The sequence below is a fragment of the Hermetia illucens genome, chromosome 1 (assembly GCF_905115235.1).
Source record: "Hermetia illucens chromosome 1, iHerIll2.2.curated.20191125, whole genome shotgun sequence".
Lineage (NCBI taxonomy): Eukaryota > Metazoa > Arthropoda > Insecta > Diptera > Stratiomyidae > Hermetia > Hermetia illucens.
Window position 1 is genome coordinate 62,178,021 of NC_051849.1, and position 144,179 is coordinate 62,322,199.

General features: G+C 40.8%; 1 protein-coding gene across 1 annotated transcript; it reads left to right on the forward strand.

The window, feature by feature from the left end:
- Positions 1-3,834: 3,834 nt before the first annotated feature.
- Positions 3,835-87,048, forward strand: LOC119646811 (serine proteinase stubble). Its single transcript, XM_038047412.1, has 9 exons — positions 3,835-4,851; positions 33,643-33,856; positions 59,030-59,187; positions 59,252-60,953; positions 61,014-61,310; positions 76,339-76,516; positions 76,770-76,922; positions 76,989-77,260; positions 86,161-87,048. Exons 2-9 carry the CDS (start codon positions 33,643-33,645, stop codon positions 86,319-86,321), a joined length of 3,135 nt encoding a protein of 1,044 aa, XP_037903340.1. The 5' UTR covers positions 3,835-4,851; the 3' UTR covers positions 86,322-87,048.
- The last annotated feature ends 57,131 nt before the right edge of the window (positions 87,049-144,179 follow it).

Genomic DNA, 144,179 nt, shown 5'->3' on the forward strand with positions numbered 1-144,179 from the left:
TTAATTCAGCTTCTGCTTTCAGTTTTCTGGCATATGTTTTCAACACGTGTCTTTCAGAGTAGCTTTTGGTCTAGTGTAATTCCCCAATATTTGACTTCTGTGACACATTTCACCTCCATGCCAAGTAATTTAATAGTTCTCAGGTGGGCTTCCTAGTTAATGATACTACATTGGCATTGACTGGATTCATGCCTAGCCTCGCCTTCTCGCCCCAGTTGCTAGTGATTCGTAGTCCGGTTTCTGTCGCATAGAGTATCCTCATATTTCCCCTCCAGATTAGAACAATATCATCAGCGTAACCCTGAATCTGTATTCCTGTGTCTTTTAGTTCTCCAAGGAGTTTATCAATTACAATGCTCCACATTACACTCTACATTCTAGCCACACCCTTGCGAATTAGGGCATGTGTTATCGAAAGTTCCTTCGATGTACGAAAATCCACATAATGCTATGCCCTTTGTTTGTATGGCACTCGTACAACATCCGCCAGCTGATACAGGGCAGTTTCGCTTGCCGGTCATCCCCGATAAGCATGCTGACATGGATTAAGGGCATTACGTATTAGAACGTTAGTTCTAATATAGTTGATTCAAAGATTCGCCATGCCCGTGGTATATATTCCGAGGTTATGATGCCCCTTAGCAGTCTTAGAAGTTGATTTCAAGGCCTCTCTGGAGTAGTGGTGGGAACATGTTGGGTTTTTTAAGTGGTTTAAAGGTAAGGAAATTTTTAATTGGAGTCCAATGTTCATCAACATTATCGTTCAAACTATTCAGGGCAATTGTCGTCCAATTAGCAAGATTGCTCACCCAGTGTCGAATGACAGCTGAATCCAGTACACGTCTAGCGTTGAACTTAGGAGGCCGAAACTCTCTAACTTTGGGACAAGCATCAGGCGCAACACGTTAACATGAAGAAAAATCTAAATCTGCAATTTGTCAGCCTATAAATTTCTACCCTTTTTCGTCGGCTTTTACTACAGAAGTTGGATACTTTGATTGAATTGTTAACTTTTAAGTCAAAGAGGAGTCATTATCTCAATGGGATACTTAATAATGGATAATAATAGGAACCTTCAGTCAACCTTTTTGAAAAACTTGGGTATTTAACCCAAAAAAGATGAGTCCATGGACCACAAGAGAGGAAGTAAGCTGCTTCCCAAGGGGTACGGTCTGTCACCAAGTGGGTGCGGACTCATGACTACCAGAATTATCATCATCATGAACCGAGGTCCATCAATTCGATATCCCTAAAAGCTGTCTGGCGTCCATCAATCCATCTCAGGCAACGTCTGCCTCATTTTCTTTTTCTACCATAGCTATTGCCCTTATAGACTTTCCGAGCTGGATCGTCCTCATCCAAACGGATTAAGTGACCCGCCCGCCGTAACGTATTGTACCGGATTTTAACCACAACCTCACGGTCATGGTATCTCTCATAGATTTCGTCGTTATGTAAGCTCTTCATGTAGGGGGTCAAAAATCCTTCGGAGAATTCTTTCCTCGATCGCCGCAATTTTTCTTGCTAAGAAATCTCCGAGGAATACATGAGGACTGGCAAGATCATTGTCTTTTACAGAAAGAGTTTTGCCCCTATGGTGAGACGTTTCAAGCGGAGCAGTTTTTATAAGCTGAAATAGGCTCTGTTGGCTGCCAACAACCGTGCGCGGATTTCATCATCGTAACTGTTATCGGTTGTGATTTTCGACCCTAGCTAGGAGAAATTATCAACGGTCTCAAAGTTGTATTCTCCTATCATTATTCTTCCCGTTTGACCAGTGCGGTTCAATGTTGTTTATTGGTTGGATTTTAGTGCTGACGTTGCCACCATGTATTTTGTCTTGCCTTCATTGATGTGCAGCCCAAGATCTCGCCCCAATTGCCGCCTGCTCGATCTGGATGAAGGCAGTTTGTACGTCTCAATACTATTAATAAGGCCTCCTCATCCCTGACAAATCTGGACGCTACGCGACTATCCAGACTATAGTGACTCGCTTCACGGCAAGTCGTTCAAATACTTACTTGAATGTACTTCGCTTGCTTTGGTTTTTTTAGGGGAAACCATTGAATAATTATTGTCCTGGTTTCTATTTACATATTAAAACAGAAGAAATGATCAAACTAATAATTATGCATTAGAAAGCATACGAAAGTGAAACAATGAACATTTAGTATCATGGCTGCAAAAGCTTGAGTTCTTTGAGTACCCGGAACCCCATACAAGAGCACAATAATAGATATAAATATCATGAAAGTGTTAATAGGAAAGTAGCATCCTATTCAAATGAAATATCATTTCCAAGAAATCGAGGGATTTTTTTTGCAAAGTTGACATCCGGAAGGTTACTACAAACATTGCATAAGAAAAAACTGCATATCGGATTTTGTTTTTTTTTTCATAAAAGTATATGCAAATCGCGAAACTTAACCACGAATACATTTGGATGACTTGCGTAGCATTTTTACTTTTCATAAATGGAAACTGTGGAATTCAAAACCTATGACTAACGATAAAAACACCTCAGCGTCAGTTTCAACACTTTCCTTACTTTCTCTGTCTACCTATCGATCAGATACTTCGATGACAGTAACCTCAACATCGTTGATTCATGCGAAATGAAGCAACGATTTCCACGTTTATCCGACATGACTCTACTTTTTACCTTGCGTCTTGAACTTGACTCAGCGCAATGCAGCAATTACACATCGGCAATAAATGCATCACTGATTCAAATCGCATAATCTCCTGGATTTGTTCTAAGGCGGACCCATTTCTCTCCGGAATTGCTGGCGCTGAACTATGTGAGCATTCGCAAACCCAATTGGCGTTTAGATTTCCTCCGGAGATTTCTAAGGTGCACTGCTTGCACCTTTCTTGTTCTGCAGAGTCTTCCGTTCTGACTGGCGTGTGCACTGGACACTGATTAGATTTCATCGTCTTCACATGCAAAGTGTGCGAGAAGTCAATGGCGTGGCAACACTAGAGTCAATGTTAACATTCTGATATCAGTGCATCGTGGTTCAGCTGAACCGTACCTATTAAGTTACTACCTGTGCTGCACCTTTGGGTGTATTTGAGGTAAATGTTGATATGTGTTCTTATAACTAATGATTTCTTTTCTCTTTGTCGAAAGTAACCGTGGTACTCGCGTTTTTTTAACCCGTGAACAGTTGGTACGGCTAAAAAGACTAAAAAGAAAATGCCATAATTTTCCGCCCTTTAGAAGTGAATTTATATATCTTCGCTCTGAAAGATAGTTGACTTTTTGGATTCAAAATTTGTTCATCCATGGGCTAAGAAAATCATTGCTGCTGGATTTGAACAATAATGGGCGATGAGTGCCCCGACTAATTTGTTCATATCTTTTATTTGATACAACACATCTCATAAGTCCCTATTTGCATATCTAATTCTGAATGCCTTTGCCTTCTACTATTCTGAGACTATTGATTTCTATCAAATGCAACTTATTATTTATTCATTGGAATCTTCATTGGTATTCATTGGTTACATTGTTCTCTGCTCTGCCTCTGCACATAGCCGAGATCGAGGGTTAATCTTTCCTACATGAAACACCACAACTTCTTCTTCAGCTGCATCGGATCAAACCCAACTAACTTTCTCATAAGAATGACCTGAGCTATTCCACTTATGTGTGAGTTAGTGCTTAGCGTTTGGCAAATGCACAGGTACAGGTTGTTTAAAGAGAAACACAGAGATATTGAAGCATATGTGCGATTGTTAATACCTGGTTAATGCCAGGCGCGATGGTGATGGCTATTAAACCACGAACTGCTGAGAATCAACGCTGAAGAACTGTTGCGTTCAGTTGCTTGTGAACATCTTCAGTGTCAAGGTCTTAAGATCAGTTGCAAAGACCTATGGTTGAAGATCGAGTGGAGTGCTTTGTGCCGATTCCGAGGTTCAAAAGCAACTGGACATTGTTGGATTTAACTCCCATTCAATAAATAAGTTCCATTACACCTTCTGTGAAAAAGAATGATCTTGGAACTTCTGAAACAAATTCGTCAATGGTAGTCAAGATCCAAATATCAGTTTTCATCTAAATGTTACAACTACCGGTTGGAAAAGTGAAGTGAATGTGCAAAGCGCTAGTGCTCAGTTAAACAGCTTTGAATTAGTGGAAGTTTGTGTATGCGATCGAACTTATTATTGCTGAAACCATGTGTGGACGCGACCTTAATGAGAACCGTTAGAAGAGTCTTGGTAGACTGTTCATTCCAGCTAAGCCGCGTACTGTCGCTGTACAATAAACAAGAAAGTTAAATTTTTTTTCGGAACCGTTAAACAAAAAAGTGGTCAGCAATCGCACTAGTAAGAAACCAAACGAGAAGAAGAAATCAAGAAAGGAGTTCTCGACCACTTAGCGCTTTCACGAAAAAAATAGCAGAAGTGCACTTTAGCGCTGAGTTAATTATTGCATCGAAGCACTCGCGTAAACTGGATTATAATAGTCCAACATTAAAGATATGACCTAGAATCAGCTTTTAGTGGCTTTTCCCTGCAGCAGTTTCGCGCACCTCTTTAAACATTCTTCTTCCAACTTGGCCGTTCTGGGATTCGGCACGCTAAGAACGCATTCGCCAACGGTCAACAGTGCATTCGCACGTATATAGCTGCGTTTTTAACTACAAGCAGATTTTCGCGAATATCTTGCCAAGAACTTGCCGTTGCATTTTGCAACGTTGGCTGAGATTTTTTCTTAGCTCCGATCATAGCATCTTCTTGAAGATAGTGGACCTTCCATCGGGTTTACGATCTTTGGTTTCCGTTGGCAGTGATTTTCTGCAGTTTTACATATTTTGCAGATCTACATATTTATGCTCAAAGGTAAGTGCAACTGTTGTAAGCTTGAACTGCTATTAATGTATAAAAGTGACATCTTCCATTTCCACTTTAATATATTTTATATTTCTAGTTAGTTTTAAGAACAGTCACATCGTAAAATCGTCAAATATTCAGTTTCGAAGTTATATCAGGAGCTCACTGCAGCTTTGTAGGTGTGATGAGTTGTGCTTCAGTAAATACAGTAGAAAAGTGGAAAGTTATATATCCGGTGCGAATACAATTTCGTTTTGACCCTAATTCTTGCTACAATTTCCTCAATATTCCCCGTTTTGGGACTTAAATTCGTATCTGAATCACTTCTGAGAATTTTCAAATAGTTTTGGTGCACTTGGAGCAGTTTTGCTTATAAATTGAAGTCTTGCACGGTTGCATATGTAATGTGTGCTAAAGATCACTTACAGTATTATAAAGTTATGTTACTGATTGGAATAGAAATAAGATGCTGAAGGTTTAGTTATGATTTAAAAATGTTAAGATATCTAAACAGATTTTCCATTTTCTCTAATCATGAGCAAAAAATTGACTCCAGTTCAAGTTCAGTTCTATTATAGGAAGACTATAGTTAAAAATGAATTGGTAGAAAGACTACTATGTTTTTTCATTTCAGATTTTAATTCGAGTTTTGTGTTTATTTCGAAAAATTTATGCATCCCCATGAATTTTTCACAAGTAGATATGATTGAAATGTCTTCGCATCATCAGCGCCTCTCGCACGCTTTCACCCTACATAATCTACAGCGACTTGCTTGCATCTGTGTATCTGCTTCATTTGTGCAAAGACTTAGATTCTTATTTTCAAGTATCGTCGAAGTGCCTGATAAAATTCCAGCTAGTTCCACACTCAGCTACGAAAAATGTAATTAGAGGTGCATATTGGTAATATTTCGCTAGAATTCTTCGTTGTGTTACCCCCTAATAATGAGGTGCAGTTCCATCGTCTTCTTGGTTTCCTTGCCAGTCTGTTAACTTCGATTTTCCCTTTGGATACCTTTTTAAGTATTTTAGTGTCGCCATTCATTAAACCTCAGCCCATTGGAGCTTTCGGAGCATCATCAGCTTAGAGACTTTCGGGTCGCTATGTCGTGCCTGATTTGCCACCCCTCATCCTCTCGAACTGCTACAAAGGTTTTTCTTAACACCATCATTTCAAAAGCTTTTATCAATTTTCAGTCTGAGTTAAAGTCTAAGCAGTTAAGCTACTTAACGAGAATAAATTTTTGTGGCAGGTAGGATAATCAAGAACTCCGTTGAAAACGTCCGCACCATGGAGCCTGAGTCTGAACTAGACTATCTGAGATCTGAGGACCTCTAGGGACGGTGTGAGGGTTTTAGGTACAATAAACCAACATCATCAACGGCGCAACAACCGGTATCTGGTCTAGGCCGACCTTAATAGGGAACTCCAGAAACCCCGGTTTTGCCCCGATTCGATGTCCGTAAAAGATATCTGGCGTCCTAACCTACGCCATCGCTCCATCTCAGGCAGTGTTTGCCACGTTTTCTTTTCCTACCAAAGTATTGCATAGATATGCAATAACTATAGCTGATATGGAAACTAAAATCACCGTTCCGAGATGCCAAATTTCTGTAACTTTTCAAGCCTCATAGTTAACCTTCTTCTCCTTGAACTTTCGCTTAATGTTGCTATTATGGTGGATAAATCGGGTACGCTTCCAAGCTCAGCTGAGGCCTGTATGCAAGATATCGGTGAATCGCAATGGATACAACATTATTCTGATGCAAAGAGCTTCCCAGCAAAAAGCTATTGACAAATGGAGATCGACGAATGACCCCCAGAAGCGATTCATGTGCATTATCGTGGACTTCCATTGATCGATCCGCTCCTGCTCCAATTTTATTCCACTCAGAGTATTAAAAGATTGATCCTTCAAGTTAAGTGGTGTCAGCCCGCAATCTGCTTTAGCCACATATAAGCGATTCATTTGCTCCTTCTGTAAAATTAAGCGTGTAGCGGCTCGGCTGAATGGTGATATTTTATTGTAACGTCAACCGCGTACTTAGCTCCGATGTCAAGGGGCCAGCTAATCTGTTCCTCGACAGGATTTGGGTGATTCATTCGGAATTTGTATGTAGTGGCCCATAGTTCCCGCTGGACGTTTCCGAAATCGGTTTTCGTCTACGATAATATTCCGAATGCCTATCCATAGGAATTTTGACAGCAAAGCAGAGTTTGTAAGTACTAGTAGAAATGTGTCTCGGCTATAGCTTGAATGTGGAGGTTGCCACTGTTATGTCGGGCATGCAGCACATGATGACCTTTGCAAATAGGTTGGATTCGATAGTTGTCTAAAGACAATTCCACCGCAATGATAGGTTATTATTGTGCTTTTGCGTCCTTACGTAAATTATACCCACGCGTGGCACTCGTGTTGACTTTAGCAGCAGCGTAAATTTTTTTTAAACATGGATTTTTCTGAATGCGTATTCAAAGTTCAAGGTTATAGCCTCCCTATTTCTTGGTAAAAGCCAATCAGTCAGACGAATATTTGGTAGTTTTCGGCATTGAACTCCTTGCGTTTCTCGAGTACTTGTTTCATGATGTACACCTGATCTATTGTTGAGTACACTGCAGAAGCCGTCATGCTACTCTCCAATAACTTTTTCGGCATTGGGTTTCAGGGTTCCTTCCAGAATTTTGATGAGCACTTTGTGAGCAGAACAGGGCATAGAGATGACCCTATAATTATCGCATGTCAACTTGTCACCTTTTTTGTAGATTGGATAGATGGTGCTTTTATACCTTTCTACTGGGATTTCCTTCTATCTAGGAAGCCTTTGTCACGTATTTGTTGTTGCTATCCAATGAATCTGCGGGAGTATCATCGATTCAGCACTTTGTTTGCTTTCAGACTCTTTGCCGCAGCATAAACTTCCTATATGGATGGCCGGCCAGCTTCAGTATTAGTGTCTTCTGTTTGCGGAACTAACTCATTGGTTTTGCGCCAATCTGCTTTTTCCCTTGGGATAATATGCTACGTTGTAGCGATCGTCAAGCTGCATTAAGGGTGTTGAGTCTTTTGACTACTTCGAAAATCGTTCAGCAATGCAGAAATCAATTGAACTCTATTTCTAGATTCAATACAATGGAACTACTCAGGGTACCTAGTCACTGTGATGTAGAGAGAAACGATATCTCGTATGCTTTAGCAAAAGAGGGTTCAATTTCCCCCATGCTCGAACCGGAACCAGCAATTGGGTTCATGCTGCTGTCGAAAATTGGGAACACAATTTGGGAACATAATTTTCCTGTCAGAACCAAACAAACATACTACACAGTTTATCCTGTTGAAAAACAGAAACACTTGCAGAAGTGTATTGGGGGCATTCTTACTGGCCATAATTTACGTGGTGGGAATATGTTCAGAATAAGAATTCTCCAAGATTATATGTGTTTATTTTGCAATGAAGAAGCGAGATCTAACAACATTTTCTATACCCCACCTATGGATGCATCAAACATCAGATGTTTGGTGCTGATGTGCTGAACATCCCATCCATTAACGAAAATACTACGATACATAAACGAGTTCGGGACATACCGTTAATCGGGGGAATCGGGCAGAGTGTATCACTAGGGTTAGCACTTAGCTTAGCCTCTCTCCCACCTCATACACATACACCCCGGTAATTGTAGCATGTCATTTTTTCGGTAATGGGACAAATGTTGCTTGCGGAATTTTATCTTCTTTCATATTCGCTGGATAAGTATGCGGATAGTATTTTTCAAACAATTATTGTTTCCATCGATTCTCGACGCTCAATTGCTTCCAGACCCTGTATCACTGCATCACCATTTTACAGGGTCGATAGGTGGATTGCCAACTAACCTGTTGACACAGTATCGGTGGAGATCGGCAAAATACAACATAGTTCGTTCACTTGTTCTTTTGTGATTAATCAATTGCCAGCTTTATACTTAGATATATTTATTTTTGGTTGGAACCCAATATTTATCACTGTTTTGTGATTTTGTCCTGTTTTACTCGCTGCAAATTTTATCAGTAATGCTGTTAACGCCATCTAGAAGGCATCCCAAAGAGTGAGGGATCGAGATCGCCTACTACTTAGCTGCAATTGCTTGTATAAAGCTCACTAAATTTATTTCCTATTCTACCGGATCAGGCTTTTTTGTGGCTATTTTTGGTTCGTTATCATTAACAACCTTACTTCGATTTTTATTAGGGGATTTTCGTGAAGTTGTCCTTCTAGACATGGGGAAGAGAGATCGTATTAGACGCTGATTCAAAAACAAAAACTACTTCTCAATATACACAACTCCCTACCTATTTCTTCAAAATTAGCTATGTGAAATACGACCTTTTGTCTTGTTTTCGGAATCTCTTTTGGAGCTACATTGGTTTCAATTCAACAGCTCGAATGTTAGCATTGTACCTTTTTAAAGTGCACCGATTTAAAGATTTTCGATTATTTCTATTCAGAATTTCCTTTAAGTTTTTATTCGTCCGCCAATCTCGGCCAGTGGAAAAGCATGTGCTCCGGGTCAACCGGGACTGCATTGCAGTTTGGATAATTGATGAAATTTCCACATTAAATGAAAAATAAAGGAGATACTCATGGTATCCTCCATGCTCCGTGAGAAATTGAATTAGATTATTTTCAATCCCCCTGTGTTTCTTTTCGAACCACTCCCCGATGACAGTGATCAACCTTCGTATCCGCCGAGTCTTTTCTGTGCATCCTTCGTTCGCGATAATGGAGATGCGGACTTCACATTGCTACGCTTCATTATTTGAAATGGTGTTGAGGTCACTTATTGCTGTCTTTCTATGGACCGTTCGGATAAAATTCGGCTCAGTAGGTTGCGGTAAGGGGTTACTGAATCTGTATGGGTGAGGATGATCAAGCCCGAAAAGTATATAAGGGTAATATCAAGGAAAACATGGTTGACCTAGGCCAGGACGCTCAACAGGATATTGAATTGGTGGACCTCGGCGCAAAACCGGAATATCTGGAGTTCCTTATTAAGGCAGGCGTAGGCCAGATACCGCTTATATCACTGTTAACGATGATGACGTTTTCCGAATCATCTTCCGCTTAGAACCGAATAATAAATTTTTACAAATGCAGAATCGTGTCTGGAAGCGGCTGCAACACTGTAGACAAACGCTATGCCAAAATAGCAAAATTTTTTTTCAATTCTCCTGACTCCTTAAGGTTTTACAGGCGGCTATCGCCACGTGCTGTATAAGAAAGGAGTTTTTCCAGAGTTTTATAATCTTGCCTCGCGTTTAGCAAGAATACTCTGTCTGTAATTAGGGAATTTACATTCTAAGTTGAGAAAACTGGTAGCTTATCCGTGATATGGGGTACTTTGCAATAATGGTTTCTCTGATTAATGTTAATACATATATGCAGGTCGCACACACAAAAGATATTAACGAGCACTTGGCGGTTGCTTCACTAGGCCAAAATCTAAGATGAAATATACATATATACCTATAACCGTCTGGTTGACGCTTTATAACAACGTCTTCAATAATAAATGTAAAGTCAATTACTTAGCCGTGAACACTACTTCGAAAAAATAAATTCAATTTTCATTGGACAGACCCTTAATATGCCGGAAATCAAATATAAATATAATCTTGTTCTCACCTACAGTTTCCCGAGTACTTTACTTTAGTTCTAATTATGCATGAATTACCAAAAGAAGACGCCCCGGGGGATCTTATCAAGGCGAAATTACAATTCATCAAGTGAAGATCATCTTGACAGATTGGCGTTAGGAAGTATAATAGATATCACAGATGATGAACATTTAATTTTTTTTAATTTAAGTGGGATCTACCATAGTTCTTAGAAAGCCAGACTTGATTCAGAAAAAAAGAACAATAAGCCATTGATATAATCTGCGCATTATTTTCATCCATCCCTCTTAATTAGCATAAATGATTGTTGGGTTATTATTCTTAGTAACGTATACATACTACCACCCATAGGACATCTGAGCTATGATTACTTCTTCCCATAAAGAAATATTCCCATTCGCATTCCTTTGATTAAATGAATATTTTTTTACTGATTTAGACAACAAAAAACTGGATCAAGAGACTCCTTCATTGCTTATATTTAAATTGTTTGGGGGCATCATTCGGATTATCTCAGCAAAACCGGTTAAATGATTAGAATACGCAACAATAAAATTTACATTAACATAATCATGTTACGCAAAGTAGGACAAACTTAATATTATAACTAGATGAGTCAAACTCATGTAGGAATAAATACATACATTATTTCTAGTTTAGACTATTTGTGCTTGGCTTCTTTTAAATTTGGAGGATCGTCAGATTAGTCCACATTCCCATATACATATGACAATATAAAGCTTCAAAAATTGCTGCCGGTAGCGTCCAGGACAGAGGCAACTCTCCAGACGCTGGCTTATCTCTGTCCTATGGATAGTTAGACCGAAAGCGGTTACAGGTTTTTGCTCCATTTCTATGGATTCATAAACATAACGAGGACACCACCAGGTTTCCGCCTTAACAGGTCTGAGCGTAGACAATTATTAGGTCGTAGGGAATGGTTAGATGAAGCAACATCTGAAGAGTTTCTTGTACTGGATGATAACCTCGGCTATATTTAAATTTAAAACTGTTCTGGTTACAAACGAGTGATCCACGCATTAAAGTGAAGAATGCAGCTGCTTTCAAATTGATGCAGCCCGCCATTGTCCGCCGAATCGACTAACCCAGACCCTAAAATAAATGCAATTATATAAAGTACGCTCACTGGAAAGTCTTCATTTAGATCCTACAACATCAAATGGTTTCTTCTGTCCTCGATTTATATAAATTTCTTTTGCTATATGCTGGCCTGAAGAGAGAGAAGGAAAAGGGGGATTCCCCCGTTCCCGGAGTTTTTTCGGGGGCCTGCAATTAAAATTTACATTAAAAAGGGGATGAGAGAGAACCCACATAATTTTCACCCCAGAAAAGTATAATTTTTACCGCCGGCATCATTTTTCTCATAATGATTACCTCCGGCGTATACTTTTTTCTATAGTCTTCGAGGGGATCGACTGCCCTTCTCTCGAAATCAAGGACTGTATCTTATTTGGAAAGTTGCTGTCAAGAATATTACTGCATTCATTGCTACCATTAAATAAAGTAAATTCCGTCCTAACTGAAGCACTTAACGATGGAATTGAGGAATTGTTTACTATGTTTTAAAGTTCTAAAGACATTATAAAGTAAAACCCTTAGCTCCTCCATATACAGAGCTCGACCTATACCGACATGGGGATTTCACCATTATGTTTCTAATAAATGCGTGGTAATGGTAGCACTGTAATAATAGTTAGTTTACTGTAAACGTGTTTCGTCGATTATTTTTTCATTTACACTTTTTTACAGAATTCGTTGAATCCTTAAGTTTCTGCTTTTCGTTTGACGATGTGTTTTCGTTTAAGGATTGAGGAATCCTAAGTCCCCATCCAGTGATATCGGATCAGGCCGCGATGATTTAGCAAACAAATGATCAAAACGTGAGAGGAGAACACGGTTTATGATTTCGTACCAGGTTAGAGGTAACTCTTCAGATAGTAGCATCTGAATGAGGGGTCCTAAATCCTTAATCCAAAATTTTATGTCCGACAGAGCTTTGGTCTGAAGTGTGGGCGGATTTATGATTACTATAATTGGCAATCACATTTTTTCTTTGCGAATTATATAACGGAGCGAACAGTTTCAGTAACCCTGCTCCCAGGCAAGGTAGCGAGGTAGCATCTGATTAACTGTCTCTGTTCTGGTACGAAAACGTAAACCGTGTTCTCGAGCTAATTATTGGTATTCTCACGTCTCTGCGTGAGTCATTCCCTAATGTTAGGAATGAGCTGCATGTCTAATTGGCTAATTAGCTTTAGAAGTCAGCAACAGCTATTCGCTTTTACACTATGCTGAGAATATAATCATTAGACCCCTTGCCCACCGCAGAGTTGGGGAAAGAGGCGGCAACAATTTCTTTGAAAAAGCCTGGACGAATCACCTATGGTGATTCCTGTGATAATTTGCTTTTCATTCGATCCTGTACACCACACTTCAAGGGTTCAGCCGGCTTTCTCATATTGCTATTTGGAGAAAATTTTTCTACTTCTTCGAATGATCTTTTTTAGCTTGCCCCGTCTGTATGATTGCTATTCATTGTTCATATTCGGTTTCCTTCTGACTTTCTGGTACAGTTTCCTAGCCTGCAGCAAAGTAATTGTATTGAGAGAGCCGTCGCCCTCTAGGCTTAGTGATATAGTATGCTTACATGATCCATCGACGATCTAGATGGATCCTTTGATCATGCCATAGTTTACCATGATATGTACACCGATCCTAAGTGACGTCGAAAATACATCCTGGAAAATACGATATCTATTTTAGGCAAATTTAAGATATTGGATATTGAAACATTGGAAAGCTATCAGCTATCCTTAAGTAGAATCAAGGTCGATTAGGGAATGAATTACATTAAAATTGAATGTAAAACTTGATAGTTTGAGTCAGTAAGCAAATCCTTCAAACCGGCATCAATTCAGAATAAATGCTGTTTATAAAAAATGAATCTGGAATGTAGACGGGCACAGCTATTTATCTCTTTCGGCCTTGCTTCTGAAGCAACGGTTAGATTTCTTCAGCATTCCAGTGATTATTAGTTCGAAATTAACAATTTTTTAAAATTTTAGACGTACACGAGTTGTATGGTCACTAGATATTGGACGTTGCTTGTAGGAAACTTTTGAACCGTTGAGGAAGTACCCCATGGCATTCAAAAATTTGTTGGTGATGGCAATACAATAGCTTGGAATTGGTTACTGCCGTTCTCAAAGGCCAGTAAAATATTCGCATGTACCAGTTAGCGGAACAATGATTGACATTCCATTAGCAAGTCAGAAAGATCAACTATTCCCATGAGCTTATGCATTCTGTTAAAATAGTTGGTCTCGCGACGCAATTAACTGTTTTCCCTTTGTGCTCCAACGCCGGCATGTCCCAATTGACTCATCTCCAACAAAGATCAAATACAACTGCACCGCTTTATTGTCCAACCAACGAACGGCAACAATTCGCACTTCATATCCTGAGATCCTCTGGCAAACTCTGACAGAGCCGATGCAAAATATATAAGAAGACTGGCCGAGGTGAATCAATTATCGAAATAGGGCTTGTCGTTTTTAAATTTCGGGGCCGAAGAGGCCAAATTTGAGATGATGCCCATATGAGGGGATCGCAAGTACATATTAGGGACAAGTCCCATCACCAACATTGAGAGCAAAGTCATAAATAATTCTCGATGACCTTTCTCGCATAACCATTTTTATTCCTCATTTATGGGGCTTGGCGGGATTAAATAGCTTCAATGCAGACCTTTCTGCAAATGTAGGGGTTAATATAGAACATCTCCATCATTATCAACGGCGCAACAATTGGTATCCGGTTTAGGCCTGCATTAATAAAGAACTCCAAACCCAAGGAACCCAAATCTCCGAGGAATATATGAGGACTGGAAAGATCATTGTCTTGTACAGTAAGAGCTTGACCCTATGGTGAGACGTTTCGAGTGGAACAGCTTTTGTAAGCTCAAATATACTCTGTTGCCTGCCAACAACTGTGCGCGGATTCCATCGTCGTTGCTGTTATCATTTGTGATTTTCGACCCTAGCTAGGAGAAATTATCAACGGTCTCAAAGTAGTATTCTTCTATCCTTATTCTTCCCGTTTGACCACTGCGGTCTGGTGTTGTTGATTGGTTGATTTTTGGTCCTGACGTTGTCACCATATATTTTGTCTTGGAGGCTCTGTCGAACCCAGTCTTCATCCATTTTTTCCATTTTTCATCCAACATAATAAGCTATTTAAATTTGAAGAAGTTAATTTGGGAAAAAAGCAGAGTGAGTCTGGTTAATAAGAGTGGACAATGGAGGGGTCTCTTTAGACAGTTTGTTCGGGAATCCTATCTTTATTGTCGTCAGCTAACCAGCACATATTGGATGTTATGTTGATTTTTGTTTGTACTTCGTCTTTACTTGATCAATATCCAACCCAAAATCTAGCACCGCTTTTTAGTTTTTTAGATGTGGATGAAGGCTTCCCATTATTTCGGCATTATTAGTGCAGCTGCGTAATCGGGTGGGCTAGCCTAGCAAGATAACGGGAAATATTTTATCGATATGTTCGTATGGTTTAGTGATCAGAGGACAAGACTGTTGCGGAGGAAGGGCACGCTTCAAATCTTGCTCTTTGCAGGGGATTTGTACCGTGACTGGAAGATGGCTACCAGCAGACTCAGCTGCTATGAATGAATACCTGAGTCAAATTAGAGTAATAATCATATCCTTAACGACAAGAAACTTCGAGCTTGAAGAGATTTAACTAAAATACACTCTATTCTGAATACCCGGCTTCTTATTTTGATTATTTATTTTATTGAAGCACTACAGGGTTGCGTAGTGTATCGACTTTCATATCACTTATGTTGATACCTACTTCTATATTCCAATAATCAAGGGCGTTGAAAAAATGAACTCACGGAAAACCTCAACTTCAGCTCATAAACAACTCGGGAAACCGCAAGCTGGACGCTTCAGATATGAAAGGTTTTGTGTATTTCTTATCAGCCTATATCACTGCACTTCGTGGTGCTAGGATAAACTTAAGGGGGTTTCCAGCCAATTATCAAAAGTTATAGTAATATAATATTATTAGCTTTACTTGAACAGATACCGGTATGGAAGGTATTTCGGAGCCCAGGCACCATATAGTGGCAGCCTCCTGATTTTTTTTCTGCTTTGAAAAGTGCTAACCAAGACCTTTATTCGATACCCCACATGACTATATTTGATGAAAAAAAATTTACACCCCCTTAAATTCAACGTAAAAGGATGTAACTCAATGTATGTGTGAGCGTTCGCAGTTGCCACCTTTGTACCAAATTTGGTGTCAATCGCTATAACCGTCTCCGAGAAAAATGCATGTGACGGACAGACAGACAATAAACCAAGTTTAATAAGGTTTTGTGCTTACAAAAAACCTTAAAAACAGTAGTCCTTTTGTTGAAAAAATTGCAAACAAATTAAATGGTCGGAATTTTTAATTATTTTATCTACTCAATAAAAACCTTTGGAATTCGCTACTATGGATATACAACAACTCTCTAATCAAAGTGAAAAATAGGGGAAGTACCCACAATTCAATTGCAGATTGCACATGATCTTCGCAAGCAAAATATCAATCCATCCATACATTCTCTAGTGAATTAATAAACTCCACCTATGTATATTTTTCAATTTTTTATTTTTAATTAAAAGTTAACTGGCCTCAGTCGCGGTACATTCTCATTGAGCATGAAAATTTTTGTGATTTTCTAAACCTAGCGTGATTTTCCAATATTAATATCATAACAGAAACAAACTATTGATGGTTTATTTCATTTTCTCATTCCTGAAATTATCAAATCATCTGCATCACTTCAATATCAATGAGTTTTGCGGTACCGTCTGTGTTTTAGATTCATTTTAACTATCCATATTTCGCTCAACAGATTTTCATTCGCTACCTATAAACAGTTTATTGGTGCAGATATTCAGAATGTATGCACAATAACTTTGGAGATCTGTTCTGATATGCTACATACATATATAAATTTCTCACGGACATTGCTGTAGGCAAAATATAGAGCTGTAATGCAATCTTTTTATAAATGTTTTTTGTGTGTTATTTACAATGATAATAAACTTAGTAACCAAGCAGAACAACAGTTCAAGAAAATGTCTTGACCTAACTGCACGTTTTTTGTGGTGAGACGTTATATTATGAGTGGCATCATGGGTTGAATGTGCGCTGGAATTCGGCTAAAATTGTAGAAAAATAGTGGAATATAATAGAATTGTATTCCTTTTATTTAGTATCATGATCGCGTTTGTGACATATGTACCTATGTAACATATTTATTATTATATTATTTATTGACGTTACCAAAAGCACTAACTGATTGCAACAAACAGCGATTAGCTGAAGTCAATCTTCTAAAATTTTGAGTATTATTGAAGGGTCTTTTAGGAGAATTTAATTTAATACAAAAGCGAAGATATGTTCAAAAATTGAAAGTATTATACTTTAGACCTGATTTTGTAAAACCTCTCTAAGCTTGCAATCAAATTCAAACTTGATTGCTTCTGAATTCTCTCTATGTATGAATAAAACAATAAAGATAGAAAACTACTACTTTTTTAGGACCGTTAAAAATTTCTCAAAAACCACAACTAATAACAGGTACGACGATGCAGCTTACAAAAACTGTTCCGCTCGAAACGTCTCACCATAGGGTCAAAGTTCTTACTGTAACAAAACTATGATCTTGCCAGTCCTTATGTATTCCTCGGAAACCTGGGTTCTTAGCAAAAAAATTGCGAACTCTTGGTCGCGATTGAGTGAAGAATCCCCCGAAGAATTTTTGGTCCCTTAGATGAGGATGCTTGATTCCGAAATCTAAATAATGATGAACTTTACGAGCGATACCTCGACTGTCTTGTTGTGGATAAAATCTAACTCAACAGGTTGCGGTGGGTGGGTCACCTAATTCATATGGATGAGGATGATCCAGCCCGGAAAGCCTATAAGGGCAATATCTACGGTAGAAAAAGAAGATTTCGCAGAACCTGCTTGAGATGAAAAGATAGCGTAGCTTAGGACGCCAGACTGCTTTAGGGATCCCGAATTGGTCTTTAAATTTCTTTACTAAGGCAGTTCGGATACCGGGTGCATTGATGACGATTGATCAAATTAATCTTACTCAACCTCATTCAATAAAGCGGAAGATTTCACTGTCATGGGTGGTATTCTGCCAGAAAATCTTTTTGGCTTCAAATGATGTCAGACCCGCCCTGGGGCCATCTTATGGCATAATATTATTTGAAATGCCATAGCCCTTTGAAGGTCTTGTAAACGAAGAGGGCACTGGGAAAAGATTTATTAAGTTATGTATATATAAATTCCCTTGAAGGAGAAAGTTAACCTTTAAAATGTAAAACATCTGCAATCAAATTACGCATAATATACAATACTTTATGAATGGAGAATATTATATATGTATAATATTAATTTCCTCCTAAACTACAATTGGTTTGTGGTGAAGCATTTTTAACGTTCCTCAAGCTCAAAACAACAGAAACTATGGACATGAAAAATTCAAACAATAATACAAAATAGCCCGAGAAACCGTTATGGGGGGAATTTTGTTTACAATTGACCTGTTTACTCCCGATTAAAAATCAGTGTTAAATGGTCTGGCCGACTATAACTTTGTTAATAACAAAACTTCTACAAAGCTTTGTGGTTCCGTTTCTCATGTTCATTAGATAAACTAAAAGGAAAGAAACAAGTCCCGAAACCAGAAGCTTGATGTTTCAGGTATAAAAGGTTTTGTGTTTGCCTCTGTAAGGAGCATAATGCAGTTCTCCATTGGCTGATAGCATTGACTGGAGATATTTAAATCGTTCAGTTCTGTCAAGTAGCCTGCCCAGAACTGATCGATTTACATATCTCGGGCCAATGCTATCAGCCAATGGAGAACTGCGTAATGAAATTCTTTCCAGCATTAACGCACCCTGGATGAAGTGGCACTCCACAACTGGTGTTCTTTGTGATCGACGTATCAGCAAACGTCTCAAATATAAAATTTACCGCCATGCACTCCATCTGCCGCTTTCTATAGTTCTGAGTGTTGGCCGACTATAAAAGACAATGAACGGCGTCTTCCGGTAATGGGAACGAAGATGTTGCATTGCACTGGTGGCGTGACACGTTTTGATTACGTTTGAAATGAGAATCTCCGCGATCGATATGGGTTTGCACCGATCATGGAAAAACTGCGAGAGAGGCGTTTTCGATGGTGTGGTCATGTAATTCGCACTGACGAGAATTCACTTACCAATATTGGTCTGAACATCGAAGTCAATGGTAAGCGACCAAAAGGTCCGCAGAAACAACGGTGGCTTGATGCGCTGGGTGGGGATTTGAAAGCCTCGCGATTACATCCTGATCATGCATTTGATAGAGCCAAATGGCGAAACTGGCTGAAGAAAAAGAAGAAGGTTTGAGGAGCGACGAGTACACGACAGCTCCGTGTCACATAGCTAAAAATTCCATTGCCCTTATTTTTTTTAGAAAACGATTTAAATAAATCATTTGATGGAAAGCCCTTTATTCATAATAGCCAGCCTCATATACTTCACACTCTCAGTTTAATATTATTAGCAAATGCGAAGAATTTAACATACATTAGATATAAACAAGTCGGAATACCGGAAGCTCGCGCTTCGGATATAAAGGTTTTGTGCTCATTTTATGTAAGAAATTTCAACGCACATTTTTCTATCTGTATCTAGCTACAAATCCAACATAATCCTTCACATTTTTCCAAACTACGAGACATACCTACATATTACAGCCATAGATATTACGCTCACCCTAAACAAACAAACTGCCTATTTCCGAATACTGTACACATGTATGCACGTATATAAATTGATCGTACCCATATTTCCGATTTACTTCTTATATCTATCTAAATTAGGCTCTACCCGCAAAGTTCATTAGCACGCATATACTATATACCTACATACACACATGTCTCGTTGGAATAATTGATATTTATATACAAATGATTAAAGAACTAAAACAAAATAATTCTTTTCCACCCAATTTATACGAACTTACTTCGTTGTGGTATGGACGAATTGATATGTGATGATGACGTCGTGCAGGTTGTAGAGTGCACGAAATTCACAACAAAATGTAAAGTTTTACCCTCTATAACTTTGTTAATAATAGTAGGATTTTCTTCAAACTTGACCAAATTGTGCATTATGTTCTTCATTATATGCATGCCATGCCATGCATTTTGTGCTTCTGGGATGAACATAAGAGGGGTGCCGGGTAAATTTCTAAAATGTGGAAATATACTATTATTAACTTTATTTGTGCAGATATCGGAACCAGATATATTTTGAGGCCTAGATTTGGTAGAGATGCACTACTGAGATTTGTTTCAGATTTTTCGGTTGGATAGGTTCTGAGAACGAGACCTGTTACACTTTTTGGGGGTCATATTTTGAACCCTCACTCCCCTATGTTTCACCCAATATCAAATATTGAACCAGTTTCGAAAAGTACTAATTGAGACCTTTCATTTGATACCCCACAGGGCCACATTTTATGAGAAAAAATGTTGCACCCTCCTTTTACATGTATGGGGAGGCCCCCTTAAACTTAACGCAAAATGGCGTCAGTTGCTGCATGTAAAGGGAACGGCAGATTACATACTCCTACTAATTTTCGTGACAATCGGTTCAGCCGTTTCCGAATAAATCGGCTGTGACAGACAGACAGACAGACAGACAGACAGACGGACAGACAGACAGACAGACAGACAGACAGACGGACAGACAGACATCGAATCGATTCTAATAAGGTTTTGTTTCACACAAAACCTTAAAAAGGGCTGGAGAGAAGTAGATTCTTCAGTCAAGTTTGAGCTGCTATAACTTTGATACGGATTTCCATAAAACTTGGCATTTGTATGTACGAAACTGTCTTCTATGTGCAAAATTTAGTACTCCTAGGCTGAACTTAAGGGGAGTTTTTCAGTCTATTTCTAAAAGTTGGTAATATACTATTAGTAAGTTTATTTGAACAAACTGCGGAAAGTATCCTACACGACTATATCCGGTGAAAAACTAATTTGGTATTTATAAATAAAATTTAAGCATCGCCTCCTTTTAATTCCTAAAATCTAGTCAATTATTGATTTCATTTCAGTAGGTATCGAAATAGGATTTATTTTGATGCCTAGATTTCATGGATATGATGTAGCCATTTTTAGTCTTAGATAATTTCCCGACGCACCACTTAATGTTGGAAGTTTTAAAAAGTACTGAATCAACCTTTTCCCCATGTCCATATTTTGGGAACAAATATTTACGCCATACTTTCGTATATATGGATAAAGGCCTCCCTTAAACCCAGTGTGATTCGCTGCATACAAAGGTTTTCATATATGAATATTGAATATTTTTTGACCAAATTTCATACGCTAGGCTGTTTTCGAGTAAATTGGATGTGGTAAACAGATAGACAGACATTGAATCGACTTTAATAAGGTAAACTTAGCGATAACTTAGAGCAAAATACAGATTTTCTATGAAATTCTGTGTTCAGTATGATTCAAGAAGATATGTATTGACTAAAATGCAAACCTTTTCAAATACATTCAAAAAGGAAAATTTCAATTATTGTCTGTTTTGGTAAATTTTAAGAGCTTCAATATTTCCCTGGCCTAATTGAAAATGGTCGTAAAAGCGACGAAAATTATTGCATGTCTATAGCAATTAGTAACGTTAACTTCGATAATCGATGAATGAAAGCAAAAGTTTCAAAGGATAACAGGAAGAATAGGAACTGTTTCATTTAAGGGGGTCATCCCGTGTGTCGGATCCGCGAAATCGATTTTTTTTTACATCAATTGTATCCAGATATAGTTTAGAATATATGGGCAAAGTGATTTTTTGATATTCGGAGTTGTTCGGAAATTATAGTGTTAAACACGTAATAAGTCACATGGCAGATTTACGACGATCGCGGTAATAACGCGCGTATTTCTCGGTCCAAATGACGTTCGAATGACTCCGCTAAAATCATAGGAATTGATGCCAAACTTTACTTGTGTTTCATCAAGAAACCTAAGGTTTATGGACTAGGTATAGCAGCTTAATGGCCAGTTAAGGTTTTATGGCTAAAAATCGCATTCTACTTTCTAAATGCGGATAATTGCGATTCATTCAGTAGTTTTTTTTTATTCATTGAAGGAGCCGTGAAAAAACACCAAAATTCATAAAAAAAAGTTTAACACGGCACCAAAAATTTAGCTTTTAATATTTTTTAATAATCCTAGTTTATGGACTGTAGTTAAGTCCGCACGTTAAAATACCGTTTGCACTTTTTCTTTAGGATGTTCACAGCGCCCTCTGGCGGGGCAACAGAAAACACATTTTTTTGGAGATGGATTTATAAATTGCTCTGTATTCCAATAACGGACTATGCGATCGGGCTGGAAAAATTACTATGCACGCTCAAGATATTAGTAAATCTATGGTGAAAAATTCGTCTTTGTATCATTATCCAGTTCTTCACAAAAAATTTCTAAAAACGGCCTTCACGCTGGATGATCCCTTTAAGGCTCCACTGTTGACTCATAGAATGAATGATAAACCTTCCAATCACAAACTATCAGATAATCTTTGCTAGTTTTACTTATTCTACAACTGTTTCGTAACCGAGTACCCGTAGAGAGGTTGCATTTTTGAGCCATTCCTTTATAATTATTTCACCACATGGACTTATTTCACTGATGTGATTTTAAGCATAATGCGTTAAAGCTACGATAAGATTCACGGTACTCATAGTATCCCTAAAACTCAACTAGAACTAATGACTACCCTGTAATCGCTAAAATGACGATACCGTGATAGTAGCAGTGCAGTGGTGGTGTTACTAACGGAATCCAAAAACAAATCCGGATCGAGAATCATGTGGGCCACAATTTCCGAATAGTGACAGCAGCCACTCCATACGGTTCCTTATTCATTCAATCTAGCATCTTTATATTGTATATACCAGGCCCTACAATAAAAGTTTACTTCAAGTGTTATGCGTTTTTACAATTTACCAATGGTAATACAGAAGGAAACCAGCGACAACCGTCATTTGCCCCAAAGGAAATCTAGGTGTGATTGATAGTAATCAAAACGAAGTAACAGCTTGCTGTCTGTCTTCTTTTGGCTGATAATATTTCCAAAAAATCCCACTATTTATAGTGACAGCAATTATGATATTGTAGTAAGTAAGTGGCTAGAAAGTTTGCTTGCTAGCCAAATGCCATAATTTAATTCCAGATGACTTCTCTACTCGTCGAATCTGCAGTTAAAACCCACTTCAAGCCAGTTCATATTTCACTAGCCTGATCCATTGTCCGTAAGCTGGCCTAGTTAGAGCAAAGTCCCTATTCGTACCAAGTGTACGCTTGACTATGAAGCTAGTTTAACAACCCTGCATTTCGTGGTTACATGCATCTCTTTTGATGAAAGCGCAGCCCCACGCTGAACATGAAGGCAAAGGAAGTTAGCACGAAGAAAACTAAGCTGGTATAGGGAAAGATTCTGTTTGGAAGCATTTAAATGTATTGTCTAAAAACACAAGCTAAATGGATTTCAACGGTTAATGATGGAAGAGTTAATGGGGTTTCACATTTAGGGGCTCTGTTATCATCAAATTTTACCCAACGAGCATCCTTTTTTTTCTGAACTGAAACTTTCTCCCACTTCTCCGATCCATGATCTCTTTTTAGGTATACACCCAAAGCGAAAAAATTTAGGCGACTACGCTTTTGGACAGATGAAACTCATCAGACGTTGCCTGTTGGAACGTTGAATTGTTCGGAAACTAATCTAGAATAGCATAGAATCCTCGAACAAAAAACCTAATGCGGTAACGGCAAAGTTGTTTCATTTTCGGTTGATTTTATCATTTCCTTCTCATAACACACTGTATATTTGGCCTCTCAATGCGATATTGCTGTATCTTTTTTCAGTTAGCTGCTCCTTCCCATTTGCAAACTGAAGCATGTGTTTTCCGTCCTCTCAACATTTGCGGTCCTCTGTCTTGTCTTTTGTGTATCCTGTTCCTAGTAATGTTAATTATTAAACAGGAAAAGGAGTATGTATTCGACTTTATTCTCCATCATATGACTCAGAAACCATTTTACGCTTCCTATTCTGTCTTAATCTTAATAGGCAACAAATCCTATCCACCTCTGACTAAAAAAATTACTATCATTGGAAGAGTATACTTGGAAAATCCAGATAAATTAATCACATGAAATTGGTGATATGCACTCCACTTAATTCTAAACTCTCATTTCTAAACTTAATAAATCTGAACAGATTTATTCCGTCTAGACCAATTTGTGCTGTTTTTAAAAGATTATATTTTGCTATTAGATTTGCTGGTGCTGCTGTGGCTACTTTGCAAAATCCATCTAAAAATCAAAGATTCAAAAAGAAATAAAGAAAAAACGTAAATTGGTCTGAGCTTTTTAAATCTGCTTACGGAGCAAATAATGAGACCAAATCTTTATACCAATCGAGAAACATTCGCTCGTTCCTCCAAAAAGTACTACTATTATATGAAATAATATGAAAAAATTGCACGCTATGTTACTACCTCGCTCCCTACTGCTGAGAAGCGAAAATATACAAAAGGTAACACCAAAGTAGAATAAAGTTATGTCAATCAATTAGTAACTGAAATGGGAGAAAGTACGGGCGAAGCAAAGCTGGTTCTGTCCTACATTTTAAGAAGTTACGGCCAGGTATGGATTTTCGTTTTCACTTTGTCCAAACACACTGGAAAATTTTTAGCTTATTCAAATAATGACGGATATTTCAAGAGTTTTGGGTTCACATACGTATCCATATGAGTGTACGAATATGTGCTCGTGCATGTATCTTAAGGGGGTTCAACCAAGCAAACTTGCAACGACAGTTGAGTATCCATCTTCTGAATTTTAGGTAAGTTTAAAGTTTCTAACCTTTTTCTTGACTCGGTTGCTATTGACCTTCGGATTAACATATCGAAGGTTGTTATTTCTATTCGGTCAGGTAAACAATGACAAATCAGAAGCCAGGATTGGAGAAATAATGTGAGCCAATTGTCATTTAACTATTTGCTATTCGTCAGATCATCCTCCAAACAGCACTTTGCTCGTATTATCATTGCAATAGATGTCGTTGACTCCCCTTAATGTCTTAGATTATCTCAATTTTAATATGCAGACGCTAATCTTAAACTCCACACACGTTTGTATGTAGAAATTATGTACACAATACGAAATTCCGGCAAGTCTCACTGAGTCGAAATATTTCATCCTCCCCAGGCTTGACCTGAAAAAATTGCAAATCGATTTGAATGGCCACTTTTGTATTCCCGTTTTGGTTTTCGAACGCAAGTCTTGTTTGAAGTCTTAAATTCAGAAAAATAAAAGAACGAATAGCGCTGATTCTGATTGACCATAAATATCTTGCCGAATTAAGTATAGTAGAATGATGGGTTAAAAGAAGTTTGCTTAAGTTCAAAATTTATGAAATTTGATACAGAAGAGGCTCGTGTAGTATATAATTAGAAATGTCTGTTTATTCCCATAACAGGATCTATTTTTTTCTTTGTGTTTAGATCAGATGTTTTTGCAGTAGGAATACAGGTACATTACCCATCATGAGATCCCAATATTTGCACTTCTATTATGGCTTCTTTGCAGCGCTGCAGTTCATTTTGAACCTTGACCCCCTTTCAACATTTGCCAACGAATTCTCCGGCCCAGCGACCGTATCCTGCAATTTCTGACCCTTAATGGCATTTTATTATCGGCGTCTACTGGGTCATCCCATATTCCCTCAGTTTACTACCTCTTTCTCAAACTTTCACCTTCAATACCCTTTTGGGTATTTTTGCAGCCTTCATATATAATAGATGACCAGCCCAATGGCGTGGTTGTAGTCGCATTCTAGTTAAGATTTCTGGATCATGGTGCCAAATAACGTAGGGTGAAGCTTCGTGACACGGGCCACTTCACATAAGTCCCTTGCAAACTCTGATCGGATGGCACTCCCTAATGGCTTGACTTGAAACAGCTCATGGTGGAGAAGCACAAGGCTTATGTAAGTCTTAGGGGTCAAACGCGAGCACCTGCCGTGTAGGCATAATCCCACGGTGGATTTGGAGACCACCATCAGAGTCCCACCAAGATTGGCATAACGGTATTGGTTTATACTGAGGACAAACTCAACTTTCATATCAGTGAATGCGAGGTCTTCAGATGAGTCCCTTGCAGACTCGGGTCTGATCGTCGTCCTTGAGTACGTGCAGTTGGCACTCCCCAGCGGCTAGCACAGATCTGATGACCATTTTATAGATGGGTCGCGCTCAATCTTCCGGTGTATACATAAGTGTTCCCTGTTCTCTCCTTGGTGGAGTATAGAGTATCCACACAATCACATTGTGCTTCAGTTTCGCTGTCATCACATGTTGTGTCGCAAAACCGGGGTGTCTCGAGTTCCTTACTATGGTAGGCCTAGACCGGGTACCGATTGTTGCGCCGCTGATGATGATGATGAAATGCTAAGCTCACAGTAGTGAGACAAATACAAGCCGAATACAGACACCCATGATGACTGGGATTCGAACCTAGAGCAGCGAGACTGGGAGACAGATCTATCCCCTCAACCATCGCGACGTCGCGTCGTATACACATTGCTACTTTAAAGTGGGGAGAACCGTGTAGTAAGTTTCGGTCGTCGGCTGGATTTATGCCTTTATTTCGTTAATTTCATTGCATCCTTTGATAGCTTACTACCAAGTATGTGAAATTATCGACAATTCTAAATTTTTCTACATTCACCAATAGTAGTATTCTGGGTGGGAGGCGTCTATTTTCTGCATCACAATCTTCTTTTGGTTTTCATTGATGTCCGGCCCACTTTGCTGTAATACACATTTTAATCAGTATCTTCTTGGGTCGGGAGAAGGCCGGGCCAACATGTCAATATCGTTAGCGGATGCCGCTGCCAATTGGGGTTTAAAAATACACTAACAGTTATCTTCCCCTTGTAAAAGGCGATTTGCTGTGATGAAAGTTAGTGGGCTAGCTACCTGGCAATTTCGAAGTTATACTATTACCGCAACGTCGCTAATGCCTCAGATAGATACTAACCATACGTTGAAAACTTTTGGCTACCGAAAACACACTATGAGTGGTTTCTGGAATGTGCGCATGATTTTCAGCCACGGTATCGATGTAAGTCAGACATTTTGGGCCTAAGTGAAGTAAGATGTTGGGACTCTAGAGATTACTACTTCTCTCTTGCCATACATATGGCAATGGACTTCTGTATTCTGCAAACCCGAGTGGTAGTAGGCCCGAATCCAGTGTCAAGTCATTTCTGATGGCTACCAATATGCGGGCTCATTTTACCTGCGGGCCGGTTTCTGAGAGACTTTCGATTGACGGATTCCGGTCTAGGTTGCGGAGCGTCACAATTGCATTATGCTATGCACCAATGGAGACTTGCGTTATAATGGAGAAGGATGTTTTCTACGAGCAACTAAGCGCAATTCAGGAGAGGCTTCATGAAAGTGTCACTGTCATCTTGATGGGCGACCTGAATGCTAAAGCAGACTCTGACAAAACAAAGCTCGGATGATGGGGAATCTTGATCTTAATCTTGACGATCGTCACGATAATAGTGCGAGTTTTGCGGATTCCACCGCCGCGCATTAGTGGTACACTGTTGGATCGCAGAGTCTGCCATAAGATCAGTTGGCTTTCAACTCACCAATACATTATGAGCTACCAGACGGACAAGTTGCGGTCAGAAATAGATTTTAGAGTTGTGTTCTCGATGTGCATAATAAGAGGATCACTGACATTGGCCTCGAAAGAGATCACCATCTGACGGTCGTTTACTTTCGCATGGGTGTTGCATTCGCCAGTTCTGGTAAGGCTGGAGCCCTGCGAGCCGTATGCTCAACATCGATAGCCTGTACGATCCCGACATCGCCCGACAGTGGGTGAACTATCTTGCTGATCAAATGGAACATACACTGAGTAGCTCGTTTGTGCATATCAATGAACATAGGGCCGCCATCAAGAATACTCTTACGACGAGTGCAACGCAGGTCGTCGATTAAGTCCCGAAGGGGTGTCGTAAGAGTTGGTTGATTGCGAAATCGTGGAAACAGATTGGTGAACGGAGAGGACTGAAAGATTTATTGACTGTCGTGATAAAAAAGAAATCGCTATTGCAATTGTTGGGAAACGCAAGATGCCAGAAATGTATTTCACATCACGAAAGAGTTTCTATGTGATCGCAAATCTTCCGATGATCATGTGAAGGACGTCAACAGTCGACTTCACACTCAAGATGATGAGCAACATCACTTCGGTTCTTAACAGTATCCCATCCGCGAGGATGAAATGGCTTCTCAGCGCAACGTGCAGATACGGACTGTTCCTCCAAGCAGAAGAGAAGAAATCATTGTGGTGATCAATGCACTCAAATGGACTAAAACCGCTGGGCTTGGCGGTTTCTCTCACCCGAGTTATTTACACCTGCTGTTTCTGAATATCTGTAGCTCCCACTCGTATGGAAATTTTGGGAATCTGAAACTTTTTCTAAAGAGTGGAAGAAGGAGATGATCGTCCAAATCCCAAAGAAGGAGACTCGTGTTGAGTATGACAATTGGAGAGGTATCAGCGCGTGCTCTACCGTCGCAAAGATAATATCTGAAAAAATCCTGGAAAGTGTCAAAGAACGTCTTAAAAGCTTGATCGACAGAGAGCAGGCTAGTTTCCGCCTCGGGTTCTCTTGTATTGACCATATCTACACCCTAAGGATCATTTTAAAACAGTGTGTGGAGTTTAGATCTTGGCTTCACCTTCTCTTCATCGATTAGGAGGAAGATAATATTTGGAGTATTCTACGTAGAACTGAAATTAGCCCGGTGGCCATGAAGTTGTACAAATTTCAAAGACTTGTGTGTGTAGGAAAATATACTTTAAATCAATGGGTAAGCATACATAATAGTATATTCTACGCGAAAAAATAGGCCATAGATAGACATGCCTCCTTCAACAGTGAAAGGAACTATAGGAGCAGAACATTACTATTCTAACTGCTAGCCAAGCGGCCATTAAGGGACTTCAGGGGACTTAAGGGGTTCAACCAGGTGAATTCTAGACTGGTATGGAAATGCCTTAACAGACTGAAAATGCTCGGCTCGCTCAGTAAGATATGAATACTTTGGCTTCCACGCCACATTGGGTTAAATGGCAATGAGGCAGCAGACGAGCTGGCCAGGACAGAAGCAGGGATGACCCAACATAGATTGGAGTCCTGCATTGGGTGGATCTACACGAATGGAACAGTCTAGGGTGCTCATGGGTGATAAGACGCCAAGCGCCCAGAAAACTGTTTAAACTTCACCAAGAAGATACTCCGGATCGTAGTAGGAATATTCACGGGTAACTGCAGGATAAATTATCATCTGTGGAAGCTAAGGAGATCTGTGACAAGAGTGACGAAACCTCCTTACATGTTCTGGGGCACTTGTTCAGGGTAGGTTAAAAGGTCAGAATGAAATACTTAGAATTAGGGAACATAATAAAGTTCCTGTCGGCTATATTCGTTGACCGTGTACAATAGGTTGTAAGTATACTATGACCACTAAAGGGCCCAATAGTTTTTTTATAGACTCATTGTGGTCTCCTTTGATAATATTATTATGGTCGTTGCAAACAGTGCATTCATATTAGCGGAGAAAATGGTCTGGTTAATTTGTACTATATTTATAGTGATCATCAGTTAATTCTTCTCCAGATCGCAAATGGGCCAAGATTCGTCCACGAAAATGTTTGGAGAGAATCCGTTTGTAAAGGTTCTGTTGGGGCCCTTGATACCAATGGTGCCTTTTCAGAAAATGTAGCAGAAATAATAAAACGTTCAAGGAAAACAAGCAAAGCTGTCATGCTGAGGTGGTGAATTCTTACGAACAAGCGGTCTATCTGTTGGTAAAACAAAAAAAAAGAAGTTGGGGACTACATGTTTCGAGCATTAACGATCTACAAAAGACACCGAGCAAGACCACGTTTCATTGCGAAACAGGAAGCATGGATAAATCGCCGAGGTAGGCTTTACAGCAAGGTGAATGTCTTCATTATAGCTGAGGTAACTGAAAAGCTGCTTGCAGAGACTTACGGGAGAATTGGTGATAATAAAGCTACCGGTTCTAATGCAGTTCCCAGTAGTGTCCATGAATTTACTGTCAGAGCCAAACAAGACTGGTTTATAAGTCCATTTAATAGAGGCGGAAACTAATTTTATTACCGAGCCCCAATAAACAATCGGCCTGGCAGGAAGCAATCAGTAAAGGGCAAACCTGACGTATCGCTTGCTGGCACTAAGAGCGTCCAGCGCCTTTATGACAATCCCCAGCAGGTACCGCGTATTACTCCGAGAATGGATTTTAATAACGTTTTCTTAACAATTGAAACACAAACAATCGAAAATCAGAAGCCAGCTGATGAGACGATGGCCAATTGATAAATATACAACAATGCCAGCCAGGAAGCAAAGAAAACAGTCGCTGTTATTGGATGGTCCATTACAAAAATCTTTGCGATAAAATGGACTCTCGAGACGCAACATCAATGGGCATAAGGCACGGAACACTATTGCTTTGTTGATGACAAGAACGGTACTTTACTTACCGATCGACGAGCTGTGACGGATGGATTTAGTGAATACTTCGAGCAGATTTTAACGAAAGAAACTGCTCATCCCCACTTCCGCAAGAACTGCCAGTGCGACAAAAGCCGAGAAAGCAGTGAAATGAATGCAATCGGAGAGAGAAATAGGACCTGATGACATCGCATCTGGGGTCTGGAAAGCAAAGAACTTGGACCCAACACTGTAGCTTAGTGTGAATCCAAAATTCACTAAGAATCACTTGTACCTGGTGCGGGAAGGCGAGCTGGTAAATCCAACCGAAGGCAAATATAGTACCATTCACTAAGAAGCGCAAATTTGATCACATGACAGCTAATAGATTACATGCACGGCAGTGAAACTAGCAACTTCTTCTTTTTCTTCAGCCTTTGTCCCGTTCACAAGCGGAGTCGGCTCGTCGTGATCGGTTTCGCCATTTGGCTCTATCAAATGCCAGATCTGGGTGCAATCTCGAGGCTTTCAAATCCCCATCTAGCGTATCAAGCCACCGTTGTTTAGGTCTGCCTTTTGGTCGTTTACCATCGACTTCGATGTTCAAACCAATCTTGGCAAGTGAATTCTCGTTTGCAAGAATTGCGTGATCATACCATCGAAGACGCCTCTCTCGCAACTTTTCCACGATCGGTGCAACCCCATAACGATCGCGGATATCCTCATTTCGGATGTGATCTAAACGTGTGACGCCACAAGTCCAACGTAGCATCTTCATCTACATTACCGCAAGACGCCGTTCATTGTCTTTTATAGTCGGACAACACTCAGAACCATAGAGAGCGACTGGACGGACGACATTGCGGTAAATTTTCGATTTAACACGTTCGTTGATACGTCGATCACAAAGAACACCAGTTGTGGAACGCCACTTCATAATGGTCGCGTTAATGCGTAAAGCAATTTCATAACACAGTTCTCCATTGGCTGATAGCGTTGACCCGAGGTATTTAAATCGCTCAGTTCTGGGCAGATCACTGCGGCTGACAATGATTGTGCCTGTTTCATGGGGATCGGTCGTCGAAAATTCAGTTTTGTTTAATTCAATCTGAGACCGTCTTGCATGACGCGATCATTCCATTTTTGAACAAGTTGCAACAGAGGTCAAATATTTGGGAACCACACTAAACGAAAAACTATGACTTCATGAGTTCTTCAATCGGGTTATTGAGGAAGATCTGACTTGCAAAAAACACCACTGTTCCAATATGGAAGAAGAAAAGTATTCAAGCGGAATGTTCAAATTGCCATGCGATCCGATTGCTGTTCCATAGCATGGAGGTTTTTAAACGCATTCTTGGCAACCGTGTTCACGACATGGTTCAAATAAGCATGAATCAAGCCGGGTTTATCAAGAACTGCGGAACCACTGACATAACACGCGCTACCCGGTTATTGATAGCGAAACACCGTGAGAAACACATTATATTTCTGGCTCTAGAGAAGGCCACACAAACGGCAATACCTCTTGCGCTTGGACATCCAACATCCAGCGTCCTATACACTGCTGTATGTAGATAATCTTTTCCTAGCGTCTCCTAGCAAAGCTGGTCTCGATCACTAGTTCAAAAATGGAATGATCACTTCATACAACACGTCTGAAAATGAATCTGAATAAAATAGAAAACTTCAAAGTCGATCCTAATGAAACAGGTAATATCAGCGGCAGTTATCTGCTCAGAACCGAGCTATTTAAATATTTTGGATCAATGTTATCAACCAGTTACTTCCCGCGTCAGCAAATTTGGGTGAGGTGGCGTTCCACAACTGGCGTTCTTTGTAATCGTCGTGCCATTCACTTTGTCGCTCTCTACGGTTCTAAGTGTTGGCTGACTATAAAAGACAATGGACGGCATCTTGCGGTAATTGAGGCGAAGATGCTTGTATTGGACTAGGCAAATATTTAATGAAGAAAGACCCAATCAAGAACTAGTTAGACGTCTTTCAAACATATTGACAATTATAAGGCCTCATCTGAGCCCAGCAGTAAACTTTTCGACATAAAATAAACAAGCCGAAGTAGAAAGCATTAAAGCCGGGGCTATGCTACTTAGGAGAAACTATGGTTTAGGTCCTTGAAAAAAGAAAGACTACCTCGGACTACTGATATGCTGCACATACGTAAACTTCGGTAGCGAGCCTGATAGGAAGTCGACTTCAGAATTCCTTGTCTATGGGTTCAAATTAATAATAGCAATGCACTTTGGGTCATGCGAAGGCAAACATGAATCGCGCTGTCTTCAATTGAAACTGAATACGTTGCATTTGGTACGACAGCTTTTCAGCCCTGGGGTGTATTATATAGATCCGGGCACACGGGACTTAAGAACATGGATATCAAATGCAACTTCACGGAGGAAAACGCAGAGAAAGCTGTCGTGAGTGTATCTAAATATCACTAGCTTTTTGGCCAAAGAATGCCAGGGGGAATACTTCTCGCTACGAATAAAAATGGGACTAGCACAGAAGAATTATCGCTGAAAATGGCGTTCAGACTCTCGTTTATTTTTACTTGTTTGTAATGTTAAATTGTTAAATTGAAGGAGAGTATAGGAGTATGTACAATAGCCACCTTCTTCTTCCTTTCGGCATACCTGTACCTGCCCCAGAAACTCCTCTGTCCTGTAATTACTTTATTGCTTTGACAACTATATCGTGTTGTAGTTTTAATACATTGCATTTGATAATATTATTATTATTATCTACATTAATTTATGACTGCACTCTTCAATAATACTGGAAAACCTTACACTTTCACGACTTATACATATGTCCAAAATGCAATTTTCGAGGTCCGATTACCTGAGAATACCCGCAACTGACATATGTATTTCTTTATAACTTTGAGATGATTATTTGCATTTCAAATAAATTTGACAACAAGAAATCATAATTGTACATATATCCGACATAATCCGATATCATGTGCTTTTATCTAAATAATTCTTACAAGTATCGAAAGTCACTAGACGATCCATTCTAACCTCGCCACCGGTAAAAGCCTAAAATATTTACCGAAAGGTCATTCATCTTTCTTTCATGGTTAAAATACAATTTCTCAATTTCATATTTTCGTTTTTAAAGATACAATCGATACCATTGTCTCGGATTCTTTCACTTTTTGTCACTTTTTCTAAGAATCGTGGCAACAATAGAAAGCAATTGGTAATCCGTCTTCATGCGCTCCACCTTGCCAACTGGTCATTGACTTTGCAGTTATCTCTGCTTACTATTTAGTACCTAAGAAGATCTTCGCGATAGTTAAAATGCTTTTCTTGTGTGGATTCCATTCTAACAATAGAATATGCAATGTGTATAGAAAGTAATTTGGAAATTTCTTTGTTCGTTATTTTCAGATGTTGACGAGTCGGAGAAAATCAAAAACATCGTCGAAAGTACGTAGTAGTGATTTAGGCAGTAATCAACGACCCTCTTCAAGTTTGCATCTTGGGAACTGTTATCAGCATCGACCTCGATTTCAACTTTTCGCCGTAGCCGTAGTAGTTCTTAATTTATTTCAACTAGCCCTAGCCAATCCAGTTTTTGTGAATAATCCTAGTTTAGCGCATTGTAAGTACCGTTTGTTTTACATTACTATCTTTATATTTACACTAATAATCGATTGAAAATTTAAACCTGATTATTACGCATCATCAGTATGATTCATCAAAAAACATCACCGATTCAATATCGTGGCTTTTTGGATTCATGAGAATACAAATTATTCATCCTTAACATCAAAACAGTGCTCGAATGCAAGGATAGTAAAAAGCGTCCCGCTTTGGTGACCAGATACCAACTCCACTTTTCAGCATCCATCAATCACAATTTCATATTTCGAAGCCAATTTGAAGGTACCTATAAATTCTCCCGGCCTGCATGGGTCCCTTCTAATTGGGTCCTACTCCTTTCCATGATGGCCTATATTTCCCTTTAAATTATCTCTACCTTGTCGTTTTGACTCACCCAAGTCTCATGCGAAGCAAATTAGCGTTTCACATGTGACAGAATAACAAGAAAATGACTCAACATCTTATTGTTTACTGTGCAATCTCTGAAGACACTTACGAGTTAAGCAATACTTTCTCTCACGTAACTGTCATGACCGCAACATAAATAACCGAGCGAACACTCACTACTTTCCCATCTTGATTCCGCTTTATCTCCGCTTACAAATATGTCACATAGCGAAATCTGATATAGTCTTATGGCTAGATGACCATAAAAATATGGAGTCAGTTGTACCAGTCAACAAGCAGCGGTCGGAATTGTTTCAAATTCCAAACGTTAATGCTTCACCAGAATTGACGGCGGTCTGTGGCTGGTACTTGAGGAAGCTGGCACTAGAATTGTCTAGGAGGAATGGTTTCAATTTTCACATTAGATGCATTTGGGTGTATGCATTGTTCTGCGATATATTCGTGCATATACAATGCAACGGAAACAATTACATCCATTTTGGTAATTTACTTTTTGACACCCGTTACTAAGTCGGCAGCGTCTTTGTTTCGTTGGCAATTTGCACATGCACGACGAATGCACCTTCCCAGTGGACAGTGTATAGATTTGTTTACTAACGTCGGATATGCTCTAATAGTTGTGAAAGATCACATCTTCTTCTTTTTGAGGTTTTCTCGTTTGAGTTGCATCGTAAATGCAAACTGACCTTGCTTTCCCAGCAGCTATCCATTTCGGCCTTTCTCCCCATTGTATGCAATAATCGATGTTTTTTGCCGCTATTTGACGTGCTTAAATTTGGTGAAAATTTAACAAGTCGGGAAACCGGAGGCTGGGCGCTTCAGGTATGAAAGGTTTTGTTTGCTTCTTGTCTGAGTATATTTGAGTGTAGAACTATCCCATTTGTACGTAGCCCGTTAAGAATATGCATTTAGCATGTCAGATTTAGAACTTCGGGTTGTAAATTTACACGATAAAGACAAATTTGAGCTACTGTAACTTTGATACTAATAGTATGATTTTGGTCAAACTTAGAGATAATATGCTTCATATTATATTTTATACTACTACCAACTTTTATAACTCTGAGATAAACTTAAGGGGGGTTTTACCCAATTTTCGCAAAAATATGGTAATATACTATTATTAACTTAATTTGAACAGGTATCGATATGGAGAGTATTTTGAGGCCTGGGCACCATATAGAGGCAGCTTCATGATTTTTTCAGATTTTTCGGTTGAGTAGTTTCTGAGAATGGGTCCGTTAAAGAAATCGTCACTTTCCACCCCTTCCACTCCCCGCCTTTTTAACAAATCTTAAAACTAAGAGAGGCTTCGAAAAGTATTAACTAGGACCTTTCATTTGATACCTCACATGACTACATTTGGCGGAAAAATTTTTACACCCCCCTTTTACATGTATATGGACCCCCCCCCCTTCCCGCTCCTCCTAAGTTAAACTTAGAAGGATATCACTCACTGCATGTCTGGGGGTCCACAGGTCACCAATTCTCACCAAATTTCGTGTCAATGGGTATAACCGTTTCTGAGAAAAGTGCCTGTGACAGACAGACAGACCGACACTGAACCGATTTTAATAAGGTTTTGTTTTTGGTAGAGGAAGCACAGAATGTAAATTGGATCGCTGATTAGAATGGAAAAGTGAAATTATGCAAAATTCAGTAATTACTTGATAAAATGCACAAACGCTCGGAGATGACTGCCATTAATCATTCACATATACTAAATGCATTGAAAATGACACTGAATGAAAAATTGACTTCATTAAAATTTCCTGATGTTCTCTTATTGGCGGAACAGTTATTTTGCAAAATAGCTATGCAATTTTATTGCCTTTTCGCTCGTTAAAATCATTGCGGGTTTTGTTGCACTCTGTAACTTATATTTGGCGCAAAGAGAAAGTTAAAGTTAAAGTTGAAGTTAAAAACCTCAAGTTGGGCGTATCAGCTATGAATGAATTAGTGGTTTTCCTATGTAATAAAATTTAAGCAGATGGCGTTGTTGGGCGTGTCTCGAAATTCAATTGTGTAGATTTTTCGAGACCCATTTAGCTTAGTGGACATACGTTCACTGCATCAGGCTATTCACTTTAATGTGATAATGATATTGCATGATGTTTCAGGGTGCCGTATATTCACATGGAACCCACGATTTTTTAAAGATTTCCTCGCCTGCAAGGCTCCCATTTCGGGCCTCGGTTTTCGAGATATCCTTCCTCGATCTATCTCGATCCATCGACGTGTCCTCCAATTTCGAAATCAAAGTAGTGATACATTGTTTTTGTCTATAGGATTTGCCCATCGCTTTCGCAATTACTACCAGCCTTCGTCCTTCTGTTTCATTCGAGTACCCTTTTAGGTATACTACTGAGATTCCGAAGTTTGATTATTTTGTCGTCAAGTATTTTAAACAACTCATGTTGTATCTGATTCACCATTGGTCGAAATATTGCGCCATGATGTGATATAAACGCAAATACGATGATTTGGCAGAACTTACAGAGCGACGTGCTTTTTGTATCCATAGGCAATCTTCATATAAGCTACTCCAGTGCCAGATTAAACAGTCGAGATGCCGGCCCATCTCCTTGCTTGCCTCAAACGCATCTACCGAAGTCTATCATTGACTTTGACCTGTAATTCTGGTAAGGCTTACCAGTTTTGCTATTATTCCCAAATCAAGCATTACTTTGTACAGTACTAGAGTAGATTAATACTATCATATCCCTGTTTGAATTTAACGAATATTAAATGCACATCCATATTGAATTCCCAGCATCTGTTGGACCCTAAGTAGCTGGTGAACTGTAGATCTCCCAGTATGAAAAGACTTATTTTCAGCAGTACTTTTCGGGCATGTTATTTATATAGCATGGTGGTCCCACGTCAAGATAAAGAGGATTTGAAGCAACGTACCTTGACTATCCTATAATAGCTGAGATCAGTTAAGGTGGAAGGACGCGGCTGTCGAGAAATGGGAAAGAGCATGAACGGCGCGCGGTGAAAATGGCGGTATACTTTGTAATAAACTTAGAAAACGACCTAGTAGGAAGAGCTATCCCAGAAACCTAAAAAGTTGGCGAAATTGACCGTGAGGGTCCGCCGACAAGCTCCACTAAAGTGCTCGGTCGACACGTTCTTGCACACCTTTGCGCCAGCCAGGCTCAGGAATGGGGGGGGGGGGGGTATCCTTTGAGCGCTTTGATCCCTCACGTGTCATTAAAACAAAATTAACGTGTCTATACAGATGCGTGGGTCCGCACCGGATTTAAAAATAGAACACAAACAAAAAATCGCGACATCCAAACGATGAAGACCAGAACTAAAACTAAAACTAGAAATTATAAAAAAAAACAGCTCGACCGCGCGCATGGAGGCGTAAGTCTCCGGACCTGAGTGCCGTGATCGAGAGGGAAGATCCGCGACGGATCACAGTCCTGATCATTGTTTCTTCTGCCTCAGATATTTATTGAGCCGCGGTCTCTAAGGTTTTTTCCCATCCTTGACATCCTCAGGCCATTATTTAGAGGGTATCTCTAGTAAGGTTTTGCGGGGCCAAGGAGAAAGAGAGAGGGAGGAAGTTCTCAAATAAAAAAAAAAGAATTTATTCACATTTCATGTTATATACATCTACTCAAAAAATAAAAAAAATATATAAAAGTAAAATGAAAATGAATATTCATTCAAATCAAAGAAAAAAATATAAAAACAAGTCGGGAAAACGCAAGCTGGACACTTCAAGTACGAAAGGTTTTGTGTATTTCCTTTATAAAGACAATTGAGTCTGAATTTGTCCCATTAGTACGTAACACGTAATATAATGTTAAAAAGTAAGATCTGCTTTGGAAAGTACTAACCGTACTACTACTTTCATTTGATACCCCACATGACTATATTTGGTAAAAAAAATGTATACCCCTCTTTTGGGGACCTCCCCTTAAATTCGAGGTAGAAGGATGTAATTCAATGTATGCGTCAGCGTTCACAGTTCTCACCTTTCCGCCAAAAATGGTGTTAATCGCTGCTACAGTCTCGGAGAAAAATGCATGTGACGAACAGATAGACAGTAAACCGATTTTAATAGGGTTTTGTTTACACAAAAGCTTAAAAAAAGAAAAGAAATGAGATCAAAACAAAAAAAATAACGTTTACACGTTGATTCACTCCGAGCCCGGTGTGGCCTGTATTTATGGTTATGCTGTTTCTGTTTAGGGATAAAAATATTTAGACGTTTAAAGTACAAATTGCATAATTACATAATCTACTAATTCATTTTCTTCGAGATACCAAAACTCGACCGAATTTTCCCTTCAAAATCACTTTAAGAGTTCGTGGTTTCTTCTAAGGCTGGTTTTCGATGCGCCGCGTCGCGTACGGTTAGCAAAGAACCACGCCAACAGGATGCCACAAAAAAGGATGCTTTCCTTGAATCTACTCCGATAAATGGGCTGGTAGATGGGCCGGAATAGACTGAGTAAAGCGCCGTACGGCAGCACCTAGTCGAATAAAATATACTAAACTGAAGGATACTGCTTGCTGTCTGTCACCAAAATGAAAGTGGATTTCGACTGTCCAATATCCAACAAGAAGCAAAACGTTCGTCACACTCGATTGCCTCAATGGCAAGGGGATGATGATTAAGCACTTGCAACGCTAACGATCAGCTTAAACCCTTTCACATTGCAGTTAGACTCAGTATTGCGCTTTTATTTCCAACTTACATAACTCAGCTTTAATTAAAAACCTTCTCACGAGTCCTTTGACTGCACTTGTAAATCATACAGTGGTATTGTTAATTCGTTACAATCCTTTTTCTGAGAAATCTGTCGATCTGAAATTGTGTTCGCTTGCACTCCGAATCGCAAAAAACTCGCTCGCTAACGACAAACACAAATTCCATAACTTTATTTAGACTTTCAACCTCGCGTCCACGCTTCTTGGACCCCCAAACTCTAATGCCTTCAAAAAAAAAAAACAAACGAAAATCCACCGCCAAAATCAAAATCGCTGTTCCGCGGAACGGGCACAGATGAAACTTTTTCAGCACTTTTTCTCGGCTCCAGGGAAATTCGGAGATCGTTCCCCGCATTGTCGTCTTCACGGCTGTTTCAGGTGCCAATCCAAACTTTTCTCTAATCTCACCGGCCGTTGCACAGCTGTTCCTCCACGAGCCGGTCCCCATGCGGCTATACTGCCTTGAACTTTGTTGAACTCCGACAGTTCGTGTTCATGTTCAGCAATTTGCGCATGCGCCTACGGATGCGGCAAATAATTCCCCTCTGTCAAGATCAATTCGCCCGAATGCATTCAATAATGTGCAATCTGCGGCGGACATTAGGGAAAATGCCCATTATGAAATGCATTATTTGAGCATATTAATTTAGAAAGAGGCGAATAAGATTTCGCTCCCTTCGCGAAGCCGCGGTCACTATAACTTCTCTGTTTTGGTGGCCCACACACTCAATATGGTGTTTCCAATGTCACCTCTGTCCAGATAGCTCAGTCTTTAGAGCACTAGGATGTCGTACGGAAGGCCGTGGTTCAAATCCCACTGATAGCAGTAGAATTTATATCGTAACTAGAAGTGGGATGCCAGTCAACTCAGCTATAAATGAGTAAAGAGCCAATGCGAGCAGAGAAGTCAAGCACGGTTTGATACAAATCCTTATGGAAGTTTGTATTCAGGGGCGGGATCATGCGTTAGTTAGGAGGCTCAAGCTTTGTGTCATAGCTTTGAACATACTTGCAACCTTGCCAAGGTTATTATCGGGACGGAGGCAGCTGTAACCTTAACCTGAGAGCCGTTTCCAGGAGATGTCACTCTCATATACTAAGTTAACAGAATTCCACAGCTGTCAGGTCATCTACAACCTATTCGATTCGTTTGCCGAATCAAAAATCAATTACATGCAGGGTCACTATCGTTATCGCCACCCACGTTAGTTCACCACCATGTTAACTAGTGGTTATAGGGGGCAACCAGCTGGGAACTATGGTTCGGTAATAATCAGCATCGTTGTCATCCTGCAACATTGCCCTATCTCTGTCCGAGCCCGTTTAGACCCGATAAAAACTATATCGTCACAACTGGCGACCTTAACTTGCATATCGGTGAAAAGGAGACTCCAACAAAATGATTATATCTGCGATCGATATGTGGTTGCACCGATCGTGGAAAAACTGCGTAATTCGCGCTAACGAAACTTCACTTGCCAAGATTGGTCCGAACATCGGAGTCTGTGGTAAGCGACCAAAAGGGCGGCCGAAACAACGGTGGCTTGATACGCTGAATGGGTATTTAAAAGCCTTGCGATTTCATCCAGACCAGGCATTTGATAGAACCAAATGGCGAAACCGATCACGACGAGCCGACCTCGCTTGTGAACGCGACAAAGGCTGAAGAAAAAGAAGAAGAAAATAAAAAAAATTTACTGAGAGCCAAATCCGGTATATACTGTATCAATTCGGACTATAATTCCATGATTTTGGCCATTGAAACGGCAGAGGTGTGTATTCATGCCTTGTCTTGCCCTGTTTTTTTCAAAGGAGAATATTTATTCCTTCACTTCATCGTCTCAATAACGACGCATAATACTGTTCAGTTATTGTTTGTCCGTTCTGCAAGTAATCGACATGGCTGATTTCAAATGCATCCCATATACTTAGCGACTTTCTTCAGAGCCCATTCCTCTGTAAAAACCCACTGTTTTGAATATTCCTTTATCTCTGGGGTATAATAATGTATCCACATTTCGTCATTAATAATGGTATCGATGAAGAAACTCATCAGAGTTTCTACAAAAAGCATTAGAACAGCTTCAGAGTCGAAGTCACGATTGCGCTTATATGAATATCAATTCTCAGCGTTAAAGAAATCATCACTTCCGACCCCTTCCACTCCCTTTCTAATAAACTCAAAACTAAGACTGGCTTCGAAAAGTACTAAAGTAAGTATCTGGTACGTCCTAAGGAAAGTCACTAGTGGGATTGTTTTTCCCTGCTCATACAGTCTTATAATTTTTGGGTTTGGATGATTTTCGAGTTTATTGAAAAACCGGTACGTAATGTTGAGAATATATTCTCTAATGGGTTTTATCTTTGCTCACCGGTATACTCCGGCGTTTCTGTCACACTTCTTAGTCTTCCAATTGTAAGACAATCCAGTGCAGTCTCTCAATACACGGCGTTCGAAAGACATGCATTTATGCATGGCTTTCGCAAGTAATCCACGAAGGGGCTCCGTAGTTCTGATGAGAGTCTTGTATAGGATTAGTTTGGTTTTGGTATTTAGACCTACTTTCTTACGAAGAAGAATGTAGATCCTACCCAATGCACCATTTGCTTTGCCAATAGTGAGTTTAACATGATTATTAAATCCTAAGAACTCATTGAAATTGATTCCTAAATATTTGATCGATTTCGACCTTCTCACTGTAGCATTCCCGATTTCCTGTTTCAGGAAGGCTTCCTATGGATGAATCTAGATCCCAAGTATCTAGATTTCCCCCTGAAAATGCAGACTTGTGTCTTAGCTGAATCAATTTTAATATCCCAGCTATGGTAGTAGTAGCAGAGGTAAACCAAATAGTCTATTTCGCTAACTGCCTTGCCTGTCGAAAGTGAGAGGAGTAGTGTATCGTCGGCATATTGCATTAGTTCTGTGCCGACCTCAGAGGAGGGGACATCAGCAGTGAAAATGTTGTACAGAGTGGGACCAGAAGTGGATCCCTGCGACACTCCAGAAGTTACCGACAAAAGATCGGAAATCTCATTTCCAACACTGACGTAAAAATGTCTATCCTCGAAGAAACTGATAGCAAGTCTGATCGTCGGGATTGGGAATTTGTACTTAATTAGTTTATAGATTAGTCCGTTTACCCACATGGAATCAAAGGCCTTTTCTAAGTCCAGAGCGCATACTACCGGCTTGTTGGAAGGGTTCTTGGCTGAAAATGAGGTAATTCTGTGGCAGTTCCTGGAAGTCAATTCTCTGACTATTGAATCAACAGTCCAAGTGAGAGCCGTTCTGTTGCTAGGAGGTGTTGCATTAAGCTGTCGCTCAAAGAATTCCGGAAATACTTTTCCTTCTCAGCGTCACTACAGGCTCGTACCTTGTTTCGCGTTAAAAGAAAGTTTCCGGCTTTGTGTTTCCCCGTTAAACTGTTGACATTTTGGAACATATCAGCACCAGGCTTGATGTCTGCAAGTTTGTGGGTCAATTCCTTACTACAGAAAGTCTTCACCATACCACGGATTAGCGTACTGAGACATATTCTGCATTGATTTTATTCCCGTTTTCATTAAATTTGCGCTTGAGATTGCGCCTTTAAAACTACCTTACTTTCAAGTGGAGCGTTATCTCATGTAGAAGACAATTGAACTCAAACTCATCGACTTTTATCAGCTTAGAGTTCCTGCGTGTAGCAGTATCAATGGCATCAGATGCCAAGCAAATAGCCTTGTCGATTTCTTTGTCCAACAAATTACAATTATTTACGAGCTTTTTCCAGTTAAGTTTTGCTGCTAACACAGCCTTGAATTTATCCCAGTTAGTGTGGGCGAAAGACCTAATTGTGGTCATTACTCGCTTTTTCAGAGAAGAAGGTGAGGATTGTTTAAGATTGATCGCTAAGTGGTCAGACATGGCTGGTAAGGTATTACATGAGATTACTTGAAAGCTTTGTTTTATTTCCATAGACAGAAAGAAGTAGTCTAGACTACTGGGTCTTGACGGAGAATCCCACAAAACCATTTGCAGGTTGGTTGGTGAGAAAGGGTCGTGGATCCATTTGAGCAGAATTTTCCCATTATGGCCATATCGCCCCAGTGAGTGTGCCTGGAATTGCCTGGAAGTGCCTCCAAAGAGAAGGTATTATAATTAGATTTCAACTGGAGATCGCTCAAGACTTTGAAGTCGTGACCCAGTTCCTCATTTTTTGATTGGCATCTTATATAAACGGAGACTATGAGAATCCGCTTTACTTTCATTTGATACTCCACATGACTATATTCGGTGAAAAAAATTTTTACACCCCCCTGTTACATGTATGGGGACCCCCCCCCCCCTAAATCTCAACGTAGAAGGATATCACTCACTGCATGTCTGGGCGTCCACAGTTTCCACCTTCTCACCAAATTTCGTGCTAATCGGTATAGCGTTTCTGAGAAAAGTGCGTGTGACAAACAGACAGACGGACAGACTAACAGGCAGAGAGACAGACAGACATTGAACCGATTTTCATGAGGTTTTGTTTTGCAAACAAAATCTTAACAATGAGGACTTACTAACTCGGATGCCGTAATTGAAGGAGGAGAGATCTAAGACTACATGCATTCTCATTTGTTTCTGCCTTGGTTGCTATTGAATTGCGTACTCTGCGGTCTTCACTCTGCTTTCAAAGCTTCTGGCCTAGTCATATGGAGATATCACTTTTGATGGGTCAAAATATTAAGGCAAAGTTTCCAACGAAAGATATCTCCTCCTCAGGGCAAGTAGCATGGCATATGTACTAGGCGACCGGCCGCCGATCTCATACAAGTTTAGTTTTCCTTGCAGCCTAGGAATTCTGCTAACGATATTTCAAACTGCACATCCAGCTTTCCTGATGATATAAATAGCAAAACAGAAATGTGAATGTTATAAAAATATAATCGAAGTAAACAACTATAGCAATAATATGCGAGAGCAATTTAATAAAATATAAAATGCAAAGACTAAATATTTGAGCTATAGATATTTGGAAAAGTCGAGTTGTAGAAGGAGTAGAGCAAATACTATGAGCTGCACATGTTAGGCAGCACCCGAGCAGGTCGATGAAATGATGGACCAATTTGAAAGCCGCGGTCACTACTAACCACTGGCTGGTTTCAAAGTAACTTCCTCGGTCTTTTTGCAGCTCAAATATATCTATTCACAAGAAAAAGTAAGATGCAGCCAAGGAATCGCTAATGCTATACAAAAACAAACTGAAGCCAACCATGCATTCTGCCGTTCAAATTAACTATCATAAAAATTATAAAATTGCTTCACGGTCAAAGCTATCAGAAGAAATGTGTTGATGAGATGGAAAAAATGAGATGCAATACCGGTCCTAGAACCAGTGGGAGCATATGAATCTTGAAGTTTCCAAGATGAGCGGACACTTTGTATAGCGGCCGGCCGGCGGTTCGAACGAAGATCGATCACCTAAGCGTTACCGAGCTATCATAACTTCTGATCATGATAGCTTAAGTGTTTGCTATCTGCTATGCTATCGGATTCCTCTTCGCTATTATCATATAACCAAAGTGGACAGTTATATTTGATGGAAGTTATTCGAATTTGCAAAATCACGATCGCTTGATGGTTTAAACAACAGATTGGTGTTCTCGGAAGGCACCTTTGACTGTGTATTTGAAAAATCTTTCTGTTGATCGTGGACGAAGAAGTAATTGTTTCATGTTTACGTTAGAAGATAAATTAGTTACTAACTAAGAGAGGGTAGGAAAAAAGACGCTCCAACGTTGTGCATCGAAATAGTTGTTCGTTGGTGGCATTGCATGCTGGTTATTTGTAGTTTGCTAGTTGAATTGTTTTGATGACCGTTGTTATTATACTATGTACCACCCGCAAGAGTTCTTCTTAACAACTCTTCTTTCTGTAAAGTTCATGAACCCTGCCTACGGTCGATCTATGCAAGTTCATCAGAGCTACTACATCCGATGAGATGGCATATTGTGTGCTCCACGGAGCACAACGAAATCGATCATTCCACCTTTGGTTACGAGCATGAAAAACTGGTTAACCTCGAAGTCGGCTTCGTCAAGATCATGGACACTTAAAACATAGCGAAATTTTCTTGTCGTTCGTCACTGACACTTCACAAAGTCAAGGAAAGACCTACTTACATTGGATTTTGTGATCACGATCGTGCCGCAACCGGTGCAAAGATATGTAAACGTTGTGTTTTTGATGTGAAAAAAGTGTTTGCAAGCGGTTGCGAATTGCAGCGCAGAAGACTTAACATGATGGAAATACGAGCAAATGGACGCAGACACAATATAAACTCTTAGTTATTTATGGCTTAAGAAAAGATCAGGCTCCTTTTCAGGCCTCTACGTTGGGCGGTAATTATAGATCTTCTTGCCTCCAGTTTTTTTCAACGTTGAGCCTTGAACTGCTGTTTGCTCCCCAATTAATGGGTTATATATTGCACGCTCTGCCATGATATATTTTAATAAGAGAACAGCAATTATTTTGAGACCCCAGGGAACCAATTTACTCCCCAAAGTGATCAGCTTGGTTACCATTGACTGAAAAAACACAACTAACAAGAGGCCGGCAACACCTAATGGAAGTTGATGCTGCTTGTCCGGTCTTCACTGGTGTGAAACAATACCACTCCGGAGCAACGAAAGCCGATTGCCTCAATAATGGGCTGGTTTGGTACAACAAACGACATATCGCTACTTGGGCTGCCTCATGCTTGCTGCCGCCGCTGTTACATGGTGGCTTTCGCAAAAAACGTTTCGAGGTTTGCGCAGTTCAAACCTGATGTTAGTGACCTAATGGGACAATTTCTTCGTTTCTCCTTTGCGGCGGATTAGGTCATGTAAGAAGAAATTCACTTGAAAGGAGGTTGTGGGTGAAGTGGTTTAGGTGATTATTCGATGATTTGCAGGCATGATTGAAAACGACTAGTCTAAGCCAAGTGGAAAATGGGACAAAAGAATTGAACATTGAAGCACTTTCTTGGGTTTTTGTAGCTCTTCCGCACTCGCAGTATACGTAAGAGATATAATCACGAATAGTGTTAACCTCATTCGTCTTAGCAGCAATCAGGAAATAATTATACGGCAATTGTTGATTTCGTTATGATATAAATGAGCTCAGTGTATCTATGATGCTTATGCCCGACAAAAGGCTGTAATAAAATAAGATATTATCTATGAGATTTAACCACAAAACAAACGAGAAGTGCATACATTAGCAGCAATTGTTCTGAAATTAAGGTCAGGCTAGATGCTGGGGTTTTTATTTTCGTTGCTGAGAAGAAAGTTGTAATTAGCCTGAATATTTTGTCCATAAGTATCTCATCTAATTTGGCGGCATACTGGGTAATAGACTAATTTCGTTTCCCAGTCAAAACAATTTAATAACGAGATCTTTTGATTGTACAAAGAGGGAAATGGAAACTTTAGAGAAAATAGCCTTGCACCAAGGCACAAAATAGCCCATTCAAACTTTTGAAGCTTCTTATTATTTCCGGTTATAGAATTTACTTTGGTTTGAAAAAGCGTTCGCATATTCACAAGTGTGAAAATAGGACTTTAATTATGGTGTTAATAAAGCCGTATTGCTTTGTTTAACTCCAGTAAACGAAGTGCTCTATTATTACTTTAGTTAAAGTTAAACTTTCTCTTCTTGCTTTGGCCCTTGGCTTCCTCCAATTCTTCCAGCCCAGTTACCGCACCCTGCACCCCGCACCCTAATCACATTTCACAGTCGGCGTCTACTGCATCTTTTTATCTTCTCTTGGGTTTACAATTCGCCTCCTTCTATCAATTTTTCCTTTGAACATCCTTTTGGGTATTCTCGCGCTGCCGATATACTGCAGGTGACCACCCAAATGGAACGGACTTCTGGCTCACCATGGATTCCATACAACTCGTTACTGTACCTGATATACCACTTATCCCCCACCCTAACTGATCCAACTATTCTGCGTGAGATCTTTCTTTTCAAAGAAATTCCGATGTCCGATGGTTGTTTTATAGATGCTCTGCTTCGTCTTCCTATATATGCTTTTCGATTTTACGTCAAGGGGACAACCGAGTGGTGAATTTTATTCGCCAACTGGATTTTTGTCTTTATTTCGTAAATCTCATTTGCATTCTTTGATAGCTTACTCCTTGGTTTGTTTGTTCTTTGTCGTATTTTCATTTATTCTAAATCTGATTTCCTTCGCGCCATATCAAGGACCACCAGTGTCTATCTGATTTCGAAAAAATCATCATCATTAACATCACGTCTAGGCCTGCCTTAATAAGGAACTCCAGACATCCCGGTTTTGCGCCGACTTCCACCAATTCGATATCCCTAAAAGCTGTCTGGCGTCCTGACCTACGCCATCGCTCCATCTCAGGTAGGGTATTCCTCATCTTCTTTTTCTAGAAGAGATTTTTCCCTTATAGACTTTCCGGGTTGGATCATCCTCATCCATACGGATTAAATGACCCGCCCATCGTAACCTACTGAGCCAGATTTTATCCACAGCCTGATGGTCATGGTATCGCTCATAGATTTCATTGTTATGTAGGCTACGGAATCGTCCATCCTCATGTTGGTGGCCAAAAATTCTTCGGAGGATTCTTCTCTCGAACGCGACGAAGAATCCGCAATTCTTCTTGCTAAGAACCCAAGTCTCCGAGGAATACATGAGGACTGGCAAGATCATTGTTTTGTACAGTAAGAGCTTTGACCCTATGGTGAGACGTTTCGAGCGGAACAGTTTTTGTAAGCTGAAATAGGCTCTGTTGGCTGCCAACAACCGTGCGCGGATTTCACCATCGTAGCTGTTATCGGCTGTGATTTTTGACCTAGAAATTATCAACGGTCTCAAAGTTGTATTCTCCTGTCTTTATTCTTCCCGAGAAAGATCAAAAGACAAATATCGTCAGCGTATGGCATTTGGTCGGAAGTAAGTAGATGTGCCTGTCTGGTATCGATGGGGAGCTTTCCGACGATATGCTTGTAAGACACAGGGGTCAACTTTTTTTAAGGTTTTGTTGAAAATAAAACGAAGATTTGACTTTCTGTTACCACTGTTCCTCTCAACGACCCCGCGGAATCCCTCCTCTCCTCCGTAAATTTCGAACAATCGAAGAAGACACGTTCCGAGTGAGAGCTGCTGGTTTTGTAAAGATATGCTTTCCCATTCTGACATAAGCAGTGGTGTCCTTATTCCGCTTTGCGATAAACGCCACCTATGTTTTGTCCCCCGCGAGTAAAAGACTTGCATATTTCAGCCACTTCGTTACAGGAATGGATGCTCCGGATGAATAAATGCTCTTCAATAATAATCGCTGCTATGTTATCGGTGTAACGTACTATTGTGGGTTCGCTAGCAACTAGGATGTGAAGAACATCATTATTTATGGTATTCTACAATAGCGGTCCCAGAACAGAACCCTGCGGAATATTTGTGGAGCCAATGTATTCCCTGGGTCCATTATCGGTATACTAGAGCCTGGCAAATAGCTGTCAATATGCGTTGGTCGAGTTGAACGAATTCTGTATGTCAAGGGTAATCACTGCACAATACTTGCTAGTGCTGCTTTCCGCAAATCGCATTGTTGGGAAAGTCAGTGACTAGTTTGATGGCATCGACGTTTGATCTGACTGCACGGAAGCTGAATTGTCGGCCTGATAAGCTTCCCAGACTTCTTATAGCCGGGACCAATCTGTTATAGATTTTTCGCTCCAGCATTTTCCCCAAAGTGTCCAATAGGCATATAGGCAAATTAAAAGATGGTTCACCGATAGGCTTACCAGGTTTAGGCGACAATACTAGCCTTTGACTTTTCCATGTTTCATATTTTCCCCGTTCACCAAGCATACATCAAACGACATCTAAAGCCACATCTAAAGGTATCCGGAGACTATAACTGATGAGAATTCCAACCCTGCGCAGCTGCCTGGCCTTGGGCCTTGCTATTACAACCCTGTAGGTGCTACACTATGGTGCCTCTGCGAAGAGTTGTCCAAAGCAGTCCCTTTTGCTTCGCTGTATATCTAGCTTCAGCTTTCTTCTTGCTTCTTTTTCGACATGCTGCTCTACCTCCTGTTCAATCCAGCCCATTACTCTTTGGGCCGCTGGTCTGTTCCGAACATACGCAGATCGAAGATCAGACAGTTCACTATTCGATCAACTGTTAAACCTCCTGTAGGGTAAAGTAGACCATCTCGTCATGAGTCGTCTGTCGCTACGATGCACTCGTTGATATGGAGGGTTTCCTCCGAGGATGCACTTGGTATAGTGTCCTGCCTGGTTATCATTGTGGGTATACTGTTCACTGACGTTCCAGGATATATCGCGAGCTAGTGAAACACTAACAAAAGTCACAAAACAGTTGAACCGGATCCCCCTTTCCGGTAAATATTAACCTGACTATCCTTAGCCAATGTGATGCCTAACTACAGGAAAGCCTCCAAGAGGTAACGCCCTCTTACATTCGCCAGTGAACTTCCCTATCTGTGGCTCATGCATTGAAGTCTCCGGTGATGACTTTTTGCCTACAGCACCAATCTATCCAAAATGTCCTCGAATTCAGCTAACGGCAGGTTTGGAGGAGCATAGCAACTATAGACCGTATATTTCGTATATTTTTGCCCATACGGATCCACTTGTAGCGCGTGCCCCCAAAAGGGCGGTTACTCATACCTGCGGCCTATAGGACCGGCTACTCAAATATTATTATTAGTGTCTCTATGGGATTCGATCATTATAGCAGCTTGCACCTCTGACCAGTGGTGGCCTGCGAGAGTAAGCCTTGAGCGACGCTACAGTGATTAAGGTTGTTTGCACCAACCTTCTTTTCCCACTACATTTAGCGCCTTTTAGAACTCAGGACTTTTGCAGCTTTCGGCGACATGTTCACTCTTCATGCCCTCCTTTTCTTCGTGTCTGCTGCAAGTCGCGTAGCTTGAAGTCGTGCGAAGGCAACGTAGATTTCTGTCTTAGAGGTGACATCGTCTAAGTCCTTGCACTGTATAGGGATCTCATGCTTTTGAGCTACGAAATTCTTCGGTTTAGCTCTTTTCGACCCTTTTCAACTCCAGCATGAGTCCTTTAATAGCTTATTTCTTGGTTTATTTGTTCTTTGTTGTATTTTCATTTATCCTAAGTCTGCTTTCCTATACGCCATATCAAGGCCTATCGGTGTCTCTTTCGTTCGGAAAAAAGATCAAAAGACTGCTATCGTCTATTTGGTATTTGGTCGCGCGTAAGGAGAAGCATCTCCCTGGTATTTATGGGGAGCACTCAGACTATACGCTTTGTTTTCTTCGGACCTTTCCACCTCTAGCATGAGATCCTCCTTCTGATTGTTAAGGATCCTGCTTACATTTCCCCCAAGTTTTGAGGACATCGTCAGCTTTTACCCTTCTTGGTGTGTCTGTGAAGGACCTACCACCCGTGTTAAAAATGATGATCGCCTCGGGATGGATACTCATTCTCACCCATTTTCCTCCCCATGCAAGTTTCAGCCTCCTTCCTCAATATGGACAATACATCTTTTTATTTTTTTGGCGCTGGTTTGCTGATTTTCAGGATGGACCTACGCAGCTTGCGCTTGAAGATGGCTCACATGCATCCCTCCGTATGCGCGCACGTGCATATTAATACGAATCAGTGAGCATTCCCTTATCCGTATGAAAGAACGCGCCTGATGAGAGATCTGGCAATTCCGCACGGGAAGCTGTCTACCTGTCCATATATCTGTCTGTCTGTCCATATGTCTATCTACACCTATTGATACAAGGGAACTATAAACCCCTACGCGTATGAGGAACTGCGTTGCTGAAAGTTGGATTTAAAGAGGGTTGCATCGGATATAACTATGTAGGGTATCAAACGAAAGGTCTCGACTAGTAATTTACAATGTAAACGTTAATTTTGGCATTGATTACAAAAGGGGGGAGTGCGAGAATCCGAAAAGGGTCGCTAACTTTGAGGACCCATTCTCACAAACTACTCAACCGATAATCTGAAAAAAATCGTGGCGGTCCATGCACATGGTATCTATGCCTCCAAATGTTCACCGTCACAATATCTGTTCAAATGTTAATAATGGTATACCGTATTGTCATATTTTGAAAATTTACCGCGGACCCGCTTAAATAATGAACTCAAGCGAGAATGCTGAATCCGTAAAATTTCCCACGATCGACAGACTGGCTCTGGCCCGGGTAGCTGTATCCCTGATCCTCTACTAGTCAGCTCGCCTGCTGCTTCATTGCCTTCTAACCTAGTGTGCCTGGAACCCGGAGTATCCAGACTTTATTGAGCGAGCCGAGCGTGTTCAGTCTTTTAAAACATTCTCGTACCAGTTTGAAATTCACTCTGTTGGACCTAAATGCCTTAATAGCCACTTGGCTGTGAAACAGGTCTTATCCCACCCTTTGTATTTACTGACATAGCACTTTCTGAGAAAAAGTAAAAAATTTAGATCAATTAGTGCATTACCCGAAAATATGATAACTTCCTTTCATAAACTCTTCTCTAGAGCGCAAAATATAGGACAACAATATTCTACAATAAACGATACTGAAAATTTTAATTGAAACCTGCTATTTTTAGCAGAGTTAAAGTGGGTCATAATTTCACTTCCACAATAAATCTACTCACTCTAGAAAACATGTAATGATAAAATGAACGGTATCATTTCATGTGAATGATCTAACTCACAGTCTTCAAGATATTGAGTAATTCTGTTTCTGATTGAGTGACCATGAACATCATGTGCACCATAAATGTATACACACAAAAACCACAAAATTTTTCACATTTGAAGCTTCAATGATTATTAAAAAAGTTTGGTAAAGTTCGTGCGTACTTATTGCGGTTGAAGTAATCTTCTCTCCTAGAACCAATTTTCCACTGTCAGAAAAGTATCAACTAAATCACTTAGAAAAACATGGACTAGACTCTTCCCTACTTCCTTAGTTCAGAAGCGGGGCGTAGGAAGCATACATAATATACTAGATGGTCACAGCTATTTGAGATGATTATGAGAATAGACACGCGCAACCACAAGATAACTTTGTAAATTTGGAAATCTAACTCCTGGATTTTCAATGGTTGTAATAAGTGGCTTCTCAATGTAATTGTCAAATGCAATGATTTTTCTTCACTAGAGAACCCTAGCCTACCCGATACTGTACAACCTGAGGTAAAGAAGTTGTAGTTCATCACATCCTTCCCCCACATTGGAAGTTATTTGGTCCTACAGCAACTTATGTTCGATGAACAACTTCTGTGTCTTCTAACTCTGCCAGGCGCTTTCATAATTTTGTTTATAATGAAAGTTATTCTACCTTTAAGTAATGTTTTAGCCCTAGAAATAGAATAACTTTTATTACAAACAAAATAAGAAAAGTCTCCATTGTGTGGTCCTGTAATACTGGGTTTTTGTTTGGTCGGCATCTGATGGTCGTATGCAGAATTTCATGCCCAGCGTGAAGTCAAACAACTTTCTATCCCTGCTTGCATTTCGTCTGATACTTCTCTACCTGAACTGGACAAGGAATCTCGACCCTCTCTCGATATCTCCTGGCCTAATTATATGTAAATATTCTTCTTTCAATGCAATACTATTACAAGTTACAAGGAAAAAGACCTCAAATTAAATAGACATTATTGCATCACGTAATAATTTGATAGAAACTAAAAGGAAATTCGACGTCTCAGATATGATTTTGTAAACCAAAGCAATAACGTGATAGGCTATTTCTCTGAAACTTGGATGTATAGGAAATCGTGCACTTTATTTCGTAATCAAAAATTCAACCTATTGACCAATAAACAATGACCACTGTGTGAATTCATCTTAACTTCGAAAAAATTAATAAGCTTCCTTGTTGAAGTTGATCCGATAGAAATTGAGTCTAGATCTCCACAGATTGGAGCACCATCGGCACATATTTAGCTGATATTATATGTATAATATTTAGTCGGGAGCACCACACCAATTTTCGCCAGGTGATAGTTTGAGGAAAATTGTCACGTTAAAGCCGCTACTTGCGTCTCTATATCTTCTTGTTAAAGAATAACAAAAGTGCCAGCAGGAATCGCAATTTCTCCTTCCGACTTTATGACCCTTACGACTTCACCCTTCAGAGTAGACTTTACAATAGATGTTTTAAGGCCAAGCGCCAACTCTGCTCCCACAATTGGTAGAGCCACAACATTGGCGTGATAATCTGTCATTCCTCTTAATACCAGTGATGTATTAATGCTTCGGCACCTGTGTTTAAGATGGTGCAACCAAAAAATTTCAAAGGCATGACCCCCTACTTTTCTTAGAAATATTCTCCTGCGGCCCACAAAGTGACATATGTTCTATAGTATCCGGTTGATATGGGTTCGAAGGTATTAATTACAATGTGCATTTTACTCCACTCTAGCGATAAAGGAAATAAACTGATTAATATTAGATTTCGGAATTCACTCGGCAAGATTGGCTTGAACATCGAATTGGATGGTAAGCGCCCAAAGGCCGGTCGAGACAGTAGTGGTTTGATACATTGGATGGGCATTTGAAAGCCTCGCGATTACATCCAGAGTAAGCTTTCGATAGAACAAGATGGCTTAACCGATCACGGCGAGCCGACCCCACTTGTGAACATGACAAAGGCTAAAGGAAAAGAAGGCTATCTTGCCGCGTTACAAGTCACTGCAAACAAAGCATTGTTGAAGTCAGATTCGATGTCTATAAATGCGCCGAAGACATATACCTTTTCGGATACTGCCTTCTTAATTTCTACGTAGGCTCGTACAGTGCGATCTCCGTGGATTTGCTTTTCAGATAGGACTGTTTCCTGCATCAAACCTTGGCTATCAGGGAATGCATACATTTTTACGAGCCGACCTATTAAGTTTTTCTAGGACTTTCAGTAGAAAGAAAGTTCTACTAATCCTTCGAAACCTTTTGAAATTGTCGCCTTCATCAACGTCAAATAATTGTAATAAAATTGTGCAACAAACATCCCGGGTACGCATTCTTTTCTCTCTATTACTAGGGCGGGAATGATGTAACCTGGGCCATGATTTCGAATGATGACTGAGCAGTGCATATCAAGTAGACGATTTTCCGTTTTCTCATTCCTTTTTGTGTACTTTTCGATTAGGTAGTAGCTACGGCCTTTGATAAGGATACTATTCAGCTTCATGGCTGCATCTAGCAAGTTTGAATTCTCGCAGAAGCTATTCTTTGACTTTATGTTCTTCTTCAAAACTCATTGAGTCTCTCTGACCTGATCTCAGGATTTTTTGGTTTTGTTCTGGGATTGTAAGGATTGTACTTTCTGCTTTCCTCCGTTTTACTTCGTACTTCGACTGTTGTAAACATTCAGAGATATCAGCCGCTAAACTGAATTCACTTGTTTCCTTCTCTGAGGGTTTGCAGGCGCCTCCATTTCACCAATATTCGGCAATATTTTGGCAAATGCATATTCCAGGTGTTCTCTAAGACTCAGTTTGGTATCAATCATCACCCCTAGGAACTATTTCCAACGGCTACCACTTTCGCGGTGTTCTTTGTTGCTACAGTTCGTTATTCAGACCATTTTCTTGTCCGCTAAGGTCAGTACAGTGTCTCCAGTTAGGAAATTACCGATTTCATTGCCTCCATCGCGAAGACCTCCGTGTCCTTTGGGGGCGTTGTTACAACCACCACAACTGGGTTATCCGCAAAGCCGGTAATCAAAGCTTTTTCTGGGACGGGAAGAGCACCCCATTTTATATAGCACTTCACAGCAGGGAACCCACCTTCGCTGCCATGATGTACTTTTTGTGAACCTCATACGTACCGTACCAGAGAGGTAATTCTCGACCAGACTCGCCAAATATCTAGGAACACCTATGTCAATCAACGTCACTTTAACTCAGTTCCATTTGACGGAGTTGAATTCATTATTGACGTACAATATCCGCACGGTACAGCAGCCGCTAGATCCCAGCACGCCTTTTGCCAGATTCACCATCATGATTATTGCATACGGTTCATTGCAGACTGGGTACATCAAAACCCATACTGGCGCGAATTAGTTGTGACTGCCAGCTTCATAGTTCTTTTAGGGATACCATCCCAACTTGGGGTCTTGTTATCGCCGAGTCCCCCACATATTTCCTACAGTTGTTTTGTTATTGGAAATACTAGTCCCTCGTTCAGCTGGACCACCGTTTGTTTTCCGCTGTTTTGGTATTGACGGAACAAGGTGACAACAACATCTTTCAGGAAGCGCGGACAAGTTATTTGCGGTGATATAACTATATATTCCCCCATGGTGGTTTACTCATCTTTGGCATAGCAAATGGAAAGCTCTTTTGAGAAATTATTACTATACTAATTGCTATCATCTTGGCTATTTTCCCAATTTCGACAATGAATTTAATCAACTTCCAGATGAGTCTCGTGACTCCGTCGTTTATCACCAGTTTATAGGTCACTACTTGGGTTCCGCGGATTTAGAAAGTGGTTCCAGGCTTATGACGAAGTCAACACGCGGTCGATCTGACAGTGATGTTGATGTTGATGACTTCCTCCCTGACCGCATTGGAAAAGGCAGTCTCATTGTACAGGCTGAAGATCTGCACTTCCGTCTTTAATAGATATTTTAATAATCGGGATTCTCTCGCGTTAATGTTGGACCTTCACAAGACATATGGTGGTCGTTAACATCGCTTCCTGATATTATGTCCATGCCTTCGTACTTGGCTTATTGGATACCTGTTATATATTTTCTAATGGGAACTTCGTCCTCGTTTTAGAGGAAACCTGCAGAACATCAAAGAATTTATTGTGAACGATCGCTAGTAAAGTGGTTTGCTTCTTATTTTGCATAAACCAATATTTGAGGAGCAACTTGCTCCTTTCTCCAGTGCAACACGCTCCTTTCGGTTAACTTTTCGTGGTTATTTTGACCGCTCAGTCTATCAGATTGTCTTCTAACCAGGATAGCCAAGGGCGGGTAAACCGTTTGTTCCCGAAATTTTGTAATATCCGGTTCAGGTATGCCAGCAATAAAATTTTTTAACGCCAGGATGTTCCAGAAGCTCGTTTTCAATTCGATCCTCGTTTAGAAGCCAGCAGAAACACTTGGTGAACAGCAACTTAGTGATTCTCTTTAGTTGAGATTGCTCACTCTAACACACTCTGAGCCAATGGTTCGTGCTCTCGTTTTGCCATAACTGATTATGGCATACATTGGGCGTCTCAAAGCAAGATTTGCTGCCTTGCAATGATGCAGTCCTAACAGGTAGGATATGTTTATTTGTAAGCTGACATCGCCTTTTACTATCGTCATCTGAAGAGCTACGATAGTCTTGGATGTAAATGAAGACTTAGTCGTCGCTTGTTTGTTGTTATTTGGGTTGACGAGTTGTAACCGTCAAGGCACTGCTATCTCTTCGATTAAACCTTAGCTCCATATGAGTGTGGTGGTTTTCTCGTGGCGGGGCCTGTGGCCCCCGAAGCATTCTTACTTCTCTAGGAAGTAAGGCCTTGATCACGGCCGGTGAGCTTAATGTGAGAAGTTCGTCGATGGATCAATTAACAGTTGATTTCCAAATAGAATGGTTCCCAACTGAATATACAAAGTATTTGAATCTAGAGTAATAGGCCATCAAGATTATATCTGGTTCGCGTTTTTGCTTTCGTTTTAACTTGGCTGCCCTTGCTTAGCTAAAGGAGAGAAAGAGCATTTCTTGATCTGTTGATATGAATTTTACCATTATTCTGGCGAAGATTTTCAGATAGTTGTTGCCAGCCAAATTTAGAGTAATCCCAAATATTAACGATTATTAAGCCATATGAATAATTTTGAAGTCTAGTGGCAGACTTTCCTTTTAGATTCACTTCAGATCCAAAGTTAACCAGCCCTTAATTTCGTGTGTCTTAAATAGATTCATCTTTATTGGCTCACTATTGACCGAAGGGTATAGTAAAAAACAAGGTGAAGTCAGCTGGAGTTTGAATGGGGGAAAAGTGAACAAATTTCTGTGGAAGCGTTCCAAAGCGAGGTACCAAATAATTTAAATTCCTTTCACATTCATAATTTTGCAAACAATAATACTTAAACCTTTCGTAACGGTTGATTCGATAGCACGTTCCAATGATTTTCTCGTAATGAATTGAATTCAAAAACGCCCAGTTCAAATTTACATAACATGAAAAATTTCACTCATGAATTTGTCTCTATTATTGCATTCGCAGAAAGGTAGAGCCCGGTGACATATTGCCATTAAAATTAAGTTACTGGCCTAAGTCTTTTGTTTGGACTCGCTGATGTTCAATATCATTCGTCACTTAATTCTTAAGCCAACACTTTATGTTGACAAATACAATGGGCAAATACAACTTGTACAGTTGAACACCACCATCATAATATATCTATTTGCTGCGCACAGCTAGAGGCGGCAAACAAATGATGGTGGATGAGGAGTACTTTGCGGCCAAAGATAAGGCGGATGATAAACAGTATGATGTGGTACACTTGTAATATGTTGAGTGAATTAACGGTATTTTGAAAGAGTATTAACAGCATTCACTTGAAGAGGTATTTAATTTCTTCTGCACTATGTATGGACGACATACCTACAAACGGGAAAGCTCACCTGCATTATACCCGGCACATCTGTTTATTCAACACAAAATCACACTGGCATTGGGACCATAAGAAGAATGGAAGTGGAGCGCAAAAGTGATCAGTCTCTTAAAATGGACACATAGTCAGGGGCTGCAAATCGTACTGAACGGTCAATGAGTTAGTGTTTGAATGATGGTTTGGTAGACGATAAAAGGTTTTGATCTGTGAAAATCAATAAAGCTGTAACTTAGAGCGTTGCAAGTGGGGTTCGAAAGTATTTGACACATATTTGCTGCATCATGCCTGTGTCTAGTGACTAAATGATATGGTACTTGATTTAGTTCATATTATCTGAAACTTGTACTATATCGTGCAGCAATTGTTACTAACCCCTGGCCTAGACAAGATAAAACTTTTGAATCGTCACATGAATCTTATTACCGTTCGAAAGGAGGATTCAAACTGAGTGGGAAGGCATTTGGAGAAACTTTTCTCACATACCCGGAACATTTCTCAAAAAAATAACAAGTAACATTGTGGGTCAAGGATGAACGAACCTGAGCAGAATTTTTATCAATGAAATAATTTTCTTCGTTTAGTTGCAACTTTATTGCTCTGCAAGATGTTTGTGGGTCACTTCAATTACTAGTCCAATAAATGGAACAGGTGGAATATGCGTTTGCCTACAAAGTGGATCTTCTTTGGGCAACCAGGTTAACGTATAATTTACTGGAATGCATAATGGGGTTATAATGGAGTAATATTAGATAAGACCAGAAGCCTCATGTTTGAACGCATAATAATGGCGGAATCTTTTTCTACTTTAAACTTTTTTTTGGCTTAAATATATCGGGAATTGTGATGAATGTTGAAGTTTTAAAATGAAGCAATACAAATTTTCTCGGAATTTCCTGAAGAGTGAAAGGTATTGTTTACAGTTCGTTTAAATCTCAATATCAGCAGATTATGTTTGACCGCCTAAAAATAAAAAGATAATCTTCGCCTGAAATAGTTGGCAATCAGCGAAAGTGGAATGGAATAGATAATAATTCTCACGTGCTGATGATGAAGGTGATCTTCTCGGCATGATCTATAGAAGCACAACAAATTTCTTTCTTGATTACAAGCTTTAAATACGTTTCTATCACGTTTATTCGCTTCGCTGCAATTTCTAGTTAAGTATCTTTCTACTTTTCATGGTTTTAAAATTCGTTCTATGTAATGAATTTCACCTAGAAAAATAAATAAATTGATGTGTTTAATAAACGATAATATTTTAATACTAACAATCATTAAGTTTAATCAAAGGAAAAATGGTGTATATAGACCAGACTTAGTATAGATGAAAGTTGTAGTAACGTAATGCAAAAAGAAGTATTCACATTTATCTAAAAGTCTGTTTTTTCTTCAATATTTCAGTTCAATCCGGCCGAAATATCCGACATCTTCCATGCGTCGTGCGAAAATCTGGGCTTTCTGGTGTTTGTATGTTCGCCATAGACTGCATTAAAGCAAATGGTACTCATCTGGGAACATGTATTGACCGATTTTACTTTGGTTCATGCTGCCAAGTGCATGTAAGTTGAAGATTTATCTAAACACCTCAAAAGTACATTATATCTGCAATAATTTTGCTTTCAGGATGAAAGTGTATTACTTGATCCAGAAATTAACGATAACAGCATAGATCAAAACACAATATCGCATTACCAGCATGAATCAACAACTCTTCCTGATAGTGACTTGTTTAGAATTACAACACCCAAAACAACAACCACCACTACAAAGACTAGTAGTTTAGTTGATGAGATAATAGCGACCAATATTCAGAATATTACAGCAGCAATTAAGGATGCAAATTCAACTATAATACCGATTTATGTAAAGCCAAGGCCCACTATTATTGGTACTTCAACGGAAATCATTTCTGGTGATGGTATAAGCAACAGTAGTAGCCTCACTACAGTTTTATCGACAAGCATCACAGCTGAACTAACTAGTACACAGGAACCTTCAACTGAATCTGAAATCGTTACAACAACCATCTCAGTATTGACAACAACAAGTGCACCGAAAAAGGAGCCTGTGAAAACCACAACACTCCCGACAAAAGTTACTACGTTTCAAATCGTTGATGATGAAATAACCACAATTCTTCCATCAACACTTGCACCCAGCGCGCCACCAGTAACAACACTTCCTCCAATAATCCCCCCACCAAAGCGACCGACGAAAAGACCAACAATTCATAGAACTACAACACACAAAACCACTACCAAGGTACCTCGACCGACACTCACTCCTGTGAACAGTATTCATACAGATACCACAAAAAAGCCTCCAAAAACAACTACTCATAGGCCTCATGCTTCAACAACAAAACGCACGACAGCCAAACGACCTGTCACAAAGCGACCCAGTTCATCATCGACAGCACATAGAAAACCTCCAAAAAGACCAGCAACTACGTATTCACCGACTTCTACACACTCTCATAAAGGTAACACAACAAAATTTCCTACAAGAAAGCCGATTAGGACAACAACTACCACCCGAATTCCAATCACTACAACTGTTTTGACTACCAGTTCAACAAAAGCTCCTAGGCCTAAACCAAAACCAACCGCTGAGATAGTTAAAGTCCCGCCAACTACAACTACAGAGGTACCAGCTCATAAGGAAAGCATGGAAAATGACTTGCAAACTACTGAAATTCCAACAACGACAACAAAAGTGAAGCCTACGATATCATCTACCACTTCATTGCCAACAACTGAGCGCGTTCCTAGTTCATCGCCAACAAGTACAACGACAGAAGAAGTCCCTAGCACAACATCCACATCACAGAGCACTACCACTATCACTAAAGCAACTACAACGCCGAGTCCAACTAAAACTACGACATCGAGTCCGACTAAAACTACAACCGAAACCCTAACTATGTCAACTGTTACAGAAGCAAAATCGCCGCCTCCCACAACAACTCCAGGCAATTTGGAAGGTTCCTCAGCAACACCTTCGCCTTCAATTGAAACAAGTACAGTAACAACTACCACATCTTCAGAAAAACCAACTCATTTGACCACAACTGCAACGTCCGTTATTTCACCAACTCCTTCTACAATAGTCCCTACGGTCATTGATATGACAACGCTGAAGCCAGGTTTGGTAACATGGACAAACCTTGACGACATGCCAACAAATATTTCCTCAACAATCAATGATACTGGAGTAGATAATTGGAATCCCGTACTCCCTCCGGATTGGGTTCCGTTGGTTACTATAAGTCCTACTGTAAGCACAACCACTTCGGCCAGCAGCAACGTACCAATCCTGTTAGACGGTACAAAATTTTTCTTTCATCATTCTACACAGTGGTAATTATATCAATTATATCTTACAGAAGTGAGCACGAAAGGCCCAGAAGTGACGCCGTCCACCCAATCAACAGAAACGCCTACAACGCAGAAACCAAGCGCTCCACCAGTAGATCTAACAACCCTTGGAGTACCAGTTTCGGGTGTAGATTTGGAAAGTCCAACTTCACCAATTTCAATTCATGTAGATTCCACCACAGAAGGAATCATCTCCAACGACACAATTTCAGGGCAAATAATGGTCAACGAAACCACCAGCTCGACTAATGTGAGCTCTTCCACTGCTCCTCCAGTTTCATTCGAAGGAATTGATTATAGGCAATGTAAGTATGATCCTTTTTCAAACGTTTTACACTATTCGATAAAATGCTTTCCAATTAAAACCCGATGAGCTCAACAGCTATAGATTGGTTCCCAAAACAAGTTTTCTTCGAACTGAGGCGACCTATTTTCAGACTCCGATTATTATCTGAAAAGGCATTAAACCGAAAACCTTAGTTTTTGCTGCTACAGCACGTCCATATATAGATCCACTTTTCTGCGTATCGTTCCTCAGTTTCGCATGGATAAAATTGTAAAATTTGGTTAATGTCTGGGTCATCTCAAAATTTGATGACTTAAATCAACTGAAAAAACTGAACTGAAACAGAATTACAAAAATAATTCCAGAGTATCATGGGATCTGGTTGTGTGTTAACATCGCGAGCTTCTCTTTAATTAAGGCGGAGAGGAAGAAAGCCAAGATATGATAGGTATCGCGGTTATGGGTGTATGTTGTAGGTTATTAGCCTCTGGGTCTCGTGGAAAAAACCAGTTTTTTAATGATCGGATATGCAAAGACGAATGAGTATATAAGTCAACTGGACATGCATTCATAATAACGGTTAAAGGCAAACAAGTCAAACTGAAGAAAACATGTATGTTGGATTGATATGAATAGCCATTATCACTTTTTTAAATATTAGAAGCATGCACATGCATCGAAACGCAAAATGCAAATGCATCGAACTAAGGTGAACAAACTAAAGATTCAAATTATTAAAGATTACAAAATCATATTTACATTGGGCTACTAGTAATTACTGCAATATTTTACTAAGATTTCTTCGCGAATATGTCGTAAATCTTACAATGAAATCATTGATCTCAAAGAAAATTTTGTACAAGAAAACCGATCCACGAATCAATAAAATAATACCAGACATTAAAAAGGCACCCGTAATATGTTAGGCTTTGCCGAATTGAACTCATTCGTTTGCTTATCCTTAAGGGCTCAGGGAGAGTGGGTAACCGGAGGTTGTAATTTCAACTTAAATCCGGGAAGAGTTATTACTGTTTAATCTGCATGTGAGTCCTTTTAAGATTTCAGTTAAATTATTATTGCCCTCTATGGTTTAGTACCCAAAATATGTGGCCTGTATGCTGATCTTTAGGCTACAAGTAGTTGTGAAAAATTCAAAATTTAACCAGTTCCAATTTACATCGCAGCTGAGCAAGAAGAAATCCCTGTCTGTTATCATTGCTACACAATTTAGTCGTGTTTCTTATTTCTTCTTCTACTTCTCCACTCTTTGCTTTGTTCAGAGACGGGGTCAACTCGGTTGCGTCATTTTGCTAGGTCAAAAGACTGATCTGGATGGATCTTGGCAAGCCAGTTCTCGTTAGCCAGAACTACATGTCCACCCCATCGAATATGCCTCTCGCAGTTTTCTATTATCGGTGCAACCCCATATCGACCGCGGATAACCTCATTTCGGAAATGATCACGTCATGTTACGCCACTGGTCTAACGCAACATCTTTGTCTTCATTACCCCGAGAAGCCGCTCATTGTCTCTTATAGTCGACCTGCATTCAGAATCATAGAGGGCGACAGAGCGGACAACACTGCGGTAAATTTTAGATTTGGGCTTTCCTTGATGGGTCGATCAGAAAGAATGTCAGCTGTGGTGTTCAGATCCTACTACATAGTAAATATGGGGCCAGAAAGAAAATTATGCGAGCCTCGCTATTATCGCTGTGTATCTCTATTCAAAACAGATCTACAAAAAATCGTCTCTATCCCACCTCCCCTCCTCAGGCTTTAGCAACCTTAAAGTACACTGCATTCTTCATCCGTTAGACATCATACATGATAGTAATTTCTTGTGCAGCATTTTGGCTGATGAGGACTATCCTTTTTCTATTCCGGGAGTTTGTTTTCACATGAGTACAGCCTGACGTCCTTATTATATATAACTACAGTATAGCTAACGTGCATTTGCCATTTTACACTAGCAGCAAGATAGCTATGAACATTAGTTATCGCCAGGAACCTTTCGATTTGGGTTTAGTTGGCCAATTTGAAGTATTTCTTACATCCATACAATGTCAATTAGCCTGTAGACAATTTTACGGTTCCAATACTCAGATCATTTTGCAGAAATTAGATTGCCAACCTAAAAAGCTTCTAGGCCATCAAGTATCCAAAGCAGTCATTGCCACTTCAGCATTTTCTTCATAGTATTTCAAAGCTGTATGGGATGGTAAGAGGCTGGTTCGTCTGAAAGTTTTCCAGTTTTAGGTACCGAAAACAGCTCCTACCTGCTAGGAGAACTGATGGGTAGCCTCTAGAAATCCATCACACGTCTCCGAGGAAATTGCTTTTGAAGGTCTCTTTTACTTCACCACACAACTAACTTGATATTTCTTTAAAACGGGTGGTACCTGTAAACAGCCAAAATTCTCTGCATAGATCAGACTGTGTGCATCCCCGCGAATCTAATTTCAAATCAAGGATGAGACTGCATGTAGACTGTGTGCGGAAATATCACTCATGCATGTGGTGCCGCGGCTGTCAGATTGCACAATCAGAAGATTCGCTTTCGCGTTATTAGTTTGAGTAGTCGAAGAAATTTACCATGGAAAATGACTTACTGAGGCAGGATATTGCTGGACTCAGTCAAATCACCGCTGGTAGGGTGAAGAAGTGCAGACAGTTTGCTGCAACTATACCATCCTCAGTGAGACACCCGTAGTTGAAATTCTGGACATACTATAAAGCAGAAACTTTGAATCATATACAGTCGATTGCGACAGCATGGCGAAAGTCAGCCCAGATGTGCTCAGAATGCAACGTATGTAAGGAACCAGCGGATTTTTTTTTCAGATCACTCTACGAATCCCAACAGAGCGTCTAGACAGTAAAGTTTATGGCAACGGAAGCAAAAGAGTATTGGGGTGAAGTTTAGGGGCTAGCTGCCCAGCTTGGTGAGAATTCTGCGGATGTTACCGAAGTGGATGTTCGACGAGCCATAAACAGTTCAAAGAACTGGAGGGATTTGGTCTGGATCGCGTGCAGAATTTGTGGTATATAAAGTTCACCAGTATACACGGTTGTTTGGTACATAGCATAAATCAAGTCATCATTTAATCGGTAGATTTTGCCTCTTACTATTAGGATTGCCTGCCCTATCACTAAATAGGATACGGTGCAGGATCACGCAGTTACAAGAGCGATTAGTTGCTTATCAACCAGCTAAACATTTATAACGTCCATTATTAATGGGAGGTTCAATGCCCACCAACAAAAATTCTGTCCCAGAAGCAGAAGGGCTACCTACGTACTGGTTACAAGGTTACAAAGAGCGACTTATTATCGATTCAGGAGTTGTAGGATAGTTGTCTATCTAGGCCAAAAAATAAAGCTGACGCACTTGATGGACTCAGATGGCATCAAGTTGTATGCTGGCATTGACCTTAGGAGTCGGTTGCGAATAGAACGAATTTGGTTTATTTCACGCCATTTGCGAAGGTCATCACAAGCCGCATGCCGTAGATAGAATTGTTAACCTCCGCATCCAAGCATTGACCAAGCATTGAGACCGACTTCTACAAGTACCTCGCATTTTTACAAGAAGCCTATGACCGAATTGATTATCTCAAGGATGCTCTGCTGCCCGCATTTCTGTGGCGTGTGAAGCTGATACCGAAATCGCATCTTTCGCGAAGAATCAAATATGCGAACTGAATATGTCCCATGAATATATCAACCGAAAAAAATTTTCAAATGTTTACTACTAGTATGTCTTCTCGCTTAGCATTACGGATTTGGTATTTTACCCTGCCTACATTAACCTACATTGCATAAGTTTCATCACTCTCCTTACAGAATCTGCAGAGAATGTTTGCATATATCTCTTCTAGATAGTAATTTACCTTGTGGGGACTCGGGAATATTCCCAGTGTGATTCTTGGTGAGGATAAAAGGATTCTGTGAGCATCTTGATTCATGTCTCCCCATGAGCACCCTACACTGTTCCACTTCCTGTAAGTTCCTTCAACCGCTGCTTTTGATTTCAAGTGTCATAGCCATGAAATCCCTTCCTCGGGCGGAATACTAACTAGAAGGCTGCTCTCTACCGTGCTGATGCCCCTGGACATTATGCAGATTGCCTTGCCTGCACCTGTATATAAAGATGAAAATCGCAGAAAGACCTCCAGGAATGCCGGTTTAATGCATGTCCTTATTGCCCAGTAATATAAACAGAATCCAGAATGTGAATTTAGTTCAGGTCCCTGACTGCTATAGCGAGCTTGGTTCTGTCTGCAGGCATCCATTGTAGTATCTTCTGGCTACATCCCCATTTCGTCGTTGCTATAGACTAGTAAACCATCAAAGCGATTGTAGCTTTCCGACATATATTCCCTTCATGCGTCTGTCAGAATAGTTTTTAGTATAGTGCAATTCAAAAATATTTGGCCTCTTCCTATCGTTTTACTTCTATGTCATGGAGTCTAATGGGTCTAAAGCACCTTCACCTGGGTCTGAGGCACCTTCAACATCCTAAAATGTACACAGAACTCCATGCTTGCCATCTATTGCAAAAGTTTATACATGGCAGTTTCGGTAGATCGTCGTGCTCGGTAAAAGATGATGCAATAGAATGATGGTAGTTGTCGTGTAGTTCTCCAAGACCTTCTCAGTTTTCTGTTCAAATGATGTCAGGCAGGTCTGGAAAATTTATACTGACAAGGATCCTTTTCACTTCCAGACAAAGACCACTTTTGTCTTATGCCTTGGTATGTTTCCCAAGGTTGTACTACTCTTTACCACCATTAGGTCGAATCCTAATGTCATTTTTATTCTCCTCTGGAGTAGAGCTACGAGCATACGATCAACTGGTGATAATCATCAATGCCGTCGTGCTTCCTACATTATTTAGTTTTAGCCTACGACTAAGGACAAATTCAAGGAGGTAAATCACCTCTTCGATTGGAGTCGCTGCTTCCCCAGATCTCTCTCTCTTTCTCTGGAATTGCTTTCCTTTGGCAGTACTTTATCGATCCAGCGGCTACTACCATTGGGCTCTGGACGGCCATCCTCTGGGGAGCAGCCCGATTTCACCTCGAATTTGGTGGCCCGCTTCCTGTGGAATCTAGACAGCCGCGAAGTTACAGGAATTTGGAAAGACATAATTGGATATTTTAATTTTGATCTGAGAGTGATGCATGCTCTTGGGTTTTCACGGGAGATATCTCAAATGGTGCCCGTTCTTTATAGACGCCGAATTTACCCCCACTTGCACTTTTCAAACATTGTCCTTAGAAATTGCCGTTGCAATTACTGCCTGCATCTGCATGGTGCACCTGTACAAGGGTAATCCTAGTGCTGTTCATTAGCTACATTAACACTTGAGGCAGAATATCTTCCTCCGCTTTCACTGTGGCATGCGAAGCGCTCTAGCGTTGAGTCTTAAGAGATCGATGGTCATCCAACTTCTTCCATCGAGAAATTTATCAATAACATGTGAGGCGTTGTCGTAAGCGTGTGGCGATAAGCACAAGCTTGGCACTCCATTATTTATACATCTGCCTGACGATAATATATTTAATGCTCTGTTGAAGGCTTAGTCATTTCTGAAGCTTCCAGTCGCAGATAACATTCAATGCCAGCTTGCTCCCTTCCTGACGTCTAAGATGTTTACCTCTGACGTACTTTTGATGGTCCCTATCAGGACCTCAGTTAATTGTAGTCTTCGCAGCGGGCCAATATTTCTTTGCTCCACCACCACTGGGTGTATTCACCTGGTTATTAGTGTTACGGAGATGTGCCTTCGTCTGATGTTCCGAATTGTGTGCGGTATGGAAAACCGCTGGTTTGTTGTTATTGATTTAATTTCCCCGAGTATGGGGGTTAGGGGGTCCAAAGTGCCATAACCCCTCCTAACATGGCATGGTCAAGTTTTCTCACTGAGGCCACCAGTTGGCAGTTAAGTTTCGTTCGAATACTGTTATTGCAAACAATCTAACGGGGATGGTTCGCATAATACCTGAGTTGGAGGAGGTGTGTTTCGACAACCCAGCATAAATCCGTAGCGTTTTGTTAATAGAATGGACACCCCACTCAGAATGCGCTACCACTATGCACTAATGGCCTTGGCAGATGAGATGCTTGACTCTTGGAGAATCAACCCCCGGAGAATGGCAGAGTGTCTTCCAGATAACCATATTCCGCATCAGACTATCCTAGAGTTCACTGCTTGAATACTTTCTAATAGTATAATATATAATCACATATAAGTTTTATAAAAAGAGTTCCTTTGTTTACTATAGTTTTTTTTAAAATAAAACGATTTACATTTTATCTCTTCTATCGGCTCAAAACGAAGTGACCTTTTGAGTTTAGAGAGCAGGTAGAAGTCGCATACAGCTAAATCAGACGAATCAGGGGTTGGGGAAAGATAAATGCGCTGGGCGAGTTTCATGCGCCGAATTTTTTCGAAAAAATTTACCGATTTCAGCACTAATCAAGACTTTACGCGTCTGAGACCCCAATATTTTTTTTTCAAAATGATCAAAAGTTGATCTTATTCTTTGGACATAGTAGTATACATAGATCTGCTTGATGTGGGTTCTATGACATTGATGGAATGTGCACATACATATATAACCATCACCTTGTTCTTCTGACACGTTTTACCGATACATCCTGAAAATTCAATCATAACAACTGTTCACCGCGTCACCCAACATGTTTCACCTTTTCTCCTCGTCTAGACCCTCAAGAAGAGGAAATCAACCCAGGATGGCTTGAAACCCTTGTACTCACCCATGTTCTCTAAATCAATTACATTTCTTTACTTCTACATGTGAATATGTACATTCCTACTTGCTATAACCAAATAAATAGCTTGTCACATTTAAAGTGAATGACATTTTTTCACCCCAAATAGTTTGAAAGCAACACATGTTCAAACTACCTACATTGCATTTATCTCAACGATCGCAACTATAAAAGATAATTACCATCAACCTTGAATCGAAGTTCATTGAATCCCCTATCTAGATGTCTTTTTATGGATATCCGATGAATCCTTACCCTGCACCATTCCACGGGAAAGCGCACATAAGCTCAAGACACACACTCCAGCGAACAGATGGGATGAGCACTCTGCTGATAATCTCGTACATAAGGTAGAAGATATGGGCGGACCAGATACTACTTGTGCCTAATAACATGTCAACTGAATTAATTATTAATATCAAATATCACCCGAGTGGGAGAAGAACAAGCAAAATTGCTTATGTTCAATGGGTCGCGCTCAAATCTGAGGTGCATGTTTCGTTGAACTCTAGTTGAAGATGTTTTGCGAACAAGAAATTGATTTCAATTTGGCACTGAATGGACAAGAACTGAATTAATTACGGGAGCAGCTTTCTTTGGTTGAAGTACTGAACAAAGTCCCAATGTGTTTCCTTCTAAACGGGATGAGAATATTCAATATAACATTTACACACTTTCCAGGTTTTCTCCGGAAAATTCTGTTTCAAATCTAGAACTTTATTGCAAATTACATTTCCACCGACCGATAAGAGTCAAGCACAAATAAATTTGCGGCTATCACATTAGCAGGTGTACATACACGCTGTAAATCCAATAATAAATTTCACTAAAAGATTTTAAAGCTACGCCACAGGGGGAAAGATAAGTTCTTTTGGGGTATCAGATTTCAGATATGCAAGCTATTCCCAGTGTGTAAAACCATATGTACGTATGTTACATGTGCAATGTGCGAAATTATACCAATGACTTTTCGCTGCATTCTCTCCTGCTATTAATCTTACCACGAAGTGAATAACTGTAAGTTCCCTGCAGAATATATAGTGGACACGTGATAATTTATACTTAAAGTGTTAGGATTAACGGAGGTTTAGCACATATTTACGTATTTGTGCTTCCATTGTCGCAGATTATATTTATGTATAATGTTTTATGAAAGGAGACCGGTTCAAATTTACTCTTACGATTTGTTGAGCCACTTGCCACCTTTGCCATATTCAAATTTTTATATATTGTACCAATGTAAAGAGTGTTAGTTTTATATAATGAAAAAAAAAAAGACAAATTTTATTAACTAACAATTACGGTCTGGATCTAGGTATTTAAGGACAAGCTGCACCATAAGCAATTCAGTCAAAAACTCACTGTGGAAGAGGACAACTGGTCCTCGAAACACCGGTATATGAGGAATAAAACAAAACCTTACTAAAATCGATTCACTGTCTGTCTGTCTGCTACACATATTTCTCCAATACGGCTGAACGGACCCGAATGAAATTTGGTGGACATATGGGAACTATGAAATCGCATACAGTGAGTGACATAAATTCACGTGCGATTTAAAAGGGGGCTCCCCCATACATGTAAACGGGGGATGGAACATTTTTCCATTGAATATAGTCAAATGCGGTATGCAAATAATATAATCGTTGGCGCAACAATCCTTATTGGATCAGGGCCTTGAAGTGTGTTAGAGCACTTCATTCAAGACCGTAACGGTACACTACAGTAGACTGTAGGAGGCAATGTGGTTAGCATTGCGCTCGCCCGAGATTATTACCCTGATTTGACTCAGGTGACTGGTATCCGACGTCAAATCACGATACAAATCCCCCCAGCGAGATTTGAACCGCGACCTTTCGTATGACAGCCTTGTGCTCTAACCACTCAGCTATCCGGACACGAATGCACCTATGCAAATGGTAGGTCTCAATTAGTGCTTTCCGTGAAAGCCAGAGCCTTGCTTAGACGGTATGTGGCCCCAGTCGTGTGAGACTACCAAATTTGTAACTATCGAAGATAAAATCGGATGGGTTTATAACAGCTTCTCCGTATATAAATCTTCTGACAAACGACATAATACCAGTCATGCTACAAAAACAACAAGGAAGTATTAAAGCTGTTTTTTATACTGAGAGCGGGCAGATGCGGCCATGAGTCCCTAAGGACTCATCTTTTTCGCGTTGAAGATCCTAGAACGGGCCCTGGACTTTCACTTATGTACGATTAGGGAGAGAATGCCCTTCTCTAAGCATCAGCACGCCTACCTCAGAGGCAAATCCACAGAAACCGCTCTTTATGAAGTAAGTACGAAACAGAATAGAATTGGAGGCGTAATGCTAATAGCTTGGAAAATTAATTTGATCTCGAAGGTAGCCACTTTTCTAGAACTGTGAGCATAGGTACACCCCATAGTGGCACCATGTCGACGATGGATGATGGGCTAAATTCAACACATATTGGACAAGGGCGGAGTGAAGATGGTGATTTTGGTATCAGCGATGTTTCCTTCCATTATGAGTGAAATCATAGAAAGAACGTAGAGAAATGTACCGCAAACTCGGCATAAATCCCGCCAAAACGGAGGTGATGCTATTCACCGCCAAGACAAGAGTATTTGAATTCTATCTCTCGCAGCTAAATGAACAAAGATCGAAGCTCTCTTTCATTGTAAGTATCTGGATGTGATCCTAAACCCTACGTTAAATTTGAGATTGAACATAGAACTAAGGAGTAAGGAGGCCTGTTTAGCGACAATTGACATTTGTATGAAAATGGGGCTTCCGGGCGGGGCCAGTTTCTGCATGTATGCAGCTATGGTTCATCCCATCCTAACGTACGCTTCTATTGTCTGCTGACAGGTGCTGAGCAAAATGGAATAAAGCTTATTATGATTTAATGGACTGCGTGTGGGTTTGCTATCCTGTAGTCCTGCTCTGAAGATACTCATAATGCACTCCTGCACTTCCTTCGCCTACACCTTCAAGTTAATTACGCTGTAACGTGCAATGGTCTCACATTACATGAGTCCGAATGTTGGGCAGCGAAGACCTGCGGCCATCGTAACATCCTAGATTAGGTACTTCAGAAACTCTGTGCGTTCCCTACGGACTATGATATACGTAAGTCGAGCTTCACAAGGAATTTTTCTGTGTACATTCTAACTAGGACAGAATGGAAGACTGGTGACATGTTACAAGATTATGACACAGAATCCTTCATCGATGGATCAACGGTCTGTGGTGTTCGGTTCGGGAGTTTTCTCCGCTAGACGCAGCGTAGCCGAATCGAACGGGCTCCCATGATTCGTAAGTGAATTCCAAACGAAAGTACTGGTAATACTGGAAACTGTTGGCCGATAGCTAACGCATTGAGTAGTCTGGAAGATATGCTCATAGACACTTTCCACTTGATTCCTGGCCATGGAAACATGCAGTGGAATGAGTGGGCTGACGGATTGGCCAGTCTATATGGTCTGGTAAGGAGTCAAAATACACACACTTAAAGTGAGAGAACTCATTTTCAAATCTAGTCCTCAAAATATGTACCATTCCAATATCTGCTCAAATAAACTTACCCCCCTTAAGTTCATCTTAGGATCACTAAATTTTGCACCGGCATAGATCAGCACGGTATCTTTCCAACGCATGTCAAATTTCATGAAAACATGAAAGCATGTCTTTTGTTGGACTAAAAAATCTCTTCTGGGTGCGCAACGTTTCAATTGATGATTCTCAGAACCGTAGAGTGAAAATTTCGGCGCGGGGTGAAAATTGTGAGAAAAAAGGCTTCCAACGTCAAAATTATTTCATCCAAATTTGTTTTTCGTGCCTCTGTAAAAACTCCGTGCCCCAAGGAGTCCCCCGTTTCCACCGCCTCTCGTCAGACCTGAACTCTGGTACATGTTGGAATTCCTTTACACCAAAATGCGTGCATGCGTGGATGTCAGAATTATATATACGTAAGCAGCTAGTTGGTGCGCAGCTCGAGCTTCCTAAAGGGAGCGGGAATATTTCTATATAACCCATTCTTTAAATTTCGTCTGTGCCTTTTCGTGGTTGACTCTGTGCCAACAATATGCTTGGTTTTAACGCACTAAATACTCGCTTTCGTCCTCCAAACTAGGCTGCACACGCGCATTATCCAATTATCACGACGAGGATATGTTAGATAGGACCATACTGGCAGAACTGTGGTATTCCCTCGTAGGAAATATTCCTCAAAATTTCTCGGCATTGGTATTGGAGACCACATGTCTATGAGAACCATCACTTTGACATACCTGGTGCAAACATCTAGCGAAATTATTGTTCTTATCAATCTAACAGTTTATTTGAAATAAATGCCATAACCCTGTGGTTCGATCATTATATGCCAACAAGGAAATCTATTGATATCTCCTAAATGGCAACCATTTTCCGCCTTGCATGTTCGTTTCCTCTCCCCGGACAATTACTTCGCTCAAGTTTGTATGTCAGGATGAAGAGGAGCTATTTCCAGAAGTACCTGCAGTGATTTCGTAGGCAATGTTCTCATTTCTCCAGTAATACACACGCCGGCCAGTATTTAAAGTTTGTTTAACATATCTTCCTGACTGTTATGCCAGGTTTGAATCTGAATCTTTGGTGGTCCTACTGGGTGCTTCATTGTAATTCGGGATACTTCAAAGGCTCATCATCAATTATAGTGTTGGAGGCAAATCATTAAATCTCCTGTATCCTATATATATATTTGTTATGTGCATCTTCCAGGATTGCTTTTTGATCTAGAGTATTTTCAAAAACTTTTAACCTCTGTGTTCTGTTTAACCTCTATTCCATGTAGCTTAATGGTCTCTAAGTAATCAAACTTACGCTTGTTAGCGATTAGTACTCTGCCGGTCTTGCCTAGATTAATTTTCAGTCCTGCGTCCCTCCATTAGTTGCTAGTAATTCTCAGCCCCAGTTGAATACTTTCACGTAGGTTGCCCTCACAATAACTGCTATAGATTAATTCAATTTCATCAAAGGAGCCTTGCACCTTTATTGCAGTATTAGTTAGATCTAGGCGATTGCCAACTACAATACTCCACATTGGTAGTGATAGTATTCCGCTCTATGGGCAATTTTGGGTTATATTCTTGATAGTAGTAATAATGGTCACGCTCCTACTTGTCCATTTGTTAGCATTTTGTTCACCTGGCTACCTAAAGGACGAGGGCACCCTATATTTCGCGAAACTTTCTGGGTGCCAAAACTAACTCAAAACTATTTCTCTAGCATTTTTTGCATCGCATAGTACATCCGTCAACTGTGCCTGGGCAGTTGGGGTTGGGCTTCCCACTCAATATCCAATTTGGCATAGACGTAAGGAATTGCGTGTTTGAATATTAGTTCTATCGTAATTTCCAGTCTGAAGTAAGTCAGCCCAGTTATTTCTCTGGTAATCATTCCAAGGATCCCGGCGTACTCCTACGGTGAGAATTGTTCCTTTCCTGCCACTTTTTCGTATGCATTCTAAAATTGCAAACCTCTTGGGATTTGAGAATTTACCGAATGATTGTCTCCACTTGTAAGGGTCTCGAGAAGTTCAAGCTGTTCCCTCTCATATGCAAACCTCAGACAGACCAACAGTACGTAGTAGTTTTGTGTTGCGCTAACTCTAATCCATGTGACATCAACCAATCCTTGATCAATATAACTGACGTCTCACATGCCCAGACAACTTCCTTTGGGTGTTTGTCTACAATAAAAATTGCGATATCGTCTGCATAGCCGATAAGCGTAGTGTGTCACGGGAGTTTGATGCGTAACACATGGTTATACATCACGTTCCATAGCAGTGAGCCCAGCACTGATCCTTGACGTACTCCGCCGGTTACCAAATATTCAACTCGGTCTACGTCGGTGTCATAGAGATCTCTACCTACCTCTAATTGCTGATGATTAGCTGAATATTCGTGGACACATCTAGGTGATTAAGGATCTTATAATATAGTGCCACTGTGCTGAGTTGAGAGCATTCTTCACGTCGATGGTGATAATGGCGCAGTATTTTTGGTATGTTTGCTTTCCATAACAATTGAATCAGGCCGGCAATTCCTTTATTTTACCTGCTTCCTTAGCTTCACAGTTTATTCACATTTTCTGAAGGCGATTGTACTCCCTCAATTACTGCTTCTTTGGGCCCTCGGCTTTCCATTGGTATTGGAAGCTTTACACTAATATCCTCCATTCCATCTTTGCTCCTCTTTACGCCCTATGCAATTTTCTACTTTGGACTGGTTTCAGGGGCTCGTTCCATCCTTTTGGCGGCAATGGGTACCTGTCGCAATGAGGTAAACGCAGCAATTTGGAACGATCCTTTATTCGCCGTGCATTGATTTGTTGAACCTAACTCGTCCATGGCCTTTCCGTAGGTATCTTTAACGTTTCGAATAACCAGCTTAATAAAGCGGTGAACATTATGCTTCGGCCGTCGTTGGCATGCACCGCTTCATCCTTGCTGCGCCCAGCGCAACCTTTGCCCCTATAAATACCTGGTCGCCGATCCGTCTTCACGGGCGTGGATGGAGAGTGTAACATTTTACTATTTCGCTTAAAGGGATTGAAGTTTTTTACCTCCTCTTTAGCACTTGTTACAGTATCTGCTCCCATAATCAACAAGATTGACATCAATATCCGCTTTGTCCTTCAATATTAATTGCATTTCGTTTCTCTCATTCATATTTTTATTCGAGTATTTGCCCGAATTCAGGCACAGGCTTGCGTTAACGGACCACAGCCGTGGCAAATGCCACATTTTTAACTCTTGCTACCCCTCGGTTCATTAAGAGGTCCTATTCATCCAGCCGTCCTTTCCCCTTCTTTGAACTGCCCACCTACTAAACATTTGACAGCCGCCGAAAGTTCTGTAGGCTTTCAGTAATAATTCCCCTTGCACACCTCCTCAGTCAGCTGGACTAATTAAGTTGCTTTCCGTTGTTTATGATAAAGCGCGGTCCACGCATCTCGGGATTTTAACAAAGCTGCGTGTTGGATTCCGAAACCCGTAGGAAACGATCACTTCACCCGGCGAGCCACAACCCTACATGGGTCACAATATCAACCATGCGGTGAGGAACATGGGCGTCTCACTGACACGTGAGGGTGAGAAGGCCACTTACTGAGTGATACAGATGGTACCAGCTTGCATCATTAACTGGCGCGTGGGCATGTGCCTGGAACGCAGTTACTGCCAACCAGTCTCCACATGTGCATAATCATATCCAAGCACGCATACTTCCAAATACATACTAGTGCATGTTCGTACACCATTGAAAATTCCTTTATCCAAACGACGCGTGTCCCGTGTTGGGAGATGTGGCAATTCCTCACAAACAGCCAGTTTATCTGTCTGCCTGTCACATCCGATTTACTCGGAAAAGGTTAAACCAGTTGCCAAGAAATTTGGTGAGAGCTTGTGGTCTGTGAATCCCTTTACATACAGCGGGCGGCTTTGCCAGGTTTAAAGGGAGGCTTCCAATTCACACAAAAGGGGGGTATACATTTTTTTTTACAGAATATGGTTGCGTCCAGTATCAAATCTAATGATTTAGAACTGATGATATTTTTGATACCGGGCGAAACATTGGGGAGTCATTTTGGGAAGTTTGACAAAAAACCAATTATTATTAATAAAGTTATAGAAGAAGTATTTCACGTAAATTTATCGCACTCTGAGGTGTGTATGACGCCATCATCATAAAAGGTGAACGCATATGAACAGCAGAGTTTGGGTTTGGAAATATATCAGTATATCAAGGAGTATTTTGAATTGGAGGTATACACGAATGGCAAACGTGAATAGGGAATTTCTCACGTAAGGTGAACATAAAACCTTTATATCCGAAGCGTTGATGTTCCGGTATTCCGACTTGTTAGAATCTTATTACTCCTGTTTCCTGTTGAGAATATTAGTAGTCAAGTTAAACTTTTGTTTACAAAACAATTATGGTTAGATGGCAGTACCGACTTGTTCTGAACCTGCCTAATATAAGGGCAACAATATCTACTAGGGGTCATTACTTTAGGTTAGTTACCATAGGGGGGTTAATGTAGATAGCTGGGGGGAGCTTTTCAGGAGTACTAAATTATTTCCTGACAAAAGTTAATTAACTTGCCTTAATCGATTTCTCATGAGATAAATGTTTGCAATCAGCCTTACTGGTTTGCGCCTAATTACTTTAATTACCCCAGTACTCACTTTCCTGCGATCTTTTTTCACTTTCAGTATGCGGCAAAAGAATGTTCCCAGAGCCGAGAATTGTTGGTGGATCGAATGCGGCGTTTGGCCGCTGGCCATGGCAAATTTCTTTAAGACAATGGCGAACTTCAACGTACCTCCATAAATGCGGCGCTGCTCTACTTAACGAGAACTGGGCAATTACAGCAGCTCATTGTGTGGATAAGTAAGTACGAGTGGAACCCTGTAATGGATTTTCTTAAATTGCACTGAAGTAGACGTCGAAAGTATTTGTACATTCAAGCTCGCTGGGAATATGAAATATAGACCAAGCAGCCAATTGACGTAGATTTCAATGTAGTATTCGGGAGGCTCTTTTCATACATTTATTCTATCATAATTTCGGGAATAAGCCAACAGCGCGAAGAGTTTTCTTCTTAATGTTCATCTCCTGTTGTAATTGATGAGTGTTCTTTCAGTGTTCCACCATCAGACCTACTACTACGACTTGGCGAATATGATCTGGCTGAAGAAGAGGAACCCTACGGTTACCAGGAACGAAGGGTACAAATTGTTGCTTCGCATCCGCAATTCGACCCGAGGACTTTTGAGTATGATTTAGCGTTATTAAGGTATAAATGTTGCAAACTTTTATTAGTAATAATGGTTCATAGTTTATTACACTCCTTGCATTGCAGATTCTATGAACCAGTTACATTCCAACCGAACATAATTCCAGTTTGTGTTCCCGAAGACGATACAGACTTTATTGGCCAGACTGCGTATGTGACGGGTTGGGGGCGATTATATGAAGATGGACCGTTGCCGAGTGTGCTGCAAGAAGTCTCGGTTCCGGTTATTAATAACACGATATGTGAGACAATGTACAGAAATGCTGGATATATTGAGCACATACCCCACATATTCATTTGTGCTGGATGGAAAAAGGGAGGATACGACTCATGCGAAGGTAAGTTGTTCCTTTGATTGTAAATCTTATTATTTTTATGTCGCTGATCGAATTTATGTCGGAAACTAAGAGTGCCTTTTTATAAAATGTATACTGAAGCTATGGTACCAGGTAACGTTTTAAATCGACGAAACATTTGTGTATGTCCCTAAGATAAATATGTTCAATTATGTTCCATCTACAATACTTAGACCCTTTCCAACTGAATTTTATAATTTCTGGATGATGCCCGATAATGCGGTCAATACCCTTCATGCTTTTCTCAGAATATTTCTAGGCAAACTTCCAGGAATTAATAAGTCGACGACAGCATTTTGTTTTGGATTCTCCAACTTTGTCATCTCATTTTAGCAATATTCACATAACTAAACCCATAAGCAGACGTCATTCATAGAATTTTTAATAAGCTTTATTTTATACATAATTTCTTTTTGATTGTCGGTATCTTATTGTTAAGAAGTTTGTTGTTATTATATATTCCAATAAGAGAAAGAAAATTTGCAAATTTCCGTTCGATTGGGAGTTCAATGAACATTTGTGAAGATATATCAAGACAGACATTTCCATTGATTGAGTTGACAAAGCGAGGAATCCCTGTTTACATAGGAACGTTTCTTTGTTTATGGGTCAACTGTGTAGCCAAGATTTGTACTATCTCTTTTGTAATTTATATTATTTTCCGGGCGCGTATTCAAATTGCGCCTCCGTAGCGTTTTGCACCGCGTTTATTATTGCATTTACCGTGGGTCGATTCGTGTCTGACCCATTTCCTGTACGGGAATATTGGGGGGCGGATATTTCTCAGAATTCGAGACCAGTCTATGGGTCAGACCCTTTTCCAAACAATTCCACCATTACTGAGATCTCCTTTACAACTCCCTTCAGAAACTTTCCGAAAGTCCGTAATAATATCGGAGGGATCATACTCGCGATGACGCACACTGCCTTACCAGAATTTGCCCTGGAGCACATTATTAGCACGATTCGCTAATATTCTGAATTCATTCTCTTCTATTTCATAGCGTTGTTCGCTGTTCCCATTCAAACAGGAACGACCGACAGCAGGATGGATTTCCCTCCTCTGCAATAAACACCGTACGACTACACTGTCCCCACCTGTATTAATCATCATCGTTCTTAGAGATCACCTATTCCTGCTAGGTACCACTTGAAGCTCGGTTTAGCATTGATCCTCACTTTCAGGTCTCTAGTAATCGGTTTGATTCGACTTCGTGATTATCAACCCGGATGTTGGCAGCAGTATTTTTCCGGCTATTAGAACTATGAGTCGCCTCCGCCTTTTCATCCGTCAAATCCACGTTAAAAGTCGGTAACATTAATATGATAACGTGAGTGGTTTCCCTTTCATATAGTTCCGCCCTCGATGTGCTTCGAAACTTTGCGACAACTACTATCACGTTTTCTGTAAAATCAATCAACATCGCTTCCTCTATGGCTCGAGTTGTTGTTGTTTGGTTTTGTTTGTTCCCTGGGACCCGGCTAGCTAACAGTCCAAAAAGGACCTGACACTACACACGAAGTACACCAGCAGGGCTGATGGCAGGAACTTAGCCTATGTTGCCGGAAACACACTATAGTGTATGGCCAAAAAACAGGCCAAACATAAATTTAGATTCTTTTTTGATTGTCGCTGACATCCGGAACACAAGATTTATTTCAATATTAGTCAATAATGCTTTAGGATTATGAGTGGTTAGTCGTTGTTGTGTTGATGAAGTTAAAGTGATGGTGTTAAATTTCCATCCGAAAAGGCCTATAACGGACCAGAAGGCCGGTAGAACTTGACGCACGAACGCACGGAGGTTGCTCTTGGTAAAGTCGCATGAATGTTGGCGAAAAAATGTCCTTTCACCCCTTCATAACCCAGGCACCAGAGAATTTTCAGTAACTTAAAACAGGGGTCAGAAGCCAGGGTATGGATTTTGCCCACTAGGTAGTGTAATCGCGAAGTTTGTTTGAGAAATTTACAAATCTGGAAAGAGTCTGTAACGATGGCAACCTTCTCCTCACCGATCCTGAAAGCCACCTTGATGGCTTGAAGGACAGCAGAAAGTTCAGCCGCCAAAACCAAATTAACATTGAAGGGAAAGCGTGAGACCTGGGTCCCGTCGGGACCAACCCCCGCACAGGCAGGACCATCCCGCCTGAAGGCAGCATCCGGCGCCAGAACCAGAAAACCTCTAGATTTAAGACCATCGGTCATCATGTGAGCCCTGCCACAGGTTCCTCCCAAATCATAAGACAGGATGACCTGAACCTTACTTGAAATCAGGGGAATAAAAATAAAACTAGGTAGCTACAATACATATTAACTACAATATATATTAACAGTTAGTAAATACGTATTTCGAGAACTACTTACTCTCTTCCTCAGTACTTAAGCTACCCTAACTATTAAAATATATTGTAGTAGGAGAAAGCTACCTAGTTCTATTTTTATTTAGAAGAACTACAAGCATCGGAACGATAACTATTTTAATCAGGGGAAGTTTATCTGGAACTACAGTGGCAAACAGGCTAACTACTGTCAGCATTCAGTTTTCGTACCACCAGATTATAGGTTTTATGATTCCTTTCCTGTAGCTTAAGAAGTTGTTTAGCCATCAAGGGAGGCCTTCTACAACAGAGCGGCGGCCCCTTAGCCAAAGCAAAAATCTGGTGCAAGTGGGTGTTTCTGGTCAGCACCAGGCATCTTCTCAGAGTACAAGCCGATATAGAGTTAAGCTTGTTTTTGAAATTTTTGCGCGGATTCCACCGATCTGTAGAGGTTGATGTTCTTCTGAGGTGTGACGCCCCAAGAAAAATCAAAATTAATCGGCCTGCCGGACTTTAAGGTTTTCGGGATAATGGAGTTCAAACGATCCGTTTCATACCAGAGAAACCGCTCCGTAAGGTAAATATCTTTTAACCGATTTAAATAGCCAGAGATATTGAGATGAGCCAAAGTGCCCTTAATCTAACTCCAGGTGCCAAATTAAGCGATATTAGCACCTTTTTTAAACGCCATTTTTCTATAGCCTTAAAAACTTCAAATTCTACCCCTAACCTAAATTATCATCACCAATCACCACAACAACAATGAGTTTCCAGTCTAGAGTCCGCCTTAGTAAGGAGCTCCAAAATATCCATGTTTTGGGTGGACTTCCAGGAGGAGGAGTCTCCCACTTGTTCTTTTTCTACCATGGATACTGCTCTTACGGACTTTACATGTTAGATCATCCATTCCCGCATGGATTAGTTTTCAGCTGGATTTTATAAACAATTAAATGTTCATTACATTGCCCATAAATTTCTTCGGTATAAAGGCTACTTAACCGCTCATTCTCCTATCGAATGCGGCTAAGAGCACACAATCTTTCTTGTTAAGAACCCCAGTCTCTGAGGAATACGTGAGGACTGGGAAGATCATTGTATTATATAGTAGGAGCTTTGACTGAATGGACGCTTCACGCAGCACAGTTTTTGAAAGACAAAATAGGCTTGATTGGGTACAAACAAGGATAGTGTCTCTCGTATTTATGATACATCGGTATCGCAGATTACTGTTTAATAATAATAATAATAATCGTTGGCGCAACAATCCATGTTGGATCAGGGCCTTGAAGTGTGTTAGAGCACTTCATTCAAGACTGTAACGGTACACTAGGAGGCAAAGTGGTCAGCATTGCGCTCAGATTACTGTTTGCTGGTTAAAAGAATACATGATAGAGAATCGTCTTGTTTTCGACCGTCTTTGATAGTGAAATGATTCAAGAGTGATCCTCTCTCTTCTTGGTAAAACTTCCAACTCTAGTGTGATTGCCCTCTAAACTTCCCAGTTCACAGACCTTTTGTTTTCCTGAGGTTTTTTTCTGGTTGTAATGTGTAGATCTTACGGAGGATTTTGTATGGATGGCGTCTGTGTTCACTCTCATTTGTTTTTCGAGCCCAGAACACCATGCCTAAGAAATATTGGTCAGAGTGTACATTGTCCCGTCCGCTATATATTCTACCATTTATCAAGTCTGCTTTGTATGGGGTTCTATTAATACGTTATCAATTTGGCTAAAAGTGTACCTGTCTGGAGAGACTCAAGTTTGTGAATGGTTTTTTTTTTGTTTGCGCAAACGGGCACTTTCAACATCTTGTGATAGTGCTAGCTGTTGAGGGTAATTTATTCAGGTTATGGTAGTCGACGGCTGTCCTGAGTACGGATTGCGCCCCTATTTGGCTGTTAAAATCTCCAAGTTTGATTTTGACATCATACCTTGACTAGACTTAAAAGGTTCCTTCCACTGCCTCATAGAAAGTATCTTTCAACTCTGCAGTCAAATTTTCAGCGAAGCTTTTATTTCAAATTTTTTCCCGCATACTGTTTCGCTTACGTTCTCAAAGTCGATGACAGCGAGTTTTATTTGTTACTGACTAGGACTCCTACTTCCACCCCGTAATTTACTGTATGGCCAATATAAGAGACGATATATTCACTCTTTTCTAAGAATCTGGTCCCCTTCAAGCGCATTTCGCCCAAAACAATGATATTAGCCCCATGTTGAGAGAGAATATCGGCTAGCTGCTGAGTAGTTTTCTGTCTGTACACCGAGCGCAGATTCCATGAGAAAAAGACCAAATGTTTGGTGCTTTCCTATACCTATAATGTTTCCAGGTCCACCCTCCCGCAATCATCAGTTTTGTGAGAAGATGTGGCCTGTGAACCGCTGCATGTACAACGAGTGGCATCATTTTATGTTAGGTTTAACGGGGCCTCCCCATATTTGCGAAAGGGGGAGCAATACTTTTTTCACAGAATATGGTCATGTATGGTATGAATTCTTTATTTCTGGGTGAAAAAAATAGCGTTTGGGACACAAAATGTGTTTCGCAAGAAGTGAAATAGGACTCGGTCTCCTATCCAACCGAAGAATCTGAAAAAATCACAGTAATGCATCGATACAAAATCTAGGCCTCAAAATACATCCCATTACGATATCTGCGTGAAATTAATAATAGCATTTAACTTCATTTTAGAAATTTACCTCAAATTCCCCTTAATTTCATTCTAGAATTACGAAAATTGCATCAGTATAAGTGATAATATAAAACACAGTTCTAGAAAGGCAATCCAACTATTACTAATAAATAGAATGGAGGAGGTCAAAGTTTTCTATTCCATGTGAATTTATTGTATTCCAATGGTGGCGGTATATTAACTAAAACTAGTCCAGGTGCAAACCTGGTGCTTTCGAGCAATAATTCATACCTTTGTCGGGTTTTGAATTTAACAAAATCACAGCAAAACGCCACCCGCACCCGGTTTCGGTGAAGCCCAACATCTCCTTAGATTCAATACTTTGTAACGCCCCCTCAATTTTTAGTTGCATCTCTCATGCGATCAGGTATAATTGCTTTTCATTGCCATTCTACACGTAATGTGCTATTACATTCTACTCGTAATGTGCTATTATTAACTCTTTTTGAGCAGATATTGGAATAGGGGGTATTTTAAGGCCTAGATTTCGAATGTAATTGTAATTTTTTCAGATTTTTCGGTTGAATAGGTACTGAGAAGATCTGTTACACTTTTTAAGGCGCACATTTTGAGTCTTCACTGACCTATATTTAATCCAATTTCAAAAATAGGATCAGGCTTGAAAATTACTAATTGAGCCCTTTCAGTTGATACCCCATACCATATTTTGGAAAAACAAATTTTACACCTCAATATTCCAATATTATATCAACAAGAGATAAGAGCCACTGTATAATGCTATCATCAACTGATCATGGACCTGACGCAGATCGTTTCCTCAACGCAAAGTAATCTGACAGGCAAGTTATATCGGCCATGTATGAATATTATATCTTGCTTACCATGTTCTTCTTCAACAGATATTGTCCCGTTCAAAAGCAGGGTCGGCTTGTCTTAGATAGTTGCACCATTTGACTCCGTCAAAAGGCTCTTAAATCCGTCAGAGACTCCTTAATCACCAACTGGCTTACAAGCCATCGTTATTTCCTCCGGCCTTTTGGTCATTTCCAATCGGCTTCAATGTTCAATTTTTGTCAGCGTGAATTACCTCTTCATACCGTCATTGTCTTCTATAGTCGTTCAGTACTCACAATCATAGAGGACGACAAGGTGGATGACACTGCGGTGAATTTTGGATTTGAAACGTTCGTTTCTGCGTAAATTACAAGGAACGCCAGTTGTTGAACACAACTTCATGCAAGTTGCGCTGATGCATGGAGAAATTTCATAACGCAGATATTTAAATCGCTCAATTGTTCGCAAGTTACTACCACTGACAATGATACTGCCTGTTTCCGTGGGGTCGGTTGTCAAAAAATCTGCTTTAGTTAAATTTAGACTCCGAACGTGTCGCATGAGACAATCAGTCTACTTTTGGATAAGCTACTCGGGATCAGCTTTGTTATGAGACGGTAGAAAACCATCATCTGCAAAGAGCAGTATTTAGGAGGCTAGACGTTAGATGTCCCGTTTGATGATCTGCGTAAGAAGAACAGGGAGATGTGAAGAAAGAGATACACAGCGGTTCTGGTATATTTTCCACATTTCGAAATTTACTCTTATGATCGTGATAGAGCAATTTAACCTTTGTTAACGACGAGTTCCTCTAGTACTAGGCGTTACTGCAAAGCACATCAAGAGAGATTAAGTAAGATTCAGCATAGTGGAGTAACTCCTTTAGTAAGAAACTCTGAATATCCTAGTTTTGGTCCACTATTTCTTGGCGCTTAGCAGCTATCTGCTATTCTGCCCGAGACTTTCGCTCTATCTGGATCAGAGTCTGCTACATCTTCTTAGGATCTTAGGATGTTGGCCGGATTATATCAATAATCTTTGCAGGCCAACATAGGAGGACTTGAAGAGAATAGTGCCTCTGGCATTCACCTCAGCTTCGCGAACCACTTTTTCTAAATGAATGCATGGTAGAGCATTCCCTTGTCTTAGACGGTGTCTGATTGTAGAAGATCTGAAGAGTGGTCCTGCTACTTTTTTCTGACATATCGCATTTGGTGGGCCAGTCTTATTATGTGTGTATGATGCGGGGACTGCCTTAGTCGCTAAGCACTCAGACCGTGGTGGCTCAATGTACTCGACTCTCCCTTCTAATGAAATATCCCAAATAGTTTATGTGTCGCTGGATTTTCGCTAGTGCCATATGCGAGGCATTCATGGACACGTATCATCTTGCACAATTCCTATTCTGAACAGATGCGCAGCTAGTAAATAATAGCCAATCAGAATGCCTATAACACATCTATAAGCCTTGCTGCTTTTTGACAGAATAAACTTTGCAGTATATTTGTTAAGTTCTGACCGGAAAAGTTTGACATGTCTAGCAGAATTTAGGTTCTGACAGTCTTCATTATTGAAAATAAGTTCCCTGTTTTTGAAAGCAGCCTTAGCCAATATTACTGACACTCCAATTAGTACTTCCTGTCCGCGTATGGGGGAACCGTATTTTGCTAAGGCATCCGCAATTTGATTTTTCCCTCTCCCAACAATAACCAGGTACTCAGAGCCGTATTGAATCTAGAAATTGAGTTCAAACAGTTTCTGTATAACTGAAAAAATTTCGAGTTAATCAAAGGACTACTGAACGCCCTCAGTGCCCGCCTGCCCTTCAACCGCTGGTCAATCGCCCAGTTATCGCCATTAGGATCGCGTATGTTTCATACTGACTGGACGTTGCATATGGTCCTAAGTGAATAGCCCACTTCTCGTTTTTATTAGATAGGTAGACTCCGGCTCCAGAACCCTGCTCTGTTTTTACGCCAACGCTGTAGAAAATACATATTTAGTAGTTTTTTCTACGTTTTAAGATAACTTCATATCTTCTATCAAACAGATGTATGGGGATTCGAGAAGGAAAGAATTGTAAAAACTGGGTTCAATTCTCACAATGAATCTTCCAACGTTGTATGCTCCTCACTTGCTTTGTTTCGTAATAGATCTAATCGAATTAGTCTATGAGCAGTCTTTGTAGCAGTGCTCTGAATAAATATATCCAAGGGCTGCAAGTTGAGTAATGCATCTAGAGCTACAATGGATGTTGTGTTCATAGTAACGACTTCAGCAGACAACAATGTTTGCGTTAGGCACCATGCTCTCAAGCCACACCACAAAGTTTTTGGTATGCCACACATCTGGTATCTTTCAGAGTTTTACCCTCTATCTTCGGAGCTGGAGAATGAAGTGTAGACTCACAGGACTTTGATTAGAAAGTTGGTATTCATTTAGTGGTTGCCTTCCTATGAATTTGACGCTTAACCAGTCTGTCCAAATATTTCAGCAAGAATGATGTTATGGTTATTTGTTTAAAGTGCTTTGAGTTATGTTAGTCACCTTTCTCAGGCTTCGTTATGAAAACTACCATAACCTTCTCCCACTTAGAGGAAGAATAGATAGGAAGGTAGCCCAGAGTAAGACATAGTAGACACCTGCTCTAGATGCTCTATACCGAGATGCCACTCATGCGAGGTTGAAACGTTCAAAAAACTGTATGGCGGCTCTCACTTTTTCATTAGTAACAACCATTCTCGCAGTGTTCCAATTCCCCTTGCAACACTTTTCTGTTAAAAGGTCTGCAGGGACCGCCAAATATCACCCTTCCACTTCTGCCACCTGTTCTCGCGGATGGTATACTTCCAAGGGGAGGATAGGAAACTGGACCTAATAAAGGATCCGAAGTCCTGGAGCTGCGGCTTCACCAATCTCTTCAGTTAACTTAACCTCTTACCAACATTTGAGTCATTGTGTCATTATTTCTCTGTCAACATTTTTTTTCAAGTGGTTTTCGTCACAACGATGTAATATTTTTAATAAATATAAAAGATATTCTTAATTAAAACATTTTTTTCTTGTTTAATTTTAGGTGATTCCGGTGGTCCAATGGTTCTACAAAGGGATGACAAACGATTTTTGTTAGGTGGAGTTATATCGTGGGGAATTGGGTGTGCGGAACCCAATCAGCCAGGCGTTTACACTCGGATATCTGAGTTTAGAGATTGGATAAATCAAATTTTACAGTTTTAGTTAAATTAAATTATTTATGATAACATATTCATAAGGTAGACAGGCTAGCAACGACTGGAATTCTTCCGAACAAATTCCTGTAGGTATTTTCACCAAAGGAAGTTGTTCATTCCTGATTGAAAGCAGTTCGTGTTCAACACAATGTATAAAGATATGTAGCGTTATTTATATTCTAGGCAAATGAAATGCATTTACAACCACCCATTGAAATAATCATCAAAACTCAAGAAGAAGCATTTATGATACAAGTAACATGATAGTAACATATTGTTTGTTTTAAGTGAAACTATTGATACAATAAAGCCATGGGCAATTGTGGGTTTTATATTTTAAACAATCAATAAAAAACTCTAATTCGATGTCAGTAGACTTACTAGAAATTTAGATAATTACTGCAAGTTGACTTCGAATTATAATTTTTTGTATTTAGTATATTTTTATGGAGGAACTCACACATGACACTCAAACTGTGAGATTTCATAGAGAAAACCAGTGATTGACTGTAGTATAGCCGTTAAGATGAAAACTTATTGGTAGCTTCCATTTCCAATTCTTCACTATTTAGATAGTTCTTTTTCTAGAATTTATTTATGTTTTATTTATTTATTTATATATTAAATGCACTCGATGAAAGTTTAAGGAAATGTGAAACATTTCCACTTGTATTGGAAATTGATAAATCAAATTTGTTATTTATTGTAAATATATTAATACGAAATGATGTTTTTAATATCGAAAAAATGTTGTTTTATTTTTTCCAATGAGAAATACATTGCGATTATGTGATTCGAAACAACAACGCACTAATTGCTTTAATTTAATCCGTTTTAAAATTTCTTCTTTGCCTGGTTAAATTCTCTGAATGCTCCTTTCTGTTGCAATCTTCATGACAATAACTAGCATATAAAGTTTCTCCCGACAAAAGCGGAGTTCCGCTAATATAACACTTCATTATCCTTTCACCCGTAATTCTATGTAAATGGCCATTTTCTTCCATAGAATTTTACTCAGCATTAGGTAATGTCGACCTGAATTTTGCTGAAATTCCGAGGGTACGGAAATTGTAAGAAAACATTATTTAATTTCCTCCGAGCGCGGAAATCCCATACCGAATATTTTAAAATTAAAAATAATTCTCACATTACCCTCCTTTTCTGTGCCAACACTTTTCTCGGCCATTGAAATTTATGAGTCCTTTAGGGGAACTGCTTTAATCTAAATTGCCTGGAGCTTTCAACATCTTCCTATTTGGAGTTCAACGAATTTCCGAGCAGGGAATTCGCACAAGGCTTTTAGTGCGGAGGGGAATGATTAATATTATAACACAAAGAAAGCCTGTATTCGGTAAGTTGAGAAATTACAAGGAAGTGCAGGCCAGTGGAGAAAAATTATCATTCTTATTGCCATATTTTGGCAGATGCTTTTTAAAGATTCTTAAAGCATGCTTATGGAAAAGGAGTTCTTGTTTTGTCAATGTAATTGAAAGCGATCACTTTATGACTTTTCACACAAAACAGTTACTCACGTAGCAAAGTTGGTCTATGCGATGGTGAAAATCAAATCTAGGAAAATAGCAGTAGAAAGTCTAAGATGTAATACAGCTGCAGCTCACTTATAAGTAATAACGAAAAAAATCCCGAAGTTATGCATATACGTATAATATATGTAGTTATAAATACATATTTTTTCCATACACAGATGTGTAAAAATGTTAGAAAGGCACGTTCGCTCTAACTCGGCCGGGCGAGTATCTGAGCTAAACCGGGCGTGAGAAGATGCATCACCCAAAAATAACAAAATATTACGGTTTTGTTTATTTTTTATTTATGTTCTGCAGCAATTCTGTAAATATCTGTCGTATCATCCTAGCTTTATTATTATACTTCCAGACGATATCAATTTCGTTTACATCGATCCCTCGTAAATAACGAGGTTTTTGAAATTTTCCCCCCTGAACAGGCTTCACCCTCTAAAGCCACGGTTTTACCTGGCAAAGGTCTGAAGGAAATCCCGGTTGGTCTCAGTTGTAGATGTTTCTTTCGTTGCTCACAATGATTGGCTGATGCCAAATTGTCCATCTTGTTTTCCGATGTTTCAGCAGCTCTTGAAGTAGAAACTCCGACCCGGTCATATTTCGGTTTTATATTTTTAAAGTTCTATTTCCAGTAGTGGGTTTCGTTTTTTAGATATTTCAGCAGCTTTTTTTCGGCCGGCCTTTTGGTCGCTTTCCATCGACTTCAATGTTTAGACCAATATTGGCAATTGAATTCTCGTTAGCGCGAATTACGTGACCATACCATCGAAAACACAAATTTTTCCCGATCGGTGTAACCCCATATCGATGGTGGATATACTCATTTCGGATGTGATCAAAACGTGTTACGCCACTAATCCAACGCAAAATCTTTGCCTCCATTACCGCAAGACGGCGTTCATTATCTTTTATAGTCGACTAACAGTCGGAACCATAGAGAGCGACAGGAAGGACGACATTGTGGTAAATTTTAAATTTGAAATGTTCGATCACAAAGAACACCAGTTATGGAACGCTACTTCATCCAGGTTACGTAGTTCTCCATTGGCTGATAGCGTTCACTCGAGATATTTAAATCGTTCAGTTCTGGGCAGATCACTACCCCTGACAGTGATTGTGCCCGTTTCATGGGGATCGGTCGTCAAAAATTCAGTTTTATTCAGATTCAATTTGAGACCGTATTGCATGAGACGATCATTCCATTTTTGGACAAATTACTCGAGATCTATTTTGATATTAGACGCTAGGAAAACACCACCTGTATAAGGCAATGTATAGGGCCAACGTCCAGCGCCCTATACATCCGCCCTACCCCATGTGACGGTCTACATAACAAGAACAAAGAGGAGTGGTGAGAGGGCGCTACCTTGATGAACACCAACAGAGACACGAAGTGGTTTTGATATGCCCGCCACACTTCAAACTTTACTTTTTGTATCGTGAACCGAGCGCACGAGTTCTTCTCCCACTAAGTGTTGTCGTCAAGCATACCAAATGAGTGTGTGTGGAACACAGTCAAATACTTTCTCCAGATCCGGGAGTGCAAGGCAAAGAGGGCTATGCTTCCCACTGTGTTTCTCCATGAGTAACCGCGCAGTATGCATTGCGTCAGTAGTTCCGCAGTTCTTGACAAATCCAGCTGCAATCTATGAAAAATATTAATTTTATGTGACCTAATGCTGGTGCGTTATTTCAAACCCTACAATTGTCCGAAAACAGTAGAATTTGGCGTTCCTCCTTCTTTATATCTCGGTTAACCGAGATCAGCTATTCATTGAATAATTCTCTCGTCATCTAAGATTTTTTGTTGGAGCAATAAGTTGTAGGAGGCGATTTTATTCCCTTGAAACAGCGTGATTTTGCGGATTTCCCTACTACAAGTGGTTTTAGTTTTTGGGATCGATCCATGTTACAGGTTCGAAGCACAATAACTCTGTCCTTGCTTAGTTTCCCCCCATTGCACCTTTCGGCTTTGAATGTCAGGATATGACCAGGAATGAATAGACCAGTTTCATCTGTGTTGAATATGCTGCATGGGTCGTTCTTTCAAAGATTGTTTAAGTTCACCTATCCATGCAGAATAAAGCAAGTTGTCCACGTTGGCCCTTTCTTTGCAAGTGATGGTGTGACGTTTTTTAAAATTTGATAGCTACCTCTCACTTGCCGCAAATCTTTGAATCCCAAGTGACTGAGCAAAAGACAGCTTTTTCCTTCAACATTAAACTACCCAGGGGAACGTTCCATTTAACTAAGTACTTTTCAAGATGGGGAAATGCCTGTCTGTCTGTCTATCCGTCACACGCATTTTTCTCGGACACGGTTCTAGCGATTGATATAACGCTTAGTAGAAAGGTGGGAACTGTGAACGCTCACGCATACAGTGAATTACATCCTTTTACATCGAATATAAGGGGGAGTCCCCATACAGTGGAAAAGGAGGGTGTACATTTTTTTTTTACCAAATATAGTCATGTGGGGTATTAAATGAAAGGTCTTGACAAGCACTTTCCGAAGCCGGTCGTAGTTTTGTCATCTATTGGAAAAGCGGGGAGTCCGGGGGGACGAAAGTGATCATTTATTTAACGGGGCCATTCTCAGAAACTCCTCAACAAGAAAATCTGAAAATATTAAGAGGTCGCCACTATCTGGTGGCTAGGCTCCGAAATACCTTCCATACCGACATCCCTTCAAATAAAGTTAATAATAGTATATTACTATAAGTTTCAGTAATTGGCTGCAAAAACCCCCTCATGCTAACATCACGAAATTTTGCAGCAATGTAGGCTGTAATATAGAGCTTGATCTTACTAAGTTTGGTGGAAATCGCATTATTACTAACAAATTTATAATAGGTCAAAGTTGTCACTTTTTTGAAAATTCAAGATTTTGAATGTCAATTCTCACATAATATATTACGTGTTATGTACTAATGGGACAAATAAACAAAACCTTTCATACCTGAAGCGTTCAGCTTCCGGTTTCCTGACTTGTTTCTCCCTGCCTTTAAAACGCTTTCCCCAATATCAATAATAATAATAATCGTTGGTGCAAAAATCCATATTGGATCAGGGCCTTGAAGTGTGTTAGAGCACTTCATTCAAAACCGTAACAGTGCACTACAGTACGCTGTAGGAGGCAATATGGTCAGCATTGCGCTCGCCCGAGATCATTACCCTGATTTGACTCAGGTACTCATTTACAGCTGAGTCGACTGGTATCCGACATCAAATCACGATACAAATCCCACTGCCACCAGCGAAATTTGAACCGTGACCTTCCGTATGATAGCCTTGGGCTCTAACCACTCAACTATTCGGACAATATCAATAACCAGCCCTTTTAGCACAGTGGATAGACACTTGGCATGTGAGCTAAATAAACAAGTCGGGAAACTGCAAGCTGGACGCTTCAGGTATGAAAGGTTTTGTGTTTTTCCTTTATTAAACATTTGTTTAGGCGTTTGTCCTATTCGAACTTAGCACATTAGATATGCATATATTATGTGAGAATATTAACTTTCGCGTGACACTAACATTCAAAGTCTTAAAGTTGACCAGAAGCGATAATTTTGACCCACTATAAATTTGTTAGTAACACTGCGATTTCCACCAAACTAGGTAGGATCGTGCCCTATGCCAAAACATTACACTTTTGCATTGCTTCATGATTCTAGGATGAACTTAAGAGGATTTTGCAGTCAATTACTAAAAATTATAGTAATGTATAAACCCAAATCAAATTTGGTGGAAAGGTGGGAACTGTGAACGCTCATGCATACAGTAAGTTACATCATACTATGTCGAATTTGAGGGGAGAGGTCCCACATACATGCAAAAGGGGGGTGAACATTTTTTCACCATATATAGTCATGTGGGATATGAAATGAAAGGTCTCGGTTAGTACTTTTCGAAGTCAGTTTTTTGTTTGTTAGTTTTGAGATTTGTTGGAAAGGATGGGGAGTGCGGGGGGCCGAAAGTGATCATTTCTTTCACGAACCCATTCTCAGAAACTACCCAACCGAAAAATCTGAAAAAACCAAGAAGCCGTCACTGTGCCTAGGCTGCGAAAACCCTTCATATCATATTACTATAATTTTTGGTAATTGATTGCAAAACCTCTCTTCAGTTCATCCTATCATGAAACAATGCCACAATGTTATGGCTTAGGATATAATCCTACTAAGTTTGATGCAAATCACAGTGTTACTAACAAAGTTACAATATGTCAAAAATGTCGTTTCTGGGCAAATTCAAGACTTTGAACGTTTATATCACGCGAAAGTTGATATTCTTACATAATATATGCATATGTTACGTGTTAAGTTCTAATGGAACAAACGTGTTATTGATGCTGAGGAAAGTATATTAAAGTCATGGAGAAAGAGGATACATCAGGGCGAATTTCCCCATCTTGAAAAGTATTTGGTCAAATGGAACGTTCACCTCTAATTTACAGTCTCTGGTCTATACAGCAAGTTTCCAAAACGAAAATTCTTATGTCCCTCATCTTTCCTGCGTGAAAAGTATCACCCACATATTTTTCTAGTTTCCTCAATGAGGGGGCGCTCAGACTTGTCTGCACACATGGCGTATGCTTCCATTCCCCTGATGACTGACGGGTGGGTCACCCCAAGGGCATTTGGCGCAGAACAGTAGAGGAGGAGTGCCAGCCATGGGGGAGCTGGAGCGCATAGATGTAGTTCATGCGCTATACCCCACCAAGCGGTGAATGGCAACTATGTATATAAATAAACTCCAGATTAAAATGGTGAAATTTGCTAGCAACAGTAGGTTAAAGCTTTGCTATTTTGATGAATTTACTAGATATTAAGACATCAAATAATTATGGATTTTTACAAGTTTTTACGTGTTCCACATATAATCGTTGAATTTTGAATTTAGCAGTATTTTGTATTTTGCACTTTTCTACTGTCCCAATAATTACTATTAGAATAGATAGAATACCCACAATAAAGAACCACTGGGTTTAACACAATTCTATAGCTGATTTTGGGCAAATGTTTGCGCTCAGTCAACAAAAATATTTTCGCAAGATGCATAAATTAACTTCTTTCTTTAATTTAAAGAAAATTGTTTTGTTCACTCTACAATCAATAATAAAGGGTAAACGAGGTAAATGTTTGGTCGGAAATAGTTCTTAGAAACGTGCCCAACTTTTTCACCAAATTGTTAATTAGCCACTAACCAACCTGGAAAACCCACTAATCAAATAGTCGCCAGGCAATTAAATTTCACTTCATTGCCAGAAATTGACTAGTTTAATTCGACGAAACCTTCACCCTTGTTATCCCTTGGAAATGAACCTTGACGTCTGCTACTAATATTCAATAGCAAACACCGGAATATTGTTTGATATCTAAAACACTCAAGTTGAACTTTCTCTTTTCTTTTTTCTTTCTCGAAGTTTTCAATATTAGATCAATTATCTATTTAGCTTTGCTGGTAGTGAGCCGTTAAGATCAAATCTTTCGTTTTCGAAAGAAGTTCACCTCCCACAAAACCTTGAGAAAAGGCTTTAATTGAACCATTTTCTACAGATAAATTACATGTAATTTTACGCATTCTTTTCATTTGCCTGATAGCGAATCTTTTCTTGCTTCAACTTTCGGCTTTGATGTCGATTTAAAGAGAATTCGACATGAATACGAAGTGAAGTTTAATTATAAGAAATAAAAGCAGAGAAAATATCACAGACATCAAATTTTCTATTATTAAATTGTAATCCCCCGGGAAATCCGGTTAGATACGCTAAGTAAGAGTAAAATTATTTAAAGTCAAATATTCGTTTTTTTTGGGATGGGAAATCTTTATGTAGATATATTTATAAATAGTATGTCAAATCTGAAATTTCAAAACGAAATTTGTTATTCATTATGAGTCATTTAATAATTCGTAGTTCCATATCCAATGGCTAAACAAAAGAAACAGATTGAGAAGATACTTTTATTTATTGCCTAAAATTATTTATTAGAAATCACATATACTGAAATTCAAGGAACCAACTGTTCCCTACATCAGTATGTTGCTTATTATAATGGAAGATAAAGTAACTTTGAACTCTCATCTCAAGTTCAAAGTTACTTTTTCTACCACTGATGAATTTTAATGCAAATGTGAATTCTGTATCACCTCATCCGTATTCTTTGGAGGATCTATCTTCTTGGGAATTTCGCCAGCTATGTGTATACCCCCCTCAAGATTTCCTGATTGTATAACATATCCTATAATGAAATTACAGTTCTTCTTTAATTTTTACGCTGGTTGACACATTATAATAGGCAAAGTTATAGCAGACCTACGCGAATTCATTACATCAGTGCAATCATAGATTGGCATCAGTAAACAAAAGTGTGTTTGTTTTGTTCCACGAGGTTGTGGTAAGCTAACGATTCAAGGCTGGTCGCAGCGAGAATAGCAGGTTGTTGCCTATAATGCCAGCGGTTAGGAATGGTTGTCAATGGCCAAAAGGAAGGTTCCGCATCCTTGGGAGGAGCGATCGGAAGGCTTACTCTTCGTCGTTCGGACACAAGAAACAAAACGTCTACTAATGTATCTTAATCTGTGAATTTGGTGTGTGATTGGTATATGCAAAAGTAAGCAAAAAGAAAAGTAGATGGATGGAGCATGCTGGTGTAGGCCAACAACATGGCCAGCCAGCATGCTTACAAAAGGCTATAAAAAAACAAAGGGAGAGAGGAGTTCAAAGCTAGATTCTAATTCCAGTTTCTTTTATAAACCTGGCTATCCAAAGAGACCAATCACCCGCTGCGAGAAAGTCTAATAAAGACTTGTATTATTTATTCCTATTGAGAGCAGTCCAGTGCCTCGAGTACTTCTCACACTGAAAGATTTGTTTCCTCTACTCTGCAGTATTCATAGTCGGACGAAGTAACCGCCAGTATTTTGGCAAGGAAAGCTTTAATATAGGAAAAGCGGGTGGATAATTTATTCAGAGTACTAGTTCTGGTTCTAGGAAGTACCAGGGCTTCCTAGGAATGTCATGGTCGACGCCAGCAAAGAACGTGGCTTTATCCAAGGAAGTTAGCTTGATGAAACGAAGAGTTTCATTCAGCGCGAATGGTGTTGTACACAGTACGCCATGGATCCGAGAAAGCCATGGGAAGGGAAGAGGGAGGCCAGCTACCCTGGTTCGTTTCGCCGCCTCATTTGCCTTATCATTACAAAAATTATCGCTATACCTTGACCGCTTTAAGTCGAGTTTCCCTCATTTCATTATGTGGCCGTACGGCTAAGTAGAGTTTAGTTCACTGGTGAGGGCTTTAAGGGGTTGAAGGAATCCGTAATGATTATGATTTTAAGTTTTATGGCTTGGGGTTGAAGGAATCCGTAATGATTATGATTTTAAGTTTTATGGATTTCCTAAACAGGGATTTGGTTGGTTCAAACTTTGACAAAACCGCGGATCTGGAAATCGCGATGTCAACGGAAGCATCGGTTGCCAAAATCGTGCATTTGCGGGATTCCTCTTTACAGCGTGAGACAAGGTTGGTCTCGTCGTATCAGTCTTCCGCTCCGTATGTAAAACGGTTCTATCAGCAACGGTGTTTTCTATGTCATGATTGCATTGAATTTATTGAAAATAGCGGTTAAAACATTAGAGGCAGCGTTATTTCCTCTAATGAGAGAATAAAGGGGAGGGTTGAAGATTATGGCATTCAGGATTTTTGTCGCAGCCAGCAGAGTTCTCATGAAGAAGGGAGGAAGCTCATTAGCTGAAGCAAGACATCGCCTCAGAGGGCGGCCGTGAGGGATTCTGTCTTGTCATCGAGCGTAAAGATTGGTCAGGAGGAATAGTCCAGCACGAGCCTTACCACCCCACTACACAGTTTCAGGGCATTTCTGAAGTGAAAGCCGGAGCTGGTCAAATTGGTCATTTTTGCAGCTTTTTTGCCTTTGTTCGTGATGCAGTCGACATGGTCTTTTATTGCTAGCGAAATAAAGATCCTTTTCCTTAAGACGTTAAAGTTTTTTTTGTGTTCAAACGAGAGGATGTTGATGTTTAGTTTAAATAAATCTGTGCGGAATCTCGAGAGAGCGATAGTCCAGAATTTTTCAAGATTAACGGGCAGTTCGAATCAGCTATATTGGTTTATAAGAGGACTGCCTCCAAGCGCAGAATGTCCTCGACCTCATCTCTCGAATCTCCTGTTAATATCATGAGGAAGTCATTCGCCTACTGGAAGATCGCCACTTTATTGGAACATTTCTCATGAACTGCGGAAGTGTAGTTGATAAACAGCATCAAGCTCAGGATACACCCTTGGGGCAAGCCAAGCTTCCCGTTGTTATTTTCCAAGTCCATAGGTAAATGTCAGAATGGAGCTTCATGTCAGACATCATGTTCATCAAGCGGATAGGCCCACCCTCTCATAAGTCTTATTGATGTCAATGAATAAAACGAGGACACGGATAAAACAAGGACAGGCTCCTCTCAATGAGAATGTAAAAGAAGCTGGTTGAGGCAGAAGATGTTGGGCCTGTGTATGCTATACGCGAGACAGTTATTATGCCGCACCTAGTTCAGTGTCTCAATGAGGACGTCCGGTACCGCAGGATTTAGCCATTTGACGTAAGTGAATATGATTCCAACCATGGCTGGGGCACACCGCTTTCCGTTATAGAGGACATCCTGAAAAAGTAAAGAGATATTTGGGCCGGAGGGGAAAGTCTGAACTAGTACTGTAATGGCTTATCACGAGGTTTTGGAAGTGGAAGTTTTTTTTGTCATTCCAGGCATCGAGATGTTCCTTATGATCCTGAAATCGTTTGAGGCATTTAATCTGTCCCGAAACTCTTTGTAGGAGTCACTTTCAAAAATATGTGTTGTGCTACGAAATCCTCTTGGCTGCCTTCACTGCGCGAATCTAGTTGTCTCTTGAATCGATCAAGGTTGTGAAGTTGCCACGTTCCTTCTGGAATTCCTGAAAGCCAGTTACTCAGCCCGAAAGGGGGTCTTTGACTCCGCGGTGACGTTTCATTTCAAAGTAGAGATTGAGATTTTGTTGCTTATTGTTTCAGATACGTTTTTAATACTAAGTGAAAAGGGTCTTCCTCTTTGATGTAAATATATTCGACTTTTGACGCACTGATTTTGGTGACCTTGTTGCTTTCGATTAGGACTGGGAGATGGTGGATGGGAGATTTTTTCCTCTAGAGAAGTTAATGGAGTCCCCAGTGAGTTCCGTATGGACATTCAGATCTCTCGTTATAAGGACTTTTTAGCTAACCTCTATGAAATTGACCAGTTGATTGTGTTCCATATCAGTAGATAGGTGAAGATAGGCCGAGACGATTGTCAGGTTGGGATTTAAATTTTCTGTTTCTGCAACGATTATGTAAAAGTTTTTGATTTTGCGAAAGCGTATACCCCTGATGAATGCAATGGCGACTCCACCGTATACGTCCATTCTGGAATTACCTATTAAGTTATATGCTAAAATCCAGTTATGCGGGGAGTTTAAGTTTAGTTTAAGGGTTTCCTGTAACGCTATGATCCCATGGTATTTTGATCCCAACATTTTCCAAAATTCTCTGCTCAGTACACTTATAATAAGGATGTTAAGTTGCTACTAACTTGTACTTCGAAGTTTAGTGGAAAATCTTGGGACGGGGTTATGATGTTAGGTGTACTCGGTTATTGATACAACAAATGATGTTGCTTGCCGCGGTATTTGATGTTTGTCAGTCAGTTTTCTCCGAACAGTGATTTTCACGCGATATTTCTTTAAACTCAACTGCATGCCGATGTCTCTACTGAACTAGATGGTGATGTACAGCGAGGAACGAAGTGATTTTCGTTTTTGGCATTCAATTTGATGTCGTCAATCTACATACATTTTGCTATATGCCATGCTTAACTTGGAACCCGTATTTGCTTACATGCAAAATATGCGATAACGGATTCAAAGCCAAACAGAACCCCAGCGGGCTTAAAGAACCGCCTTATGAGGATACCGATAGCTTCGTGCTCTAACTCTTCATTAGTGTTCTCAGGAGAAGAACGACATTCGACTTGATTTTGTAGAAGCGATGCAAGTTGTCGACATATGCCTTTTTTTGGGGGACAGCCGGATTTACAGCCACTGTAGCGATTATAAGCTGTTCCTTGCTGCCTCTAGAATCTATTGCACATTCTTTTTGCTTCTCAGCTATCAATTTGTGAACATCAAATTCGTTTGAGATGTTCGCGTAGAGAACTGAACTGAAAGCCTTATAAATGGTAGGAACCCTGTTTCTTGGGGATGAAATAAGACAGCGGAGTGTTTAGAGCGCAAGGCTGTAGCACGAAAGGTTGCGGTTCAAACCTCACTGGTGGCAGAGGGATTTGTATCGTACCTGAGCCAAATCACGGTAATAATTTCGGCCCAATGCTGATCACATTGCCTCCGATAGGGTACTGTGATCATGTAGTGTACCGTTACAGTCTTGAATTAAGTGCTCTAACATACTTTAAGGCCCTGTGTCAATATGGATTGTTGCGCCAACGATTACTACTATTAATCTTGATTGAAATGATTTGCCAATACCCTGTGAACCCTCTTGAAGCTGTGAATCTTTTCGACTCATGACGCATTCCACTAACTTGCCTTTTCATAGGCTATTTCAATGTCAGCATCAAAGATGTTAGGCGTGATCGTTTCAGAGAGGGTCTCGCATGAACGCATAATTGCCTACCTGATCCAGATCGAAGTCATTTTTCCGAGCTGAGTTGGTAAAATTTTTACAAAATCCTCTTTGGTTTTGCAACAACAAGGTGTTTTCTATCCTTCCTTGAAAGCCTTTTACATACCTACCGATGCGATTGAAGCATAACGTGAGTCTCTGTTTCAGCACTTGGAGGATTTCTGCGATTGGTATATCATTGCAATTTCCAGTGACGTCCGCGACGCATGTGTGTGTTTTTAGGGATGGATTTCTAAGATGCGCTTGCGTGACGTGGCCAATTTCCCTTCTCAACTTTCTGGGACTTCTGGGAATACTTCTGTTATTCACTCCAAAATGTTAATTACTGAGACAAATAATCATGACAGTAGTGACGTCGACTAGACTATGACCTTCTGTAGTATTAATTCACCTAGCCAACCGATCAGTCAAAATTCTATGAACGGCAGCAATGAAGTTATTAGTTTTGGGATCTTTGACGTAGCGTCTGGGAGAATCTCACCATTTTCTATGGATGCGGCCTGGAATGCGATCAAGGTCTCATTATAAATTGGATCGCTATGGCGAGTTACTAAGCTTCTCTTGACTACTGGGTTCATGGAGTAGCGTATAGGTGGAGTATTTAAGTTGCTCCTTTGACTTCGGTTAATTAACGATTCTACACCGTTGGTAGAGCAACTAGGTTATTATTCACTATCACCCGGTACTGATTGTACTGTGCTACACAATAATAGGGGCGGGCGGTCCCATTTATAGTGCGCTAATGCTATGGTACGGTGCCCTATGGTTACGTCCAAAGGTAGGGGGTTGAAGGGGAGCCGCTGAAATACGGTATAGCATCATTGCAATTCCACCGATAGGCGCGTTGATTCCTTCACCATGGATTACGGATTTTTTAGGGAGGTTTACTCCCCCAGAAAGGAAAAACGATTTAGGAAGACGAAGAAAAGCAGGAAAGTTCCGCTTGTCCGCTTCTAGTTATTTACAAGATTAATTCGCGATATTTGTAGCTGGGTCCCGTTGTAAATAATGTCAGCCCCAATCTATGACTCCACTCGCATGCAGCTCTACGTTTGCAACTCATTATAAACTGAAATTATTTTTGGGATCCTTTTTTCATTTTTAAAATATCTCCAGTATTTTTCTTTTGGCAATTTCATTCAAGCCGGGACGTCCACTTTCTAAAAATACAACGCATCGAATGTTGCAGAGTCCAACCGCTTCCGGAATGGAGAGTCCATTTGAAGAAGGAGGTCTGTAGCCAGCATGTGGAAAAATAACTGTAATGAATGTTACCAATAAGTAAAGAAGAACGGAAGAAAGAAAATCAGTTTTATTTAATAATTTGACTTTTCTGTTCCACTTCAAAATTTTCCTCCTAACCCTCTTCCAGGAGTTCCTTTTCTGTGCAGTGTTAAGTTCTGTCAAATCGTTTACACCCTTGAAGGTAGCATCAAAAGTTTTATTTCTGATCTAAAGAGCTTAGGTGAACCCAGTATTATTTTCCAATTATAAGAGTATCGGTAACTATGCGTGAGTATGTCGAACCACTAATAACCCTATCGGGTCCACAAAGTTTCATTTTTTCTTTCTCGTTCAGTGATACCTTTCAGCTCTGAGGTAACCACCGTAATGCACTATCATTAAACTATAGTTAACACCATTAGCTTAGAACCAACTTACATTGGCATTTTCACTAGAAAGCCTACACCTCCAATTACTTGAGGCTGAAACCAAATACCACTCGGTGACGAAAACCAAAATTAGGCTTTAAATGTGGAAACGATCAAAACAAAATGATCTATGCGATCAGAAATGGTCAATGAAATAAGAACAAGCTGAGAAAGAAGTCAAACGAGAAGAAGTTCCTCGGAAGTGGGTTACTGGGTTATTTCAATAGACCGCCATCAAGTTAAACAGGCATGAGGCAACATGGCACGCAAGTCAACAAACCACATATCGGACAGGTTCGACAGATTACCAAACACGACATTCACACACAACCAGCGGCCGCGGAAAGACATTTTAGTCAGGTGTAAATTGGTAAGGCGTGCAAATTCTTTGCGAGCAAGGTAGACGACCTAGAGGAGGGTGGGGTGCGCGAAAGTCGCTGTAATGGAACACATAATAAACCGCTTTACCAATGTATTAATATGCCAATCGATGGGTGGTTACATATTTTATTTGATAATTATTTGTTTGGAGTTCTGAGTCCGGAAAAAGAAAATTTGTAAAGTTTTTATTTGAGATGTCTCCCTATGATGAGGACTACATTGTACAAGATTTATTCAGGTTGAAGACATTGATTCAATCGCGATATTCATGGAGAAGGCGCTAAAAGAGGAGTCACCTTTTATGTAAAAAGAAGAACTTACCTTCGATTTAAGAAAAATAAATGCAATCTTGATTTTATTACATTCCTGGCACAGTTGAAGTAAAGGTAGCCATCCATACCTTGGCGAGTCGTGAGGTACATTCAACCTCATTACCTTGTGCTGGGTGCACTGATTCACCCGAGTAAACATTCACTTTTCCACTTCAGTTGTTCATGAGCTATTACTTTCTGAAATGGAATCGGCTTGAGAATGGCACAATTTCATTTTTCTCAGCCAAGCCTATTTTGCCCAAAGTTCAAAACTAAATAAATCATAACCTCAAGAATCGTAACACAGGTGAGCTCGTGCCAGACTTAATAATTAGCGAGAGATTAGGCAGGCCGTTGGCTAATCTGAATATCGGGTATCTTTTTTTCAAGCTACGAAACTTTCCAACGTTTCCATATTCTATAAAATGGATATTCCAAAAAAAGCATTGGCTAGGTCACCGGTAATGACTCTATTTACGATCACATGTGTACATGTGCGCCTATAAAACAAATACTTTGAGTAGATTGAAGTCGTTGCACGCATAGAAAGTGAATGAAATGGAACTTTGTGAATGAATCTTTGAAGTGCCGAATTTGGAGCAGCAAACCAGGGTTTGAATTTAATTTGAAACGAGTGCAGTTATGCTATGCATGTACATATCATCAATCTATCAAAGTGCTTAACATCTATAAGTGAGTACAAACTCGACGTGGCTCATGATTAAACTGATTTTGCTCTGATATTAATCTACAACTAAAGATACAGAATTGAATATTTTGACCCTGGTAGCCCTAAGCGCAGGTACGTTCTTAGATCCTGGAATGTTAGATCACTTAACAAATCTGGTGGTATCACTACATGGCAAAAAGCGTCTACAGGTGCCGAATTTCAAAGAAGAGAAGATAAGAATCAACTCACTTAAAAAATTTGAGGTTCAAAACCCAAATAATGATCAAATAGCGGAAAAGTGCAAGGCAAAAGTGGAACAAGGCTTAGGTTCTATTTTTCAGAATTTCACTGAGAACACCTGATATAAAACGCACTATTAAAACAAGAGCGAAAAAACTGGTTGGATATGAATCCCGGCGCCGAAGATATGATTAATTTGATGATGAATATCAGGAAGAAACCTTTAGAGCGAAATACAAAGGCCAAGAGAGAAAGTTACGAACATCTCAAACGAAAAGTTAATCAAATATTGAGGCAAAAGAAACGAAAACATTTTAGCAAGGAATTAAGGAAAATTGACGACAACATTGATGACAACATTGAACAGCTTGGGGCGTGAATATCAATACAAAATCACTCTTTGTAAAAACAAAACCGGAGCAATCATTCGGAATGAAAATAAAACAAATGAGAGGTGGCCATCTTATTGGAAAGAACTCGTCAGATCAATCGCCAGAACCTACAAGAGTTATGGTGAAGCATAACGAAAACATTGAAAAGCCATATTAGAAAAAGTACATTGGACGAAAAGGAGTTAGCAATTATATGTCAAACGAGTCGGGAAACCGGAAGCTGAACGCTTCAAGCATCAAAGGTTTTGTGTATAGATTTGAGTGTCCGATCAATTATAACTTTGTTAGTAATAGTGCGATTTCTACCAAAATTGGCAGTTTCGTGCTCTATAGTACAATCTATATTACATCAAAAGTTTGTGAGTCTGGAATGTACTTAAGGAGGATTTCTAGAAAATATACATATAATAAATACGATAATCTTCTATTATTAACTTTATCTAAACAAGTAGAGTATTTTAAGGTCTAGATACCTTATTCATGGACCAGTATCTTTTGTTTCAGATAGTTGCGCTGGGTAGTTTGGGAAAACCGGTCCTTGAAGTGACTTACCCTTTTCACAACCCCGCAGTCCTTTCCATTGTAACCAACGTCAAAACTAATGCCTGATTCGCAAAACCCTAATCGAGAACAGTAGCGTTGTGCAATGAAATTTTGTGTGGACCTGGGTAAAACCCAGGGTCGGGGCTGTTCGAAATGCTTTGGAGAGCCTACGGCGACGAGGCGAAGAAAAAGTGCAAAACTTTCATGTGGGACAAGAGGTTCGGGAAGGTCAGAATTACGGCAATGACAATGACCGATCGGGACGCCCGTCGACATCACAAAACGGAGAACTCGATGCAAAAGGTGCGTCAAGGTTTGGACAAAGACGATTCAGATTATTGAAGAGGAATGTGGGATATCCAAAATAATCTTTAGTCACATTTCAACAGATTATCTGGAAATTCTAGACGAAAATGATACAAAAAGTCATGACGAGTGAGATGAAGGAGGAGTACGGAGTATGACCCTGAATCGAAGCACCAGAGCAGAGTCTCCTGATGAGCAAATCGCGAATCTAGACGATAGTTTTTTGACCGAAAAGGTGTGGCTCACAGTAAATTTGTGCTACAAGGTCAATAAAGAAGAACTTTACGGCAAAATACTCAAACAGTTCCGCAACAGATTTAATCGCATCCGGAGAGAAATTTACAGCAATTGGTGACCTGGCCTTAGTGAACTCGGTATGGGACACTTGCACTAAAAGTGTTAAAAGTAGCTACGTCAACCACATCAAAGGAGATTCGCGTTGTCAACTTTCAGGGTCTTCGCTTTCAATGATTAGGTTAAGCATTCGCAGTGGTACATCGAAACAGAGGGATAATATTGTGAAAAGTTCTGAGCAATTCGTAAACTTTTATCGAATAGACGATTTTTTAAAAAAAATATTCCGGAAACTTTTGGGACAGACTCTGCATGAATCTAACCCCAGGTAGGAATGTATTTCGTGTCAGTTAATGTGAAGCTCACTCCTAGCTGATGCTAAAATTCGGTTGTCTGAATGAAACGCTCTTGATGTTTTGGTTATTAAACTAAGCGTTCTAAAGAGCGAAGTCGTAAGAACTAATAGAGAAATTTGAATTCACACTAGTAAATCAATATTATTGCATTTAGCAACAAAGTTGGTAAAGACCAGAAGGTTTGAAGCCGCAGATCTATGTTTCACGAAACCATACTGTTCTTTGACAATGAGTTGCCCGAAGTTGACCGCGCACCAGTCGTTGACGTATCTTTTCAGGATTTTGGAGCAAGAGGAGAGAAGAGAATTGGGGCGGTAGCTCACAGCAAGAGAAGAGTCTCCGCTCTTGAGGATAGTTATGGTAAGCGCCTCCTTCCAGAGATGGGGAAAATAGCATTCTTCTAGAATTTTGTTGTAGATTATACTCAAGGGGAGGGAAATGTATTCTCAACAGTTAAGGTAGAACAGGCTAAGAAATACATAGGGGCCAGGTCCGACATTGGGGTCAAGATTACCAATGAGGAACTCCACCAGTGAAGGCGTAAGGAGAAGAATTGCCAGAGATTCGGAGCAGTCTGCAGTTATGAGAGGTATAGAGGGCTCGAGGAAGAAAACACTGAAGAGAAGTAGGTGCAGAGAAGATCGCAGGATTGTTGTGGGGAATTGGCAGTGGGGTCAGCAAAACTGATACAGGAAGGGAGAGATTGAGTGGGATTACGAGAATTTGGAGCGTGAGATCAAATGGGTTTTAAGTTACCACGGCAAGCGCGGCTTCGACGCTCAATAAGTACCTTTTACGCGCTTTCCTAAACATTAACTTCACAGTAGAGCGTTAAGCCTTAAACTGAGCACAGTCGGCGTTATTTTTAGAAGCTCTTCCACAGTGTATGTTTCAGGAGATTGGACAGATGGCATAGCATTGAGCCAGTGCGGATAAATTGGAACCCCCCTCCACCCCGGCTTGGTTCTTAAACCCTAACGTTTTGATAAAACAGACGGACAGTAAGCATGGATCCAGTTATATAGCTCGGGGGGCCAGGCGAGTTGCTCTAAAATTTACACGCGAACTGGGGCGCATGTATGGCTTGATGAATACACTTCCAGGCCAGAAAGAAGGGTTGCCGAGGACGTTAACTTCCTGTGGATAAGCCACCTTGAAAGATGCAATCTCCGCTCGTTGTTGTTGTCTTTTGTCAGTTTGACGCAGCGCAGAGGAGAAAGTGAACCAACTTTGCTCTTTATATACTCCAGAACATCGTCCGTAGAAGTTGTGAACCCTAGCCTGGAGATAAAGAGCTGTTTAGGTGGGGACGCTACCTTTAGCTTGGGGCCACTGGTATGCGTGGATGAAGTGCCAGGATATATGACAGCGACGAGAAGTGGAGCTTCGTTGGCTGTGTTCCGATTCGTGACTTGTTGAGGAGGCTACGGATATTGTCCCGCTGTAGGCACGATGGATCGAGACAGAATTGGGGGCTCGATGGACCGTAACTCGTCGCATAGGGGCCGTTGGATCAAGGGTGTCGAGCTAGTGGCAACCCTGATATAGGAAGGCATTGCAGGCGAAGTCAACTGAGATTGGGAGACTCCTGAGAAGATGTTGAGGCTACACTGGTAAGCACGGTACAAAGCACCTTTTCGGAAGTCAAAGTCTCGTCGAATGAATTCCTAAGTCACCGGGAACACGTAGATAGCGACGATTTAGTAGATCGTTGCATTTTCGACACTGCTCCGGTGTTGCGGTTCACGCTTTCGGCAGAATTCAGTGATTGTGCTGAATCGCTGGGCTTGGCAAGGTGATCTTTGCCAGACACTGTTGAAGATACAGTAGATACAGCAGATGCCGCCGGTAGAGGGACCATTCGACTTCGGTACCAAAACAGAAGCCTCAACGGCGCGCTGAAAAGCTGCCAAGGCTGAGGACTGTTTATTTAGCAGTTGTATTGCATATGACAGCGCGGAGACAGGGCAAGTGTTCAAGCGATAGGATATGTTCTTGGCGAATTTCGCTCAAATCTCTAAAAATACTAATAATATCATCTTTTTTCTCTTTCGGATCAAACTATTTATCGGGCTAATTCTCGACTTTCTTGTAACTTATGAAGTGTTGATCCGTAAGTGTATGCCCCATTATAGAAATTGAACGGTACTCAGAGAAAGCGAAGCCGGGTGGTATGGGAGGGCGGGGTACAACTTCCTAATCAAGAGTTGCCAACTCATCTTTGACGGTTTTGCGTATGTGGTGATGCATTATCATGCATTGGAGATAGTATTTAGATCCTTTGTCATCTCCATATCTGTCTCATATTGTTCGACAAGGGGAAAATCTGGAACTACAGATTTTCTTGTTGTTATTTTTCAACAGTTTTCCAGTCTAACGCTCGCTTCCTTGAAAATCTGAATTAGATCGGGTCTATTGCGATCAACACTGTGGCTGATGGCGATTGTTTGGTTCCACAGCAGTTTGACATGATCATTCTCCAAGATTCTCTACGAAATATACTTACAAAGCGGTTGGTAGTTTGAAACGAATTCACTCTCGCAGCCGGAATTATAACGGCTACAATTCTCGGTATTGCTCACGATCCTAAACGCAGATGTTATGTACTGAAAGGTCTTTATCTCATAATTGTTAATGGACAGGGCTTTTGAGACTATATCACAAGGTGCAAAGATGGAAGCTTCTCGAATTTCAATATTTAGATCACTAGTTCGAGTGTCTTCTGTACTTTATGTAATTTTTTTGGGATCTCTTAATAGATTCCACTCCTGATTGAGGATCAAGAAAACGATCATAATCCGGTTCATTTCGTATGGGCGTAACATCTGCTGTATAAACTTAAAGACCTTTACAGTTTTTGCGCCATATTTTTGTTTTTTAACTTTCAATTTATGACCATTAAGATGTTCGAGCTATTTTTGCAAAGAACTGAGGTGAAAATATTGTAGATTGTGGAAAAACAAGTAACTTGTCAAGGGTTTGAATGGAAAAAGACACGCAATTCCTTAGAGACATGATGATTTGTGATGAGTGGTGAAGCTAAATTTGAATCAGCAATCATCCGATTAATATGATTTTTCAATACCCTTTGAGTGCTCTTCAATCGTTTTAGCCAGGAGTTGTGAAACGTATCAACTCCTATTAACTGCTTTTTTAGGGACTATTCTAGCTTCAATTATATCAGTCGTAGTTATTTTGGAGAGACGTCGGCATAAATGTACAAGGTTAGGAAACACTTCTCCAGAAATCAGTTGCCTAATCCAGATTGCTTTCTCCGATTGGAGCCACTGAGTTTTCATAAAATCCTCTGTGGCTCTGTCTTCCAATCAAAACTCTTTTGATACCACCTACGAGTGGGATTATAACGCAAGTTTGTGTTTCGGCAATGGAGTACTCATATATTATTGGAGAGATGGTAGCTTCTAAGGTGGTGATGGGTCTCCAAGCTGTTTTTGTGTAGGTTTTTGTTGTTCAGAAACACCCACAACGGTGAAGTTCTTTTGCACATACCCCTGTTACCCACTCCAAGATGTATGTTATCGGAACAGATGACTATGACAGCCGGCAGCTAAACTATCACTCACGATTTTATCGACGGAGATAATGATGTCGTAGGTTGCTGAAGTATATTTTCTGAATGCGACGTGGAATGTAGTCATCATGACATCCCTACCCGCTAAGTTTTGCCTTACTATAGAGTTCATAGAGTGCCTTTCAGGTGGCATATTCGTGTTCCTCCTTTGATTAGCTCGGTTAATTGATGAATTTTACAGCAGGCGTAAGTGAAATATGAAAACTATCATTCGGTGTTGGTTGACAAGGTTTTTTCCGAAACATGGCTTAATTCTGGTAAATGGGTTATGAACGCATCCTCGAACCGGTATCTGTACTTTGCGGGATTCTGATCTAAATCTGTCTCAAAAGGAAGGTACAAAAAGAATAAATTCATTGCGTTGATTCTTCCAATCCATACGGCACCTAGTTCTTCCATCTTTGGTGGTTGACGGCATCACTGCCTAAACATCCAAAGCTGAAGAGCTACTGTAATGGTTTTATGGGAATTTATACCATCTGCATACTGCCTTCTGGTTTTTGGGGTCCATTTGACCGCAGTTAAGATAATTCCTTCAATTTCTTGCTACGAGTAATAAGGAAATAGTCGTCCTTCAATAAAGTCTCAATGCCAAAATATCCAAAAATAGGGAAGATATTTGGAGAAATGCCTCTAAAATGCAGTGTAATGTCACTGTAATTCAGTCGATGGAAGACAGGAAGTGGTTCCCTCCCCAGAAAGAAACCAAAGGGAAGCAATATTCAACCCATGACACGTGCCACGTCTTATGCAGCTCTGTGTGTGCAACTCAAGATAGGTTCAACGAAGTACGTCTGGTCATATACACTTTTTGGGAATTTACCAGGTTAAGTCGATACGTGGCAGCCGAAATTCAATAAAATCCTTGTATATAAACGTAATTGTTTATTTGGATGCAAACTCGGACTTGTTACTCATCGTAGTGTTAACAATGTGAGAATTGTGAGTAGACTACTCTATTACCGATTGACTGCTCTAGCAATAAATTTCAGGGAGTAGATCACTTCGGTAGAAAAGAAAGGTATTATAATAAATTAGTTCAGGCAGTTTACGACTTTTTTATTCCAGGAAAGTGTCTGGAGATGATTAGCACCGCCACAACCATAACAACCAAACATAAAGCATAACATGTGTAGTTCTGGATAATAACATTTATTGTTGATAAACAATAGATTTGGCGATTCCGCAAAAATTGCAAATATTTCACTTAATTTTGCTTCAGATGAAGATTGTGAGAAAATGGGTTAGTAATAGATTTTCCCAGTTCCCTGATCAGTTCCGCTTGAAATAAAACTACTCAGCTCAAATGGGATTTCAAGTACAGTGAATGACAGCAGATCGAAATGTCTTCCAGCAAAAGTTATTTTATAGTCTCTAATTTGAGTCCAATAGATTTCAAGCTATTTTTTGGGTCACTATTACAGTAAACTCATCTGGTTTAGTTGAAATGTAACTGGCTTCACACTTCAAACGTGCCTTGAAAAAATGTTCTTTAACAATGAAAGCGTTGCAGGCATTCATTAACACATTGGATCTAATCAGTTCAAAGAGTGTTCGCATTTATAGCACTAATGTCCGTTAACAGCTCAGGCTTTATATGTAATTAACAATGTTGACTCCAACCGAAAAAAGTCATTTATCTCCCTCATCTAGAAAACTGGCAGATGAAACGAAAATTGGTAACTCGGCTCCATTGGTGTCGAATCGTCACTTTTCCAGAATCATTAAGATTTCACAGTGTTTATTACAAATTGAATTCTTTTTATGCTGGTATACTTTCTGTATCGAAAAATTCATTGAGTGAATGTGGATGTATTCCTGGAAATATTTATTTCATCTTCAAAGCCTGCGTGTATTCCTAAATGATATTAACTTACGATAATAAAGTGGAATGGAGGTTTATATGCCGTCGGTACCAGCTCCTGGATCTTTCATTCCTCCTTTCTTTCATATCTACTCCTCGCTTAGTAGGTAGTCACCAACGTTATATAAGCAACCAGACTTACAATTTATCTGAGGAATTCTGCCTCCTCGCATTCGGAGCTGAATTCGGAAGCCCAATGAAATGTTCATGCAATAATGTTGATAGATAATTGTACCAAGGATAGATAGGGTCCTAAATAGTGATATCAATGGTATTCGGGCACCTCTGTCAAACTGTTGACTTAGGCGTTGGCGGGCTTTACGATCAATTTTTAGAATTTCAGATGTCCGCATTTGGACCACAAGAGAATCTGAAATACTAATAGTTGAGTATTAAGAGAAAGCACAAGAAGGTCATTCATTACATGCGTCTGGTTTCCTAGTTTCAATTTTTCACCAAATTTCGTCTTAGTAGCTACATAGTACCTTCTTTGAAACAAACACCTGTGACAAACAGACACCGGGTAACTTGATAACGGATGGTAGAAAGTATCCATTTCAGGATCTCTAAGTAAAAGACGTAACTTAGAGTCATCTAATGCTCTCTTGATGTCATCGTCTGCAAATAATATAAGAATTTTCCGTTTGGAAAACATTCGTAAACGGAAAAGTTGCGATGTGAGCATGGGGAAATGGAGCTTTTCAGCAAGTAATGCAGTATTATCCACACTTTGTGAAGGTAAGGACATATTGATTTCTGAGTGCTATGCCCCGCCAAGTACAAAAATAGTTGAGGGTTGTAACATGTTAGATAGAATACCGAGTGACACCAAAACAGGGTAATCTGTAGATTATTGTCAATTACGTAATGGAGTGACGAAGCCGAGAAAAAAATGAAAAAGGAAGGATTTTACTCGAGGAAGTCTTCTTGCTCAACACCACAATTTCAGAAATTTAAACACGTTTAAGTATGGAGAATAAGACACTATTGTGGATAACAATATGCACATAAAGAAAACCAGGCGGTATATCTCAATTGACGGGTGATCCAAATCAAAAATCCTAACCTGAAGAGACCGCAAACAGTTTCATCATCAATAAACTTGATCAGGACAAATTTCTATAAGAATTGCTATTGGATAATGAGTTTATTGAAACGGCTGCAGATAAGGAGCCGAACTTGTCCCAATAAATGAAATGCTAGAAGAAATTTCGTAAGGAGTGCTTAGAAGCGGTAAGGCGGAGTCGATTTCTAAGTAACACACCAGAACTCGAGTATATACACGAGAATAGAATGTTGCGATGGGTCATCGTAAAAGTTAAAAGGATTGCTCCGAGCGACTTTGTAAAGACACAAATTCCCCTGTGACGACGATTGCTGCAGGAACTAGTTACGCTATTGTTTCTCTACCATTAGGAAACCGTCTTCTCTCTCGGCAGTTACCAAAGAAAAACTTCTAGAAGCAGAGAAAAAGTCCAGAATATCGCAAATCCCAGTATTAATTGAATCTTCAAGAATGCGTTGAAACTAGTAATTAGAATGAATTTTTGCACAGAAATTCACTGACTAAAAGAGGGTTCAGAAGCTTGTACTGATCCTGCAGGCAAGCCGATAGATGAGGCATCACCCACTAAACCTTGAGCGGATAATCTATAACAGACTCTCCTCGATTATTGTGGCTTTTCCTTGGGCAAGCACCCAAGTTGCAAAAAACTCGTTTTTTGGACTGAACTGTACTACAGTTCATTTGACGATGCAATGAATACATCAGCGCTCAAAAGAAGCAGAGTTGAATGGAGATGTAGAAAAGTAATAACAGCAGTTAACATCGCGTCAAGCAGTAATAACTAATCGACTAGGATGAACAGATAAGACTGAATAGCAAAGGAGCAATATCAGAACGGGAACCCATCAGAGAGAGTGTGAAGAAAATACGGGAGGTTTCAGTTACGAATTTGAGGCTTACATTTGCTTCCATGTTGTGTCTGGCACATCTCGGGGGGTTGGGGAGCTGTGACCACATAAGTTCAACATCGACCGCTTGTATGATCCAACTGACGCTGTCTTACTGGTCGGGCGGCATATATACTGAGTAGCCCGCTTGAGAATATTGATAAGCATTGGGCTGCCATTAAAGCTCCTTCCTCGGGTGTTACACAAGCCGTCAGCCATGTCCGAAACGGGCGTTATAAGATCTGGAAGACGGGAAACTCTACTGACAGCTACGATTGATGGTGGGTGTGACGTAAACCGGAGTTCGATACCGAGCGAAATGCCGATAAATTCAGCGTAGTGTGAGTCGTGACAAGAGAGACTTTGCTATTGCGTTGGTCGTCGCAGATTACAATGATTTCAGACTTTGACATCTTTCCTCAAATACCTCGGCCACATTGACGACATCTGTTTGTTCTCGCACCGAGTCATGAACCTTGGCCAAATAGCTTTGGATTTGGAAAAAAGGCAAGTAGAATTGAACTGGAAATAACCAAGGTTCTCAGTCTGACGGGTCATTAAACTCTCTTTATCTGCATTAATGGCGACAGCATCGAAGGCTTTAATTTGTTTATCTAGGAATTGTGGTTTCTGCTGAGCGTGGCATTAAACTGAATGTTACCCAGCGCATTAGCAGCATTAGATCCGCTTTTGCTGCTCTGTTTAAAATTTGGAAGTGTATTTATTTCAAAACGGAAATCATACTGATACTGCTCTTGTTACTATATGGGAGTAGGACATTGAAAGTGAACCCCACTGAAGCTGTAAATCTTTGGAAACATCTGCCTGTATCATATCATCAGGGTTCATTGGCCTGATACTATCTTAAACGAGGGGCTTGGTCGGCGCACAAGCTTCTACGCACTCTGATTGGAAGGCGAAAATGGCAGTGGATTGGCCAAACAATAAGGAGGGGTGCCAGTTGTATTGCAGGGTTCGTCATGCAGTGGAATCTACTCTCCTAAGCTAGCCGACGAGTGGGTCGTCTCTAGGGCGCTTGACTCAGAACCGTAGAGAAGGAGTGAAAGCGTCTCAGGAAATCGTGGTCGGAGCAAAAGCGCATTTTAGGTAAAAGCAAGCGGTTGCGTGAAGGTATGGTTGACACCATATACCTCACAATGGGGTAAATTATAAGTCCTAACATTCAAAGTCTTTGAATTTGCACTGAAGCCACAATTTTGAACTATATAACGTTGTTAGTAAGAGTGGGATTTCCACCAAATTTGGTAGGATCATGTTCTACATTATTGACTATATAGCTGCATTTCATGATTTTAGGATTAACCTAAAGGAGTTTTGCAGTCAATTACTAGAAATTTATGTAAACAGATATTGGTAGGGGGTATTTCCGAGCCTAGGCACAATATAGTGGAAAGTTCTTGATTTTTTAAGATTTTTTGTTTGGATAGGCTCTGAGAATCAGCCCTTAGCTTTCCCCTTTGAGAACTAAATAAACTGAGACCGGTTTACTAACCGGGACGTTTTATTTGCCACCCCACATGACTAGATTTGGTGAAAATGTTTACATATCCTATTGTACGTATTGACACGCCTCATACATTCCAGGTAGAACGATTTAATGGACAAACACATTATTCCACTAAAGCGTTTGGGAATCGGATACAAGGGGGAAAGACTGCGTTGTGAGCTTGCGGAAACCAAGCTTTGCAATAAGCAATGGAGAACTGCGAACACGACTTTTTGTGCCAATTATGACATCATCATAATATTGCAATGTGCTAGACAGAGCAGCGATAGACGTCAAAGAGCACAAACCCAAGATTATTATCGGCGACTTCAACACCTGGGCAAAGGAGTGAGGAAGTCGCGAAATAAATGAATGGCGATGAATCCTTTTGGAGGTGTCCTCCCACCTAAACATCATCCTGGCCACTGTCGGAAGCGCAAACACTTTCAGGCGTGGAGAAGTAGGCTCTACCGTGGGTCTTACTTCGTAAGTGATTCGCTAGTCAAACATATACATTGGCATGTTAAAGAGGAGTATACGCATACTGTTCAAGCTCATCAGGCGATATATATCGCCACTGACAAACAGCCTAAAATTATAATTATCTCCCTCTATTACCTGTTTCAGAATGCTGTGGGAACCATTTCGGCTCTGTTTCCCCAACATCCAACATTTTCTACGATATCGCTAAGTGTCGAATACATCCACAGACGAAATTCTGGTCGCAGTAAAACGATTCCCGGATAAGGCAGCCCTCTGGTATTGATCGAATCCGCAACAAGGCGCTAAAACTGGCAATGTGAGTGCCACCAAGGATTCTCGCACAAGTATTTGCAGACTATTTAAAAGAAGAATCTTTCCCGGTATAGTGGAAATTTCAAAACTTCTATTGCTCATGGGGGCCGATAGGCAAGCGAACATCCTATAGACCGGTCGATAATGGATCGTATCCAATAATTGATTTTGGTAATTATTTATCAAATGGGCAGTTTGCTTTCCGGAAAGCCTGGTCAGCGGTTGATGCTACCAAAGGGTTTTTTTAACTAGCCAGGAAAGCCTTTGAAGAAGGAAAATACTGCGCAATGGTGAGTCTCGACCTCACGAAGGCATTCAATTTTGCCAAATGGAGCCGTATCATCGAAGCATTCATCGCGACAGGAACGCCTCCTAGGATGGCGAGATGGATATGTATCGACTCAAGAAAAGCGGACACCAATTCACGCAGGATATCGAACACTTCTGTTGCGTTAATGACAAGAACGGTAGTTTGCTTACCGACTGACGATCCGCGGCGGATAGATGACGAAAATATTTCAAGGAGATTTCAACGAAGAAATTTTTTCGCCTCCCTCTTCCACAAATATTGCTGACATAAGATTTTTGAACGCATTCTTGACAACCGAATTCACAAAATCGTTCAAATAACCGAGAATCAAGGTGGGTTTGTCAAGAATTGCGGAACCACTGTCGGAAAAAAAGCTGCACAGTTACTCAAGGAGAAATATCGTGAACAGCAGCGCCCTCTTTACATTGCCTTTCTCAATCTAGAGAAGTCATTAGGCCGTGGGCCACAGAAACTCATCTGGTATGCCCCATGACAACACATAGTGCCACAGAAACTCGTGCCCTGGGTTCAATTGCTCTACCACGGGCGAAAAAGTAAAGTTCGAAGCGTAACAGCTGTATCAAAACCCCTTCGTGTCTCCATCGGTGTTTATCAGGGTGGCGCCCTGTCACCATTCCTCTTTATTCTTTTTGTGGATACATTCACATGAGACATCCAAAGTGCAGCGCCCTGTATACCGCAAAAATGACCTCTAATAATTTGTTCAAACGTGGAATGATTGCCTCATACAACACGGTCTCAAATTGAATCTGAATTAAATTGATTTTTTGTTACTTGCCCACAACTAAACTATCTAAATATCTCGAGTCAATGCTAGCAGTCAATGGAGAACGGCTTTGCGATATTGTTTCATCCATTAGCGCAAACTGGATGAAGTAGTGCTTCAAAACTACTTTCTTGGTGATGGATGCACCCAAATTCACCAAGGGGGCGTCCACCCTGTCGTCCTCAATGGTTCTGAATGTTCGCCGACTATATAAGACAATGAACGGCGTCTCGCGGTAATTGGAGATGAAGATATTATACGGGATCGATATGGGGTTACACCGATCATGGAAAAATGTTAAGAATGGTTAGGCCGAAAGAACAGTGACTTGAGACCTTGATGGAAATTGAAAGCCTCGCGACTGCATCCAGATCAGACATTTGATAGAACAAAGAGGCACAATCGATCACGGCTAGTCGACGGGAAAGAAAACGAGGATGGTAATTGGTAATACTTTCATGAAAACTACTATTTTAATGCACTAGATGTTTGTCGATTTTAGAATTTCATGCGATCAGCAATAATACTGGAAAATTGTGCGCATCTACAGTAACTTTAACGAGGGTTTGCCCGTGAATTTGTGAACTAGTGTAATATACTACTACTTACTTTAATTAAGCAGATATCGTAATGAGATGTATTTTGGGGCCTAGACTTTGAATAGATACATCACTGTGTTCTTGTTCAGATTGTTGAGTTGAATAGATTCTGAGAACGAGATCTGTTTCACTTTTTGGAACACACGTTTTGAGTCGTCACTCCCCTGCATTTCACCCAATATTAGAAATAAGAGAGTACCAATTGTGCCCTTTCTTTTGACATGACCAAATGACCAGATTCTGTGAAAAAATGTGCACCCCCACAGATATGGAAACCAACCCCCCCCCCCCCCCCCTCTTTAAATGAACAGTTGGATTCAGGGGTCACATATTCTCACCAAATTTCGTGGCGATAGCTCCAACCGTTTCGGGGTAAACCTCGTGTGATGAATAACAAGTAAACAGATAGATAGACGGACAGAGGGACAGACGGTACGGAAAGTTGATGGGGATTGGCAATGCTGCTAAAAATCCCCAAAATCGTTCACAAATGAAACCCCGAACTTCCGATTTCCGATTTTTTTATACCTTTCCAAGAAGAAAAACACTCTTTAGTTTTCGGTGATCGAGTATCATGCATCCATTAATAACACCTCATTAAAATATCTCGTGAATTTTGCGTAACTTCCCCAAGTCTGCTTTGTATGAGACCTAGAAAATTGTTTATATTGAAAAGACCAGCGTCCATTCTTTGGTGTCTAACATGGTTTACCCCTTATCTGTTTTCTGTAATTATTTTGCTATACTTAGTCCATGAAAAGTATGGAAACATTCATTATTCAGTCTAAAGCTCGAAATTTGATTCACGATTCTGCTGTTAACCTAATTTTGAGCAAATTTTTCATATTGCCTCGAGGTAGGGCCTAATAGGTGAAGTATTGTTGATTGCTGAACTATTATTAAATTCTCGATTCATAGCCCATTTTCCCAATACTTCATTGAAGTAATATTTCAATCAAATTTGGAGTGAGCTTGCCTGAAAGTTCTGGAAATCCAGCAAACGCAATCACAATTATTTTCCCTCGCAGACTTTCGCGATTTGATTGATGTAGAAAAATAAATAAATAACAGGCTTATGGCAACAAGATCATCCATTGTGCTCTCTACGGACTTTCTGTATTGTTTTCAAATAACTCAATCAAGATAATTTATCCGCATTTCTACCACGAGTAAGAAGAGCGTACGTTGTCTGTTGAACGAAATTGTGGATGAGGACGAACTTCTATTGGAATCGAGAGTGGGAATGCAGTCTAATTATTGCTGGAGCCTCCCCCCAAAGCCAATTAAATCAAAAAAAGAACATTATTATTCCTAATTTATTTATAATTATCCACTAAACATTGGTAATTACTGAGTTCTCTGCTTCCCAACTATAGGCGAATGCTGTTCAAAAGCCCATACTTCACATTAGATCTGAGCGAAGCACGAGAAAGTATAGCTTCACCGGAAGTTTCAGCTTCTATGACAGTTCGATATAATTGAATAGTGTTAATTACAACAAAAGATCTTTCAGTCACGGGTATTCTACTCCATTCTCAAGATACATACCCAGGGAAAGGTGAATGATTTAAGAGGCGGCTTATTGTCCGATTCGTACAAATCATAGTATAGCCGTCAATCTCGGCGATCCGGATACTCCAGGTAGAGGTGCTCACACACAAAAGATACCTGGCGGAGGTAATATTTATTGTCGTAGTTATTTATAGGTAAAACGCAACGTGTATGGATCACTCCATTCGAATCAAGGCAGATGAAAGAAGTGAATCAGCATGTTGTCGATAATAAATCATCCGAAGTGGTCTTCCGTTAATATCTTGGCTATGCGTTTCAGGAATAGAATGTCGACATTTGTCCAGGAAATTGGATGGTGTTTTCTCGACTCTCATGCACATCGGATTGTGGATTAAACGGAAGATAAGATTGTTTGTATAGAAATACAAATGAGTGTTATTTACATGATTTTGATTCAATGGAAGCGATGTTCCATTGAATGATGAGAAACTGAGAAAGTTGCGTTGTATTGTTTTTTCGGTGATAATTTCTGTTAACAATTTTGGGAGAATTCAAGCAGAAAACAAAAGTAAAATGAAAGGTAAGACAATCATCAAAACTTTTCTTCAAAGTATGAATCTTTCAAATTTGTGCTTATAAATCCATTCGTTCGATGGATTGAATGATTTAAAGAAAGTGGAGGATCGTATTCTGGTGGCTCTTCTGCCTTCGAAACGGGTCTCCAACTGCAAAATATTCAGAAGTCTTCAGTAAACTTGCTAATGAAAACTCAATTTTATTCGTTTGCAAAATGATAAATCAAAGTATATGTTTAGCACGTGCAAATTCATTCAGTGCTGATGAAACGTTGAAATTCCAAAAAAACGTGTTTTGTAAAAAAATCGTGACCGTGAAAACTTTCTCAATCACGCTCATTTTGAAACGTGAGCAAAATTCAATTCTTTTGATGTATCGCCTGTACATCAGTCTGGAAAATAATTAAATATTATGTTTTCTTAAGTAGTACCGTGTTTTGCCAAATCATCTCTCGTACTGGATTGAATTAATTTTTAAAAGAAGTTGATATTTCAATCAATTAGCGGTAAGAAACTTTAAGAGAACATCGGTTAGCGGTAAGAAACTTTAGGAGTACCGGGAAACCGGGAAAAAGCATGTACCTCAATACTCAAAGGAGTAACTGAAGCATTACATGCTGCTGGGATTTATCCCCTGTTCGGTTTTAGAGCTGATCGACGTCTTGGATAGGAACGGCTCACGGCTATGAAAACGGACTATGATTGGTTTCTGGAATATGTACCCCCTAATCGACAACGTACCGAAGGCCCCCGGAATGTTCGCTTTCTCAAACTTGAGTGGGGATTCCAGCGATATAAGCTAGACATTTTGTGCCTAAGCAAAACAATATGCTAGGACTCTGGAGAGTGTACTTATGAACTCTGAAAAGTAGTAGCAGACGCGATCCAGTGTCATGTTGTTTCTGACGACAACTTTAAGGCGTGCTCTCTTGACTTGAGGGCTGGTTTCTAATAGATTTTGACCCGAAGATCCCGGTACAGGTTAAGGAGCGTCAGAGTAGTACAGTGTAATGCACCAACGGAGATTCCCAATATGGTGGAGAAGGATGCTTTCTACAACTACACACAGTTCAAGGGAGGCTTCCTAAAAGTGACATTGTGATCTGAATGCCAAGGTAAAGTCTGATAATACCTTGTTTTAACATGTGATAACGGTGGAAGGTTTGCAAATACTTGCAGTTTCTACCACCTTGTCATTGGTGTCACATTGCTCGAGTACAGGGCTTGTCTATATCCACCCATCTTGTCCATACGATTGAAAATTTTGCGATCAGCAGTAGATTTAGCAATTGTCCTCTAGATGTGCGTAACAAGAGAGACGTTGACATTGGCCTCCAGAGGCATCACCATTTAAAGATCGTTTACATTCACTTGCCCGTTGCGTTTGCCATTTGGACCGTTTGGATGACGCCGTGGGGTAGCTATCCTGCTGATCAGACGGTACATAGTCCTGTAACCTGAGTAACGTAGCTAAAAATAACAACAATCATTGGGCTGCCATCAGAAATGCTCTTTTATCAGATGCTATATAGGTCGTCGGCCACATCCCGAAGGTGCATCGTAAGATTTGACTGACTACTGCGAAGCTATATGATCGAGTGATGGCGCGCGTAGCGAGCTCGAACTTTGATAATGCGCAAAACCTTGGAAAGTTTACCCTATGCGACTTGACAAAAGAGAATTTGCTACTGCACTGTTTGCTCTCTCACCGTGGTCGACAAAACCAATGTTCTCAGTTTGAAAGGCCATTGTACTCTACCTATCTCCATTATTGCGCAGAGCATTGAAAGGGTCAATTAATTTGTATTGAAAGCGTGATTTATGCTGCCCGTGGCACTGAATTTGATGTTGCCCCACGCATTAACACCACTACTTTCGCTTTCGCTACCTTGTCTAAAATCTGAAAATGCAGTTATATCAAAACCAATACCAAGACTGTCCTCTGTTAGTGTTTTTTCTGCATTGGTGTATGGGAGTAGCGAAGATGGCCAACGAGTGGGTCACTCTAAGATCACCTGGTGCAGCACAGAAGAGGAGAAGTACGGGCGTCTTGGGAAGTTTTGAGTCGATATACTTACCTTAGGAGTGAATTGGAAATATATCTTTCTTCAATCTCAGCGATACTGACTACTTCTATGGTCAAACGACGTCAGGTCATGACACTCTAAAAATCTCCTCCTTTTCTTCTTGTGGCGCCATATTATTGCACTCAGGATGTCGGATTTATGTGTGTTCTTGCCCTGGTAATCGGTATCGGTACGAATATAAACTGCAACCATGGCAGTCTAGAATGATGAACATTTTAATAGTATAGTTTCCTAACACCCGTGAGAGGCGTCTTCGATGGTATGGTCACGCAATTCGTGCAAACGAGAATTCACTTGCAAAGATTGGTCTGAACATCGAAGTCGATGGTAAACGACCAAAAGGCAGACCTAAGCAACGGTGGCTTGATACGCTGGATGGGGATTTGAAAGCCTCGAGATTGTACCCAGATCAGGCATTCGATAGAGCCAAATGGCGAAGCCGATTACGACGAGCCGACCCCGCTTGTGAACGGGACAAAGGCTGAAGAAAAAGAAGAAGTTTCCTAACACCCGAAGACTTCCAATTCTGAGTAGGAGACTTTCTATGATTAATTCAATGTAGCCTATTTGACTATTCCTAAAAGTGGAACAGCGTTAGCCATGGGTGATTTGAATGAGTTCTGATAACACTGTGCTCGATCACGTGATGGGGAGACATGGACTTGATGATCCGTCAAGACTTCCTGACAGAAGGATCCACCTTCCACCACTCACAATTGCTGGAATTCATTTCCGCGGAGAATCGAGAACTCAAATTAAACTTCCAGGACAAGGCCGAAGAGCACATAAAAATTATGGGGTTGACGTGGCTCCCGATCTCACACAATTTTTTCCGTCAGAACTCTATGCAACGAATCTCGAGCGATCATAAAGCGCAGCATTTGCTCCGACATTGCTCACCTTTTCGATAAATTAAGAATCATGGAGCCCGTATTGGTCACCGCGAAGATCTTTCCGCAGCAATTTTGGAAAGTAAATTTGGATTGGGATGCAGCTTTGCATCAAGAAGCTTTTTCTACCTGGTGTTAGCTTCGAAACGGGATAAGGGGAGCTTCATGACTTCAAGTTCCAGCGACACGTTTTTGCATACAAGAACCCGAAGCATACGCAAATTCACTTATATGCAGACACCTCCGAGAATGCCTACCAGCCAATCACATACGTAAGATCGGTCGAAAATACCACACCGTCATCATACAACTGCTTTGCACAAAACTCAAGGTGACAGCTAGCAGCAAACCAACGTGGCCTCGACTAGAGTTTTGAGCAGGCAACAAAACTGATTTATCCATCGTATAAGGGCGGATTTAGGTTAATATACAGATTCACCCAGTTGTTTCAGGCCAATAGAATCAACTCCATTATTTTTATGGTTAACAGGATAGCCGGCATCTAGAAGCTAACCATAGCCACATAATGGAGGCATATGAGGTCCACTGAGAGTCCTCCAGATCTGTTATCGAGAGGAGTATTAAAAGGCAAATTAGCTGTGGTTCGATGGCCCATTATTTTTACACGGCTCTAACTTGGCTCCATATTTGAACTTTCAAACCTAATACATGGAGAAAGGAGAGGAGGAGGAGGAGAAACTGCAGCAAACCTTTATCCTACGCTTTATAACCAAGTGTTGGTTATACGAACTCGATAAAGTTCACTTTGTAGTGAAAACGCCTGAGCTCGATGAAGGCCGCGGAGCTATCATAAGAATGATGTTGGATAAGAAGTTTGGAGCTGGGCTCAAGAACGTAATATGCTTCGGAGAAGTGAACACGGCAGTCCTCTCATCAGTCTAAGCCCCTACGTTGACGAACAAAACCTTCTCAGGGTAGAAGAACGTCTACAAGCTCCACAGTTATCAGTGGAGGCAAAACATCCTACCATCTTGCGTTATGATCATACATTTACGGACAATATCCGTGGACACACGAATCTAGGCAAGCCTGTTGGCCGGTGCAAGGAAAAACGCTTGCCCGATTTATTGTTCAGCACGGCGTCCAATGCACAATAGCGAACCCACAAATCCTGAAGCTGGATAACTTGGCAAGCCATCCTGTCTAACCAGCTCGGATTTCAGCGTACCCATCGCAACTCATTACAAACTAAGAGGAAAACGCCCAGACAAATCGCTGTCTTCTGTTGCTTTGTCATTGTACACACATAAACTTCGATTGTGCAACCAATTTCGTTGGTGCAAGGTTCAGTTTAGCGACATTTAAAACATAATGGGTGCAGATCAATCCCGGAAACACATTAACTCCACTTGCAGTGCCGGTAACATAGACTTCCACTTTATATCATCTCGCACTTTGGAGGCCTATGGGAGGCGGCAGTGAGGGCAGCCAAACATCGAGTCGGACATACATTGATTGCAACACATCTCACCTCGGAGGAGCTACAGACCAATTACTCGAATGTCAGGAAATCTAAGCGATTTAACAGCACTAACGTCAGTAATTGGAGAACCTCTCATGACCATTGTGGATCTCCACGCTGCATAGTGAAATAGTACGCTCGTTGCTCGTCGGAAGATCATCTTCCAGTTAAAAATAGACTTCTTGCGTGATAATCAATGGAGTTTCAACCAGCTGCAACACAGACACAAAGGGCAGAGTCAATGTATCAATCATCATTTCTGAGACAATGTTTCTCATTAAGGATAACAACCGCCCCCATTGAAATGGTCTCTCAGAAGAATCGTTAACGTCATCAAAGGTCACGACGGTTTGGTGAGAGTTGTGGACGTCCGCATGACCTACGGAGTGGTTCGCAGATCAATCACAAGTTTGCTTCGCTTCCTCTAAATAAGACTTCCAAGAAGATCAGTAACCAACAACTTGGTGAACGATCTATGCCAACAGCCTCAACATCGGTTGACATGTTTTAAATCGGAATTTTCTTTGGAGACCCACTTGCGATAAGGGTTCGTGGCATGCGTAGCGTTCGTTTGTTTTCGATTTCAGAAGAAAAGCTTTCTGGACATACAACTTAATCTATTCAGCCAAAGATTGCTTAGGCTGACGATATTAATATCACGGAAAGGGCAACCCGATATGTACATATAAACTAGTTACAAATATAAGGCTGCTGAAAGGCGAGGCAAAGTATTGAGGATCGAAAGTCACCAGCTATTGGAGGAGGTGAAGAAACTTGTGCACGGCTATTGACAGAGCCTTTTTCAAGTATAAAAACTGTTTCGTTTAAAGTTGGATCAAAGGTCTCACACCATGAGAAGATATACTTGCCAGTTCAAATGAATTCTTCGAAGTTCTTATTGAGAAAGACTCTTAGCTGCGTTCGAGAGAAGAATTTTCCAAAGAATTTCTTGTCCCCTATTGCAGGATGGAGGATAGTCTATATAATGATGGAATTTATGAACAGCACCAATACCATTAGTTTTGGATAAAATCCGGCACAAACAGAGCAACTTATGCGCTGATTAGGTCACCTAATTCGTATGGGCAAGGATAATATTACCTGGAAAGTTTGTAGGGGCAAGACCTATGGTACAAAGCTGGCCTGGTCGTAAGATCAGGGACGCATGATTGGCATAAGAGTCGAAGTTAACCTCAATGACCAGATTCCCACGAGACTGGTCGCTCGCATCTGGTTTCCGAAGGACCGCGTGGATAAGAAGAAACTCGTCCAATTCCTGCGTTTCAAAACCCTAAGATTTCCGTGGACGATGGGTAGTTATCAAGGAAGAGGAACTCCAGATTGCTCCGTATAAACCGAAAGTGCCTGGAGGCACTGGAAAAGGTAAACTATAAAGTGCGGTTCGGGGTCAGCAACGCAAAGGTAAAAGTGTTCCGGTCTGCAAAACTGCACGACGACCTGGATTCAATCGACGGCACCAATGAGCTGTTGGAGTAGATGAGGATCGCCGATTTGACGGGAACTGACGAGCCCTCTACGCAAGCAGATCATCGATTTAAATCTGTAGCACTCGAAGTGCGTCTCGCCTAATTTGCTAGTCTTCCTCCTAGAGGAATACATTGACATCGCGCTAGTACAGGAGCCCTGGATCGCAGGCGACCGAACCATTAAAGGACTCCAGAGCATATATTATAATTGATTCCGCAGCACTGGAGACGCTGATGAAGACAGACTAAGAATATGTACCCTCGCGAGGAAGGGTCTGTCCGGATCTGAGTTTCAGCGACCTAGCCGTTGTCAAATTGGGTAAGCGGGGGCAGAGAACTTGTATGTTACATGGTTCATGACCGATCAGCTCCGCCAGAAGAACAGCAACATTTTGCGATCACCATAGCAACAAAGAAAGCCAACCTGTTGATAGGTAGCGTCGCTAATGCAGGGCATACTGTGATTTTATTGTCAATACAAATTTTTCGGTATGTACAAATTTGTCGGTATTAGGGACAGTACACCAATGATATCAACCTACTAACTGAAAACGGGATTCTTAGGGTGGAGAATTAGAGAGAATCTGGCCAGACATCTTTCGCAGATCGCAGTCAGATGCTTTTCAGTCTAGATTTCGCCGCAGAACTCGCCAAACTTTTCACAGACCCCTAGAAGATCGACTTGGTCAAGTTAACAACAACAAACTGTCCATTGCGAAAACTGATAAGATTGTCACGAAAGACGAACTGCAGTCAAAGGTCGGGACCCTAGAAAAGGCATCCAATACCGCCTTTAAACTGTCGTGCCCTGCTAAATACACTATCACCTTGGTGGAATAAAGATCTATCCAGCCTCAGGAAGCTGACAAGGGAGTTCGTCTACGTCTGTTACAGGCGTACATATTTTGGTAACCATACAAAGATTGACTGAAGAAGTATAAGTTGGCAATCAAGGACTATTGTCAGAACACTGAAAGCACCAGCGAATCTGTAAGGCTCAGTAAGATTATGTCCAAGGAACATAGCAACCTATCCTTTTTCTAAGAAGTCGCAAGGTATCTGGAATGAATCTCCAGGTGAACCTCTGGAGCTGTTGGTTAAGAAGCCCTTTTCCGTCATCGAGGAGGATTGTGAATCCTTATTTGGAGGGTATGCAGTCGCCCCAGCCTGCTAGACTATCAAATCCGTAATTATCGAGGATAAGATCGGCTGGGCTATAAACAGCTTCTCTGCATATAAATATCCCGGTCCAGATGGTATAATGCCAGTCATGCGACAGATGCTGTAGGTGGATCTTTTTGGGATACGTACCAGAGTGTTCGACATGTGCACGAGCGGTTTTCATAACTAGCGGGCAGACTCCGCCATAGGTCCGCGAATGACTTTCTACCAATCAGCCTTATTTCTTCCGTGTTGAAGAGCGCTTCCTGGACACCCACTTAAGGACGGTTATGGAGACAATGAGGAGGCACGCCCCCGGGTTGCGCCATGTTTCCGGTGCTCTAGTGGTGATGGACGAAAATTTGCAAATTTTGGACAGAAGCGGGTGAAAGTGGTGACGTATGCCGACAAATGATATTATTGTCAGGAATGTTTCCCTCCATTATGAGTGACGTCATGGAAGGAGCGTTGAGAAAGGCGTGCCTGGTGGCCGAAAGATGCCGACTCGGCATAAACTCAACCGAAACAGAACTGATGCTATTCACCACCAAGACAACGTTACCCGAATTCCACCCGCCGCGGCTAAATGAACAAAAATTAGTTTTGCCTTTAATGTAAAGTATCTGGGTTTAATCCTGGATCCGCAGCTAAATTGAAAGTTGATATATGGTATAGCCTTCAACACCGACAAATTTTGCAATGAAATGGGGTCTCAGGCCGAGGATGGTTCTCTGAATGTACACAGCTGTGGTACGTCTCGTCCTAACGTACGGCTCTGTTGTATGGTGGTAGGCTTTGAACAAAAGGTTTAATAGAACGAAGCTTATTAGGATTCAAAGTACCGCGTATGCAGGTGCTACCCTGCTGTCAGACTACGTGAATCCAGACTTTGGCCGGCCTTCGACGGGTACAGTCTGTGTCCCGCTGGCGACTGTCAAGACGGAATCTACTCTTTACACTACAAAATTAAGGATTACGCTTTAGCTCCTTGGATTAAGTTTGCGCTGGTTGAATGGGAAACTAAAAATCAGTCGAGAATACTATTGAGCGGGCATTTCAAGTATCTAATAATTCAACTCTGTCATATTATATGGTATTACGGGTATTTAACACACTGCACCCAAAATAAAGATAAATAAATAACTTTCCCATATTTTGGCGAAGAATTAAATTTTCTCCGCACTATAATCGCCTATACGCATGGCTTATTTGCATTAATTTTGATTGCAGAAATGCGTGAGCAATCAGCACTTTCTTACGTTTTTTTTCAGTCAGTTTAAACGCATTGACATAAAAATAAATATTTACGTATCCAAAGTAATAGCAACTTGAAGTGAGTTTTTACAGGTGGGTATCAAGCTCAGTATTCCTGGGCGTGCTTGTTCAAAAGGAGTTATCATCTCAATCATTTCATTAACAATGAAAAATCATTACATGATTTCTCTGCCAAAACATCCAATCTCAATTCATTATCGCGGGTAAACTTTCATGTCAAGAAAAAGAATTATAGAGAAAACTAACACATGGAAATCACATGTTTTCTTAATGAATAATAATTTCACACATTTTCACCGTAAAATATCGAATTAAAAGTAACTTCAGTCGGGAATGAAAAACGTTTGCTGAATTCATGAAAGACTTGTTGTACAAGTAAAAATTAAGTGCGGTTTTATCAATGGAAACACGAAGAATTAGCTAAAAATTTGGAAACTTTCAAATAATCAAAAAGTCAATAATAAATTTGCAGCAATGTCTGTTGGTAGTGGCCGGTTGCAGTTAATAATGGTTGATCTAAAGAAGAGCTGGAGGCCGGGAGAAAAAACAACACCTGAAATCAATGGAAAGTGAAAATCGGAAGAGCTGCTGGAAGATGCTTAAAATAATAAAAGAACATAGACTCGTACTCGTATGTGCACTATCATCAGTAATTCGGTTATTAACCTAGCTCAGTGCTCCTACAACTTGTTTCTACTGTTCTGAAATCGGAAGCAGTGAAGGCAGTAAATGATTTATGGGCCATCTTGAGCTTTTGCATTTTCGAATCCAAATCGAAAATTTCTAAAATAAAGCCACCTAATACTGTTGCAAAGCCGAAATATTCTGATCTTTGAGCAATATCACTAACTGTTGATAATAAGCCACCGATTGTGGGTGGAAACTAAGCAAGCATTAGTAATTTATTTATTTGAGCAGATATCGTAACGTAAGGTATTTTGAGGCCTAGATACCATGTGCAGGAACCACCTTAATTTTCAAATATTTCAGTTGAGTAGTTACTGAGGACGAGTACTTGAAGTAATTAAACTCTTTCGACCTCGCGATCAATGTCAAAACTGATCTGCTTCGGAAAGTACTTTTATTTGACATCCGCCATATATTCGGCTTAACAAAATGCTGCATCAATCTTTTACGTGAATGGGGACTCCTGATCCTTAGGTTCAACGTGAAGAAGCATAATTCACCGCATATTAGAGGTCCGCGATCGAGGAAGTAAATACTCACAATAGTGGATTGTATGGTGACTCCATGCTTCTTTCTTACTATGGTGAAAAAGAATCATGGTCCTCAAGATCCCCTACCCGCTTTCGTATCTTCTCGATATATTCATTTAGCGAGCTCTAACTTTTCATATAATTCATAATCGAAACCAAGTGAACAATCAATTCAGCATGAAAATGTAAAGAAACCCGAACCGCAAAGTCAATAGTAAAAATGCCGAAACTACAAATGAAGCTATAAATTATAAAAATTATAAAATTTAATAACATATCATAAAAGGGCAAAGTAAACAATAAAAAGATCGAACCCTTCGGTGGTGGACTCATGGGCTTACGGTACAACGGTAAGATCGTACACGGACACTGACTGGCTTTTGAAATGTATCGAGAGTTGCCAGGAAACTCACCTTCTACAAGTTGAGCGAGAGCCGTGGCGCTATCGGCTAGATATTTTGGACCTAAGATAAGTGAGGTAGTAGGTCACTGTAATGAGTAACCTTCTGTTCTTTTGTATTCTGGTCAGTCCAGTGGTAATTAATGCGACAACAACGACCGCAAGACGTGCTCTGCGGTTTTTCCCATATTTTGGCTACGAGAATCTGTCATAAAGTAAAGAGCGTAAGAATTGTGCAGTTATAAGTGCAAAGGAAGACTTTCGGTATAGAGAAAGATGTTACGTAGAGATCAGATCTTCTCCCTTGAACCATGTTATCCTTTTAAACTGTCATGGTCATAGCGTTCACTCATTATGAAAATTGCTCGCTCCACCATACACTCCAATTCCATCCTCCAGCCAAAATGGTTTCGACGAGGAGCCAGGCGCATGTATTTCTCAGCTCGACTGCCACATGTCAAAATAGCGTCCGTCCAAATTAGGACGCGCGTGCTGAATTTAATGGGTATTCTAGCCCTGTTTTTCACGTGGGTGGCGCGTGGTGGTAGCTTCGACTTTCGCACTACGTCCTTGAGCAGACGCAAAAATCCAGTAGTGCATAGGCTCAACCTAATGTTGCTACAGTTTCTCCCCGTATACCACCTCCGCGGGATTTGCAGGAAATTCTTTCCCCAAGTAGAACAAATGACAGAACTGGGAACCAAGAAGGGTTGTCTTGGGTCACTATAGCGGCTTTCAGCATCCTACGCCATCTTTCAAGCATTCAATTGGATTGCGGGTGATACGTCGTTATCGCCAAAGAATTTGCCTAAGACAATAATAGATAGGACTTGAACTGCATTCTCTGGTCGCTGATTATAACTGCCAGCCCACCGACGCGAGGAATAAACCCTCGACGAAAGACTTCGGCACAAGAGGGTGCAGAAAGTCTCCTAGAGGAATCGCCTTTGGCTGCCACGTGAATTTATTGCTGATTATGAGCCAATACTGGAAACCGTGCGAGCTTCGCAAGGAGTCAATGAAGTCGAGATGGATTGTACGAAAGCGCTTAGTGGACAAATGCAACACACCTATTTCTCCCCCCACTTGTTTTGTAGTTTTGCACATGTGGCATGCGATGCATTGTCTGGTCCAAGAGTTAATGTCTACGGTCATTGACGCACTGAAATATTTGTGGTGATTATCCGGTTCCGTATGCTTGGCTGCGTGAACGGTTTAAAATAATTTCATGCGGAAATTGCCGGGATATATTTATCCTTAGTCTCTTTTCTGAGGTCTCGCAGTATACACCCGACGTTCAGATGGAGATAGGAAACTTCCCAAATGTGTATTTGGAGTTGGTCCCGCAAATCTGGAGAAAATTTACACCGAGCTTGTAGATGCACCACGCAGGATTCAGAGAAAGTAATGGATTTTATCAGAGCGAATATAATAAGAAAAATGTCACGTGCTGTGCCGAGGTAAAATCTTAGAGGAGTTTGTGGCCGAAAGCAGAGCCCACTAGGGTTGTAGTTTGTCACCAGGAAGAGGAAATCAATCTTGTTATCGATGACGTTCTTCTTGCTGTCCTATTCGTAGGATGTGGAGGAATTCAATGGACCATGGCATCTCTCCTCACATGCCCCGACTACGCTGATGATATCTGTTTGGTCTCCTGGGTCATCTTGGCAAAATGGCTCTGTGTTTAGAGAGAGAGAGTCAAATAGAGTCCAAGCTAAAGTTCTCACTCAGCTCACCAGACCCGTCATCGCATTCTTCCTATTTACATTAAAAGGCGGAACATCAAATGAGTTGGCCAGTTTACGAATCTCTGAAGCAGTGTTTCTGCCAACGATGCCACACAATTTGACGTCGCAGATTGAATTTGGAAATCCAGTTATCTCATCTCCACGACGAACTTGAAGCCGTTATGTGTCAATGTTTTTTTGTGTTGTTAACAGATGAAAAGTGATCATCACTATTACTCAAAACCTCCAAGTATTCGTCGACATTTGAATGAAGAACTTCATCTACCAACAGGCAAGTCATCCGCGGGCGTGTTGATAAGAAAGCGGAAGTGGCAGTGGAGAGATCACACATTAAGGAAAGGCTACAACTCGCTACGCGTTAGAGTGATGTCCACTATACCAAGATGACCGATGTGTGGCTCAAGAGTTCCAGGCGCAGAACAGTGGAGGAGGGGTGCTAGCGTGTCGGGAAGTCCTTGGGGTGGGGAAAAGGGGAGAAAGCGTCATCTTGATATGGAGCAAATTCACTGAAACTGCTAGTTTTAAATGGAAACAATGGAACATTAATGCGCCAAAACGCTGGAACTACCATATTCAAGTAAGTTTGATTCATGTCAAGATGACGTTTGCTACAATTTAATGCGTAATATTCCTAAATTTTCCATGATTGAGTTCGTTATTGTTATATATCATTTGAAAAATAAGATTATTAGGCAACTTTTATCAATTTAGCAGGTTTGTAAGTTTAAAGTACAGTTGCATGCATATTGAAATTGGGATGAAAACACAATTCTGAAATTTGAGATAAAAAATAAAATAAAAAAAAACAGTTCGAAAAACCGGAAGTTACACGCTTCAGGTATGAAAGGTTTGTTGTAATTCTTTTATAAAGACATTTGAGTGTGGATTTGTCCCATTAGTATCTAACACGAAATATATGTATATCCACCTTCGGGTGATATTGACATTCAGTCTTGAATTTGCAAACAAGCGAAACCTTTCACCTATTAGAACTTTGTCAGTAACAGTGAAATTTCCACCAAACGTAGTAGGATCATAATCTACATTGCTGCAAAATTTCGTGGTTCTAGGATAAAGTTAAGGGGATTCCGCAGCCAATAACTAAAAATTGTAGTAATATACTATTATCAACTTCATTTGAACAGATATCGGTATGGAGGGTTTTTCGGAGCCTAGAGACAGCCTCTTGATTTTTTCAGATTTTTCGGATGGACAGTCTCTGAGAATGCGTTCGTTAGGTTAATGATCACTTTCGACCCCCCGAAGTCCCCCACCTTTCCATTAAATGTCAAAACTAAAAGTACTAACCCTTGATACACCACATGACTACATAATAACCGTCTCCGAGGAAAATTCGTGTCCGTCTGTTGATAAACAGACAGACAGACATGCAGATGGACAGACAGGCAGACGTCCAAGGGAAGTAAAGCTACAAAAAGGAATTAAGGAAGCATGGACTAAGGTTGGCGGAAAGAAAAATGCGACGCATAAAAGAAGATTACGGCTCGAATTAATTATCATCTCCAAAGAAGCTGATATAACTTACGCCGATATTGTCAGGATGGCCAAATCCGATCCTGAGCTGATGGACCTTGGAGAAAACGTTAGCCGGATCAGACGCTCCCAAAAAGGAGATTTGCTGCTGGAGTTGAGGAAGTCTCCGGGCAAAACGGTAGAAAATTTCCTTGCAAGGTGGAGAAATCCTTAGGAGGAGAAGCACAAGTACGGGCCAGAAAGTAGGAGATTGTTATGCAATGTAAGGACATCGATGAAATCACGACCGGAGAGGATATCCGTGACGCCTTAGAAAAGCAGTTTGGAGCACTTGGCTTGCAAGATTCTGCAATCAGGGGACTGAGGAAGGCATACGAAGGCACACAAACGCCAACTGCAAGCTTACCAGCTGAAGCAGTGTTCAAACTGCTGGCGGCTGGTAAAATAAAAATAGGTTGGGTCGTTTGCCGACCCAGAAAGCAGGTAACTCTCAAGCGCTGCCTGGAATTTGGCCACACAGCGGCGAAATGCACCGGTGACCGTGACAGGTAAAAAAGTATGTTCAGGGAGTGCAGGGCTGAGCCTGAATGTATGTTTTGCAAGGAGAGAACGGGCGTCCTTTGTCGGCACGTTGCAGGCAGGAGCATATGCCCAGTGTTTAGGAGAGCCTTAAATGCAGTAAAGAATTGAGGCTGATACAAATCAACCTCAACCACTGCGAGGCAGCGCAAGACCTTCTCTCGTAAACCATCTATGAGAAGGGAATCGAAGCTGCCATAATCAGCGAGCCTTACCGCATTAATAAGAGTGGTGCTTGCACTGCAGATGTAACTGGCAAGGCGGCAATATGGGCGTGTGGAAGTCAAGCCTTTCAAGAAGTGATAGAATTTCCAGAAGTTGAATTCTTCAGGGCAAAAATAGCTGCCATCTTCATATATAGTTGCTATGCTCCACCAAGCGCGACGATAGTAGAATTCGAAGGAATGCTAGGTATGCTAGTCTCGGATGAGAGTCCTGAGGGTTTAACGTGAGTACCTGCCATGTAGACATAATCCCACGGTCCTCTTCGGACACGGATTGATTTTGGGACCAGAAAGCTCATGACTAGCGCAGCGGTACTGGTTTATACTGAGTGCAGGCTCAGCATTCATACCAGTGGATGCGAAGCCTATCTAACACCTCTGCCGCAACTAAGGGGTACGGCACCCGAGTTGTACAGCGCAACTCCACGCTTGAGCTCCAAGGAGCTCTACCCACGATGTAGGCATAACCACAACCACCATGAAACTCCCACTAGAAGACCAACCGTGAATAACCGGGCAAAGAAAACATCCTCCAGGAATTCTACAGTGACCATCACGCAATTTTCCTCCAGATCGAATATGGACTATGCGGCGATGTGCGTTTCCGCTGGAAACCAGGACTGGTCCGTGAAAAAGTTTAAAGAGGATATATTCAAAGAGATGCGATTGGGAGGCCAAAATCCAGGTGGTGCGGCTACAGAAAAAGTAAAGCAAATGACGGGGCGCATAACGAGAGCATGCGATGCTGCTATGCCGAGGCGGCGAGTCCTCGCAAAAAGGCGCTCAAACTATTGGTGAAATGAAGATACCGCGGGGATCGCATGTTTTCGAGCTAGAATAATCTGCCGACGATCTAGAGGAAGAGCGGGACTTGGACCAGAAACGGCAAGTATATGTGAACCTTGGAGATAGGCTTAAGCAGGCTGTGCGGACCAGCAAACGAGAATGCTTCAAGGAACTTTACCTAGAGGCAGACCAAAGCACTTGGGGAACAGCGTACAGGATGGTTTGAAGAAGATGAGAGGGCGAACACCACAACTCACCTGCTCGCATCTTCTGCTCGATATCGTGATGGCGCTCTTCCCCCAGATAAAGGGGACCACAAACAATACAAGCAAGCATTGGACGTCATACACTATACCTGCAGTAACTGAGGTGAACTTGCGCAAATTTTCAAGCCGGCTCGAAATGCGATGTCGTCTAAAAATTGCTGTGCGTGGTGACGTTGGACATAAAAAATGTATTCAATTCCACTAGTTGGAAGTGGATAAAAAGCTCACTGGCTAAAATGGGTGTCTCTAGTTATTTGACTAAGCTCCTCGACAGTTACCTTTCGGAGAGGACACTCGACATGGATGAGGGATCCAAGCAGTACACCGTCACCGCAAGAGTACCACAGGGCTTAGCGTTGGGTCCTCTCCTGTGGAACGTCATGTACAATGGGTCCTGGTCCTTCCCGTGTCAATGGAGGCCACAATAATCGGTTTTGCAGATGATCTAGCTGTGGTTGTCGTCGCAAAGCAGCCTGAAGACGTTGAAGTGTACGCTAACGAAACCATTAGCGCTATAAAAGCGTGGCTAGAGATGGTTCAGCTTGACCTTACGGAACAAAAGTTAATATTCGTGTTGGTGGTCATGTCATCACTTCAAAACCAACTATTAAATACCTAGGGGTGATGATTGACGCTAAAATCAATTTCAAGGGACACCTGGACTTTAGACGGCATTCCGAATAAAGCACTGACAGTGGCCGTCAAGACAGTTCCAAGGTGGTTCTCTGGAACATTTACCACGTGCCTCAAAGATGGGATTTTCCCGGAAGAGTGGGGGAAACAGAAGCTTGTGCTAATCCCGAAGCCAAATAAACCTTTGGGTGATCCTTCGTCTTATAGACCTATATGCCTGCTAAACGGCATCGGCAAACTTTTCGAATGGGTCATCTTCAATAGGCTTGTACCAATCACAGAAAGGGAGGGTGGTCTCTCAGACAGGCAGTTCGGACTCCGAAAGGCAAGATCTACTGTGAATGGCATCAGCACGGTGACGGAAATTGCGGAAAAAGCAATGGAGGCCAATAAATCTTGCGCGGTAGTTACTCTCGATGTGAAGAATGCCTTTAATACGGCAAAATGGAACAAAATAATTGCGGCTTTAACCAAAATGGGCGCTCCTAAATATCTGGTGGGCATAGTCATGGAATTTCTCCGGGGGAGGATATTGTGTTACGATTCGGACGATGGACCTAAAACGTATACAACAACCTGCGGGGTTCCACAAGGATCAGTCCTCGGTCCTCTCCAGTGGATAATAATGTATGACGGAATTCTAAAGTTGCAACTACCCAAAGGAGTGACAATCATTGGCTTCGCAGACGATATCGGAGGGAGTATCGTGGCACAAGACATTGATGAGATCGAGGTACTCACAAACGAGGCAATTTTTGAAATCAGGTGTTGGCTAGAGGAAGCTGGTCTGATACTCGCGGAGCATAAAACCGAGATAGTTTTGATTATAAAACGAAGAAAGCAGACCTTGATAAAGATCAGGATTGGAGACCACATAATACAGTCGCAGCCAGCGCTTAAATACTTAGGAGTTATGGTTGACCAAAGACTGAAACTCAAGTCTCATCTTGAAAATTTAGCAACCAAGGCTTCCGGAGTGGCTACATTGTTGGCAAGAATGTTGCCAAATATAGGTGGTCCTAGGCAAAGCCGTCGGCTCCTGATCTCGAGAGTTGTTAGCTCCATCTTGCTTCATGCAGCTCCAGTCTGGCCATCGCCTTTGAAGATGGAAGCAAACAGAAGAAAAATCGCAGCCCCATACCGATTGAGCGCATTACGTACGTGATGCGCTTACCGTACAACTTTAGATGAAGCAGCTTGTGTGATAGCCGGCATGATCCCCATCGACATCTTGGCGAATGAGGGTCGACGCCTGTATGACCAATCATATGCAATTGGTGAGTCTTATACCAATCGTCGGCAATTGGCACGAAGTGATTCTATTTTGGAATGGCAGAAAAGGTGGGATGATTCACCTAAAGGACGCTGGATACACAGGATTATTCCAGATGTCTCTAAATGGACCAAGCGAAGACACGGTGAGGTTAGTTACCACCTAACTCAATTCCTAAGCGGACACGGAGGGTACCGTGCATACCTTTATCGCTTCGGGCGTGATGACTCCCCGCATTGCCCAACATGCGTGATGATTCCGATGGCATGTTGTTTTTAACTGCCCGCGGCTTGCTGCACACAGAGCGGAGGCGGAAACTGACGCCGAGGCACGGTTGACGCCCGAGAATATCGTGGACTACATGCTAGCCTCTGAAACATCTTGAAGGGCGGTGGAAAAATTAATGAAGGCGATCCACAATCTGCTGAGGAGGGAAGAGCTTCGGAGGAAAGTGACAAATAACGACAGAAGCCGCAATTCATAACTGATCCTGCCCCGCGATGTAATACCGAAATGGCAGTCCCGCGGGGTAAGCGAAGGAGAAGGAGGTGGTTTTAGTGAGTAAAAGTCTCACATAACCGTATGGCAGGAGCCAGCGGTAGGGTTTGAACCTTTCCACCTTCCAACGTATAAAAACAAAAAAAAGGGACACCTGGACTATGCCTGTGAGAAAGCGGCAATTACCGGCAAATAAGCGTATCATTAGCGCGGATGACGCTTAACATTGGAGGCCCAAGATGCAGTCGCAGATTAATTGTGGGCGGAGTGCTTCACTTCACATTATTATATGCCGCACCAGTTTGGGAGGAAGCTCTAGCGTGTGAGAGTAATCGGAGGAGGGTAAATATGACTTACCGCTTAGTGGCGCTAAAGATGTGCAGCGCCTTCAGAACAATATCAGGTGATGCAGCGTGTGTTATTGCTGGAATGATTCCAATAGACATTCTGGCAAGTGGCACACACTGCCTGCAGGCGAAAAAGAAAATGAATCCTCCTAAAAAGGATGCAGAATACCGAAAGGCGGCAAGGCGAGAGTTGCTGGAGAAGTGGCAGCAAGGGTGGGAGGTCGCTAGACCTCCACTTTGATTCCCCGTATTGAGGAGTGGATCCAGCGACGACACGGCGAGATTAACTACCATCTGACGCAATTCCTATCAGGACATGGTAGTTACAGGAAGTATCTGCACCAATTCAGGCTGGATGAGAGACAGAGAGGAGGAGTCTGGAAGACTCCCTGAAAACCAACCTAAGCTCCCAGAACATCGTCGTGGAAATGTTGAAACCGCAGGAAAACTGGTGTACCGTGAAAAAAAGGAGGTAGACGGGCAGACAGACAGTAAATCGAAAAATATCCATGTTATGTAATTTCTGGAAATGGCGTCAAAGCTGAGATTAAATTATTGAGGGAGCGGAAAGGTGTGGTTTGGTGGGAAAGACGCTATAACTCTGTAACGGCAAAAAATAGAGTGTCATTCCATGGATCGATTTCCCCCCCCCCCCCCCCCCCCCCCCCAAACAAGTGGTATCACTGACCATTACAAGTCTTCCATCGCAAACCGGACACTCTGTATAGGAGAAACTTCACGTAAACCCAGTTTTCCCCCTGGGGATAACCAGGTAATTTGTAAATAAACCGCATGTCTTAGTTTATAGACTTACTGAAGAAATTCTTATGAAAATTAGACAGTTCCTAATATTTTTCTTCTAATGTTATTTTTGTGCGTCCACATCCAGTTGACTATGAAATTCTTAGCACACAGATTAATATACCTTCTAGCCAAAACTAAAAAATGCTATGTTTAATAGTCTATGATGACAAATAAAGAATTAAATTCTAGCAGATACATCCTGAAGGATGCATTACTGACTGCGCTTTTTATTGTTCAATAACTGAAAAGGCTAATTTGGATACCTGGTAGCAATTTTTACAAAAAAATAAACTCCTTATATAAAAGCCTTCTTATAAAAATATAATTAGAAAAGAAAAACGTGTTTGCAACTGCTGTTGAGTACCTCTGCTTGGCATATATCCTATTTGATTACCTTCGATGTAAGATTTTACACTTTTCTTCTTACCGCTCCGTTTAGCACATTGGCACCTGAAAATCGTGACTGCGAGTCGAGGAGAAACCACTGCGCTGCGCGAATGAACAGTTCTGGCGTTGCATCAAAATAAAATGACGTAAAATTCAAATATTTCGCATCGGTCTCTACCTTGGTCATTCATCTTCGAAGTTCATCTCTGCATTACTTAGCGGGGAAAGTTTCGAGAAAGTAACCTAACATTAGGATTCCGAGAACAAACGTGGGTTTTTCAGGTTTATATCTTTTTTCTTCGCAACACCTCACACGCTCCAAACAACGAAAGTTTTCAGATTTCAAATTACATCTTACAATTTCCAGGCAAAAACTGAAATGCAAACATCCAACTGTTGCGGTTTAAGGTCGCCAATTAACTAATTAGCAAAGAATATTCCTCACGCTTATCCAAATGTTTGGCGTTTTCCTATTCCCCTGCAGATAGTGCCATCTTTTCAACGTATCATGAGAAATATGCAGCGGAAGTTTCAGTGAAAAGTTTTAATTTCATTTAGAAAATTCACACAACCGTGCAATAAAATACATTCATTTCTGTAAACTTCTCTCGTTTAATTGCAGGCCAGGCCATTACACTTACTTAGGTATCTAAACTCTGCCGAAAAGAGGAAATGCTTTCTTCAGATATTTATGGTCTGTTTTTAAATTCTGATAGTGTTCGCTTTATTAGTATAATGTGGCTTGCGACCGACTGAAATTCGTGCGAAATCTAAAGATGTCACCGCTCTGAAATGTGCTAAAAGTGAAAACAACTTACAGACAAGGAAGAGCAGCTCGTAAATTATGCTAGAGAAAAATTGAGAATGTTGAGGCCTATTCATTTGGGATCCTCGGAGAAATTGGTCCACATAAATTTGGAATGAATTAAATTAACATAATTCTATTCAATTAATGTTAATTCGCAACTTTATAGCAGAGCTTGAGGGAATTGAAAAATATTGTTTGAATTATAAATGCAGTTTCTGCTACAAAATTTCAATAGATTTGTTCATTTATTTATCCAGATAAATACTATGTCGATTGTGACATAGGCATGTAACGGTGAATAATCCAAGCGAAAGAAAATTGGGTTTCTAACAGTCGTACATTAGCGTCTTCACTTTTGAAAGTTCGTCTTTTGCATGTAAAACACTGCCCTGTATTTCACTAGCTTCCTCCCGCTTTCTCAGGTAATTTTGGAGTGCATTATGCTCTCTGTGAAGTCAGCATACTCTACTGCTGGAGAACTACATATGAACATGATTAATTAGGTTGTGATCATTAGTGTTAGCATGGATAAACCCAAATGCTAAGTACATATTGTGATTGTCTTTATGTGGCCAATCTCATGGCGAATAATTTTAAAATTATTACAGATCGATTGTGGCCGATATGATTTGGTAGACGTTAGTGGTCAGTTAGGATCAAACTGATGTTATGAAAGGATTTGCAGGGATGATGTTGACAATAACGCAGTAAAAATTGCAAAAACGTCCAACTCATTTATCATTACAATCATGGTCGGAATTACCGTAATATTTCCCTCTCCTCCTATTCTAAAATCCTAGGGAAATATGTCAATGTCTGGTTAATAGCGCACTACGGCCACCTTATAGGAAAAGAGCAACACGGCTTTGCGAAACATCAGATCGTGTACTCTAGAAAGGCAAGTGAGCTGATGGTGACGGGTTCTGACGGTTTTGGTAATGGGGGCCATCTCGACCAGGGAACCAGAATGCAACTATGAATGCAAAATTTCGGTCCGGGATAAGGGGCAAATGCGCCCAAGAAGACTTCCGATAAAGCGAAAGAGGATGCATCGATGCATCATGCAGAACTGCAACATGCAGTTCAGGAGCGGCTTCCTAAAGGTGACATTGTGATCGTGATGTGTGATCTGAATCTGAATCACCTTGCCCCGACATAAGCTGGGAGAGTAAGGTTTTACGGATTTCTACAGCTTTGATTGCCTCATCATTGGTGGCACATTTTTCGAGTACAGAATTTATCATAAGTTCAGTTGGCTTCCGACTGACCGACACCTAACGAACAATCAGATTGACCGCTTCGCGATCAGCTGAATATTTACGAATGTCTGGTGGATGTGCATAACAAGAGACTCACTGACATTGGCCTCGAAAAGGATCATCATCTGATGGTTCGCTTGCATGCTACGTTCGCCATTTCTCGCCTGTTTGGAGGGCTGCGACCCCTAAAATTCAAAATCGACCGTTTGTATAGTCCAGTTGCACTCGGCAGTTGGAGAGCTATGTTGCTGATCGGATGGCAGACACACTGAGTAACCCACCTAAGAATATGGAGTATTGGGATATTGGCACGTTAGTTACGACTCGAAGGAACGTCATAAGATCAAGCTTGTGGAATTATGGAAATGGATCGATGAACGGACCGAACGAAGTCCTGAGCGGTGCACCACAGGATGCGTGACAAAAGGGAATTAGTTATTTCGCTGGTCGAGGTAGCGGGAGACGCTCGAAACGCAATGATTTCTGAAATGTATACTGCTTCACGAAGGAGCTTGAATATGGTCGCAAACATTCCCATGGTCCAGCGAGGAACGTTAACGGTCGACTCCTCTTCTGTGATGATGAGCAGCTGGGGAGGAGGAAAGAACAATCCCTCACGGTTCTTAAACGTATCACATATAGTGAAATTTTGCCTCTTGTTGATGAAATGACTAATCACCGTTACGTGCGAGTGTTCCTCCCAGCAGAAGAGAAATAATTTCAGCTATTCATTCGCTCAAATGGAGTAAAGCCGTTTAGCTCGATGATCCCCCCGCAGAGTTATTCATCGCTCACCTGCAGTTTCAGCAGATCTACTACTTTCATTTATATGAAAATCTTGGGAATCCGAGACCTTTCTCAGAATGGGAAAGAAGGTTACGACCGTTAAAATTCCAGAGAGTGTGACAATTGGAGAGATATCTTGCGTGCTCCCTGCCGTTACAAAAATAATAGCTAAAACAATTTTGGGGGCATCAAAGAAATCGTTGAAAACTTGATCGACACAGAGTAGGATGGTTTCCGCTCCCGATCCCCCTGGATTGACCACATCAACAACCTACGGATCATTTTGGAACAGTGCGAGAAGTTTAAATTTTCACTTCACCTACTCTTCATCGATTTTGGGAAAACTTATTTCTTTTTGTTATCGGATGCCCTGTCCGGAGAACGTGGAGTTCGATGGACGATGCTATCTTTCTTTAAACACAACGACTACGCTGATGATATCTATTTGCTCTTTCACCGTTCTCACTGGGTCATAGTCCCTAGCCAAGTGGCTCCGGATTTGAAAACATAGATAGGTAGAATTGAACTGAAGATAAATACCACCAAAACCAAGGTCCTCAGTCTGACAGGACATTACATGCTTCTTATTTGCATCAATAGCCGGAGAACGGAAAGCGTCGATCAATTTGTATATCTAGGAATCGTGGTTTCTGTCGACAGTGGCATCGAACTGGATGTCGACCATTGCATTAACAGCGCTAGATCCGCTCTCGCTGCCCTATCTAAAATCTAGAAGTGCAGTTATATCAACACCAAGATTAAGTTGTGACTGTTTTGTGCTGCCACATGGGAGTAGCATGTGGAAAGTGAATTCCACTGTTGCCCAGCTCCTACAAAGCTCCAAAATTTTGTCAATACCTGTCTACGTCGTGTCATTGGAGCGCACTGGCCTGACACTATCTCAAACGAAGAGCTTGGTCTTCCCAGAGGCTACGTAAGCACGTTTAAAACGAAAGTAGCAGTGGATAGGTCACATATTAAGTAGGGGCTACAATTGCGTATTTCGGGTAATTGCGAGCGATCGCGCGTAGGTGTGGTTGATGTGGTATACCCCACCAAGGGGTGAAGGGCAACCGTATATATCAACTTCAGTCTAAAAGACGGTTGTATATTCACCGAGAGAGGAGATCTACTTCTCATCCGTTTCTCTAAAGATGCTCGAGTGCTCTATTCTGCTTTTCGCCCATCATTTTAGGAGCCCTTCATATACCCTGCCATGCATTTTTTGGTCAGTTGCAGTCTCCTCGCGCTTAAGGCTAATCTGTCCATCTAAATTTTTTACTAAACAGATATATGAGAATGCGAGAATGAGTTCTTCTAATAGCACATCCAGTCCTTTTCTTTACCGATCATATACAACCATATTATTCTTCATAATGAGGTGATGTTAGAGTGGAGACTTTTTTTTCACATTTACTGACCATACATAAGGGAACATCGTCCAAATGGTGGCGGTGCATATTATATATTCACTGTGATTTTCTTTAAATTTACTAAATCCCCATACCTGAGGGAGCAACTATCAATCAAATCATATGTTTCCACACACTGTTCCGAGGTTTCGCTGACTAGTTAGCACAATCACGTCATTTGGTTTTGCTTGGGCATATATTTGCAGTTCTTGCAATTAAAACAGCAGTGAGTTGGCTCATATGTTCCACAAAAGCAGCGGTAGCACATATTTTTGGGGGCAATCTTTTGTTGTCAAACTGCAACCATTGCGTGAACATAGCGTGGATCCACTTAACTAAAGTAATATCAACAACATGCTCTCTGATAATATCACGTTTTCGATTTACAGTCAAAAGTCTCCACAATATCTATGAAAACCCTCATCATGTACTCCCCCTTCAGAGTTGCGTCCTCTGTTTTCAAAACCAGGTGATGGAGACGAGACTCACAGGATTTTTCCAGTAGGCATGTTGGTATTCATTGAGCGGGTACAATCTTCTCGTGGATATGAATCTCAACCATTCTTTTCAAACATTTCGGAGGGAATAATCTTAAGCTAATTTGATCGAAGTTTTTTGGGATTGAATAGTTATGACTTGCGGTTTCGTCCAGGGCAGAGGCAACTCATCAGACGCTGTCTTACCTTTGCCCTTGGAGCAGCGTGACCGAAGTGATTACAAGGTAGTCCAACTGGCCCGGTCTGCCATTAAGTGGATCTAGGACTTGGGAATCCCACGATTCTTAAAAGAAATTTGGAATAGTTATTCTTCCCAGGCCCAAATTTCTGTCTTGTTTCGATCAGCTTACAAGTCTTTTATTTTTATATTTACTCTGGGAGTTCCTTTAGTTCTCATCTTTCTTCAAGCCACCTGCTTGATTTACTGGGTTGCAGTTCTAGATTCCATTCCAGGAAGAACTTGAAGTTGGGCTTTTAACGTTAAAAGGGGAATACAGTTCACAGTCGGGAAATTCACTGAACTTTCTCTACCCTTTGTTCTAGGAATCAATCTTTATATTACAGGTTGTTCACCCGTAATAGTCAAACCGTAATAGACAACTCTAAGATCTTTGAACTACAAATTACAAATTGCGGTCTGTCTTCTGGAGGAAAGATTTCAATTTGCAGAAGGACACCTTGGGCTTACCACCGAAATCCAAACTGAACGCGTGTTCTAATAGCGACCCTGATAAGGTGACGGCAGCGGCCCCCGAGTGGCATCAATCTTCAACAGAATACGGGTGAAGACTTCAAATTCCCCAGGGGTGTGGACCGCTGGCCGCTCATTACGGCAGTGGCGGCCTCAATTTGAAAACAGCCTCCCGCAAGCAGGCGGAACAATCCGGTCTCTCCAAGTCTGTCTCTCTTGCCGAAGAGCAGGCCGCCGGGCAATCGTAGGCTCTCCCTATACTCCAGATTAGCAACACTGCGAGCAAACTTTTCACGGACGAATGGAGGGCAAGTAGAACGCGCGCCAGAATGGTTCAGCGTCCAATGCCAATGTTATAGCATTCCATTGAACTGCAGATGGCATGCATCTCTCAGCAGGCATTTGAATCCGAGGAGCAAAGTCCGTTTCTTGAGATCTTGCAGTAAATGGAAGAAGCTCAGCTACTAATTCACGATCATAGGCGCTGCAATTCCGTTGTGCGGGATTCAATTGTTTTGGGAAGAAACCCAATGGTTGCCACCATTGGTTCACTAACTGGCGAAGAGCAGCACCTACTGCAATGCCTGGCATCGACGAACACAGCTAGAGATGTATCTAGTTAAGGAAATGCCAAAATTGTAGCATCTGCCATCTGCTACTTGGTGGTTTCAAATGTTTGGACAGCTTGTGGAAACCACAGAACCTCTCACGATTCTTTGGCCATCGGACTAGACAGGAAGGCAGCAATTAACACTTGGCGGTAACCTGCTTTGGGTGGGAATCGATGGTGGAATTTTACCATGCCCATAAATCTTCTAACACCTTTGACCATTTTTGGCAGCGCAAGTCTCGCGATTGCTTGCACCTTGTCTGGGTCGGGTTGTACGCCGTGAGGGTTGATGAATCGCGAAGAAGTTTCAGCTACTGCCAGAGAAATCTGCACTTTTTAACGTTATGAATTAGGCCATTTTCAAGGAGACGTTGGAAAAAACAGTCGAGATGTGCCAAATGCTCAGACTTGGTGGAAGATACGACGAGAATGCCATCTTAACGAAGCAGAAGTCCTAATTCCGTAGTGCAGGGTGGATGAATCTCTGGAATGTTTGCGCTGCATTGCACAGACCAAAACCGAGAGCTGTGCAAATTGCTGCCTTTGGAATATCTTTGGGAGCTACTAAGATTTGATGTGGCGAGATCGAATATCGAGAAAACATAACATTTTGCTAAATAATGCGCAAAGTCTTGAATGATTGAAATAGGCTACCGGTCCGGAATCGTCTGGACATTTAGGCGTCTATAATTTCGAGAAGGTCGTCATTCGTCGTTGGACTTTGGGACCATGGATGGAGTGGAGATGGCCAACTGCTTTTTGAAAGTCTGCATATACCCTGCTACCCTGCTAGCTATATGCTAAGTAGGTGTCCAACGGCGAACTTTGCTCCCACTCCTTTCTCCAACTCTCTGTTCTATCTGAACTCTATCTCCGACCTGGGCGTAGTCTTCGATGATAAACACCGTTTTAGCAGCCACTACTTCGATATCACCAACCGTGCTTCCAAAGTGTCTAGTTTCATACTGTGTTCCTGTACTGATTTCACCTCGGTCCAACCCTTCATAATGCTTTTTAACTACCGCGCGAGAAATATCCTTGAGTATTACTCCGTGTTGGTCCCCATTCGGTAATTGTGACGTTTTGCCCTAGAGAAGATGCAGCGCGAATTCACCCGCTCGCTCTTCTTTAAGGAGAACCTATCCCGTGTTGACTATCCCGCCCGCCACCGTACCTTTCGTCTCCCTTACCTACAACAACGTACAATCTTTCTCGATCTTTGCACCCTCTTCAAACTCTCTACTGGCCTAATGGACTGCTGATATCGGTCTGCCTAACGCGTCATACAATACTGGTAACGCTGGTAACGCTTTTCGGTGTGCCCTTTCGGGGAGCTCGAAGTCTATTTCCATTGCCTGATCCCGAGACTATGTCGCTTTCGCACTTTAGTTTCAAGTACAAATTACGATCTTATCTTATTCCTCCTTCTGAGGGCAATACTTAATTGGAAATTTTTCTGTTTATTGTCCGCTTAATAATTAAATAAATAAATAAATAAACGGCACATTTTCGGGAAAATTTGGTAGTCAGTACTATTGATCTGGTGTAGGACATCATGCTTAACTGGTTCAGGAAGACTACGCGCGGTAGTGATGGTGCGAAATTTTTGGGGAAGTGCACGAATATGTGCATCGGCAATGCCTTCAAAAACAATAAAATTAATGCTGGGTGAAATTTTTCCTGGCGACCTAAGTGAGGTTGTGGGGTCCATGATGGACCTATGTTGCATATTCATTAGCATCCCATAGTGACACTGGAAGTCTTCTTCCTTTTCTTCAGCCTTTGTCCCGTTCACAAATAGACTCGGCTTGTGGTGATCAGTTTCGCCATTTAGCTCCATCGAATGCCTGATCTGGGTA

Coding starts and splice junctions, on each gene's coding strand:
- LOC119646811 (XM_038047412.1), top strand. CDS start 33,643: ATGTTGACGAGTCGGAGAAAATCAAAAACATCGTCGAAAGTACGTAGT. Junction 33,857..59,029: donor TAATCCTAGTTTAGCGCATT/GTAAGTACCGTT, acceptor TCAATATTTCAG/TTCAATCCGGCCGAAATATC. Junction 77,261..86,160: donor AGGATACGACTCATGCGAAG/GTAAGTTGTTCC, acceptor GTTTAATTTTAG/GTGATTCCGGTGGTCCAATG.